Source organism: Mytilus edulis, chromosome 10 (genome assembly GCF_963676685.1).
Source record: "Mytilus edulis chromosome 10, xbMytEdul2.2, whole genome shotgun sequence".
Classification (NCBI taxonomy): Eukaryota; Metazoa; Mollusca; class Bivalvia; order Mytilida; family Mytilidae; genus Mytilus; species Mytilus edulis.
In genome coordinates, this window is record NC_092353.1 from 84,097,308 (window position 1) to 84,241,486 (window position 144,179).

General features: G+C 32.0%; 2 protein-coding genes and 1 pseudogene across 2 annotated transcripts; 2 read left to right on the forward strand and 1 right to left on the reverse strand.

Annotated features, from left to right (window-relative positions):
* The first annotated feature begins 25,120 nt into the window (after window positions 1-25,120).
* LOC139492045 (centrosomal protein of 162 kDa-like) lies at window positions 25,121-95,877 on the forward strand. The gene is made up of 35 exons (XM_071280151.1): window positions 25,121-25,266; window positions 25,768-25,855; window positions 28,675-28,798; window positions 30,105-30,262; window positions 33,163-33,177; window positions 36,866-36,929; window positions 37,286-37,322; window positions 37,727-37,776; window positions 38,744-38,799; window positions 40,443-40,631; window positions 41,123-41,159; window positions 41,612-41,770; window positions 42,689-42,718; window positions 58,262-58,432; window positions 60,165-60,290; window positions 61,470-61,597; window positions 65,147-65,167; window positions 66,926-67,142; window positions 68,967-69,224; window positions 69,850-69,977; window positions 70,509-70,641; window positions 71,468-71,580; window positions 72,227-72,471; window positions 73,752-73,908; window positions 74,437-74,586; window positions 75,362-75,523; window positions 75,791-75,874; window positions 76,379-76,606; window positions 78,583-78,808; window positions 79,375-79,557; window positions 83,011-83,195; window positions 86,588-86,695; window positions 90,899-91,015; window positions 91,909-92,058; window positions 95,282-95,877. The coding sequence occupies exons 2-35, from the start codon at window positions 25,793-25,795 to the stop codon at window positions 95,552-95,554; spliced, it is 4,545 nt and encodes a 1,514-aa protein (XP_071136252.1). The 5' UTR covers window positions 25,121-25,266; window positions 25,768-25,792; the 3' UTR covers window positions 95,555-95,877.
* A 4,562-nt stretch (window positions 95,878-100,439) lies between these two features.
* Window positions 100,440-128,289, reverse strand: LOC139492046 (uncharacterized). Its single transcript, XM_071280152.1, has 6 exons — window positions 128,245-128,289; window positions 123,724-124,006; window positions 122,063-122,292; window positions 121,292-121,619; window positions 100,988-103,365; window positions 100,440-100,788 (listed from the first exon to the last, which is right to left on the reverse strand). Exons 2-6 carry the CDS (start codon window positions 123,938-123,940, stop codon window positions 100,777-100,779), a joined length of 3,165 nt encoding a protein of 1,054 aa, XP_071136253.1. The 5' UTR covers window positions 123,941-124,006; window positions 128,245-128,289; the 3' UTR covers window positions 100,440-100,776.
* Window positions 128,290-142,685: 14,396 nt separating this feature from the next.
* Window positions 142,686-143,689, forward strand: LOC139492049 (uncharacterized; annotated as a pseudogene).
* Window positions 143,690-144,179: the final 490 nt, after the last annotated feature.

Sequence of the window (144,179 nt, forward strand, 5' to 3'; positions counted from 1 at the left end):
ATTTTACTGACACCATCACGAATTGGTTGATCCATACGATGTATCTTTGTCCAAACTAATTATGGACATTTTTACCACGTGTTAGATTGTGGTTTGTCATTACGTCGTCTGATCTTTTTATTACCGAAAGTGACTTATTCCCGAATGTGACTGTTTTGCTCAGTGTGAATTCGTATTGCTTTAAGACGTGGCACGGTACTTTTCCATCCCAAATTAATTTGTTGGGTTTTGATGTTGTGTGTGTTGCTGTCATCGGATTTTTTCAAATATTTTAACGTTTGTAGTTGTAAATCGTATTTTTTCTGTTGTATTGGGGGATAACTACTCATCCAGTTCATGTTGTCATTTAATGTTATAATTAACACTACCATAAAAGCGGGAGGTTTGGCATGCCACCATACCAGGTTCAACGCACCATTTTTTCATAAAATGCCATGTACCAAGTCAGGAAAATGGCCATTGTTACATTATTGTTCGTTTCTGTGTGTGTTACGTTTCAGTGTTGTGTCTCTGTTGTGTCGTAGTTCTCTTATATTTGATACGTTTCCCTCAGTTTTAGTTTGTAACCCGGATTTTTTTTTCTCTATCGATTTATGAATTTTGAACAGCGATATACTACTGTTGCCTTTATTTATGGTGTGATAAGTATAAAGTAAAATCACAAAAATACTTAACTCCCTAATTACATGGCAAAATCAAATGACAAAACACATCAATAAAAAAGGGACAACAACTGTCATATAACTTGGAACAGGCATTTTCAAATGTAAAAAATTGTGGATTGAACCTGGTCTTATAGCTCTAAACATCTCACTTGTACAACAGTCTCATCAAATTCCGTTATATTTACAACGTTGCGTGAACAAAACAGACATAATAGATAAGTTTAAGGAAGATGGGGTGTCTAAATTATAATTCATAGAACTTTTTAATAATTTGCCAAAATGTAGTTTATATTATGCTTTTTAAAAAATAATAATAAAAAGAATGGGTCACGGGGCTTATTTTCACGCTACACGGTGTTTAAAATTGACAGATTTTGTATAGATTATGCATGGAAAACCCAATTTTCTGCAATAAAGCGTAAACTACACCATAGAATTTTGAGATAACATATGAGAAGATAGCTTTAATAGTATGCTTTCAGTTAAGAAAAAGAAAAAATAGGGTCGCCGGACCCGTTTTCTTGCTACATTATAGAATAGGTAAATTCCTAACACACTCTATTGTAAAAGTACCTTAATCTGAATTATCTGCCCTTGCAAATTGAGTTGCCTCCCCTTAAGTGCCAAAGTTGGAAAAAATTTAATCAAACAAAAGTTTTCTGTTTTTTTGTAAAATACAACCATAAATATGATAAAATATGTCATTTTCTATACTGAAATGAAAGTTCTTACACATGAATTACCTACTACTCTAAAAATTTGCACATTTTATTAAAGATCTAGACCTTGTTTTCTGGTATTTCCAAATCCAAAATGGAGGAAAACCCCCTATCTACCTTAATATGGTATTAAAACCAAATGTAAGTAGTCGCAGTGTTAAGATGCCATTTATAATTAATAACAGAGACCTCATTACCCCCTACAGGGAACAGAACAAAACAAGATTTAAAGCAAATACGACAAAACTGCAACAGATAATCATAACAAAAACATTTGGGCGAAATACGGAAGGAAAAGCAGCTCCTCCTTCAGGAGAAGCATCGTCGGGTTGCTCAATCAAGTTAAAATCCGGGAATAAATAAAGGCAACATTAGTATATCGCTGTTTGAAACTCATAAATCGATTGAGAAAAAAATAAATCTGGACTCTAAACTAAACCTGAGGGAAACACATCAAATATAAGAGGATAACAAGGAAACAACAGAAACACTAAAAAGTAAAATCACAAAAATACTGAACTCCGAGGAAAATTCATATAAAATTCAAGTACAATCTCTCCCGTTACGGGTTAAGTATCATACAACCATAAAAAAGGGACGAAAGATACCAGAGGGAGAGTCAAACTCATACATAGAAAATAAACTGACAATGCCATGGCTAAAATAAAAAGACAAACAGACAAATAATAATACAGAAGACACAACATAGAAAACTAAGGACAAAGCAACATGAACCCCATCAAAAACTAGGGGTGATCCAAGGTGCTCCGGTAGGGTAGCAGATCCTGCTCAACATGTGGTACCTGTCGTGTTATTACAAATTCCGTTTATAGTCTAATATGGTAGGTCACATTCGTGAAAAGGGAAAGGGCGTTGTAGTTACGACAAAAGGAACATATCCAATATCATCTGTGAAACGGTTATTCCATAATGGTCAACCAACTCGTGAAGGCGTCCGTAAAATTTTCGAAGGGATGATTTCAACTTCCCCATTTGGAACTCTGGGTTTGATAGCTTCCTTGTGAGTAGCAATCCTCTATCAAGGAAATCATGATAGTAAATACAAGCTACGGGTGTGAGAGTTTCTCGCTGCATTGAAGACCTATTGGTGACCTTCTGTTGTTTTATGTTCTATGGTCGGGTTGTTGTCTCTTTGACACATTCCCCATTTCCATTCACAATTTTATGCAATATTTGTAATAAACAAGGCTCACTTTGTCGTCTTCTGATGGTCTAAATGTCAATGCATATTCGTTGTCTTTCGGTATGCGTAGTCTTGTCACATCACTGTCCCGTTGATCTATTGGTGTTACGGCAGATGACAATCTCAATTTTGTAGCCAATTTTGCAACCCCGAAATATGCTAAAACACCAACAGCTGAAACACCTACTACAGTCACCGCCGTTATATGTGTTAAAGGAATACCTGTTGTAAAATTTTAATTCAAATTCAAATGTTACAAAGTTAATATAATCACTTTTAAAAGCCAAAATGATGACCATGCGATGCCTTGGTTTTGTGTCGTTTGAACGCTGTATCAGGTATTTATTTTATTTGCTTTTCAATCACAAAAGAAACTTGCTAATTGAAATACTTCGAAGAGCAAACAATAATGTTAAGTACATTTTACAGCTCCTTCACCGGTTATTCTCTGTAAAATCTCTATTCATAACATTATTCGAAAAACAGAAAAATAAGCATATCTTGTTTTAAACTATAGGGAAATTTAACATATGCCATCGCAGTCGTTTTGCGAGCGGACATAACTTGAAAAAAATAAATTTACAAAAATACCTAACTCCAAGATGATATCTAAACTGAAAGTCCCTTAATTATCAAATGACAAATTCAAAATCTCAAACAACCAGTATCTTTGTCTTGTCCATCTCTCTACATTTTGAAAAATCAATTATCTTTTATACATGTCAACAGCACTTACCGCTTATTTTGACATTATTTACTAATTGTTGTTGTTGAACATTTCTAATTGTCGTTTCCTCAGAAGGGTTAACTCTATGGTCAGTATTCGTTGGTAGTGTCATCCTCAATACATCTGATTTTTGTTCTGTTTGTACAACGGTAAATTCTGGTTCTAAATTTGTGTTAATGGCAATGGATGTTGATTCCTGTGTTAAACGAAGGGCGGTTGGTTCTTGTGTTGCGTGTTCCTTTAGAAAAGATTTTGAGTCCAGTATTGTTTGTGTAAGTTTGGTTGTTGATTCATCATTGTTGACACTTACAGGAACAGTTTCTCTTAACCCTGGTACTGGTTCAGTAACGTCCACAGTTGTCGCTGCCATTTTAAGAAAAAGCATTACAATATATAACTCCGTTCGTTTTCCCCTTGTGTAACATCAATCACCGACAATCGGCAATCCTCGGGTGAGTCCGCTACTCGAAGACACGGAATCGGCCGAGTTTTGACGAATGCAATCACCTAATTCACAAGGTTTTGTCAGTTTATTTTCGATTTATAAGTTTGACTGTCCCTCTGGTATCTTTAGTCTCTATTTTTCACCTACATTTTACTGTAATAGATTACTCCTTTTTTATATACAAAAATAACATACCAGTACAAGATTTAAAAAAAATCCTCTGTCAGATTTGATATAATGATTTTGTCTGTTCTTCCAATTACCGTACAATCAGCATTAACGAGGATATTGTTTTCGTCAGTGCATTGATGAGGAGATATAAGTATAACTGTGTACAGTCGCATTGAAGTAGGTCATCTGTAATGTTTCTGAAATACATAGATATAAGAAGATGTTGTATGAGTGCCAATGAGACAACTCTCCATCCAAGTCAGAATTTATAAAAGTTAACCATTATAGGTCAAGGTACGGGCTTCAACACGAAACCTATCCATCATTACATCTTAAAACATTAAAAATTAAAAAGTTTGAATCAAAATAATCAAATGAACAAAGTTTTATGACAAGAATTTCCCTACTAAAAACCAAACAAAATTCTATTAAGATTCAGAATTATGTAAACGGTTCTGAAGTGCTCCATTATTCTTTCTGTTCGAGTAATTTCAGAATCTAAAGAACCATGGGTAATTTCCTTGTTCGTACCCAATAAATGAAAATAATGTCTCGTCATTGGTTAAATTTACTTTGTATATGCCATTTTTAACCAATCAGGACGTTTTGGTGTACACTTTTGAAAATATTACACAGGCTGCATTAGATTCTAAAACGGCGAATTACCATTTCAATAAATATGATTCATGATTAAGATCCTGGTAAACAACGGATAGATGTATGATCAATATTTCATTGAGGTAAAAAGAAACTAGGACGAAAAATCGTTCAACATGTTCAATAAAAATACAGAAAAAAATAAACAAACAAACAAAGAGACAAGAGGCTCTCAAGAGCCTGAATCGCTCACCTGGTAAACAATCCCTTATTAACTAAATTAATAAATTAATGTGTGTTGTAAATCAAACAGAGTAACAAAGGCCATGCACTATCCTGGAAATACCTTTTAAAGCCTCTTAGGAACCTCTGGAAAAAAATGGGCATAAGTTCGCCCTACACTTGATCAAGATACAGTCTAGGTCAATCTGATGATTCACAATACAATTGCTATTAACAGTTTATCTGTATCTATAATAATATTCAAGATAATAACCAAACACTGCAAAATTTCTTTAAAATCAACAATTCAGGGGCATTATACCTGAAAAACCAGTTACCCAATTCGGCTGAAAATTTCAGGACAGGTAGACCTTGACCTAATAAATACTTTAACTTCTTGTCTTATTTGCTCTAAATGCTGGAGTTTTTGAGATATAAGCCAAAAACTGCATTTTACCCTGTGTTCTATTTTTAGCCATGACGGCCATGTTTTTTGACGAAATAGAAAATAAACACACAAACTTTATTTTATACACCCTACTGATCATTCAGTTGAAGTTTGGTTGAATTTGGTTGAGTAGTTTTAGAGGAGAAGATTTTTTAAATTTAGCAAATATGATGAACAAATTGTGAAAAATTGTCATTAAAGGACAATAACCCCTTAAGGGGTCAATTGACAATTTTGGTCATATTCACTTATTTGTAGATCTTACTTTGTTGATCATTTTTGTTTGCTGTTTACAGTTTATCTTTATCTATAATGACCAAAAACTGCAAAATTTCCTTAAAATTACCAATTAAGTGGCAGCAAACCAACAAGGGGTTGTTTGATTCATCTGAAAATTACAGGGCTGATAGATCTTGACCTAATGAACATTTTTACCCATGTCAGATTTGCTCTAAATGCTTTCGTTTTTGAGATATAAGCCAAAAACTGCATTTGATCCCTATGTTCTATTTTTAGCAATGGGGACCATGTTTGTTGATAGATCATCACTTCGGATACAATTTATAAACTAGATACCCTAAGAAACATTCAGTTAAAGTTTGGAAGTATTTGGCCTAGTAGTTTCAGAGGAGAAGATTCTTGAAATAGTTTACGACGACAGACGACGACAGAAAGGACAATAACCCCTTAAAGGGTCAATTGATAATTTTGGTCATAATAAAATTTATTTGTAGATCTTACTTTGCTAATCATTTTTGCTGTTTACAGTTTATCTTTATCTATAATAATATTCAAGGTAATGACCAAAAACTGCAAAATTTTCTTAAAATTACCAATTAAGTGGCAGCAACCCAACAATGGGTTGTTTGATTCATCTGAAAATTTCAGGGCTGATAGATCTTGACCTAATCAACATTTTTACCCCCATGTCAGATTTGCTCTTAATGCTTTCGTTTTTGAGATATAAGCCAAAAACTGCATTTGACCCCTATGTTCTATTTTTAGCAATGGCGACCATGTTTGTTGCTAGATCAAAACTTCGGATACAATTTATAAACTAGATACCCTAAGAAACATTCAGTTAAAGTTTGGAAGTATTTGGCCTAGTAGTTTCAGAGGAGAAGATTCTTGAAATAGTTTACGACGACAGAGACGACAGACGACGACGGACGACGACGGACGACGACAGACGACGACGGACGCCAAGTGATGGCATAAGCTCACTTTGGCCCTTCGGGCCACGTGAAGTAAACCTCTGTTCTATTTTTAGCAATGGCGACCATGTTTGTTGCTAGATCAAAACTTCGGATACAATTTATAAACTAGATACCCTAAGAAACATTCAGTTAAAGTTTGGAAGTATTTGGCCTAGTAGTTTCAGAGGAGAAGATTCTTGAAATAGTTTACGACGACAGAGACGACAGACGACGACGGACGACGACGGACGACGACAGACGACGACGGACGCCAAGTGATGGCATAAGCTCACTTTGGCCCTTCGGGCCACGTGAAGTAAAAAAAGAAATAAATATTAGAGAGATATTTTATATATGACAACAACGAGTATAAATAAGGAGTGTACATATATAATATATATGACTATACAGTAGAAAAGGAAATACCGTATAGCGGAAGTTTCGCGAAAAAAACCCAAATCACCAAAAATATATTCCGTCAATGTAAAAGTGCACATGCAAAGGTATTGATAGAAGATTTGAATTCGCCAAAATAATAACCGCCAAAATATTTCGTATACCTTATTCAATGAAAATCGCGAAACAAAATTACACCCCGCGAAAATAACCCGCTATACGGCATTTGAAATCACTGCTGAGTCTTTTGAAGACGGAACAGGCGTCTAGCGTACACAATTTTAATCCTGGTATCTATGATAAGTGTATTGCTTAGGACTGTGCCGATAATTTGAACTTTATTATTATTTAATTTATACCTATTACTATCAGAACATTAGATGTCTCCTTATAACACCAACAAGTCTCATATACCATATCACATAGAAACAGTAGATGTCTCCTAATAAAACCTTACAAGTCTCATATACCATACCACAGTGAAACAGTAGAAGTGTCCAATAGACAATAAATAGTCTCATACACAATACCGATTGAACAGTAGATGTCTCCTATAGACAAAACAAGTCTCATGTATCATACCACAATTATCTATACTAATATAGATACTTAAAGAGTAGAAAGAGAAATGTTCTACTTGAATGGAACACTTATTCTGCCATAATGTATATTTTGATATCATACGCAAAACTTTATAATAAACTATTCTTATTTATTAACAAACTAATAAACTAAGACACAATTGTATACACAGTATACTAGTATCATATTCACTAACAATTAAAACTATTACATTGAATACATATGAAAATAATAATATAAGTATCATTTGGCTTTCTAGGGGACTACTCATTAAAACTTACAATAATACTAATCAAAATAACCAAATCAAAAAACACTACCTACTCAACATAATTTTAAATTTATAAAAATAAATTACCTAAATTATGCAATTTTAAGAACAAGTGAAAAATTTATTTTAGAACCTGAGTGGTAGAGCCCAGACAGGTATAAATTTGAAAAATGAGAATACCTGCGGTAGATCCCAACAGGTACTTTTAGAACCTGAGTGGTAGAGCCCAGACAAGTATGAATTTTGAAAATGAGAATTCCTGCGGTAGATCCCAACAGGTACTTTTAGAACCTGAGTGGTAGAGCCCAGACAAGTATGAATTTAGAAAAATGAGAATTCCTGCGGTAGATCCCAATAGGTACTTTTAGAACCTGACTGGTAGAACCCAGACTGGTATAAATTTTGAACAATGAGAATTCCTGCGGTAGATCCCAACAGGTACTTTTAGAACCTGATAGGTAGAGCCCAGACAAGTATGAATTTAGAAAAATGAGAATTCCTGCGGTAGATCCCAACAGGTACTATTAGAACCTGACTGGTAGAACCCAGACAGGTATAAATTTTGAAAAATGAGAAATCCTGCGGTAGATCCCAACAGGTACAAAAACTAACTTAATTATCACCCTTAAATAAAACAAAGCCTTAATTATTTATAAGATGTATTAATGAATTGGGGGGAAATATTTTCGCTAAAATTAAGTAGGCAAAATTGAACGAGTAGCATGAGTGAAAGCCCCCAAGAAATGATACATGTACATATATATAGTTTTAACAAAAATAAATTTTATAATAAAACAGGCCTTTGTCAGTCTTGTATGATTTTTTATTTTATTTTCTGTGTAAAATTCGGAGTTTAGTATGACGTCCATTATGGAAAATGTGGTATAACCCTGACAGTTGAAAACATGCAATATCCAGAACCCAGACGGGTAAAATCTTGAAACCTATGGAAGAACCCTGATAGGTGAGCATTAAAAACATACATATGTAAAACACCTGTGGTTGATCAAAGACAAGGTTTTAGATGAGAATTCCTCAGGTAGATTTTTACAACTAGTAATAGCCTGTGGAAGAACCCAGATAGGTAAAAATACTTGAATACTGTAGTAAAACTCTGACAAGTGAGACATATAATAACGTGTAGTACGATCCAGATAGTTGAAAAAAAAAACAATAACATTTGGTAGACCAAGAAGCTAAAAATGCTTGAGACTGCATATAAAAATAGAGCCGGTCTGCAAGCCTTGCTTACATGTATGTGAAATGTACGTAATGTGATACGATGTTCACTGGATTGATTGATTGATTGCTGGTTGTTTAACGTTCCGATGTTCACTAATATTGGAAATATATGAATGTTGAATCCTGCACAGCTGCATCTGCCAGATACCATAACTTTGAGTTCACTTTAATGGACTGACAAGTCATCTAGCACTTCTAGGCGGATTAGTTACAATTTACCTACTATCATTCCCGAGAAACATAAACAGCATACCAGCTGGGACTATTATACTATAATAGTCCCAGATTCCTGCTGAAATATAAAACTTAAAGCAGTATCATGACTTAAACATTAGGTCCAACCTAAACAGGTAAAAACAATGTGTGAACCTGTGATAAATCCATACAGGTAAAATCTTGAAAATGTGGTATAACCCTGACAGTTGAAAACATGCAATATCCAGAACCCAGACGGGTAAAATCTTGAAACCTATGGAAGAACCCTGATAGGTGAGCATTAAAAACATACATATGTAAAACACCTGTGGTTGATCAAAGACAAGGTTTTAGATGAGAATTCCTCAGGTAGATTTTTACAAATACTTGGGCTAGACGGTCAGGCACTCAAACCTGCATGCTTGATTGATTGATTGTAGGTTGCTACCGTTCAGTGGCCATCCTGCATGAAAACCTGATATCAAACCATCAATTCAACTACTTAAAATTCATAGTACGAATGGTCAATCAAAATCTGATAAACTGTTAGTTTTAAACTAAAAACTGAAAATCAAAACTGTCTGGGGAACTAAAATGTCTTCAAGTTGCCAGATCCGATACTCTGGGGCTCATACAGTTCTCGGTTTTTTAGTAAGTATATACATATATAATTTCAGATTTCCCCTTTACAAACCCAACAAATATTATGACTATTGCAGCATCTCATAGCTGCGCATCCTCTGATACCTTGCTTTATTATTATTTAATATAATTTGGCCTTTAACAATACAAGGAATATGAATGCCACATATTATTGAAAACGTTTACATTAAAACTGCTGTGGTGCATCTCTCAATTCACATCAGTCTTTAGTTGTCTTTGAAGTAATCAGAAAAGTTTTATGTTCGGATGAGCAAGCGAAGGAGAACATAAAAATAAATGTAAACATCTGAGTATTTCATGTTGTGTGGTATTACTTTCTGTTATCTAAACAGATAATTATCGTATGACAATTGTTGTTGAATTATTCAAGTTATCTGCAATATATTATAGATAGAAGACGAATCACGTTATGAAATAATCTTATAAATCGTCTTTAAATCTTCAAAAACTAAATTATTTCAATTCAATTCAAATCTTTATTGCCATAAAACTACATATTTATAGTGTGTGACACAACATAACAAAATGAAAATAAAAAATAACAACAAGATCAATAATATACACAATAAAAGTAAATATTGAAATCTGATTTTTGAACCTTTTTGTTTTTGCATAGTTTTTTTTATCTTGATGGTATAGTTTAATAATGAACTCTGATATTTACACCCCTGTTCTATTGTTATATTTCATAGTTTCTATTTCTAAAACAGATGTAAATTGAATACATTTATTGTGACGAATAACAACGGATTTTTGAACACAGGGTGTGACGAGCGAGGTTTCTGGAAACCCTTAGCTGCTTTCTACATCACGAAATCACAGTCCATTTTTATTCATATCAATAGAAATTGATTACTTTTAAATAGCATTAACAAATGAAGTTACGAATAGTTTTCACTAAAAAAAGGGCCAAAGAGACCAGAGGGAAAGTCAAAATCATCGATCTAAAATAAACTGACAATGCCATGGCTCAAACGAAAGAGACAAACAGGCAAATAACTGTACACACGACCCAACATAGAAAACTAAAGACTAAGCAACACGAACTCTACCAAAAACTGGAGGTGATCTCCGGTGCTCCGGATGACAGTCGCATCAAATTCATTTATATTGACAACGATGTGTGAACCAAAAAAACAAGATATAATAGGTAAATGTGTCACAAATAGGGGGACAACAGTCAACATTGTATATAATAATCTAATGAAAACAAACACATATATAACAAAGAAGCACAAAAAGGCATGTAGACAAAGAACATTAGCAAAAATGAAAAAAGAATTCATAATATTACCATAGCACACTAACACAATGACGGAATTTATGAGTATAGAGCCACGTCATATGTAGAAAGAAACATATAAAGGCATATAGACAAAGCACTTGAGTAAATCTGAAGGGCAAGAATACAAAAATTATCATAGAACAATAACACAATGACGGGATGTATAAGTACAGAGTCACGTCAGATTATTATCTCCAAAAAACAGACTAAACAGTAAAAGTAATATTCATGAAGACAAATAAAAGAATTCTATAACACTAAGATAATCAACGTCCGTACATATGTACAATGTAATACATAATGTTATTCATAAGCAAGTTGAAGCACGCTTCCGGGTCCGGAGTTTCTCGCTGCATTGAATGCCCATTGGTAGACTTTCGGCTGTTGTCTGCTCTTTGGTCGGGTTGTTGTCTCTTTGACATATTCTCCATTTCAATTCTCAATGATACAATATTGAAAACTAAGGCCTGGGCATATCCATTTAAAAAAAATATGGGCATATTTAATTATTAGCTTACACGAGCATTTGATACTGATTAACAGAGTATGGCCACTTTACACATTAACAGGGTATGACCACTTTACACATTTACAGAGTATGGCCACTTTACACATTAACACAGTACGGCCACTTTACACATTAACAGAGTATGGCCACTTTACACATTAACAGGGTATGGCCACTTTACACATAAACAGAGTATGGCCACTTTACACATTAACAGAGTACGGCCTCTTTACACATTAACAGAGTATGGCCACTTTACACATTAACAGGGTATGGCCACTTTACACATTAACAGAGTATGGCCACTTTACACATTAACAGGGTATGGCCACTTTACACATTAACAGAGTATGGCCACTTTACACATTAACAGAGTATGGCCATTTTACACATTAACAGAGTATGGCCACATTACACATGGACAAAGAATGGTCACTTTACACATTAACAGAGTATGGCCACTTTACACATTAACAGAGTATGGCCACTTTACACATTAACAGAGTATGGCCATTTTACACATTAACAGAGTACGGCTACTTTACACATTAACAGAGTATTGCCACTTGACACATTAACAGAGTATGGCCACTTGACACATTAACAGAGTACGGCTACTTTACACATTAACAGAGTATGGCCACTTTACACATTAACAGAGTATGGCCACTTGACACATTAACAGAGTATGACCACTTGACACATTAACAGAGTACGACCACTTGACACATTAACAGAGTACGGCCACTTGACACATTAACAGAGTATGGCCACTTTACACATTAACAGAGTATGGCCACTTTACACATTAACAGAGTATGGCCACTTGACACATTAACAGAGTATGGCCACTTTACACATTAACAGAGTACGGCCACTTGACACATTAACAGAGTATGGCCACTTGACACATTAACAGAGTATTGCCATTTGACACATTGACAGAGTATGGCCACTTGACACATTAACAGAGTATGGCCACTTGACACATTAACAGAGTATGGCCACTTGACACATTAACAGAGTATGGCTACTTTACACATTAACAGAGTATTGCCACCTTACACATTAACAGAGTATGGCCACTTTACACATTAACAGAGTACGGCCACTTGACACATTAACAGAGTATGGCTACTTTACACATTAACAGAGTATTGCCACTTTACACATTAACAGAGTATGGCCACTTGACACATTAACAGAGTACGGCTACTTTACACATTAACAGAGTATGGCCACTTTACACATTAACAGAGTATGGCCCCTTGACACATTAACAGGGTATGGCCACTTTACACATTGACAGAGAATGGTCACTTTACACATTAACAGAGTATGGCCACATTACACATTAACAGAGTATGGCCACATTAAAATCGATCGAATTTATGAATTGAATAAAAATGGGAAAATTCAACATTTACATTTATTTACTATAATTAATAATTTACATGCATTTATCCCATACTTGTTTAGAAATTACAAAGACTTATATGAGTAGCATATATAACGAATATATATATCTAACAGAAGGGATTGCTAATTTATCTATGGAATTCAATTCAATTCAATTCAATATTTTATTTAAGTCTCATCTCTCAATACTATATGATACACCATTACATTAAATGTAAAAGTATATAAATATAAAAAGAGAGCCATTCTATACGGAATTACAAGAGACTATAACATTAAAATTATATAAAGAATTCATATATTATAAAACATATTGACATTGACATTATTTACAGTATAAAACATTTCTACGTCTATTTAAAATAAGATTACAGGCTTTTGCACAGCTACGAATAATATATTATTATCTGTAAATAAAAACACTAATTTCTGTTTATCATCAAAAGACATAAAATCACTATTAAAATGTGTTGCTTCATCATTTTTTTTTCTTCTAAAATCATCATATAAACTGGACATGATAAAATGGAACGAAGAAAGGATTGCTCATTTGAATTTTCTCTAGAAAATATGCATTTAACTGCTAGTAGTCTGTTGTTATTTATGTATTATTGTCATTTTGTTTATTTTCTTTGGTTACATCTTCTGACATCAGACTCCCCGCCTTTTTGCGCCTGTCCCAAGTCAGGAGCCTCTGGCCTTTGTTAGTCTTGTATTATTTTAATTTTAGTTTCTTGTGTACAATTTGGAAATTAGTATGGCGTTCATTATCACTGGACTAGTATATATTTGTTTAGGGGCCATCTGAAGGACGCCTCCGGGGGTGTCTTCCTCGAATGCCAACATTTTATATGTTACCTATTCCTTGAATGCCAACAAAAATATTTCAATAGATGTGTTTATAAGAACAATAGGTGTTTTTATAACTATTGAAATGATTTAATGAGAATTCAAATGTAAAAATTAATTAGAGAACTTGATAAAATTGCAACATTTTATCACTTTTTAATAAGAAAATATAGTAGATTTTGGGGTTAAAATTATCACGAATTCTAAAGAAATGAAGAAAATAAAAATATTTTTATTACTTTTTATTCAAAATAAATATTTTGGGAATGGAAATGTTTATAAGACATATTTAAAAAAAATTAAAGAAATTCTAGTTAAATGCAATTATTTCAAACTAGAAAAAGGATATTGGAGATTTATCTAAATCCATATCATATTGAATATTTTATTAGTAAATATACAATATTAACTTTTGAATTGAACAATTAATTAAATTTTACACTGTTCAATGAAAATTGCTTGTATAAAATATTCAACATTATTCCAAGACATATGAAGATTTATAGTGCTTTTTGTCAATCTGCTTATATGTTGTGTTCTCTGCCTGCAAACAAATAATATATTATTCAAAATTTTCTTCTTTTTCTGCTTTGAAAAAAGTATACGAATATACAAAGTTTCGAGAAATTCCATCAAGTTAAATAGGAGAATATTACAGCACACAAAACTATAGAAATATTGAAAAAGCATCCAAGTCCAAAGACTTAGTGATGTAACAATTTCAAAGTTTTATTTTTAGAGAACATATTGGTTCAAGCAGTTACACCCAAAAATGAATTTTCAACCACTTCACAAACATGAATGTGATTTAGCTACCTGGAATATAGTACCTTTCTGTTTAATTAGAATGATTGTTTTGAAAAGCATGCACTTTTGTTTTGATTCCTCTTGCACCTATTCCTCGAATGCCAACATAATTTTACAGGTAAATTGTATGAAGATCAAAGGCTGTTGGCATTCAAGGAATAAACCGGGAATTTCTCCACAGTGAAGACCTGTTGGTGACCCTCTGCTGTTGTTTTTTATTTGGTCGGGTTGTTGTCTCTTTGACACATTCCCCATTTCCATTTTCAATTTTATTTGTATGTCCTTTGATAATTAGTTTTCCATATAGTATTTTGTTGAAAATTGTACGTCTATAAGTATATCTTTTTTTGATAAATTGTTTTCAATCTTTGTCTGACTCATTTTTTTAATTGAGCAGTAGTATTATTTCTTCCCTTTATTTTCTAAAGGTGTTTTCATATATTTTATCAAGCTATAATCTAGATTTCGTAATTCATTAGTTTACCATTTATTGAATTTTTCAACATGTCAAGGCAAGGATTTGTATAGTGAATAAAAGCTGACTATGCATAAAATTCCGAACATGTATATAAAAAAGCGTACATTTAAACCAACTATTTTTATTATTCTAGATAATTTAATTAGAGACTCTGATCCCAATCAATATTGGAAACTCATCAATTCAATTAACTCAAATAATGTACAGAAGATAATAAAGAAAAATCAGTTGCACCAGAAAGTTGGTTTAATAATTTTTAGATTTAACTAAATCTCCTTCATTGTGTGAGTCAAGAATCAGAGAGATAAACATAAAAGTTGAACAGATGGAAACAAATAAAAGTTTTGGTGACTTATATTGTAGATTTTCGACTATAGAAATATTTGAGTCCCCATCAAAGCTAAAATCTGGAAAAGCATCATGCTTAGATGGCATTCAAAATGATTGCCAAAGGTTGGTAGCTCTACACTTAATCGCAGATACAATTTAATTAGGTATTTTCACCAGGCATCTATCATATGGGCTTATTCTCATTTCGCCTTAGCTGTCAAAATAATCATATAAAATTAATCCCAGTTTGCCTTAGTACAAATTTTCAGGTACATAAGAATTAACTAAGGCGAAATGGGAGCTTCTGTAAACATTGTAATTAAGTTATGTTTTGTTTGTATTCAATGCAATTAGTTATTATTTGGAATAAACCGTTATTTTGATGTCAAATTCTACCATGAAATATTATTGGGCGATATCTTTTTGCGCCAAAAAGTAACTCATTTGCGCCACAACTTAATTGCGCCAATACCTCTTTTGCGCCACCCAATTTTCAAAACTATAGGCATCATTTGCGCCAGTAAAATAATCATCTAATTGCGCCAATTTTATATATTTTTATTTATATATAACAACTAAATGATTGACTAGGTACCAACAGCAAACAATTCCTCTGACATTGTACACTGAAATTTCAAATTAGCCTCGCATCCTAATATCAAAGTACTGAAGTACTGAACATCGGATGACCGCAGGTTCTTGTGGATGGTCAAAAGCACATATCACAGAAACAGATCACATCTCTATACCTGAAACTTGAGATAATTTACAGAGATATTTTTTTCTGATACAAGTTCGTGCTTGGATAATGAATAAATGACAGGAAATTCAACCTCACCGTAATAACTATTATATATTGTAGTGCAAGAAATCAGTATACCTTGGACTATTATACTTGTATAATAATAGTCGTAGAGAATACACTGGTTTGTTGTTATATATATTATTAATATTACGATTGCATGTATGTACCGATTATCAGGTTGTCTGCATGTTGATATCGTAAAATATCAGCTGCGAGACATAATATTAAGCTTTTTGTCGAGTAAGCGCAGCGAACGAGATCAAAAAGCCTTCATATTATGTCGAGCAGCTGATATTTTACAATATTAATATGCCGATAACCTGATAATCGATTTATCGGGCTGCATTTGCGTCTTTTGGAAGTATTGTCTAGGTTTCACCAGCAACAGGAAGTTGACTTGATAAGTTCGGGTCAAACTTATCAACGTCGGTTCAAACATTATGACGTCGCTGATATGTCCGGGTCAAAGTTATAAAAGGCCAGGTCAACGTATTTGACGTCACAAAGCCGTGATATGGAGTTTTATTAAGAGCTGAGCAGATTGATATAGACAGTTGGACGACCGATAAATATCATTTTCATCTATTTGTATATATGATAATTCTATTCTACTATTATTATAGTGCAGTGCAAGTGCATGGTGGACACTCTTCTGTAAAAAAAATCAAAGCCTTAAAGGCTGTAAAAGCAATTGCTGCCATGTTAATGTTTTGGGACACTTTTATTTTTCATCTACATATATAAGAATTAAACCTGACAGGACATGGTTGTCTAGTGAAAAGCAAGAAGGTTTTGACTTTATATCAATAAAAGACTTAAGCAGGAAATCATTTTTAATATGTTTTATATTTCACAAGGAGACAACAAGTTTACCAGGCTAAAGTTGGGGGTAATTATTGATTATCCCCTGGTAGTGTTTGTAACTGGTCAATAATTACTTTTATTTATTTAATTTTAACAATTTTCATTATTAATTTAAATTAACCATTCAGTTAAAACATTTCACCTTTCGAGACACTAAAGTTGAAAAATGGGACAGAAATAAAATAACTTACAAGACATAAACATGTAAAAAATAAATATATATTTCAGCTTACTAAAAATATTTTCATAGTGTTACTTTGACATCATTTCTTAAAACTCAGTCCCACACATAATTGTTCATTTGATGTGTCATCCTCATGCGGTACGAGAAGATTTCATGTCGCTAAATAGTCTTCTTATCGCTTAATTTATTCTTCTTGTCCGTTCTTGACGCTTCTTGTCGCTAACAGTTCTTCTTGTCGTTATTAGTGAGACCGCAATTTTTAGATTACAGGTGGTCATTTACACTACATGTATAACCTGTGTAGTGATTTTTATTTTACGATAAATTTATGAATGAACGATAATTTTATGAATGAACAAGAGCACCTGACCTCTTTCTGAAACACCAATTAAACATATAAAATCGTATTTATTAAGATATAATTCAGTCAAATTTTCACCACTAAATCAACAACTGAAATGATTCCATATTTTATTGAAACATCGTACAACCGGAGAACAGAAATCGCAGGTATGAAAATGCACTTTTTTCACTGGTGTTGAAAACCCAAAACTAATTTGACTAGAATTTATGAATGACGGAAATTTAAGCGATAACAATACATCGGAGTGACCTCAAGGTCATCCTCTGTAAAAATTATACCGCTTTCTGGATCGTTACACAATACAAAGTCGTCATCTTTGTTTGTAACAAGACCAATATCATCCAATTTTCTGTGAAATTCTGCTCGATTTTTAGATTAAGCCAGACGCAGTTTTCTTCTCTCTCTATACATAGACTGACTCTTTCATTTCTAAATTTTCTTCTTCAATTTTGAAGATCTCTGAATTTATTATTTTTGAAGGTCGCTCTGACAACACATTGGTTGCTTTTCTTTTACACGCAATTCTCAAAATTTGATTATGGACTTTCCCAATTGATCTTCCTCTAAGTTCAGTATTTTTGTGATTTTACTTTTGACGCTCTAATTTCTGGACACTGATAATGAAAAAATTATATTTCTTTTTACAAATAAAAATATGGTATTTTATACTGCCAAAATCTGCTATGAAATTTTAATAAAGCGAAAATTTATTTTATACTCGTGATAGTTGACTTGTATTTGCATTATAATTTAAGAAAAAAATGTTTTATAGTCTCTCAAAACTCTTTATAGAGTGCCTCTTGTTGCCAAGTTAACTTGTGTTTTGAAAAGCTGTATATTTTATATATAACAAGTAGCGAGACTTTAAGAAAGTATTTGTCTTGTCTTGTCTTGATTTAGGTAAAACATGTACAGGTATGATATAGGTAAAAAATATTAAAAGGTAAATGTGGCGCAATTTCTTTTCATTTATTGGCGCAATTAATACCATCAAAATAAAAGAGAGTGGCGCAATTAATACCTTTTCAAAACTGCAATTGGCGCAAATTGATTCTGCCCATATTAGGGCGATATTATTTATGTTTGGTGTCCCACTGTTTAAACAATTCTTTTTTATAGCTGCCCTTCTTTTTCTGATTTTTTTACTCATGTGTTATATTTTGTAAATAAAGTCTTATTAGATATGACAAATTGTCTATGGATATTTCATTTTTCAATGAATAAAAAGATTTAAAGACAAATAGCATACTATCTTAACAAATATTTCATCTCTGAATCAGCACTGAATTCAAACCCCAATTCTAAATTTGCATACTAATATAGAAAATGTACAGGTTATGAATAATAGTATGAGTAAAAAGCACTAATACATATAACATAAGAATTATTTCCATATAGTTCATATTGTTAAAAACAAGGCACTGATGTACACATTTGAATGTTCAAAGTTCATTTAGTTTCCTAGTTTGAGGATGTAAGATGCTGCATCACCATACTGAGGTTAATATGTTGGTTGGCGATGTTTTCCAGGAGATCGAAGAATCTTATATAATTTGGACCAAGCTTGAAGACGTTAAGTCATAGTAAACCATATAAATCAGTGGTTGTCGTTTGTTTATGCGTTAAATATTTCTTTTTCGTTCATTATTTATACATAAATAAGGCTGTTAGTTTTCTCATTTGAATTGTTTTACATTGTCATTTCGGGGCCTTTTATAGCTGACTATGCAGTATGGGCTTTGCTCATTGTTTAAGGCTGTATGTTGACCTATAGTTGTTGATATCTGTGTCATTTTGGTCTCTTGTGGAGAGTTGTCTCATTGGCAATCATACCACAACTTGATTTTTTTATTAAAGCTTCTGTAATATACATGTATGTAAACAAGTTTGTGGGAATACACTTTTTTCTTTTTTTTTTTAACTCTTTGTGTTGCACAATGTAAAGATAATTGACTGATTATTAAGAATTTTCTAATTGCATAAAATTTATACAATTGAAACTTATATTAAATTAAGCATAAAAGAAGCAACTTTCCTACTGACTCATATTTTATTGTGGATTTTTTTCCTTTTAAGATCATAAAAATTGTCACTTTTATTAAAAATAATAATTCAAGAGAAACAATTCCCTAATTAAATGTTTTTAAAATGCTATAAAAACACAGAGGTTAAATTTGTTTATTTAATATTTTTTATCTAAATTCACATTTCGCCTTAGTTCAATTCCCATCTGGCCTTAGTATATTTTTTACCTTTTTTACCTGGAATTCACAGCTAAGGCGAAATGAGAACACACCGTCTAATGCAGTGGTAATCGGTATATTTATCCCCTGTTTTTAAGTCTGCTGATCCAAGTAAAACATATGATTATCGAGGCATTGCTATTAACTCGTGCATTGGTAAATTTTGAACTCGATTTTGAACAGCAGACTAAATTCAGTAATAAATCCCTGTCAAATAGTATTTACATGTACTAAAAAAAAGGAACATCTGATCATGTATTTGTTCTAAAAACTATTATTGATAAATAAAATGTCTTTTTTGACTGTCCATGACGTTGAAATACTAAATCCCTGGGATGTGTTTTAGTTGATTTTTGTCTCTGGTGCATGATTTTTTAAAATTATTAATTGTTTTTGGGTTTCAACATGTTCAACTGGCTGTCAGTAACTTCGATTACTCTCGAACCGTCATGACTTTGATGTTTTATATTTGACCTGTTGATACTATCTGATGTTCAGTGGTTGTCGTTTGTTGATGTGCCGTTCATAAATGTTTCTCGTTTCTTGTTTTTATATATAGATTAGACCGTTGGTTTTTTTCGTTTAAATCGTTTTATACTAGTAATTCATAGTTTTTGGGGCCGTTAATAGCTTGCTGTTCGGTGTGAGCCAAGACACCGTGTTGAAGACCGCACTTTGTCACATATTGGTTTACTTTTATAAATGACCATAAATTGTAACTAGGATGGAGAGTTGTCTCATTGACACTCATACCACATTTGCTTATGTTTATATAAGTAAAAAAGGGGATTTTTTTGGGGGGGCCTGTTTTGTTGATTTAAAAAAGGCTTTTGATAAAGTGATTCATGCAGGGATTTAATTAACACGTTCAAAAAATAATATATCTGGGAAGTTTTATTCTATTCGTTCAGAGTATGTTCACTTGCGTTAATATGTCTTAATTTTGCCATGATTGATCATGATTCTCATCATACTCATGTTAGTGTGTCTTTCTCATGCTGTTGTGATGTAACACTAGTATTGTTTCAGATAAGGGTGAATTTTGGTATCTATTAAAACGTTTAAACCTGCTGTACTTCTCTCATTGGCAGATGTCCCTCATACCACATCTTCTTATACATCAATTTATGTATATCTATTAAAAATAATTGCTATTGAAATAACTGTTGGTGTAAACATAGATCTATACATAAATATGGCTGTTGGATTTCTCGTTTAAAATGTTTCACATTTTAATTCCGGGGCCGTTTATAGCTGACTATGCAGTAAGGATTTTGCTCCTTGTTGAAGGCCGTACAGTGACCTTTCGTTGTAAATTTCAGCTGTGTCTTTTTGGTTTCTTGGTGAGAGTTGTATCATTGGCAATCATACCACACCTTCTTTTTTTTATATCTATCAAATGCTGTTATTTAATTATTTTCGAGGTGCAGAATGTGATGTCTCGGTACGTATTTTATGTCTTTTTAAACGAAATAGTTCCGTTTTTCTGTACATGCTTATTCATTTCAACTTTTCGGTATTTGGCTTAGTTATTTTATCACTCTTCAATTTTGAAAATAAAAAAAAGGTGGGTTACACTAATGACTGGACCGAATGACAGGACCGAATGACAGGACCAAATGAAAAATGCTAATAACTTTTTCATTTCTCAAAGGATTGATCTGAAATTTGAAATATAATAAGATTTCATCATTTGATAAATAAATTTAAGAAAAAAATTTTTGTAAGAAACTTTCGAAAATGTGACATGACCAACTTTGATAATGACAGGACCAACATCGAGAATGACAGGACCAAATAAAAATGCTGATAACTTTTTTGTTTTTCAAAGGAATTATTTCAGATTTGAAATATAAAATGGTATGTCATATTTTGAAACCAAAATGTTATAAAAAATATAGATTTATTTTCAAAAACTTTCGAAAACGTGACATGACCATCGCTGCTTGACAGGACCAACCTCGACAATGACTGGACCAGATGAAATTGCTAATTTCTCTTTTATTTCTCAAAATATTTTTCTGAAATTTGATATATAATAAGATTTCATCATTTGATATATAGATTTAAGAAAAAAATTTAAAAAAATTGTAAGAAACTTTCGAAAATGTGACATGACCAACTTTGATAATGACAGGACCAACATCGCGAATGACAGGACCAAAGTAAAATGCTAATAACTTTTTTATTTTTAAAGGAATTCTCTCAGATTTGAAATATAAAATAATATGTCATATTTTGAAAAATAAATGTTATAACAAATATAGAAAGTTTAAACGTGACATGACCATCGCTGACTGGCAGGACCAACCTCGACAATGACAGGACCAGATGAAATTGCTAATTACTTTTTATTTCTAAAAAATATTTTTCTGAAATTTGAGATATAGTCAGATTTAACTATTTTATACATAAAAATAGGAATAATATAGGGAAAAAATATTAAAAGCTTGCTGTAATGTGACCTGACCAACACTGACAAGGACAGGACCAAATAAAAATGCTATTCACTTTTTAATTTTGAAAAGGAATTATGTCAGATTTAAAATGAAATGTGATCTCATCTTTTAAAACCTCAATTAAAGAAAAAAAATCTAGATTTTTTTTATTGCGAAAACGTGAAATGACCATAGTTCCTACTATAGAAATCCTGGTTGAAATTAATAATAATAATTAAAAAACACACATTAAGATTGAATGATTTATAAGTTTTTAGAAAATAAGGGAAAAAGCTAACTTTATTTATCTTTGGTGTAAATTTTTATCATATTAATTGCTATTTCACACATGCTATATCTTAACTCTTTAACTATGTATTTGGGTTGAGAATAAAGATCATTCATTCTTTCATTCATTCAGATTATTTTGTATATTAATTACCGGACATAATCTGACACGTCTGAAAACAATTATAAGGTAACAAACAAAAGGTGTGACATAAGCCATAAATAAGTTGATAAACCCGGCGTTTTGCATTTGCGCCGATCTGCGTTTCATTTGCGCCGATTTTTTCTTTCATTTGCGCCGATTTTTTTTTTCATTTGCGCCGATTTTTTTTACAGGTAAATTACAGGTGAATAGATATAAGAAGATGTGGTATGAGTGTAAATGAGAGAACTCTCCATCCAAGTCATGTTATTTTTCATTTATCATTTAAGACCTCTTCCATTAGCCATTTGTACAAATGTAATGAATTGTCAATCATAACATGTATATAACTGTTGTCCCCTGCTCACTACTGGGAGATGGAAGAAGGCCCACAAGATACACCTCCAGACTTTTTCTTGACAGTACCCGTAGTTCTTTAACCTCTGTCTTTCGGATATCTGCCACATGTTTATGCTCGATCAGTGTTTTGACAATATAATCCGTGGTGACTCTGGGTTTACACGATTTGTGGTACATTCGTAAGATATGTTCTTATGTTTTAGGACACTAACCTTCCGATATGTATGGCCCTCGATGATTAAAGAATTGACTCTCAATTGAAACCCAATAAAGATTGTGATGACAGTAATTAAAATCACATAATAGTTCATGTCTTGTTTTATTAAATATTTTCAGAACATTAAATAATTATTTCCATGTATGCTTGAGTATATGCAGGGTATATCTTGATAGTTCCCCCCCTCATAATAAATAAACAAATAAACATTTCTTGAAGTATGCCCGACCCTTGCATGCATGATTTCTTGGTAGTTTCAAATATTTTCATAAAATATACTGAATCAAACATTTTCACGGACTACTTTTAAAGGTTTGATACCTTTTCAAAGTGGCTTAAATTGGGCTTCATGATGTCAAGAAATATTATGATGACAATTCAATAAATCTGAATTTATCTATAGTTTAATGAACAATCTCTTAAACTATAAAATGATTATATGTAATTACATATAAATATTTCAAGATCTCTTTCTTCAATATAGTGATCATTCGTGTCTTTTTGTCCTGTGACTCTGCATGTCCTGTGACTCTCTGCCAACATACGTTTAGCATGTTTAGTAGCTAGGTCAAGGATTTTAACCACCATAGAATATATTTTCCTGAATTTATAAGATATATCTTACTAATTATGGATCAGAATTGAACAATTTCAGTAAAATCATTGGCCAGATCATAGCCGATGTTGGTCAGGTTTCACAACCGCTAGCTTTCAATACGTTTTTTTTTTCTATAGTTTTCTTAAATGATGTGCAAAATGGTCTTAATTGTCATTATTTCAAATTTGAGAGGAATATTCTGACAAATGTTATGCATAATTAGCATTTTTATTTGGTCCTGTCATTAATTGTCGAGGATTGTCCTGTTATTGACAACTTTAACCAGATCACATTTCAGCAAGCTTTTTATACCTTTTTCTTATATTTATGTATAAAATGGTATAATCTTCACATATTTTAATTTTCAGAGAAATATTAAGCGAAATAAAAGAATAATTAGCAATTTCATTTGTTCAGGTCATTGTCGAGCTTGGTCATGTCAGTCAGCGATGGGATCATGTCACGATTTTGAAAGTTTTTGAAAATAAATCTTTATTTTTTATAACATAAATGTTTCAAAATGTGACATATCATTTTATGTTTCAAATCTGAGATAATTCTTTTGTAAAATAAAAAAGTTATTAGCATTTTTATTTGGTCCTGTTATTGTCGAAGTTGGTCCTGTCATTATCAGAGTTGGTCATGTCACGTTTTCTAAAGTTTCTTACATATTTTTTGTGTATTTATTTTTAAATTTATTTGATAAATGATGAAATCTTATTATATTTCAAATTTTAGAAAAATATTTTGAGAAATAAAAGAGAAATTAGCAATTTCATCTGGTCCGGTCATTGTCGTTGTTAGTCCTGTCAATCAGCGATGGTCATGTCACGTTTTCGAAAGTTTTTGAAAATAAATCTATAATTTTTATAACATTTTGGTTTCAAAATATGACATACCATTTTATATTTCAAATCTGAAATAATTCCTTTGAAAAACAAAAAAGTTATTAGCAATTTGATTTGGTCCTGTCATTCTCGATGTTGGTCCTGTCATTATCAGAGTTGGTCATGTCACGTTTTCTAAAGTTTCTTACAAAACTTTTTATTTTTTTTCTTAAATCTATTTATCAAATGATGAAATCTTATTATATTTCAAATTTCAGATCAATCCTTTGCGAAATGAAAAAGTTATTAGCATTTTTCATTTGGTCCTGTCATTCGGTCCTGTCATTCGGTCCAGTCATTAGTGTAACCCAAAAAAGGTGTCATGGCGGAAATTCTTTTGGTTTGAGTTTTATTAGCTAATTTTGATGTTATTGGCTTAAAAAAGGAACCTATCTTTATGGATGAATTTTTGATAAACCTTTAACTTGTGTTTTCTTATCTAGAAGTGTCACGATAGGTAAGATCCGTATGTATTTTAGTATTTGTGATTCCTTTTACCTGTTGACAGGTGACAACATGTTTGTAAACAAACATCATGAACATTTTTAATTCCAAATTTTTCATCTTCTCCTTACTAAAAAAATGTGTATCAAACAAATTATAAGAAATGCCTTAAGAAATTTAGAAGATCGTCCTTCATAGCATATACTGGTATGTAATTAAAAAAATTATGCACTTATGGATGGATATGTGCCAATTTAAAAATTAAATGAATCATCTATTCAGTTAATATGGCCTAGATTATGAAAAGATTTAATATGTAATCTCTTGGCATGAAATACTTTTAAAAGACTATCTAATTCACCAGTATGACCTGTCTTTTGTTCAATAAATATACTTTAGTATGAAACAACAACTTTTACCCAAGCATGTGTAGTGAAATATTGTAGAAGATTTTACTATAAAGCCTTACTAATGAGACATTGATTATAACACTTTGTTTTACATTGTTGTACAGAATTTAACAAAAATTAGCAGCCAAGATGGCAAGAAAAAAGATGTCAAAAAAAGAGTTTGATGCACAGTTTGATGCTTTCCTGAGAGATGTAAGTAACATTATCACTGAATTTAAATGACTCTTGACTTCTATGAATAAATGGAGACAATATGAGAGAAATATTGATAGAATGAAGTATTTTATCCCTCTATACAAGGAATGGTGAACATGCTAAATCATTGCTTATTTAAATTATATTTATTTGAATTTTCATTATAGAATTAGAAGTATCAATATTTTCATTTATTGCCATTTTTAACCATTCAAATGCCAAGTCTTCATGATCCCTCTTTAGTCGAGAATGACCAAAAGCTGTCATGAAGGTCCCCATGTAGATTTCTTATATTTTTGGTAATTGTTATGGGGGTTAAAAATCATATGATGTGGAGCTTATTTTACATGGACAGTTGTCAAATTCAGAACCCATTACCGGTATGGCTGATTTGCAGCAACAACAAAACGATTCGTACGGGTTATGTAAAAGCTTAAAGAGATTTGTAAAACAAACATTGACAAATGAAAACGTTTTTAATGACTTTATCTGTCAAATTGATGCTGTGAAACATGCATCTTTCTAGTCTGAATAAAAACCAGAAACGCGGATGTATCAATTTGATTGTAATATACGAAATGAATTTCGGAATTACGATACGATATTTCTTTACAGGAAATATTTAAGTTTTTACTTTTAAACTTTTAAAGTAATTCTTAATTATCGTTACAGCAGTATTCAAGTTATTTGCAATGAAATAATATTTACTGTTTTGCATCTTATTTTGTACTTCTTAAAAAAGGGGGATGCTGATTGCGTAAGTCAAAATAAAGCACGTGTTCGACTTCTTAAACTGTTTTCTTTGTAACTGGTTTATTAATTTTTTTATTTAATCTAAATTATCATAATCATTTGCTGAAACTTAGTTGATTAATTCGACAAATGGATCGTCTATCCTCAGATAGTATCCTCCTGTGTGGTTTGTTGATCTACCTGTACAAGCTCAGGTACAATTAAGTAATTAGCGATCTTAATCCGGATATCCCTCAGGCGTTAGAACTGGATTATGACATAAAAAGCCTAAGGGTTATGCAATTACATGCATTTGATTATAATTGATAAAAAAATGGCGTCGGGCTGCAAAAAACGATGAAGTTTTGAACACGATGGCGCCCCCCCCCCCCCCCCCCCCCCCCCCCCCCGCCATCGTTAAACAGGCCATGGAGATCCTTACATGATTATGATGAACAATGCAGTTTTAAGATAAACACACTTGATACATTTGGCGTAAAATAAGAACTAGTATTTTTCATACATGTCAAGTGACATGATATTCGCGTGTAATACACGCTTTTTCAACGGTTTACACGCGAGGATTTTGTCACATGGCGTGTACACGCTTTTCACCACTTTACACGCAATTACACGCTTTTTCGTTCTTTTCATTTTTTGGTCGTTAGTGATATCGCTATTCTCGGGTTTTTTCCTTATTCGGCGATAAATACCGAAAATTCGAATAAATTGTTTGGCTGCATATTGTTTATTTTTCTATGTGGACAACAGTAAAAGGTAAGTAATTTGTGATTAGTTTTAACGATTTTGTGACTTTCTTTCAAATTCACTTTATAGGGGAAATGTGCACAGAAAGAGGTCACTTTCAGGGCTTGTACCGTCGTCTAAAGTGGCGATTGTTAAGCCAAAACGATCTTTACCTGTTTACGGCAAGATTCAAGATTTATAAATTATATTTTGGAGTTGAGTTTACTTGAAATGATCGAGTGACAAGTAACGCATAATTTGTGCATTCTATGTTGCAATGATAAAAACAATACATGTGAGAGGAGAAATACAATGTAGCTATTTGCATAAGCATTTAACATGTTTATCTAATGGAAATCAAATTTATAAAACATTTTCATTTTCAATTTCAGTTTCAAATCTAGCCAACACGGCAACAGATTTCTACAGGCCATGGGGATTAAAATATCACAGAACTGTTGGATCAGCTCTCATAGTACCAGCTTTCTTCTGATGAACTACCCAGTTTTAACCAGGCAATAGCAATGGGAGCAATGGCAGAGATAATACTACATGTAGATGACATTTTACATTGCCAAAAAAAAAAAAAAACATTATGACATTCTTTCAAATCTTAATGAAGCTAATTCAGTCAAATATCAATTCCTACTGTGGGAGAGCCTTTTCAATTAGAAAGAAATTGACACTGAATTCTGATCAGAACTTGACTATGTTACATTTGTTATGTGTGCTGTCCTCAAATAAATGTAACTAAACTTGAAACTGGCAGTTGTTTTGAATATGTGCCTAGTAGTGGTGCTTTCAAAGCAACATAACAGACCACTGTTTAATACAATAAAAGTTCACAGTAGAATATATATTGTTTTTTTTATATTCACAAATTTGTATGAAATTATGAACATTACCACATTCATATTAACAAGTCCGCACTACGTCACGCGTTTTTACACGCTTTTTGACATGTCATGTCATGTCATGACATGATTTCCCATTGTCAGAGGTTGACATGTATGGTATTTTTTTATCCATTTATGGGCATAATGTTCTCTGGTCTGTGCATTCGTTCTTTCATTCGTCTGTTTGTCCCGCTTCAGGTTAAAGTTTTTGGTCAAGGTAGTTTTTGGAAAAAAATAGATGGCAAGGTTTCATCTTACATATGTTTTAAAATTTTTGCGATCAAAATTTCACTGTTTTGGGGGAGGGGGGTTTAAATTAGTGGGGGCAATTAAAATAATAATACTTAAAGAAGAAAATAGAGGTACAATACAAAAACAAGTGATTTTCAAGTCATTATCTGTGTTCAAACTTTTCATTCTATTTAAATACATGTATTGCAGTCTGTTTCATCAGAAGAATCAATCAGTTCATCAAGAATAAACAAGTATCTTGAACCTAAAAAGAAGAAGAAGGATGATGTCCCTTGGTGGATGCAGGATGACGATGATGACACTATCGGAACAGGTTTGTTTTTATGCCCCACCTACGATAGTAGAGGGACATAATGTTTTCTGGTCTGTCAGTCCGTTCGTTTGTTCTGCTTCAGGTTAAAGTTTTTGATCAAGGTAGTTTATGATCATTTGTTGATGAAGTTGAAGTCCAATCAACTTCAAACTTAGTACTCATATTCCCTATGTTATTATGCATGTTTCCTAGGCTATTATATGTTCTTTTTCTAATTTGAATGCCAAATTAGAGTTTTTACCCCAATTTCATGGTCCATTGAAACATAAAAATGATAGTGCGAGTGGGGTATCCGTGTACTGGGGACACATTGTTGTTTTATCTGAAATGATTAAAATTTCCTCTCTTTTAATATCCTTTTCCAGGTTTGCCAGATGAAATTTATCTCCCCTTTCTTAGCATACATGTATATAATCAATAGTTTGGCTTTGAGACATCAATTTTTTGGGCTTTTGAGATAACTGTTGGATAATTTGTAATTTAAAAATTGCTGAAATACAAGGTACAATGTACATGATGTATGCTTAACAAGTCATGACACTTCAGTGAATCAAGTTAATCAATTTGTTTGCTTTTATACATTGTAATATATTTATTGGCAAAAATTTCATGCATGTTCAGGATGTCACTTTATTTGAAATTTATACATGCATGTACATGTACATGTATATAGGATATATATGAATTCTAATGCAACAACGTTTGTAACGTTCATTTTGATTGGATAACGTCACTTTCTTACATGGCATCAATTGACAATTAATGCTATGGGACATATGCGCAAGCGCAGACGGCATATGACAAATTTTAAATACATGTTTTAACGTTGTTTTCTGTCAGTTTCATTGAAAAGGAGATAACAATATTGTATTTTAAGCTCCGACGGCATCAATTTGGAATTTGATGGTCGCAAATACCCGTTTTCTGTCTCCACTAACGCGTCACCAGTAAACTTAATTTGCGACCATCAAATCCCCAATGGATGCCGTGGGAGCTTAAAATACAATACAGTTATCTCTTTATTGTATACATGTGAAAAAAATAAGGTAATGTGGTATATTTGCCATTTATATACATTATATGACAGCTATCCTTATGGAAAACAAATACATTGCATACATCAATCAACCTATGCCAACTTACAAAACATGGTGGCCATACTGATTGACATGAAAACAGACACTTAAAGACTATGGTGGTTGAAAAATGATAGTGAGCACTCAACCCTCCCCTAATTGAAAATTGTATTTTCAATGGTATGGTATTTTTAGACACATAATTAGATAAGTATATTTATTATTTACAGGTACTGGTAAAAGTTTTTTAAAGAAGAAACAGCCTGAACCAGAACACAGTACACCTATCCGTGATGATAGACCAACACCACTGAAGAGTTCATTAGGGGGAGATAAGCCATCGCCTATAGAAGCAAATGATAAACAAAAATCGAAAACAAAAAAAGAGGTAAATTTATTAAAATTTAATGACTGAAGACTTTATGTAGTAAATATTGTATTAGGTAATGTAGGTAGAGAATTATTTTGTCATGGTATTAGCTGCTAGTTCATTTTTTTTAATAGAAATCAAAGCATGATTGGGTTATTTATCGTTAGAAATCATTTTTCATTGGCTGCTTTTAACAATTTTTGTCTTGTATTTAATTTATAACCTAGGTTTGCAAGTCTTGAAATTTCTTGAGTATTATTGATAAAAAATAATTGGAATCCACATCATTGGTACATTTAATGCTATTGTTAGGTGGTACCTAATACTACAGGGAGATAACTCTGTAAAATCAGCTAAACATTTTAATTACGTTGTGTTGTAAAGGGAATATTAAGCTTCTCAATGATCAAAATTGGTGTTTTTCGAACTGCTATATAACCAGTGTAATTTTTCTGATAAAATGGTTGGTTCAAGATTTTTGAAATTTTTCATATTTTTGTTAACATGGTTAAAAGGTCAAAGTAAATACTTTGTCAAAATTTTATTAAAATTAAACAAGCTAAATTAATTTTAATGAAAGTGTAAGATAACACCTTGACTGCTTGTTCAGGTTTACAAGGATACGGATAAACTATATATATTATTTAGAATGACACTTAACCACAATGGTCACTCACCATAAGTCAATGGTTTGATGCTGAACTGCATTTTTAATCAAACTGGAGTGCGATGTTGGTATTGTGATGCTATTTTGTTGATTAGAACTGAAGTACATTTGGGGTTAAGGTGAAGTGCAATGGATTAAATAAACTAAATTTTTAATGTTTTTCATGTTCACATGTTGATGTAGGTCAAAGTAAAAAATTTTGCAAGAAGCAGCTTTTCAGGTTTTTAAGTAAATCATCGAGTTTATAACCAATTTAAATCAATATTACAGTCATAATATATGTTATAAACAGGAATTGCATTTCCAGTTCTTAATATAACAAAGAAATGAGCTGAAGGTCATACACTTATTTAACACTACAAGCAAATGTTATTTGCCAATAACACTAATCCTAATTCATGTAATTTCAATGACTGAAAAAATCAGGTAGTTGTTTGAACTGCAACTTTAGCTGATCCTTTAATTTTGGAAATTGACTGTATTTTTGCTTTTTTACATGTGCATGTACGATGGAGCAATGAACATCGATGTTCTCTAGATCTGAATACATACTAATCTGCAGATAGACTCTCGATATTATAATACAACGGTAAACAAGGAACTCATGAATGGAACAATCCAAAGCTTAACTGTTAAAATAGAAATATGTCTACATGCATGACATGCAGCAAAATTAAATAGGACAATATCTCATTTACAAATTAAGTTAGGACATATACACATCTTTGCACTTCAGCATCCCCATCACACCTAAGAGTCCTACATTTTAAAAAAGAATTGAAAATATTTTTTCCCTAGAACATTGTAGACCAGGCCAACATTAAAAATTTCTTTGTTTCTCCTCTCCCGACTGAGGTTGTTAGGGTATGGGTAGGTAGGTAGGCAAATTATTTTATTTTATTCCTTGATATGGTTTTCTATATTGAACTTGTACAAAATTGAACAGGTAAGGCTCAAGTCATTCTCTGTATTCTAATTCAGTGTACACCCCAGTTTTCAAAAAAACAGTATACAGGGACCTCCTTTTTTCCCTATTCATTTAATGTAATGAAATCTACAAAAGCGCACATTCTACTTGTGATAACAATGCTTAATGATAGCAAGTGTTTTTTTAGTTAAGAAAAAAAGCTTATTTCAAGTCTAATGCATAACTCACAACAAAACAATTCCTTTGTTCACCAATTCATACCTTCATCATCAATTATGAGATGACAAAAAGATACATGTATGTTAATCACTTGGGAATTAAAATTTTTCAATGAATACAATTTTTCAATAGAAGTGAACATAATTCAGTTATGTTCAGTTACACATGGATCATGCAGCTTGGTCAATTGATTCCTAAACAAAGATTTGTATGTTTTTTCGAGTTCTAGAAGAAACAAGGCTTCACTTTATATTCATGTTTTGTATTTCCTAATATACTTTTAATAAGTATTTACGAATTCTACTGATGCAGTAATAACGTGCTCTTTTGTAATTTTCATGCCATAAATTAAAAAGGAAACCCCATTTAAAATGGGTTTGTTTTACACCAGAAAACAGGGACGTTCCCTGAAAGCAGGGAATACATGTATCCCACATTTCTTGACTTGTGCCTAACCTGTTCAAAGACAAAGTAGATAGATTTTAAAGCTTTTTACTCAAAAGTCTTTTAGATTTTATCCTTTAAACAGGAACAGAGGTTAGACACAAAGCAAATCAAGATGCAATCAGCGGGTTAAAAGTTGCTTCAGTTTTTTTTTTATTTTCAAAAAAGATCACCCTTGCACACAAAGAAATCGTGCGGCAAAACATTTTGTTTGTTTTCCTTGATTCCGAATCATGAAGACGCTTCAATGCAAAAATACCTTGATTTAAAACGCTCGATGACTACAGCATCGGAAAGGTATCACCAAAACCCAACGCTCGTTGACTACAGCATCGGAAAGATATCACCAATAACCAACATAGCAACAAAAAAAAGTGAACAAGAATGGCCAATAAAAATTTTCGGGTCGCGGTAATTTTAACGGGTCGGTCGTGTGAGGGGAAACAAACAATATTTTATTTTTGGCCCCATATAATGTAAACTGTAACCCCAGATAGTTATCTCTAATTATTGTATTATCAATTTCAAATCCATTTTTGAAATTGTAATTTGATGGTAAAATAAAATCCTTGTTTAATTTTGTGGTAAGTGTTTACATGGTTTAGTACAATTGTTTTTATTTGAAGCATTTGATATTAAGTTTTATGCCCTTTCTTCCAGAAACAATATTTCAAGGCAAGTAGTACACTGACATATCATATCATATCTTATTCTTATCTTTTCAACACTTAGTTCAAATTAACCATGAGAAGTTCATTCATCGATCTTGATTGTAAAATAGTGTCAATATATCTCAATTCTAGAAGTTTTTATATCTCTGATTGGCTGATCCTTGCAAAGTTCAGCCAAAAATCTGCTGTTATTTAGAAAATCAAGATGATTGCTTGTGATGGCTTGTGTCATATATACATTTATGTATAACTTAAACAGGGTGATATTGCAGGTCAATCACTCAGGCCAAATAAAAATATATGTGTGGTTCCAGTAACCCGACCGACCCTAGTTAAAACCCCCCGACCCTAGAACTTTTTTTTCTCTTCGTAAAATAAATTTTCAAAGAATCAAATTTTGAGGATTGTGAATTAAAATAATTAAATTCATAGATTTCTGTCATCTAAATTTCCATCACAAGTATCTGTTATGGCTAAAATGCAACAATTCATAACAGAATGCAACAAAATTAACTAAAAACGTATCATGACTGTTTATTTTACAACCAAACAGATGTGAAAATGGTGGACTTCTGGTTGGGGCGTGTATAATACCGGAAACAATTTCGGTAAACACACGATTTTTTTCCGGATTTTGACATTCAAAAATAAAAATTAAAAAAAAAAAAAAAAAATTGCCGACCTACCGACCCTATTTTTTAAAAGTATGTAACTGGAACCACACATATATTTTTATTTGGCCTCATTGTGAAAATTCATACCTGGATTGATTTTACCTGAATTTCAATTTTCAGTGTGTGTATCATTATTACAATTTAAATCTATTTTTGAAATCTGTTACTCACTATTTATGCTTTATATTGCACTATTCTATCTTTATATATATACATGTATATTTCTATATCGATACATATAATTGCTTATTTAATTATCTCTAATGCTGTGAGGCTTCATGTACTTGAGATATAACGTTTATGATTTAAAAATGAGAGGCTCAACACATGTTATATTTGATACTTAGACTTTTGTTTTTGTAAGATGTTTACATATATATATATATATATATATAGAAATCTCTCAGCATGTCAAGATTACTGATGATAATACATTTAAGCTCCACAGTTTTAATAGCCTGCCACATTTTCAGCAATACATTGTGACAGGCCTACATTTTAACCCCACCTTTTTATTGTTTTTACAGATAACTTGACCCTGAAAATTTTTCATTTGCTAAATTTGAAATATTTTGAAAACTTTACTACCGGTAGTTAGTGTATTGTTTTATAAATTTTTAATATTTTTTGAGTTTTTTTTTTTTATACTTGTGGAAGATATTTTATATCTCTGTACTCATGAAAACTAGTTAATTACAGTATTTATTCATGATACATTTCTGTAACATTCACACCTCATTTTTCATGATTGGATCTCCACAGCATGACCTAACCTGCATGTTGTTATCAATCACATCTGTTCAAGACATCGATTATTTATTTTTATAATTTCCATAAAAAACACAAACCGTAGTTATCCAAATATCACATGTCATATGGATGAACATCAGACGGATTGATTTTAGCAAAGATGAAAAAAAACCAGACAAGACATTTTTCTGTGTTAAATTTTATTTGTATTTGTTTTTTTTTAATATTTCAGTTATTATTTAGTATGAGAATTCCATGCTTCCTGTTTTTTCTTTACCTTTTCGCATGATTTGAATTTACAGTATTGTTATTTATAATTTTTATTATAAGGCGTTTGAATTTCTATCAGTTTGTTGTGTTTTTGTTTCAGACAGAAGTACGGTTTGTAGTATGATATATGTGTTAGATCCATAAACATTTAGGAATAAGGGGCCAAAAAATGGCCAAAAAGAAGCATTTTTCTAGTTTACAAACAATAACTTGTGTTTAAGTGTATGGATCTCTCTGAAATTATACTACAAGGTTTTTTACTACAGAGGGAAGGCTGGAATCGATTTTGGGGTTCTTACTCAATGGGGGTTTCAATAAGTGAGGGGCCAAAAAAAGGGGCCCAAATAAGCAGTCAATAACTTGTGTTTAAGTGTATAAATCTCTCTGAAATTATACAAGTAGTTTCCATACTACAAAGGGATGGTTATAAGGGGTAATGGATCAAATCATTAAGCAATTAGGGGCAAAAAGTGGGGAAACAAGGGTTTTTCTGGTTAAAGGACAATTTAGACAATTTAAAAGCAGTACGTGCGTGTAAGTGAGGGAATCCAATTCCAATTCCAATTTAAAGAATACTGTTATAAATATGTTTGATTACTTGATTATCTCCCTTACACTGCTTGAAAATTATGTTAAAGGAAGACGTGATAATTGTCTTGAGATGCGTAGCTGTAAAATTTATTTTTAGAAGTTTACTGTTAATTAATATTAATTTTAACTATGACTGTAAGTTATTTTATATTTTAATACTTTATGATGTATTTAAGTGAGTAGTTATTGTTGCCAACTTAGTTAGAAATTTGAATTGAGATTATTTTTGGAATAAGGAATTGGGGGAGGTGAAAAAAAATGGGGAGGGGTGATTGGTAAAATTTTTCTCATTTCAGATTTCATAAATTATAAAGAATTTTTCTTCAAATATTTTTTTTGACGGGTTTTATATTCAACAGCATAGTGTATTTCTGAAAAGCAAATTTTTTTTTTGGTTCATTAGACCACATTCATTCTCAGTTTTCGGTATCAACTATTTAATCACAATCCAAATTCAGAGCTGTATCAAGCTTGAATGTTGTGTCCATACTTGCCCCAACTGTTCAGGGTTTTCGGCCGTATAAAGCTGTGCCCTGCGGAGCATCTGGTTAATATTTATAAACTTTTTATAGTATTCTTCCTAGATATTTCATATAGCATCCTGGTGAACAGTGGAAATTAAAATACCATCTTGTTTCATAAAATTATAGCATCATTTCCATAACACAACCTATAAGAAAACCACTACAGATAACATCACATTTAAGATCATATCGTCACATTACCATGATGCTAAAAGGCTGTGGCGAGAACACGGTATTTAATCCATATTTGTCAACATGGAACATTATCAACAATTAAGGAACCATAACTTTGTTGTTGAATCTGTTCAGAGACTAGTAAATGAATTTCAATCTAAGTTGATAATTTTTCTTGCTTATATATACCATATTCTGTATCTGAGGGTTGTTTGTAAGGAGACATACAAAATATTCATTGATCTCCCCATAGAAAAAAAAACCAATTATTGTTTATTAAAGATGTTTTCTCCTCTTGTTTTAGAATTTTGTCAGATATTCGAATCCTCTGATTTTATCCATGTAGTGCCATTAAAAATATTCTTTGCTAATTCCTCATTTCTGTTTCATTATTTTATAACATAAAGTTTTAAAAAAACACTTTTGAAAATCTTTATAAACTCCTTGTTTTTTTTTCAAAAATTTTGAAAGAAAAAGGGTGACAATGTTAATTGTAAGAAAAGTCTAGAGAAAATTATTTCCCACCAAATTTTCAAATCTCAAAAACCAGCACACAAACCCTTCATTGTTTTCTACTTTTTGATTTTCTTTCTTTATGTAATATCAATTTATAACATTCTTTTAAAAAGCTTGTTATTTTGAAACAGAGTAGCAAACATCTTTAATTTGGATCTGTATATAATGGAGTGTATTTCTTTTCTATTTTTAGACAAAAACTAGAGGTCCCAGAGGTAAAGCAGATGCATCAATGAGTAAAGACAGCTTAGAAGATAGTATGTAATTTAGATAAAAAATTTGGTTTGATTTCGATATGCTTTTGGTTTTTGTCGAGCCTGTGACTTCTGTCGCATAAAGCTAGACATAGGGATAGTGATCTTCCAGACGCGTCAGTTTTCTGAAATGATACTTTTCAGAAATATTTGCTGCCTTAAAAAAAAACTGAAAATTATACATTTAAGGTTATACTTAATAATATGAACAGATACAAATGTATGCCAATTGATCTTGAATAATGACAAATATTCTGGTTTAAGAATTATGCTGTTTAATGACAGGAATTTTTAAATGGCTTTGGATAACAGTTGTCTCAAAATATATTTATATATATTTATTCATATTTTTTTTTCAGTTTCTGAGAAATCTGAAGAAGAGAGTCAAAAGGACAGGTTAGTGTTATGTATGAGTTTTACAGTTCTTGTACAGATTTAGACATGAAATAATTGGTCTTTCATTCATTTTCTACAAAATGCTGCTTCAATTCTATATTTTTAATTTTTATTTAAGTTAATTAATTTAAACACAAACCATTAAAATTTAATCAGGGTAGAAACTCATACTTTTTTTTCAGTTTTTCTGGAGTAAAAACCATGTGGTATGCTCATGATGAAAAATTTAGAATGATAACAGTATAAAAGATTGAAAATATTTACATTCAATGGATGAATAAGTGAAAAAGTCTTTAATCTTACATCTTAGTAAGTGAAAGTGATGTATGTGTAACACAGTCAGGTCTATGTGTTAATGTTTCAGAAAAAGAACAATTTTATCTGTATTCAATTTAAAATTTCAGGAAAATTCACCTTAAGAATGACAGCAGCTATGGGTCCAGAAATGGTACAGGTAAGATATTGACATAGTTCATCCCTCTTTTTTTTGGGGTGGGGGACCTCATAAAGTTTTGTGCACCTATTTAGAAATTTTAATCACTTGATAGTGAAGTTGAAAAAGTTTCATTAATTAATTGTGACCAAATGAATGCTTCATGTGTCAATTTTGTTTTCAACACTGTCATTTTGAAATAAAAATCAAATTTGGATATTTCCTATGTATTTGAAATTACTGTATATAATTGGCTCATCATTTAACAATGAAAATAAATCAAAGATGCTTTTTATCTGGTTTAAGGTAGATAGGGTGTCTAAATTATAATCTATAGAATGTTTTAATAATTTGTCAAAATGTAGTTTAAATCATGCTATTTTTTTAAATAAGAAGAATGGGTCACAGGGCTTATTTCCAGAGTACTAGTTTTGAGATAAAATATGAGAAGATAGCTCTATTATTATGGTTTCAGATAAGAAAAAGAAAAAATGGAGTCACATGACCCATTTTCTTGGTACATATTAAGATAGGTAAATTCCTAACAAATTCTATTGTAAAAGTAACTTTATCTGAATTATCTGCCCTTACATTTGAGTTGCCTCCCCTTATGTGGCAAAGTTTGAAAAAAATAATCTAACAAAGGTATTCTGTTTAGTGTAAAATACAACCATAAATATGATAAAACATGTCATTTTCTATATTGAATTAAAATTCTTACACATGAATTACCTACTACCCTAAACATTTGCACATTTTATTTTTAAAGATCTAGACCAATGGTTTTCTGGTGTTTAATTATTCAAGATGGAGGAAGACAGCCTATCTACCTTAATTTGGATCTTTGATCACTATTTAAAAAGTTGTTAGCTGGATGAATATTATTATAGTTATTGTGTGTCTTGTTTTTGATATGAATATGTATGTCATAAAAAATGCTTTATATTTATGTCGTGTTTATTTGCAATTTTAAGTCATTTGTTTACAGGAAAGCCAGGTTTTGATACACTTGATGAAATCGCAGAAAAAGAGAGATTTTTCAAGGTAAATTAGAATTTAACAGTATATGTTAATCTGAGTAATTCCAACCAAATTTAGAATATATTCAATTCAAGGAATTTAAACCCCAAAACTAATGTCATAGTAATTTGCATACTCCAAACTGGATAATACTGAGTCTTAAAGTAATGATATTTTAAAGCCTTTGAGTAAGTTACTTGTGGCTCTTTCTTATTACCTTTCAACAAGCTTATTGAAGTTAATGAAACAAAGGCCTATGGTTATTACAAGCATGACTGGCTTAAGTAGCATCAATGATTTCTTGATTTCAATTCCTAGGTTGCACTGTATGTTAACAGTTACTGTAGCATATAAATGTATTTATACCTCCGCTTTAAAAAAGGGGGGGTATACTGTTTTACCTCTGTCTGTCAGTCCGTCCGTCCGTCCGTCCATCAGTCCGTCCGTCAGTCCGTCCGTCAGTCAGTCAGTCCGTCCCATGAAACTTTCGTCACATTTTTCTCAGGAACTACACATCCACCCTTTCTGTAATTTGGTATCAACATTTATATATGTCAGCCACACCGTGTGATGCGTTTTCAGATTCATCACTTGACAACTTCCTGTTTACCGAACACTTGTCTGATTTTACACATGATAGCCAAGTTGAAAATTTTCGTCACATTTTTCTCAGGAACTACAATACAAGGATTTCTGAAATTTGGTTTCAGGATTTATATTAGTCAGCTATACCGTGTGATGCGTTTTCAGATTCATCACTCGACAACTTCCTGTTTACCGAACACTTGTATGATTTTACACATGATAGCCAAGTTGAAAATTTTCGTCACATTTTTCTCAGGAACTACAATACAAGGATTTCTGAAATTTGGTTTCAGGATTTATATAAGTCAGCTATACCGTGTGATGCGTTTTCAGATTCATCACTCGACTACTTCCTGTTTACCGAACACTTGTATGATTTTACACATGATAACCAAGTTAAAAATTTTCGTCACATTTTTCTCAGGAACTACAATACAAGGATTTCTGAAATTTGGTTTCAGGATTTTTATAAGTCAGCTATACCGTGTGATGCGTTTTCAGATTCATCACTCGACAACTTCCTGTTTACCGAACACTTGCATATTTTTACACTATTAATATTATCCACTTGCGGCGGGGGTATCATCAGTGAGCAGTAGCTCGCAGTTTCACTTGTTTAGTTTTAAACTAACACTCATACTAAAAAACAGTGCTAGAAAAACTGTAAAATGTAGAATAGCCATAAATTAATTACTATGAATTCAAAAGAATTTTATGTACTTATATTATTGGGAAAGTTGCACATTAGATAAAATATTTCAAGATCAACTATTGCAGAAAATTCTACATACATGTAATGCTATCAAAATTTTAAATAAAAAAATAAGATTTTATATTATTTCAAATGATACTATCCACCAGAGACCAAATTTTTCGAATACAACAACTATAGGTCACAGTACAACCTTCAACAATGAGCAAAACCAATAATGCATTGAAAGCTAAATGCATGTTTTTATATTTTAAAGACTCCTATCTCATACCAATTTTTGCAGTAACAAAAATATCGCAAGAATTTCTGAATTTACAATATGTTGAAGTAATAACCACATCCAGCATGATTACTCATTACTGTATTCTAGGATATGGAACGTGAAGGAACTGTAGATTACGGAAGATTGAACCAAGATCTGAGTGGGACTACAGGGAACACATTATCACCAGAGGGGCCAGCAAGAGGGGCTGCTACACTGGCTGCTCTAGAAGATATTGAGGAGGACGAAGTGGTCAACAGACCTCAAACGTACAGAGAAATGTCAGAGAGAACAGAGGTACAGTGTGTGGCCTTTAGTAATTTTCACTACATGAAATGAGAATGGAAATAGGAAATGTGTCAAAGATACAACAACCTGACCAAAGAGCAAAAAACAGCACAAGGCCACCAATGGGTCTTCAACACAGTGTGAAAATCCAGCGCCTGTGGCGTGCTTAAGTTTCATATAAATCTTCATTTTGAAAAAAAAAATATTAATGTAGGTGTAATTTTTGATTGGATTTTAAACAATTGAGTATCAAAAGCAGCATAATTATCACAGGTTTATTTGGTTGAATTTTTGTTGTGGAGTATTTTCATTTTCTGATGATATGAACAAAAGTAGGGTTTTTTGTTTAGGATTTTGAACATAACGATTGACTGTGTGAAGAAGGAATGTGTTGCATTTGTTCATTCCACAAAATCAATACACAACCTGCCAAAATCAAAATCAGTGAAAAACAGCACTTTTAATGCAGTCAGAAATTAAGTATTTGTTTTATATTTCAGGGTACATCCCATCAGAAGCCTAGTATGTTATCGAAAGGTACGTTTTATAAACATTGTTTATATTGGATTGGTTTTGATAAAAAATTGTACAAGTAAGTTTTGTGTAATCAACTAGTACAAATCTTACAGGTTTTAAACCAGATCCCTGAAACCTTCACAAGACAATTATGCATAGGTTAAACTTTAGCCCCTGTTGTTATGGAAGTGTTTGACTAACTTCAATTTTCAGAATCTGGTAACCCAGTAATTTTTTTAGTAAATTTATGAAAGAGGGTATAAGTTTTGTGTAATCAACTCCTGCTGAAGTTTTCAATACAAATTCAAGAAACTTCACAGAAATATTGTTCTTATATTGAAAATATGTACCTGTTATTATGGAAGTGTTTGAGGAATTGTTCAAATTTAAATGTTCAGTATAGAACATTGTCTGCTGTGTTATAAACATTCTTTGCAACCTGTCCTTTTGAGTCTTTAATCTATGTTTTTTAGTTTCTTTAATGGATTCTATGGAGTCGACTATGAACACGACAGGGACTTCCCCTAAAGTAGGACAGAATACCCTAGAGGAGGCCAAGGAAGGGTTTGATGACGTGGATGGACAGGTGGCAGCTCGCCATTCTCAACCAACTTCCATGAAAACAGGAACAGGTAAACTTTTAAAACTGTTTATAAATGTCTGATTAAACAGTGATGTTTATATTACAAAATACCATGACTTATCCAAGTTTAAAGATTTCAGAGTAAATGGTTTGTCAATGCATTTTTTATTTCAGATGTAATAGATTTATAAATGCTTCCACCCAAAGAAAATAAACAATCTCATATATTTTTCCTCAAGTAACCACAATGATATAGAGCTGACTTTTTATTTTCTCATCACTTGGCGTTCGTCGTCTGTCGTCCTTCGTCTGTCGTCCGTTGTTAACTTGAACAAAAATCTTCTCCCCTGAAACTACTGGGCCAAATTTTACTAAACTTAGCCACAATCATTATTAGGGTATCTAGTTTTAAAAAAAGTGTCTGGTGACGTGGCCAAATAACCAAGAAGGCCACCATGGCTTAAAATAGAAAATAGAGGTAAAATGTAGATTTTGGCTTATATCTGTGAAACCAAAGCATCTAAAGCAAGCCTGACATGATATAGGTAGAGATGATTGTAAGCAGCAAGACTTTCAGTAAAGTAAAATCTACAAACACATCACCATCACCAAAACACAATTTTGTCATGAATCCATTTGTGTCCTTTGCTTAATATGCACATAGACCAACGTTAGCGACACTGGCTCTTTTGTATAACAAATATAGTGAACATAACCGGTTAAGCTGTGGATTTGTTCTTTTCATGCAATTATATCTTCCTGAATTGGCTAAAAACAAGGAAACTTTGGGTTGTTTTCTACTCTCTGGTCAGTTTGTTGTCTTTTTGCCACATTCCCTGTTTCAATTCTCTATTCTATGTAATTTCTTCACTAATATTCATGTGCTAAAATGTTGCTATAAAATTTTTAACAAGGAAAAAAGATTTTAAATCGTTTTTTGTAATGGCAATGAATTATATTTGTTCAGAACAATCAGGAAGCAGTAAACAAATATCTGGTATGTAATATTACTAGATCTGTGTAATGTTGCTAAATGTTTTATACCTGCTAACACTGACTGGTACTTAATGTTTTAATTGATTGGCTCAAAACTACAAAATGTACAGACACTAAAATATTGTATAATTTCTAAAATGACTTGATGACAAATAAATAATGTAATATTTTCTGGAACAAATGTCCACATTGTTCAAAATGCTCAAATTTGAAGATACAAAAATAACTGCTATTATTAACATTATCATCGTATGTGACATGCTTAACGTGGCCTGGTATTAACTGTTTGTGTTGACTGTTAGTTTAGAATGCTAACCTGGGATTTGGTGGTTGAGTGTTCTAAGTAGTTTATTTACAATAATCACTAGCCTGTCAACACTAAAGTAGTGAGTTCAAACACCACCCATTTTGTAACAGGTGAGTTTTATATGTACTTGGATCTAAATCAGTACTTATACAGTCGCAAATTTCAAATGTTCAGCTATGAGTGTTCCTGATGAAGGTAAATCCAGAAAAGCGCTTTGGACGCATGAAATTATTTAACGTGTTTCATTTTTGAGATTTTGAGTTTTCCTGCTGATGGTTGGTGGTATTCTCTTGACACTTCAACTTCCTATACTATTTATATTGATCCCATGATATATTTAAGCTGAAAATAGAGCTTAACACCACCAATCAATCAATAGAATGTAACATTGGTTTTCCTGTTTGATTGGTTTTACACTAGTCATTTGGAGCTCTTTATAGCTTGCTGTTCATTGTGAGGCAAGACTCTGAGAACTTTGAAGGTCCTGTAAAATGCTTATATTCTTACCATAAAAAAGCATATAACGTTGGAGTACGATCGGAACAGCCCTGGCAATATATTCATATTTTACCACGGCTGTGTACTCGAAGCGTTTGAAGGGCGTCATGTTAGAATATAATATATAATCATTTACTAAAGATCTGGAGGTCTTATTGTTTATTCAAATATTCCTTTCTACCTGTCTGTATTTCCCATCTACAACACCTCTTTAAGCAGTGAATTAATTTTAATGAATGGTTTGGATATGGTTCAGTACAAAATAATGTTCTTACATCTTATTTCATTTAATTTGTTAAAAGAGCCAAGTGAGCTTTTTTCATCACTTTGCGTCCGTCGTCTGTCATTTCCGGCGTCGTCTGTTAACTTTTACAAAAATCTTCTCCTCTAAAACTACTTGACCAAATTTTACCAAACTTATCTAGTTTTAAAAATGTGTCCGGTGACCCGGTGTCATATGGTATTTTGAACCCCATGGTAAATTGACCCCGGGGTCAAAATACCGCTATGGTAAATTGAACCCCCCCATGGTAAATTGAACCCCCCCTGTATGGAAAATTGAACCCCCATGGTAAATTGAACCCCCCTGTTTTTTTCATCCTAGATGATTATTAGAACATTTTACATTATTCTAAAGCTTATCATAGATTAAAATATCATTCATACAAGAAAGGGAGGTACATTTTTCCATGCTTAATTAAAAGAAATATCTTTGCTTGGTATAAGTGCTCTGAAGTCTTTACCAACAAAATGTCATTCAAAATACTTATTGACACATTATAACTAGACCATATGTAGCTTGAATGCTTTAATTATTTGTAATTATAACATATGTATATATAAATATAAGGGTAGTTTTGATTTTCCATGGTAAAAAAGGGGGAGGGGGTCAAAATACCATGGCAAAGTAAAATTTTCAAAATGTCTTTTCCAGCAATTTAAATACATACAAACTACTTATTGGTGAATTGTAACTACATAAAAGAGTTAGAATTGCCAGATTTTTGGAAATTAAAGGTCTAGAGTAGGGGTTTAATATACCACAGGGGGGTCAAAATATCATGGAAAAGTAAAATTTTCAAAATATCTTTTCCAGCAAGTTTAATAAATACAAACTACTTAGTGTTGTATTCTAACTTCATAAAAGAGTTAAAATTGCCAGAATTTCTGAAATTAAAGGCCTAGAGAAGGGGGTTCAATATACCGCAGGGGGGTCAAAATACCATGGCAAAGAAAAATTTTCAAAATAACTTTTCAAGCAAGTTTGATACATACAAACTACTTATTGGTGTATTCTAACTACATAAAAGAGTTAGAATTTCCAGATTTTTTTTAATCAAAGGTCTAGAGTAGGGGGTTCAATATACCGCAGGGGGGTCAAAATACCATGGCAAAGTAAAATTTTCAAAATAACTTTTCCAGCAAGTTCGATACATATAAACTACTTATTGGTGTATTCTAACTACATAAAAGAGTTAGAATTTCCAGATTTTGTTTATTCAAAGGTCTACAGTAGGGTGTTAATATACCACATGGGGGGGGGGGGGGGGTCAAAATATCATGGAAAAGTAAAATTTTCAAAATTTCTTTTCCAGCAAGTTTAGTACATACAAACTAATTATTGCTGTATTCTAAATACATAAAAAAGTTAAATTTGCCAGATTTGTTTAAATTAAAGGTCTAGAGTAGGGGTTCAATATACCGTAGGGGGTCAAAATACCATGGCAAAGTAAAATTTTCAAAATATCTTTTCCAGTAAGTTTGATAAATACAAACTACTTATTGTTGTATTCTAACTTCATAAAAGAGTTAAAATTGCCAGAATTTCTGAAATTAAAGGCCTAGAGAAGGGGGTTCAATATACCGCAGGGGGGTCAAAATACCATGGCTAAGTAAAATTTTCAAAATATCTTTTCCAGCAAGTTAAATACATACAAACTTTTTATTGGTGTATTCTTACTACATAAAAGAGTTCAAATTGCCAGAATTTCTAAAATTAAAGGCCTAGAGTAGGGGTTCAATATACCGCAGGGGGGTCAAAATACCATGGCAAAGTAAAATTTTCAAAATAACTTTTCCAGCAAGTTTAGTACATACAAACTACTTATTTGTGACTTTGAAATACATAAAAGAGTTAGATTTGCCAGATTTGTTTAAATTAAAGGTCTAGAGTAGGGGTTCAATATACCGCAGGGGGGTCAAAATACCATGGCAAAGTAAAATTTTCAAAATATCTTTTCCAGCAAGTTTAATACATACAAACTACTGATTGGTGTATTCTTACTACATAGAAGAGTTTAGAATTGCCAGAATTTTGAAATTAAAGGCCTAGAGTAGGGGGCTCAATATACCGCCGGAGAGTCAAAATACCATGGCAAAGTAAATTTTTCAAAATATCTTTTCCAGCAAGTTTAATACATACAAACTACTTATTGGTGTATTCCAACTACACCAAAGAGTTAAAATTGCCCAATTTTTTTGAATTAAAGGTCTAGACAGTCAAAGGAATTACTTAAACAAGTAACATTTAAAATAACCTATACAAGTAATGTTGAAACGAGGCTATTTTAGATGTTACTTATATAAGTAACTTTTCTAAATATTATTTTTATAGGTGTCCAACTATACAGATTTTACTAGCTTTAACAAATTTTCACGGTCATCTGGTTATTTTTCCCATGAAATATAAAACTAATCTTTCTGAAACACTAATTGTCTTTCTGACGCACGTATGTTTTATATCGATGCTTTTGGGTTAAAGATTGGTCTTTTGGAACTTTTAAAAAATCATTTTCCTCAAAAATCTAGCAGGTAGACAGATATAAATAGATAGAAACTTGTGAATTAATTAAGACTTGAAGTTTTTTTTAATTTGTAACCCAAAACAATTACATATGTTCCTTAAATAAGTGTTATTATTAATTCTTTCAAAGATGAATAAAATATCTTATTCAAGTAATATTTTTGTCATTCTTTTTAAAGTAACCCTTTATCTCTATACTCTTCTAAAATCTAATGAATTCTTCATTTTATGATATAAAATGATGTAAAAATTCATGAGAACTACATTTAGTCCATGCTTTTATTGAAATTCAAAATAACTCTATTGAGTATTTTTTTTATTTTTTAAAACAAAAATTACCTAAATAAGTAACTAAAAAAAATTACTTGTTCAAGTAATGCCCCTGACTGCTATAGAAGGGGGTTCAATATACCGCAAGGGGGTCAAAATACCATGGCAAAGTAAAATTTTCAAAATATCTTTTCCAGCAAGTTAAATACATACAAACTACTTATTGGTGTATTCTTACTACATAAAAGAGTTAAAATTGCCAGAATTTCTAAAATTAAAGGCTTAGAGTAGGGGTTCAATATACCGCAGGGGGGTCAAAATACCATGGCAAAGTAAAATTTTCAAAATAACTTTTCCAGCAAGTTCGATACATATAAACTACTTATTGGTGTATTCTAACTACATAAAAGAGTTAGAATTTCCAGATTTTTTTTATTCAAAGGTCTACAGTAGGGTGTTAATATACCGCAGGGGGGTCAAAATACCATGGCAAAGTAAAATTTTCAAAATATCTTTTCCAGCAAGTTAAATACGTACAAACTACATATTTGTGTATTCTAACTACAGAAAAGAGTTTGAATTGCCAGAATTTCTAAAATTAAAGGCCTAGAGTAGGGGTTCAATATACCGCAGGGGGGTCAAAATACCATGGCAAAGTAAAATTTTCAAAATAACTTTTCCAGCAAGTTTGATACATACAAACTACTTATTGGTGTATTCTAACTACATAAAAAATTTAGAATTGCCAGAATTTCTGAAATTAAAGGCCTAGAGAAGGGGGTTCAATATACCGCAGGGGGGTCAAAATACCATGGCAAAGTAAAATTTTCAAAATATCTTTTCCAGCAAGTTTAATACATACAAACTACTGATTGGTGTATTTTAACTACATAAAAGAGTTTAGAATTGCCAGAATTTTGAAATTAAAGGCTTAGAGTAGGGGGCTCAATATACTGCAGGAGGTCAAAATACTATGGCAAAGTAAAATTTTCAAAATATTTTTTCCAGCAAGTTTAATAAATACAAACTACTTATATTTGTATTCTTACTACATAAAAGAGTTCGAATTGCCAGAATTTCTGAAATTAAAGGCCTAGAGTAGGGGGTTCAATATACCACAGGGGGGGTCAAAATACCATGGCAAAGTTAAATTTTCAAAACAACTTTTCCAGCAAGTTTGATACATGCAAACTACTTATTGGTGTATTCTAACTACATAAAAAAGTTAGAATTGCCAGAATTTCTGAAATTAAAGGCCTAGAGTAGGGGGTTCAATATACCACAGGGGGGGTCAAAATACCATGGCAAAGTAAAATTTTCAAAACAAGCAAGTTTGATACATGCAAACTACTTATTGGTGTATTCATACAACATAAAAGAGTTAGAATTGCCAGAATTTTTTTAATTAAAGGTCTATAGTAAGGGTTCCATATACCGCAGGAGAGTCAAAATACCATGGCAAAGTAAATTTTTCAAAATATCTTTTCCAGCATGTTTAGTACATACAAACTACTTATTGGAGTTTATTACTTTATTAAGGAGTAAGAAGGCTTGAATTTTTGCAATTCAAGGTATAGAAGGGGTATATTGAACGCCTTACTATAGACCTTGAATTTCAAAAGTTCAAGCTATTCTAACTCCTTAACATAGTTATAATACTCTAATGAGTAGTTAGTATGTATTTAATATACTGGAAAAGATATTTTGAAAATTTTACTTAGCCATGGTATTTTGACCCCCCTGCGGTATATTGAACCCCCTACTATAGACCTTGAATTTCAAAAATTTAAGCTATTCTTACTCCTCAACATAGTTATAATACTCAAATGAGTAGTTTGTATGTATTTAATATACTGGAAAAGATATTTTGAAAATTTTACTTAGCCATGGTATTTTGACTCCCCTGCAGTTTATTGAACCCCTTACTATAGACCTTGAATTTCAAAAGTTCAAGCTATTCTAACTCCTTAACATAGTTATAATACTCCAATAAGTAGTTTGTATGTATTTAATATACTGGAAAAGATATTTTGAAAATTTTACTTAGCCATGGTATTTTGACCCCCCTGCGGTATATTGAACCCCCTACTATAGACCTTAAATTTCAAAAATTCAAGCTATTCTAACTCCCTAACACAGTTATAATACTCCAATAAGTAGTTTGTATGTATTTAATATACTGGAAAAGATATTTTGAAAATTTTACTTAGCCATGGTATTTTGACCCCCCTGCGGTAAATTGAACCCCCTACTATAGACCTTGAATTTCAAAAATTCAAGCTATTCTAACTCCCTAACACAGTTATAATACTCCAATAAGTAGTTTGTATGTATTTAATATGCTGGAAAAGATATTTTGAAAATTTTACTTAGCCATGGTATTTTGACCCCCCTGCGGTATATTGAACCCCCTACTATAGACCTTGAATTTCAAAAGTTCAAGCTATTCAAACTCCTTTAATAACATAGTTATAATACTCCAATAAGTAGTTGGTATGTATTTAATATACTGGAAAAGATATTTTGAAAATTTTACTTAGCCATGGTATTTTGACCCCCTTGCAGTATAATGAACCCCCCCTATAGACCTTGAATTTCAAAAATTAAAGCTATTCTAACTCCTTAACATAGTTATGATACTCCAATAAGTAGTTTGTATGTATCTTATATACTGGAAAAGATATTTTGAAAATTTTACTTAGCCATGGTATTTTGACCACCCTGCGGTATATTGAACCCCCTACTATAGACCTTGAATTTCAAAAGTTCAAGCTATTCTAACTCCTTAACATAGTTATAATACTCCAATGAGTAGTTTGTATGTATTTAATATACTGGAAAAGATATTTTGAAAATTTTACTTAGCCATGGTATTTTGACCCCCCTGCGGTATATTGAACCCCCTACTATAGACCTTGAATTTCAAAAATTCAAGCTATTCTAACTCCTCAACATAGTTATAAGACTCAAATAAGTAGTTTGTATGTTTTAATATACTGGAAAAGATATTTTGAAAATTTTACTTAGCCATGGTATTTTGACCCCCCTGCGGTATATTGAACCCCCTACTATAGACCTTGAATTTCAAAAATTCAAGCTATTCTTACTCCTCAACATAGTTATAATACTCCAATGAGTAGTTTGTATGTATTTAATATACTGGAAAAGATATTTTGAAAATTTTACATAGCCATGGTATTTTGACCCCCCCTGCGGTATATTGAACCCCCTACTATAGACCTTGAATTTCAAAAATTCAAGCTATTCTAACTCCCTAACACAGTTATAATACTCCAATAAGTAGTTTGTATGTATTTAATATGCTGGAAAAGATATTTTGAAAATTTTACTTAGCTATGGTATTTTGACCCCCCTGCGGTATATTGAACCCCCTACTATAGACCTTAAATTTCAAAAATTCAAGCTATTCTAACTCCTTAACATAGTTATAATACTCCAATTAGTAGTTTGTATGTATTTAATACACTGGAAATATATTTTGAAAATTTTACTTAGCCATGGTATTTTGACCCCCCTGCGGTATATTGAACCCCCTACTATAGACCTTAAATTTCAAAAGTTCAAGCTATTCTAACTCCTTAACATAGTTATAATACTCCAATGAGTAGTTTGTATGTATTTGATATACTGGAAAAAATATTTTGAAAATTTTACTTAGCCATGGTATTTTGACCCCCCTGCGGTATATTGAACCCCCTACTATAGACCTTAAATTTCAAAAGTTCAAGCTATTCTAACTCCTTAACACAGTTATAATACTCCAATAAGTAGTTTGTATGTATTTGATATACTGGAAAAGATATTTTGAAAATTTTACTTAGCCATGGTATTTTGACCCCCCTGCGGTAAATTGAACCCCCTACTATAGACCTTGAATTTCAAAAATTCAAGCTATTCTAACTCCCTAACACAGTTATAATACTCCAATAAGTAGTTTGTATGTATTTAATATGCTGGAAAAGATATTTTGAAAATTTTACTTAGCCATGGTATTTTGACCCCCCTGCGGTATATTGAACCCCCTACTATAGACCTTGAATTTCAAAAGTTCAAGCTATTCAAACTCCTTTAATAACATAGTTATAATACTCCAATAAGTAGTTGGTATGTATTTAATATACTGGAAAAGATATTTTGAAAATTTTACTTAGCCATGGTATTTTGACCCCCTTGCAGTATAATGAACCCCCCCTATAGACCTTGAATTTCAAAAATTAAAGCTATTCTAACTCCTTAACATAGTTATGATACTCCAATAAGTAGTTTGTATGTATCTTATATACTGGAAAAGATATTTTGAAAATTTTACTTAGCCATGGTATTTTGACCACCCTGCGGTATATTGAACCCCCTACTATAGACCTTGAATTTCAAAAGTTCAAGCTATTCTAACTCCTTAACATAGTTATAATACTCCAATGAGTAGTTTGTATGTATTTAATATACTGGAAAAGATATTTTGAAAATTTTACTTAGCCATGGTATTTTGACCCCCCTGCGGTATATTGAACCCCCTACTATAGACCTTGAATTTCAAAAATTCAAGCTATTCTAACTCCTCAACATAGTTATAAGACTCAAATAAGTAGTTTGTATGTTTTAATATACTGGAAAAGATATTTTGAAAATTTTACTTAGCCATGGTATTTTGACCCCCCTGCGGTATATTGAACCCCCTACTATAGACCTTGAATTTCAAAAATTCAAGCTATTCTTACTCCTCAACATAGTTATAATACTCCAATGAGTAGTTTGTATGTATTTAATATACTGGAAAAGATATTTTGAAAATTTTACTTAGCCATGGTATTTTGACCCCCCTGCGGTATATTGAACCCCCTACTATAGACCTTGAATTTCAAAAATTCAAGCTATTCTAACTCCCTAACACAGTTATAATACTCCAATAAGTAGTTTGTATGTATTTAATATGCTGGAAAAGATATTTTGAAATTTTACTTAGCTATGGTATTTTGACCCCCCTGCGGTATATTGAACCCCCTACTATAGACCTTAAATTTCAAAAATTCAAGCTATTCTAACTCCTTAACATAGTTATAATACTCCAATTAGTAGTTTGTATGTATTTAATACACTGGAAATATATTTTGAAAATTTTACTTAGCCATGGTATTTTGACCCCCCTGCGGTATATTGAACCCCCTACTATAGACCTTAAATTTCAAAAATTCAAGCTATTCTAACTCCTTAACATAGTTATAATACTCCAATTAGTAGTTTGTATGTATTTAATACACTGGAAATATATTTTGAAAATTTTACTTAGCCATGGTATTTTGACCCCCCTGCGGTATATTGAACCCCCTACTATAGACCTAAAGTTTCAAAAGTTCAAGCTATTCTAACTCCTTAACATAGTTATAATACTCCAATGAGTAGTTTGTATGTATTTAATATACTGGAAAAAATATTTTGAAAATTTTACTTAGCCATGGTATTTTGCCCCCCCTGCGGTATATTGAACCCCCTACTATAGACCTTGAATTTCAAAAATTCAAGCCTTCTTACTCCTCAACATAGTTATAATACTCCAATGAGTAGTTTGTATGTATTTAATACACTGGAAATATATTTTGAAAATTTTACTTAGCCATGGTATTTTGACCCCCCTGCGGTATATTGAACCCCCTACTATAGACCTTAAATTTCAAATATATATAGACCTTGAATTTCAAAAGTTCTAGCTATTTCAACTCCTTAACATAGTTATAATACTCCAATAAGTAGTTTGTATGTATTTAATATACTGGAAAAGATATTTTGAAAATTTTACTTAGCCATGGTATTTTGACCCCCCTGCGGTATATTGAACCCCCTACTATAGACCTTGAATTTCAAAAATTCAAGCTATTCTAACTCCCTAACACAGTTATAATACTCCAATAAGTAGTTTGTATGTATTTAATATGCTGGAAAAGATATTTTGAAAATTTTACTTAGCCATGGTATTTTGACCCCCCTGCGGTATATTGAACCCCCTACTATAGACCTTGAATTTCAAAAATTCAAGCTATTCTTACTCCTCAACATAGTTATAATACTACAATGAGTAGTTTGTATGTATTTAATATACTGGAAAAGATATTTTGAAAATTTTACTTAGCAATGGTATTTTGACCCCCCTGCGGTATATTGAACCCCCTACTATAGACCTTGAATTTCAAAAGTTCTAGCTATTTCAACTCCTTAACATAGTTATAATACTCCAATAAGTAGTTTGTATGTATTTAATATACTGGAAAAGATATTTTGAAAATTTTACTTAGCCATGGTATTTTGACCCCCCCTGCGGTATATTGAACCCCCTACTATAGACCTTGAATTTCAAAAATTCAAGCTATTCTAACTCCCTAACACAGTTATAATACTCCAATAAGTAGTTTGTATGTATTTAATATGCTGGAAAAGATATTTTGAAAATTTTACTTAGCCATGGTATTTTGACCCCCCTGCGGTATATTGAACCCCCTACTATAGACCTTAAATTTCAAATATTCAAGCTCTTCTAACTCCTTAACATAGTTATAATACTCCAATAAGTAGTTTGTATGTATTTAATACACTGGAAATATATTTTGAAAATTTTACTTAGCCATGGTATTTTGACCCCCCTGCGGTATATTGAACCCCCTACTATAGACCTTGAATTTCAAAAATTCAAGCTATTCTTACTCCTCAACATAGTTATAATACTCCAATGAGTAGTTTGGATGTATTTAATATACTGGAAAAGATATTTTGAAAATTTTACTTAGCCATGGTATTTTGACCCCCCTGCGGTATATTGAACCCCCTACTATAGACCTTGAATTTCAAAAGTTCTAGCTATTTCAACTCCTTAACATAGTTATAATACTCCAATAAGTAGTTTGTATGTATTTAATATACTGGAAAAGATATTTTGAAAATTTTACTTAGCCATGGTATTTTGACCCCCCTGCGGTATATTGAACCCCCTACTATAGACCTTGAATTTCAAAAATTCAAGCTATTCTAACTCCCTAACACAGTTATAATACTCCAATAAGTAGTTTGTATGTATTTAATATGCTGGAAAAGATATTTTGAAAATTTTACTTAGCCATGGTATTTTGACCCCCCTGCGGTATATTGAACCCCCTACTATAGACCTTAAATTTCAAAAATTCAAGCTATTCTAACTCCTTAACATAGTTATAATACTCCAATTAGTAGTTTGTATGTATTTAATACACTGGAAATATATTTTGAAAATTTTACTTAGCCATGGTATTTTGACCCCCCTGCGGTATATTGAACCCCCTACTATAGACCTTGAATTTCAAAACTTCAAGCTATTCTTACTCCTCAACATAGTTATAATACTCCAATGAGTAGTTTGTATGTATTTAATATACTGGAAAAGATATTTTGAACATTTTACTTAGCCATGGTATTTTGACCCCCCTGCGGTATATTGAACCCCCTACTTAAAAGCACAAATTAAAAAAAATGATAGCCAATAAATTGTAAATTAGATTATCTTCAATACTATTTATCAAAAACAGGGGGGTTCAATATACCGCAGGGGGGTTCAAAATACCATATGTGAAAAATGACCCCGGGGTCAAAATACCATGCGGTATAATGACCCCGGGGTCATTTTACCGCATGGTATTTTGACCCCGGGTTCACTTTTTAGGGGGTTCAAAATACCATATGACACCGGCCAACCAACCAAGATGGTCGCCATGGCTAAAAATAGAACATAGGGGTAAAATGTGAAATCAAAGCATTTAGAGCAAATCTGACATGGGGTAAAATTGTTCATCAGGTCAAAATCTATCTGCCCTGAAATTTTCAGATGAATCGGACAACCCGTTGTTTGGTTGCTTCCCATGAATTGGTAATTTTAAGGAAATTTTGCCGTTTTTGGTTATTATCTTGAATAATATTATAGATAGAGATAAACTGTAAACAGCAATAATGTTCAGCAAAGTAAGATCTACAAATAAGTCAACATAATCAAAATGGTCAGTTGAACCCTTAAGGAGTTATTGCCCTTTATAGTCATTTTTTACCAATTTTTCGTAAATTTTGTAGTCTTTTACAAAAATCTTCTCCTCTGAAACTACTAGGCCAAATTTTACCAAACTTATCCACAATTATCAATGGAGTATCTAGTTTTAAAAATGTGTCCAGTGACCCGGCCAACCAACCAAGATGGCCACCATGGCTAAAAATAGAACATAGGGATAAAATGTAGATTTGGGCTTAAAACTCTGAAACCAAAGCATTTAGAGCAAATCTGAAAGGGGTTAAATTGTTTATCTAGTCAATATTTATCTGCTGTGTAATTTTCAGATGAATTGGACAATGGGTTGTTGGGTTGCTGCCCCACATATGGTAATTTTTAAAGAAATTTTGCTGTTTTTGGTTATTATCTTGAATATTAGTATAGATAGAGATAAACTGTCAACAGCAATAATGTTCAGCAAAGTAAGATCTACAAATAAGTCAAGCATGACCTAAATGGTCAGTTGACCCCCCTCAAAGAGTAATTGCCCTTTATAGTGATTTTTTAACAATTTTCATTAATTTTATAAATTTTTGTAAATTTTTACAAAATATTTTCCTCTGTGTAACTAAAGGGCCAAGTTTATTATAGATAGAGAACATTGTAAGTAGCAAGAATGTTCAGTAAAGTAAGATCTACAAACACATCACCATCATCAAAACACAGTTTTGTCATGAATCCATCTGTGTCCTTTGTTTAAAACACTAGAACACACCCGTGATATCGCGTGTTCGTGACTGCATTAAAGTATATAACTATGCGCAAGCCTTATTTTGATATTAGTATTGTCATCTGATAAAGTCATGCCGATTATAAGATACGAAGTTTTCTCTGCTTTCAAATCTTTCTGTTTGAATCCGTCGAACTGGAACTTATCAATTATTGGTAGTATTAATTAGTTGGAAAACAAAAGGTCCTGGAATGGAATATTTTTTAATCAACAGCATTGTCCTATATTATATAGTTATAAAGTTGAATTCTTTGATTCGCTGTTTTACGTCATGCCAGCTAACAAATTGAAAACTGTACCCAGAGATAATACAATTGTATTATATGTCTCTGCTGTACCTATACGCCTTATTTTAGTCCAGATTTTTAGTATTCGTATTGTTATCTTACAGAGTTTTACTGATTAAAATGATACAATAGGTAACAATTTGACAATCTAGTAGTGTCAACCCTGTGAATATGACCCGTGTATATAGCATATTAATCCTGAATACACCATTTGGTGGTGCGCCTGTCAGAACGTACAAATAAGGTAATAGGTAACAGGTGAATATACTATTGGTATCGGTATCGGACTCAACCCGGAATTTCTTAATTATTGGCAATATTAATTACGTGGAAAACAAAAGGGCCTGGAGTGGTGTAATTTTTAATCTACACCTTTGTACTATATTAGTTATATATAAAGTTGAATTCTTTGATTCGTCGTTTTTACGTGATGACGGCTGACAAATTGGACTTCGTAATTTTAGTATTATTGATGTATGCACATAGACCAAGGTGAGCGACACAGGCTCTTGAGAGCCTCTAGTTTAAGTTTGCAAGATAAAGATTTTGTGAGTTATGTTCAAAGATATGTAGAGTTTCTTGATTTGATGTGCATGGTATGCATAGTGTAGTATAGAGTTGTCTTTATTGTAGACTTTACCTATAATTGTTAACTTTTTATATTTTGTGACTTTGATGGAGAGTTGTCCACAGCTTGTTGACACTCATACCACATCCTCTTATTTATATTTGGCAAATCAAAATTGACAATTGTTCCTGAAGCCATGACAATTTGGTACCCTTGATTCCACATTACCGGTAGTAACATCTTCTTTTATTTCGTTTTTCTCATTCAGGATTGCTGCATCTTTGAATTTAAGGCCCTGATCCCTTACACCACCAGTAAAAACCCAAAAGAATCCTTTTCAGTTATAGAAAGACATGTAACAGTGTTTTGTTTATACATGATGTATTTTCCTTTCAAACCATTAATTTGTTTTGACTTTTGATGTTTTATCCTGATATTATTATATCTCACATCTTTGACAATTTAAATCTTTTTGTAACAAACAGAAATTGAAGATTTTAACAATTTTATTTTTGAAGATTTAAATGTCTGATGATCAATCAATTTCTATTGAACACAATTAAATTTATTAGCGTCATCCTTGAAATTTACCACAGACATGCGAAATGGACATTTAATCTTGTCAACTCTGTTAAAAATGTTAACACCTGTGAAATTGATGCTTAGTATATATTTCTTTAAAGTAAAGGTTTTTGTAGTAAAATTTAAAATACTAGTTTGATTTTGTATGTTAACCTGTGATTTAATGACAAAGAATAGTTGTGCTATGTTTGTAATCAATTCGTTTTATCTGTTTATCAACATTTTGACTCCTTTTACAATAAAAGATTTTTTGAATTTTCTTTAGCCCAAGGATTTTTTCATACAATAAAGACAATATTATTGCAAGACAAATATAAAAATTTAGAATTAAAATTATTTCTTTCAATTTTATTCATGATAACTTTAATTTTATAAATTAAAGATGAAAAATGTTTTTTGATACAAAATTAATTTTGGAATTTAACTTTTTCCCTTATGATGCCTCTTATTGTTAATTTTTGTTATTTCTTGAGAATTCGAGTTTAAAGTATTAAAAATGTGTAAACAATTTAAATTCATGAAATTTGAAAATTATAATAGACGCACATAATATGGAGGCTAAAATTTTAGAATGGCTTAAAAGTGAGTTTATCCTTAAATTTATATATGTAAAAAGTTTCTTCATTAAAAGTGCAAGTTTGTTTGTAAACATGCTGTATGATAAAAAAAAAAATGATTATTTTGAAATTTGCCCAAATTGTAGAAATGTAATAGGAAAAGATGCATTTGAGTTTTAGAAACAGAAAATTATCATATTTTTTTTGTTTAAGAATAAACAATGACAGTGTGATAAAATTTCTATACATTGAGTATTTACTAGAGATTGTTCTGTCTTGGATTTGAACTTTTTGTTGGGTTATATTTGCAGTAGGTCTGTTCTCTTATGGTTTTCTATCTTGTATATTCAGGAACTAACATAATAATATGATGTTTTTTTTCTCTAACTTTTCTGCTATTTTCACATTTCTTGATCAGTGTGAGAATTTTTTTCTCTTCGCTAGTGAAACATCTGTTCTTGGCAAATAATAGGAAGAAATTTAATTATAATGTCAAATTTTCTTCTGAATTTCTTCTTGTGACATCATGAAAAGCAACCATGTCTGATGATGTCACATATAAAGATCACAGTTTTTTGAAAATCTTTGAAATTGAAAAGGATGGTTGAAAATCATCAGAAAAACAGAATCCACCCCTATGACTCTTGTGTTATGATATTTCTCAAATTTCATCAGTAAAATTTTACTAAATAAGCCTTTTGTTTTAAATGATAAAAAATTGTCTCTAGTTGAGAAATATTGTATCACAATTCTTGCCATGGTGGAATCTATGTAGATGTAACTCATGTTAAGAGAGGTAACTTCAGAAGAAAGATAACAAATTAAATGCTTTATTTGAGATTTCATGTTTTTTTTCTATTTTTAGGTTTTATGGGAACTAACACGTCCATGGAAATGGAGGCTGTATACCATCAGGCTTTACAGGAGACGGGACAAACAAACGAAAGTCAGCCATTTGACAGCTATCAGGGAAATAAGAGCAATAATTCTCAACTTGTACACAAAATACTCAGTGAGCAACCTAGAACAAAATCTGGTAAGTTCTCAAGTGACAGCAGTGTCATGATGAAAACCAGTAACTAGATCAAAATCTAATGAGTTCTCAAGTGACAGCAGTGTCATGATGAAAACCAGTAACTAGATCAAAATCTAATGAGTTCTCAAGTGACACCAATGTCATGATGAAAACCAGTAACTAGATCAAAATCTAATGAGTTCTCAAGTGACAGCAGTGTCATGATGAAAACCAGTAACTAGATCAAAATCTAATGAGTTCTCAAGTGACACCAATGTCATGATGAAAACCAGTAACTAGATCAAAATCTAATGAGTTCTCAAGTGACACCAATGTCATGATGAAAACCAGTAACTAGATCAAAATCTAATGAGTTCTCAAGTGACACCAATGTCATGATGAAAACCAGTAACTAGATCAAAATCTAATGAGTTCTCAAGTGACACCAATGTCATGATGAAAACCAGTAACTAGATCAAAATCTAATGAGTTCTCAAGTGACACCAATGTCATGATGAAAACCAGTAACTAGATCAAAATCTAATGAGTTCTCAAGTGACACCAATGTCATGATGAAAACCAGTAACTAGATCAAAATCTAATGAGTTCTCAAGTGACACCAATGTCATGATGAAAACCAGTAACTAGATCAAAATCTAATGAGTTCTCAAGTGACACCAATGTCATGATGAAAACCAGTAACTAGATCAAAATCTAATGAGTTCTCAAGTGACACCAATGTCATGGTCGAAACCAGTAACTAGATCAAAATCTAATGAGTTCTCAAGTGACACCAATGTCATGATGAAAACCAGTAACTAGATCAAAATCTAATGAGTTCTCAAGTGACACCAATGTCATGATGAAAACCAGTAACTAGATCAAAATCTAATGAGTTCTCAAGTGACACCAATGTCATGGTCGAAACCAGTAACTAGATCAAAATCTAATGAGTTCTCAAGTGACACCAATGTCATGATGAAAACCAGTAACTAGATCAAAATCTAATGAGTTCTCAAGTGACACCAATGTCATGGTCGAAACCAGTAACTAGAACAAAATCTGGTAATGTCTCAAGTGACACCAATGTCATGGTCAAAACCATTTACTAGAACAAAATCTGGTAAGTTCTTAAATGGCACCAGTGCCATGGTCTAAACCAGTTACTTGAACAAAATCATGTAATTGCTCAGGTTACACCAGAGTCATGGTGAAAACCAGTAACTAGAACAAGATCTGGTAAGTTCCCAAGTAACACTGAAGTTAAAGGGAACATACGGTGCATCTGTCTCTCCATCCATCCTTTAGTCTGGCAAATCAGTTTTCATCACAATTTTGTCATACTTGAAGATATTGATTAGATATTTGATGTATCATTTCATCATGACAAGTTACAGTTCAAGTTCAGTTTTTCACAGTTGTTTTGTCATTTTTTGAGATAATGAATTTATAATCGGTTAATAGTTTTATCATGAAAAGTTACAGATCAAGTTAGAATTTTGTTCAGGCATGATGATTTGATGGGGAGCTATGGTCCTTGGACTTAGAAAATTCACCTAAATAATAGGTTTTTAAGGCTTTTTTTTGTCATACCTGAAGATACTGACTTGATAATTGTTATAAAGTTTACATCGTGACAAGTTATAGATCAAGTTAAAATTTTGTTCCAATACAATGAATTTTAGGGGACTGTGTATTGCCATGCAGTATCACAGAGTGCTTGTTTATATATTCTTTTTATGGAAATTTTTAGGTAAGGAGAGAACAGTTGAAGAAGTATTACAAGAAATGGAAGAGTTAGACCGAGAATCAAAGAAAAGAAAAGATATAGCTGTGGAGTTGTTAGAAGACAGAAGAAAACAGCCATATAGTCCTAATGGTAAAATATAGGCCTAAAAGTCCATTGCCATATAGTCTTAAATGACAATTAAGTTGATTCCACTTAATTGCATACCGCTTAATAGCATAATTCGGTTAATTGCATAGTTTTCTCCTGCACAAAACTATTTCCCATTCATCTAATGTTAAATTGTCCAGTTATATGCATAGCTTTACAAGTGGCTCTGTCATTTGGCATTTCGGATATAAGCATACGCCGCTTTATTGCATAATTTTGTTTGACAAATAGGCTATGCAAATAACCAGAATCCACTGTTTTACCTTATTCCATGGATATTGTATAAATTGTCTAATTCAATACTGGTCATAAAACTAGTCTCGTTCCTTTAAACAAGTGAAATTGCGAGCTACTGCTCACTGATGATACCCCCGCCGCAAGTGGATAATATTAATAGTGTAAAAATATGCAAGTGTTCGGTAAACAGGAAGTTGTCGAGTGATGAATCTGAAAACGCATCACACGGTATAGCTGACTTATAAAAATCCTGAAACCAAATTTTAGAAATCCTTGTATTGTAGTTCCTGAGAAAAATGTGACGAAAATTTTACACTTGGTTATCATGTGTAAAATCATACAAGTGTTCGGTAAACAGGAAGTTGTCGAGTGATGAATCTGAAAACGCATCACACGGTATAGCTGACTTATATAAATCCTGAAACCAAATTTCAGAAATCCTTGTATTGTAGTTCCTGAGAAAAATGTGACGAAAATTTTCAACTTGGCTATCATGTGTAAAATCAGACAAGTGTTCGGTAAACAGGAAGTTGTCAAGTGATGAATCTGAAAACGCATCACACGCTATGGCTGACATATATAAATGTTGATACCAAATTACAGAAAGGGTGGATGTGTAGTTCCTGAGAAAAATGTGACGAAAGTTTCATGGGACGGACTGACTGACGGACGGACTGACAGACAGAGGTAAAACAGTATACCCCCCCCTTTTTTAAAGCGGGGGTATAATAAGTAAATTAAAATTAAATACCACACATGTTTATGGAGATTTCAGATTCTCAAGGGGAAATCTAGTCTCTTGTTAAGAGTTGTCTCATTGGCAGTCATACTACTTCTTTTTTTCGGTTATACATCCACATAAAACAACCATTTATCCTTCCATTCATGTATACATTTAATATATTTGGGATTTTGTATATTTAGGTCCAGCTAAAGAGATGGAAGAGATAAGGGGATATGACTTATCCCCAGTCCATCAGGATTCCCCCAGGGGTGGGTTTGACAACTCCCACACAGAGGACACAGAGATGTACCAGCCTGTCACTCAAGTTGTAAGTTTCCTATAGCAATTATTTAAAATTGAGAAAGGAAATGGTGAATATGTCAAAGCGACAACCACCCGACCATAGAGCAAACAACAGCCGAAGGCAACCAATGGGTCTTCAATGTAGCGAGAATTCCCGCACCCGTAGGTGTCCTTCAGCTGGCCCCTAAAATATGCATAATAGTACAGTGATAATGGACGTCATACTAAACTCCGAATTATACACAAGAAACTAAAAATTAAAATCATACAAGACTAACAAAGGCCAGAGGCTCCTGACTTGGGACAGGCGCAAAATTGCGGCGGGGTTAAACATGTTTATGAGATCTCAACCCTCCCCCTATACCTCTAGCCAATGTAGAAAAGTAAAAGAATAACAATACGCACATTAAAATTCAGTTCAAGAGAAGTCCGAGTCTGATGTCAAAAGATGTAACAAAAGAAAATAAATAAAATGACAATAATACATAAATAACAACAGACTACTAGCAGTTAACTGACATGCCAGCTCCAGACCTCAATTAAACTGATTGAAAGATTATGTCTTCATCATATGAATATCAGGTACAATCCCTCCCGTTAGGGGTTTAGTATCATACTATCATAAAATATATGAGAAGAACATAACCCGTGTCATGCCAACAACTGTTTTTTTAGAAATAAATGTGTTTAGTTCCGATGCAAAGACCCTATCAGTGAATCAATGTTAAAGCCAAAATATGCAATCTTTAATGACCTGACAACAGTGTCGTAACTATATCCCCTTTTAATAAGTCTATTTAAAGGTTTTGTTAGTTTCTGAGGAGAATACTGACATTTTTGTGCTTTATAAAGAATATTTCCATAAAATTTTGGATGTGAAATACCTGAACGTATAAGATGTCTGCATGTTGAGTTATATTTACGAATTATTTCCTTATACCGGTGATAAAATTTAGTAAATGTTTTGACCAGTTTGTGATATCGAAAACCCTGGTGTAATAATTTTTCAGTAATACATAAATTTCTCTCGCTAAAATCTAATACATTGTTACATACACGAGCGAATCGTACAAGTTGAGATATATAAACACCATAAGATGGTGACAAGGGAACGTCACCATCTAAAAATGGATAATTAACAATAGGAAATGAAAAATCATCTCTTTTATCATAAATTTTTGTATTAAGCTTCCCGTTTATGATATAGATATCAAGATCGAGGAAAGGGCAGTGGTCATTGTTATCATTAGCTTTATTTAAAGTAAGTTCTACAGGATAAATTTCTTTAGTATACATACTGAAGTTGTCATTATTTAGAGCCAATATATCATCCAAATATCTAAAAGTATTGTTAAATTTTTGTATCAAATGTTGTTTTGATGGGTCTTTGCTAATTTTAGTCATAAATTGTAACTCATAACAATACAAAAACAGGTCCGCAATAAGTGGTGCACAGTTAGTCCCCATTGGAATTCCAATAACTTGACGATATACGGAATCTCCAAAGCGAACAAAAATGTTATCAAGTAAAAATTCAAGTGCATAAATAGTATCAAAGCATGTCCAATTAACATAGTTCTTTTGTTTATTGCTACTAAAAAATGATCTAAAAGAGTTTGAACATATGTACTCGCATTCCGACTTTTTAAATGCCCAGTTAATTAGGGATGTGAATTTTTTCTTAATAAGAATATGAGGCAAAGTGGTATATAGGGTAGAAAAATCAAAACTTTGAACAGATTCAAAATCACCAATATATGCATGCAATTTATCAAGTACTTCCAACGAGTTTTTGACACTCCAAAAGTAATTAATTCCACTATTTTCAAAGGCCTTATTTGAACAATTTATTATCAGGTTTTTTATTGTACCAAGTGTACTAGTAAGTAAAACAGACAATTTAGTAGTTGAACAATGGCTGGAAGATGAAATAAATCTATATTTGTAAGGTTTTTTGTGTAGCTTCGGAAGCCAGTACATAGTTGGGACTTTCATTGTGTTTGGTTCTGCTTGTAAAGAAGTAGCTAAAAGTTTATGTTTGTTACAGATGTCGTTTTCTGAAAATGAAGTCAGTTGGAATGTTGGTGAATTCGTGATTTCCTTTTGCAGAACCTCTATATAAAATTTACGTCAAACAATAATGATATTATTAGCAGCTTTATCAGCCGGGACAAAAACAAATTCCTTGGCTAGTTCTGTTAGTTTATTTTTGATACGCGAAATAGGGTTTTTATAGTTTTTGTTGAGGGTAAAATGTTCTTTAAAATGTTGTATTCGAATATCAACTATCTTCATTACTGAATTAAAAAAAGAGTCCAAAGATTTTTTGTCAGCTTTTTCCCGTTTTACCCATTTCAAACAGTAGGCGCGGAGTGAGTCGTTGATGATATTACGACACTCATTCCAGTTAATAGTTGACGGGGGACGATATTTAGGTCCTTTACTGAGGAATGATTTTAACTCTCGGTCGCGAACGATGTTAAGGTCTCCTGTTATAACATGGGAAATTGGTCCATAGGTGTATTCTGAATTACTGCAATTACACGACATAGGTGTATTTTCAGTGATATTTACATCTTTACACAATTGGCTATAATTAAACACATATTTTCGGGTAGATTTCTTGTAAATATAACAAATGAGAGGGAGTTCAGTATTATCAAAATATCCAGGAATTTGGATATCTGCTACATATATACATTGCTTACAGAGCATACTGATATCTCCTTTAATACCACCCTTCATAAAAACTACACTGAAGTTTGCAATCTTCTGTCCTTTATAGAAACGATACTGAAATCAAAAACCTTCTGACCTTTATAAAAATATTACAGTCTGTTATATACTTACCTTTGTAGAAACTGTATTGATATGTAACAAATATTCTGCATTTTATACAAAATAACAATATATCTACGCTATACCACAATACACCAATAAAAAAACTAAGTTGATTTACACATTTACTGATAATGAGTCAACTGTTCTCCTATGACTAATAGATAAGAAACAAGAAGGTCGGTAACAACAGGTCTTCAACAGTGCACGTGAGAATTGTTTCAGTACTCCTATTATAAAATAGGTTCAACAGTTCTTAAAAAAATACAAATGTAAAAATATGAGAATACAAAGAACAAAACTGATAAGGACTGTTTCATAATTAAACAGAAATGGAAATTGTCCTACCCTGTTCTTTTGTAGACTTTATTAAACCTGTACATACTGAAACATCCATTTATATATACTGTAAATTCAGAAATTATATTATAAATGTGAATAAATGTGAATAATACAACTGAATGATTATAGCAATAAAAAGAACTTGCATTCTTATATCTGGTACATATAACTGCATGCAGATTTCCCTGAAATCGAAACAATTATGAATCCCGCATTTTATTCCATTCTACAATAATTTCTGAATTTACAGTAGTTATTTCTTTCATTTTCTTGGTGTGTTCTATTAGCAAGCTATTAATTAATCTGTACATGTGTAGTCATTGAAAGCTCCTTAAATCTTTTAAATTAAATTTAACTCCAGTGTTAATCTGTGCATATTTTTGTTTTGATGAAGACTGGCCGTTCATCTAAAAGGGTAAGTTGTGGTTTGTTTGTAAAGGGGAGAAAACTCACATATATACAAAGAAGTGTTGTGCATTGGTTTGTGCAGTGTTGTTTGCTATTATCCTTATACATGTACCAGTATATATCTTGTCTGTGGATTCATTTATTTTTATAGGTACCAATCTTTTTGGATTACAATCAGCACAATTTAGCCTTTTTGTGCTAATGGAGCGTAAAACAATCAACAATCAATCAATCAATCTTTGATTACAGAAAACTTGAAAATTCATGGATATTTAATTTCATGGTTAAGAAGAAGTCTGCATACAAGTCTATATGGAAGTTGTCATTCATTAAACATTTAATTTTGTGGTTACCAGAAAGCCACGAAAATTGGTATCCAACTTATAATAATGAATCCACAGTACATTTTATTAAAGTCTGAAGGATGAGGCTAGATTTAATTGCATGAAAGGAAGTGAAAGATAGAAGATAGAAAATTTTATATTCCCATATTATTTTTTTATTCATTAACATGCATTTTTAAACCACGGTAAAACAAACTTGATCAACAGATAGAAAAGTACTTTTGAATAGATTTTAAAATTTGAAGACTCTTTTAAAATCTGACTGTTATTTTAATTTTGATTTTTGAATAATAACCAGTTACCTTGAGCATGTTGAGTTACTGTAGAAAATGTTTTTAATCTATTTTACTATTAGTAATTAGAATATTATAATGTCACATTCATAGCACTTTATTAGTTTAAAAGTAATTATATATCCGATAGCTGATAACTAGGAAGGCATCATCTACTGACCCCTCATGAGCACTTGTCAGGGTTCACCATTTGGTTTTGCTGTTTTCTTGCTCAATTTTCAGTTTTTGTGTAGTGTTTGGTGGCCTGTTGTTTGTCTCTCATAATTTTGGGTTTTTTTTGTTGAAAAGTAAATTTTGAACATAAATTTGAAGCAAAAAGATTTGTAAAAAGAGAAAAAGTTTAGTAACAAAAAAAGTTCTTATTTTTTTATGCAATATTTCTGAAGCTGAATTATGTAGATGAAGGGAAATGTAATAACCTGAAATATTCAACCTTCTATCAAAATTAAAATACCTTGGTACATGTATATACATAAAAATGATTGTTAATAGAAGTAATATGAACTATTCCACACATTGTTAAAAAATGTTAGTGTCCTTATTACTGTTCAGTGCATTTAGGTGAAACTTACCTGTGAAAAAAAAAATGATTGAATTTCTGTATTATAATTGATATACAGATTTTCTGTTGATTTGTTTATTAAAAACCATTAAATCACCAATTGATGTAGTTTACCCTTCAAAATTAATCTATAACATCTGAACTATAACATTTAAATGACCTTTACATAATCAATGACCTTTACATGATTGATGACTTTAATCCTTCAGCATGTTAATGTTGCATATGATTTTGTGTGAAATAACCCCCCCACCCCCTCCCCCCCCCCCTGGAATCAACATTACTAAATATGTCATGTTTTTTTTAAAGTAATATTTTGATTTCACTTCCAATTTTTTAAATTATCAATATATGTCATCTTATCTTTAATAGTATGTGAAGATTTAACATTATAAAGCTTACATATTTTTGTGTTTTTACTTTTTAAAGAGCTACATAAAGATTCTATAATTTTCCACATGCACAGGTATGTATAAACTTTAAAAAGAAAAAAAAAAAAAAAACAATATGTGATTTAGCAAAAGAATTGAAAACAATTCATTAACTTAATTTTCATCAAATTCCAGTCTGTATCAGAGAGAGGGAGGTCAAAGAGAAAAGAGACAAAAGAAAGAAAGAAAGGTAAAGATGACTCAAAGGAAAGAACAAAGAAAGGATCACCACAACGAAGGAAGAAATCACCCAGTATATCTCCTAGGAGAAGTATGTCAGCTTCCATGTCACCAAGGCGATGGGCACCATCAGGGGCAATAACTGATAGGTCACACTCACCTGTAAAACCTAGTAAGCTGTTTTTATAAAATTAAGAATTAAAGTTTTTACTGTGAAGGTTACAATAAACTATTACATTTTATCAGCACAGCTATTTAATGAAGATTACATGGTATTCAGAATCAAGAGAATGGCTAGTCCTGATTGGTCAATATGTCCACCTCCTATTTTTTATTATTAAGAGACTTTGTGCATTCTGCATTATACCAAAGGCAAATAAATTATTTTCCTTAGCCCTAACAGAACTGAGATGTCTTTTTAACATTAGGATGAGACATATAATTATAAGAGCAAAATTGATAGGCAAGGGAGATAAGTACAAAGTATGCCAAGAAAAGCAAGAGGAACCTATATTTTAAAACTGTCTGAATAATTTTTGGCATCTTTGAAAAAAAATCCAAAGTCAAAGATAAATATAATAGGTATTTATTTCATTGAATGAGTTGCTAATAATATAGCTTAAGGATGTACTTAGCTAGGTGAGGTTTTGGAATTTGTATCAAATGTTCGGACTCCTTGGTGTTTTTCCATACAACACAATATAAAATATTTTGCCCAATAACACCCATTTTATTTTTTCATATAAGACTTAATAGCTCATGAAAGGTCATTTAACAAAATTTTAGAAGATTCTTGATTTTCTTTCTATTGTTTTGAGACTCAAATAATACCAATGCAGATATAAGGTAAAATCCGAGTCAGTCTTTCCCGCCATATTTTAAATCTCAAATATCTCGAATAGAAAGTCCATGACATATCAATATTTTTAGCTTATCTTTATCCTTAATAGATGCTCTACCAGCTTAAAGCATCAATTTTAATTTCTTAATTTCTTATTTTTTACCTAACCTCACCTAAGTACATCCTTAATAATCTGTACAAGTTAATACAATGAATAAACAAAGGAGTAGGTTCAGTAAGACCCCTTTTTGGCCCCACAATTAAGCAGTTTTGCAAAATTGTGAAAATGAAATCTTTTATGTATTTTTTGGAAAGTAGAATGCTTCTGCTACATAAATATGTGCTGGTTTTGACAATACAATGCACATATATCGTGTACTAGCATCATAAAGTCATGCTAAATTACTGAAATCTTCACAATTATAGCATTTTAGTTAAATTTTAGACGGTTTCCGTCTTAAATGAAAGTGGCCGCATTCGTGTTCATTCATAATATTGAAATGTAAGTTGTATTTGACGATGATACATAACATATATAAAGGTTGAGGATGAACACGGATGCGGCCACTTTCATTATTGACGAAAACCATCTGAAAAGTGACGTTTTTTGGCATATTTGATAGATTTTTCATATTTAAGCTTCAATCGGAGCGTTTTTAATGACTGAATCAGTTAAAATCTTTAGCATAAACTAATCGAATCAATTTAAATAGACACTTAAATGTTTAAAAAGTGTCCTAAATATCTCGTTAGAAGAAACTGAAATTTGGGGCCAAAATCGGCCCTTACCGGACCTACTCCTTTAAGAATGGGATATACTTCTATGTCACTTCCTGTTACATAAACAACATGCTCAATCCATAGAAAATATCTTTTCACCAATATTCAAGAATTTTCAACTAAACTTATTGATTTGACATTATTGTAATTCTAAGATTATAATGCATTTTGTGTGTTGTAAAAGTCTTTACAAAATACATGAAATATCCCATACTTTGTATGAACTAATCTTAAATTTTTATAAGATTAAAAAAAGCATAATGCTCCTTGTTGAAGGCCGTACATTGACCTATAATGGTTTACTTTTATAAATTGTTATTTGGATGGAGAGTTGTCCAATTGGCACTCACACCACGTCTTCCTACATCTATTTAGGTGGAACACTGAATCCCAAGTTTGCTCATGTTAAGAGTTCAGGATATGGGACATCATATTCTCCATCTAAAAATATGACAATGAAAGAGAGGCAAAGTAGTTCCAAAGAGAGGCTAGAAGATAATGATAGACAGAAAAGGAGATATGACAGAAAACTTGACGTTACTGACAGACATGATGAGAGGACTGGTATCCTGGATAGGAAAGCAGTCACTGATGTCTGGTCCCCTGTTGATGTGGCAAAACAAAAAATCAAAGGTAACAGTATTGTATTATATATTTTCTAACATTCCAACAAAATACTATCTTTTTACATTTTTTAGGGCAAATTTTGCATTAAATGCAATCTAAAATCCTATTGTTACTGTCATGATAGCGTTTTTTCCTAAGGCCTCATCACTACCTTTGAAATTTTAAACAACAAAGTACAAGGAAGTTAACATAATACATACTAAAGATATTCAATTTACATAGTGATGTATATTTATTAGTATCTAGAGTATAAATAAGTTGGTTGATACCAGAGTATTTTTGTATTTATTTTATTTTATCAGACACATTTTATTTATATTATGCTATTGATTGGGTATATGCACATGTGTATCTTTTTTATCCTCCTTGCTGAGGTATTTGCCAAACCTCTTTACATTTTTCACCCTTTACAAAGGCACTTAATCATTACTCCACTTTAGTTTATTAATGGCAGTTAGTTGTATTTGGTAATGTCTTGAAAGCGAAATAAATAAAATGTATCACTTAACCTTCTTCTAGTTGCTCAAGATATTTGACCTTTTATTGACTGGTATACACATTGACTTTCTAAACATGATATAGCTGTTCAATAAATCACATTTATTTCTAGAACAATTCCTCTTTATTCCAGGAACAGAGAGTCCTACAAATAAGAAACAGAAATACATAGACCCAGGAATGGAATCCCAGCTCAATGCTTCAGTGGATGCCTTTGCTAACTATATAAAGGAACATTTTACTGACAGAAATATTCCTGAGGTAGATTTAAAACTAATTTTTAAGTTTAAAAATCTGGTTAATATTTTTATTTGCTGGTAGTATGGTGGATGGGATGTTTCAGTTATACCTGTGCAACAACTGGACAACCAATGCATTTCAAATTTAAAATACTAGTGTGTAAAATGATTTAGTGTGAAACAGGTTATTCCTTGTGATTGGAGGCAACAACACTATAATTAACAAGAATTATATTTTGTTCATAAAGAATAAAAAGGGAGGTTCAAGAAAAATTTGACACTGCATTGGCCATAAATGAAAAACTATGTAACGATGAGCATGTCCACATAACAATTCCTAGAAAACTTCAGACTAAGGAATATAAATCCCAGAAAAACTGAAGAAGATCTCAGGTGCTCTGCTTTGAACTATGCATTATAATCTGCTGTGTAGCAGTTTGTAGAAAAACCTGTCACCCTATCTGGACATCTGTTCCAATGGTAATCCTAATTTATTGGCTTGCAGAGAAACAGAAAATGAAAAATGGTGTTAAAGTGTGTGATTTTGTTTTAGGCCAAATACTCTATAGATGAGCCATCAATAGCAGCCAGTTGGAAGGGAGACAAATCTGTTGGATTAGATGATGATGTTGGAAGGTTGAAGGCATCCTTGGAGGAGGAGAGAAGGTTGCATAGAAAGACAAAAGGTAGGTTACAGATTATCTTAAAAGTAATAAGGGGTTTTACTTAACTGGATGTACCTGGGTTTGAAAGAAATTTTATTAAGAGGTTTTTATTTGACTGATTTTGGTAGAAAGAGATAGTGTCTTCAATATAGTGATTGTAATATTTTTTTTTATAGCATTACTCAAGTAGAAAAAAATGTTTTAAATACTGTTGTGCATTGTTTTTATTTTATGAAAAAAGATACAGAAAGATTTGGCAGAAATTAACACTCACAAATAAAAATATGGTCATTATTTGAAGGCCTCATTTTATGAAATAGTAAAAGTTTAAAATTGCAATTACTAATGTGTGCAAAAATTTCGGAATTTCTAGAAATTTAGATCACATTATATATATAGTTTTATTAGGCTGTTGTCTGCTCTATGGTTGGGTTGTTGTCGCTTTGACACATTCCCCATTTCCTAACCCAATTTTTGTAGATGCAATTGTTAAAAAAGAAAAGGATAATCAGACTATGAGATTAAAATGCCTATAACCATATTGTAAATAGATGTAGCATGAGTGCCAATAAGACAACTCTCCATGCAAGTCACAATTTGTAAAAGTAAACCATTATAGATCAAAGTAAATTTATTTTTAGATTAAACACATTCAGGTTGAAAAAAGTTTGAAATGTTGTTAATGTATGCCAGTTATATTATAATTTTATTTTTAGATAACCTTGTTCAGGTACTTCCAGTTTGACTTAATTTTGGTTTTTCTCTATATTTAGATAACCTTATTCATATAAAAACAGTAGGACATGATTTTGATGTTATACAAGTAACACTATAATTTTATTTTTAGATGACCTCGTCCAAGTAGAAAAAGAATATGGCAGTATGATTGAAATGCAGAAACAAGAATTTGAGGAACAAATATTTAAACTTAAACAAGAAATATTTGTTCTGCAAGCAAAGGTAAAAATGTCAACTGAATCCCAAATTTTGATAGTATTTCTTTCTTTATATGCATGTGCTGTACATATTTTTAATGTGTTTACAAATTTTAATAAGACATTAAGGGTATATACTCCATTTGGAGGTGCTCCTACTTAAAGGAGGAAAATACACAGAAGAAGAAGTATTTAATCCAGTTCAGATTTTAGGTAAAATTACATGAGATCATAATCTATGCTAAATTTTCCATGAACTGCAGATGGTAAGGGTAACTTTAGTATGAAAATAAGGAGTTGTCAGTAAATGTCAACAACATAAAAAAAAACTTTAAGAAGACAACAGACAAGTGCTTATATAAAAAGACCAACATTGTTTTATGGCCCATTTATGGGCCATATGTTTTCTGGTCTGTAAGTCCATTTGTCTGTTTGTCTGTTTGTTTGTTTGTTCATTCTTAGTTCATCTACTTCTGGTTAAAATATTTGGTCAAGGTAGTTTTTGATGAAGTTTTAGTCCTATCAACTTGAAACTTAGTGGTATGGTATCTCTTATTTTAATGCCAAATTAGAGTTTTGACCCCAATTTCACGGTCCACTGAACATAGAAAATGATAGTGGGATTGGGCCATTCGTTTTCTATGGACAATTTTTGTTTCTTCTTCATACAGGTACCTGAAGATGAGACTGAAATTAGAAAGAAAATGGTGGAAGGTTTAACTGATGGAGCCAGTAAAGGACAGGTTGAACGGTTTGAGAAGGAGCTCAAGGAACAAGAAACACTGTTGGAAGGATACCAGCAAGAAAACAAAAAACTGTATCAACAATTAAAGACATCACAAAAACAGTCTAAACAGGCAGAGGAAAGAATGTTTAAAGAAAACCAAAAGATGGCTACAGAAGTGTCAAATCTTAGGTATGTGCTTGTTATGATCAAATTTTAATTTTTCTAAAATGGTACCATTAAACAAATGAAATTAATAAAAAAGTCATCTTGTAATACCTTCAAATTTTCTAATAATACACATCTGCCTTTCAGAAATGTACATTATAATCCCACTTGCAAAGTTGAATGATTGAGCAACTACAAACCCATGAGAAATGATCTTTCCAAATTATATTTCCCATAGAATTACAAATTTATATAAATACAGTCGACTATCGTTATGTCGAAGTCAGCCGGACCAGAGAAATATTTCAAGATGCACGTAGTTCGACTCAAACGAACACCGGAAGTTAGACAATCTAAGGGACACAACTCTTGCTTAGCTTGGTAAAGCTAAAATAAATCCAGTTGACTATGGCTAGAGGATCGATATTCTAGTATCAGATCGATGTGTTTGTATGTCACAGTCTTTTATTATTATAATGACATTATTTTTACTTATGCTTATTCAATTGTTTCAATTAAAAAAAACACCCAAGCTCATTAGTGCAAATCACAAATTAATTGTTTTGTAAACATTTTAAATACTTTTTCATGAAAATTAACAATGTATCACTAATTATTTATAAAAAATCTATAAAAGATAATCTTAGGTAAACACTCATGGAAATAGCATGTCATAAATCAATACAGTGGTCAGTGACTGGAAATTTAATTACACGTGTATTGTCAGATTAACTCTTCAATCCATTTAAATCCCGGAGGTCATGTTTTGACATATGTGTATAAGTTCGAGATAAACAATGAAATTTGAATGCTTTTGCCTTGGGGCTGTAAATTTAGTTCGACTCAACCGAAATTTCGACTCATCAGGAGTCGAATTACATACTTTTGTATGGAATGAAGTTCGTGACCATGTGAAAACTTCGACTCATCCGAAATTTCGAGTCAAACGAGTTCGAGACAATGAGAGTTAACTGTATTTAAGTTACACTCCCAAATAGAAAGGGAAAAACTGAAATTTCATTACAAATAACTGAAAATATACCTGTAAAATATAAAGCACCCTTGAAATGTCTAATTTATGCAAATTTCACAGTTTTGGGTACTTTTCTGGAAAACGTATTTGAAAGATGAACATGATAATTGCTGAAGAAAAGTTCAAATGGCCAAGGTCCATCTAACCTGAAAATTAAAGAAAAATTTGAAAACTTATTCTGGAATTATCTCCCTTTATTGTTAGATTTATTTTTTCCCACCTTTTAACTCTTCTTTAAAACATAAAATTTGGTACATGTTTCTCTATTCAGGACTCTACTTGAAAGACAAGAAGTGGCATACAAGAACAAAGGAGTAATCACTAGCTTACCAGTTCAGCAAAACATAGCGGCAGGGAATACAGAAGGAGGGGCGGTACTGGGGGCAGGGAAGATAGCTATATTAGAGGCAGAGTTTAAAGAGGCCAAGGTGATTACAACATGATATATCTACTGAATACTACAAACAAATTCCAAAAACATGGTGGTGAAAAAGAAGAAGTATAATAATTTATAAGACAAGGAAATACTAACACCAAGGCAACTAAAAAATGAGTAACAAAAACATCATTTAACAGGGGGGGATCTCAGGTACTCTGGATAGATAAGCAAATTTTGCATCACATTGGGTAGAATTTGAATTATTAATAAAATAATAAAGTGTATGACAAAACCAACAGATAGGAAAAAGGGGCAAGGAAGATGGTCATGAGGGGTAAATAATCCACTGTCTTAAGATGTCAAATGTTTAAATATCTCTAGCTTGCCAGAGTTTATACAAATTTTGAATATATTTCACTATTCAAGATCTTTGATTCCTATTCTATATGAAATTTGACAGGGAAATTATCTGCTGTTATTCTTATAAGTATTTTTGTTTAATTTTACACCAATTTAATGTCACAATGATACACACATTGGCTTTATAATAACATGTATACAATGGTTAACTTTACAGAGACAGGAGGAAAATGCCAAAAGAGAATTATCAGTCCTCCAGAAAACTAAGGTGGAATTAGAACAACACATTGATCAGATTATTAAAGAAAAAGAACAACTCAGGAAAAAACTGGAGGAATCTAAAGGATTAAAGTCAGAGGAAGCTAAGGTATGACAACAAATCAGAAATAAACAATTAGAAGGATACTATATAAATGTCAATATGTAGTCCTATATAAAAAAAACACTTTATAACATACCTTTGAAATTGAGAATGGAAAATGGGTTTTTAAGCCTTTGATGGATGAATGGATGGACTAGTGTAAAATATTCAGTGGTGAATAATATAACATGCGTATCCATACATGAACATGTAAATGACTGATTTGAAGGTGCATTCCCTGTGTTATGCTTACCAATGGCCAACACCTAGTGAAGGGTTGATGAAAATAATCTAGTTCACAAGTTAACAGTCCTCAGGAGACTTTGTCACCCTTCACATGAGATATTATTCTGATTCAGAGTCAACAATTTTTTTCTCTTACTCCTAAATGCATCAAGCTTGGCAGATAAGCAACAAATTAACAAAATTTAAAAAAAATTGGTTTCACCCTGGCCTTATAAAAATACAAGTATCCTGATTTGCATCAAAAATCTATTCTTTTGCTTCACTACTTACATATCTTGTTAACTTTTCTGAATGTGAATAAAAGTTAATGTGGAGTATATCCAAATGAAACAACCAACCAACAAGAAAAATAGCCAATTCACCTCTTTAGGGCACCATACAGTCTTTAAAGGAAGTAGACATAGGAAAATGGACTTACAAGTATTCTTAGATTTCTTATTAACACAAATTACTTAAATTCAAGTTTTAATTAAACCAAGGTTTTTACAAACACATTGCTGACTAAAGATTTATCTCCCTTTACATGGTTTTGTAGGAGATAGAAGAAAAATACATAAAGGAGAATGAAAAAATCTCAAGGAAGCTGAAGTGGTATGCTGAAAATCAACAGATCCTTGACAAAGATGCTAAAATACTGAAAGAAAAAGAGGAGGAAATAGCTAAACTCAAAGTCAGAATAGAAGAGTTAAAATCTGAGGTATGTTGACATTTAATATCGTGTATCTATTTACAAAAAACTTAACACTTTCACATATGCATGTTGATCTTATTTTTAGTATATGGGTCTTCTATGATAAGTTTTGACTGTGTCCTTATGGTTTTTGGTCTGCAGACTTTTGACGAAATTACAGGCTTTTGAAATTTGTGAGAGTGATCACTTTTTGTCGTACAGAAACAATCTAGATTTTAATAAATTTCTATTGAATATTCTGGTACATCAGCTGGTTTTTTTTTTCCATTTTAGACAGGAAAGAAGAAAGAAGAAAATAAAACAAGAGCCAAGGAGAGAGCAAATGATGCAAAGAAAATTCAAGATTTGCAACGACAGGTAAGACTAAGTCGTAAACCATCTTAGGTCACAGAAAAAACAAAGGATTCCAAGGAAATGCAAATATTTAATGATTGGTATAAATAATAAGGAGAATAATTCTATACAAACAGTTTATGACACTTGTTGAAACTGTTAATTTGCTTGGGGTCAGAAACTTGTCTGAAATGTGTATCTAGGTAAAGTTGTCAGAACATTTTATACTTTCCAAATTTTAAGTGACAAAGTTGATTTGAAAAATTTTGTCATTTCGAAAATCTATTCCGTTTTGGCAAAAATAAGGAGCGCTAGCAAAATAACTGTAAGAAGAATATATTAAAAGAAAGAAAAAAGCATACAAATCTTCAAAAAATCCAAAACAATAAAGGAAAAACAAACAGCACCAACTAAAAGCAACCTTGAAATGACACAATCCTGAAATGCAGGGGACAGGTACATACATTATGTAGTTGGGTTAAACATTTTTCTGACCCCCCAAATGAATTATCTTCTATCTAAACATAGGTAAAAGAAATGGAGCAGATTATCCGTCGACGACATCCAAACTCTTTACCTGCTCTGATTATGACAGCGGCCATTGCTTCTGAAGAGAAACCAGGGTCATTAGAAAGAACTCCTACTGTCATTGTGTTGGAAAATCAACTTAAGAAGTTAGAGGCTGAGCTGGAAACAAAAGACGAAGAGTCAGAGAGAATGTTGAGATCTGTAGAACAGAAATATCACACAGTCAAGGTAATTTATTTGTTCATAATTTGAACATTATACCAGAGTTAAATTTTAGTTTCCTACTCTTATGAGAGATTTGGGTTTAAATTTTTTTTATTTAACAACCCAAGAAAAGACTTTTGAATTGGTACTAAATGCTTCTAGCTATAGGCTCATAACAATGATGACTATAACCAAAGACTGTAGCTGTAATTATATTTCTGGGATGGCCTGTTTTCATGGGAACTATTACTGTGGGAGCTAGAACAAAAACTTGAAATGCTAATGTAACAAAGCATGGTTTATATGTGTATACAATTGACATGATCTCATTCTGAAAATTATCTGATTCCCTGTTTTGCTTGATGAGCAATGTAAAATGTTAATTTAAACAATTTAGGTTTAAAAAAAATTTGATAATATTTCCTTACCTGGTTACATACTATAAAAATGCATATTTTCCTAGGAATGATTCATGGAAGCCATAGATTGTTGGAAACTTTCAACAATCTATGGCTTCCATGAATTATTTAGATACTAATAGGACAAATACAGTCATTAGAATACTTAAGCGAGGGTTGGTTTGGTGTGTGTGTGGCTGATCTTTTTTACTCCCTGTTAGATAAAGCTCAAATATCTTAATAAATCTGTAGCTTGCATGGGTTATTTTGTGAATAAACGCTAGAAAAAATTGTTTAATTCTCAAACCCAACATTTGCCATTTTTAATTTACAAAATTTTCTCGTAAGCTTCCGTCAAATCCAAAGTTGATATTTCGTAATTAAGGAGTCGCCATGTTGACTTGCTGAAATTAGTAAATATGCAAATAATGCAATAGAATAGAAAATAAAACAAAAGCTACCTCAAAAATCAGTTATAATACAATATCATACGAATTTCGATGGTTCACATTACAGAAAACTTTCAACTTTAGCGGTTTCATTTGTATGACATCATGTTTTGAAATGACTTAAATGCGCCAAAAAAATTAATAGACTCACAGAGTTTTATTTTATTTTTAGTTTGTTGATTTCTCCGAGCTCTTATGCATTACTGCTTTTTATTATGCATCTGAATAAGAATAACAGTTATTTTGTCTTTTTTTAAGTGCACTTTTTAAATCAATAAAATCGGCAAAGGGTCTGCAAATAAGTTCCAATACATTTAGAATTACGTGGGAAGTATATTGTAACAGCCATTATTATGTATATCTCTGAGTCTGCGCTAAGTATAGATATATCGAGAATTTTATCACAGTGTTGTTTACAAAGCGAAAGAAGCACTTCATATTAGACTTTGATTTATTCCAATCATTGAAACTTTTCATGTTGGGGTTAAATTCACAAAAGGAGTAGGTCCAGTAAGGCCTGATTTGCGCCTCAATTTTCAAGTTCATCTAACGAAAGATTTTAGACACTATTTAAACACTTAAGTGTCTATTTCAATTGATTCAATTAGTGTATGGGAAAGATTTTAACTGATTACGTCATTAAAAAATCGTCTCTTTTCAGATGGTTTTTGTCAAAAATGAAAGTGGCCGCATCAATGTTCATCCTCAACCTTTATATATATAATGTATTATCATCAAATACAACTTACATTTCAATATTATGGATGAACACGAATGCGGCTACTTTCATTTAAGACGGAAACCGTCTAAAATTTAACTACAATGATCAAATTGTGAAGACTTCAGTAACTAAGCACGACTTAATGATGCTAGTACTTGATATACGTGCATTGTATTGACAAAAACAGCTCATATTTATGTAGTAGAAGCATTCTACTTTTCAATAAGTATCTTAACGATTACATATTCACAATTTTCTAAAACTGCTATATTTTGGGGCCAAAAAGGAGTCTTACTGAACCTTCTCCTTTTAACATCAGTAGTACTGATTTTTGCAATGTATTTCATTGGGGAAATATCAGGACATTTAATACATCTTTAAAATAGGCCAGACACCAAATTGCCATATTTACAGTATTTATTTCTATTGTAGTTACAATATGAAGATAGAATAAAAGATTTGGAGGCTCAGCTTCACCTCTACAAGAGACCTGATGATAACTCACTAAAGGAGTATGACCACCCACACACCAGTACTCTAGCTGTACAGAGAGAGTTAGACAGTGTCAGGGAAAGATATAAAAAACAAGTCGCTGAACTGCAGACTGAATTAAATAACCTTAACAATGAGCTAAATAAAACTAAAACTTCACAAGAAGGTAGGATTTACTATAGTTAAAGAAATAGATAGAAGCTAGATTTTGACATTTTCAAAATTCTACAGTTTTCCAAATGAATACACTGAAAATGTTGAATTTAAGTGAAAACTGAAACTCTTTGATAAGAATAAAATGATATTACATCATCCATAAAAAGTTTGTATTAGATTGTATTTTTGATTTCTTTGTGTTTTAACATCACTTTTTAGCACCTCTTTTGGATTAATTCATGGCAGTCACTATTTATTGGTGTGGGAAGCTGGATTGCCCAAAGAAAACCACAACCTTTGGTAGGAAAACTAATTAACCTCTTCAGCTTTGAGCTGGGTTGGAACTTACAACCTTAGTATTGACTGGTTAGTGATTACAGTAGTGACTACATTGACCACATGGCCATCAAGGCCCAGTTTGTTTTACACATTTCCTCACTGACAGGGCTTCAAAGAAAAAATTATTAAATTAATATTGAATGGAGTAAAGTAAAATGAGGTTTATTGATAAAAGAGAAAATATACAATATGAAGGTGGCAATAAAGAAAAATATTTAAAATTGTATCTTATTTTAGTATCACTGAAAAATGAACTGAAGATGTCTAAGGATCAAGAGGCAGATTTAAAGAACCAAGTAAAAGTCTTCCGTGCAGAGATTGAGAGTAAAAACCATGACCTTCAAATCTTACAGAAATCCATAGAGAGGCTGAGGAAAGAAAAACATCTGTACCTTGTCAATGGTTTTACCAATGATACAGGTAAACTTGAAATGTATATTATCAAACTGTACTCTTAGAGTGCACTTGATTTAGATGAATAATGTCTCTACAGTGATGATTAAAAAAAAAAAGAAAAAAAAGCTAAGTTTATTTTACCCAACCAAAAGTTTTTAAAGGGTAACTGTTTAAAAAAACGTAATTTTCTTTCTATTGAGTTTTTAGCTCACCTGTCCCGAAGGGACAAGTGAGCTTATGCCATCACTTGGCGTCCGTCGTCGTCCGTCCTCTGTCGTCCGTCGTCTGTCGTCGTAAACTATTTCAAGAATCTTCTCCTCTGAAACTACTGGGCCAAATACTTTCAAACTTTAACTGAATGTTCCTTAGGGTATCTAATTTATAAATTGTATCCGAAGTTTTGATCTATCAACAAACATGGTCGCCATTGCTAAAAATAGAACATAGGGGTCAAATGCAGTTTTTGGCTTATAACTCAAAAACCAAAGCATTTAGAGCAAATCTGACTTTGGTAATATTGTTTATCAGGTCAAGATCTATCTGCCCTGAAATTTTCAGATGAATCAGACAACCTGTTGTTGGGTTGCTGCCCCTGAATTGATAATTTTAAGGAAATTTTGCTGTTTTTGGTTATTATCTTGAATATTATTATAGATAGAGATAAACTGTAAACAGCAATAATGTTCAGCAAAGTAAGATTTACAAATAAGTCAAATGACGGAAATGGTCAGTTGACCCCTTTAGGATTTATTGCCCTTTATAGTCAATTTTTAACCATTTTTCGTAAATCTTAAAAATCTTTTACAAAATTCTTCTCCTCTGAAACTACTGGGCCAAATACTTCCAAACTTTAACTGAATGTTCCTTAGGGTATCTAGTTTGTAAATTGTATCCAAAGTTATGATCTATCAACAAACATGGTCACCATTGCTAAAAATAGAACATAGGGGTCAAATGCAGTTTTTGGCTTATAACTCAAAAACCAAAGCATTTAGAGCAAATCTGACCTGGGGTTATAGTGTTTATCAGGTCAAGATCTACAATGTATCTGCCCTGAAATTTTCAGATGAATCAGACAACCTGTTGTTGGGTTGCTGCCCCTGAATTGATAATTTTAAGGAAATTTTTCTGTTTTTGGTTATTATCTTGAATATAATTATAGATAGAAATAAACTGTAAACAGCAATGATGTTCAGCAAAGTAAGATCTTCAATTAAGTCAATTTGACCAAAATTGTCAATTGACCCCTTAAAGAGTTATTGCCCTTTAAGGACTTTTTTCGCAATTTGTTCATCAAGTTGACTTACTTTAAAAAATCTTCTCCTTTGAAACTGCTGTATCAATTTCAGCCAAACTTAGGCTAAATGAGTTTCAGAGTATTTAGTATAAATTTTATATTTTATTTCCTTGTATGTCAAGAAACATAGCTACTATGGCTAAAATAGAACATAGGAGAAAATGATTATTTTTTTTGGCTTTTGAAGAAAATAGGACGATCCAAAAAACATTTATATAAATTGAAAAGCCAAAATAATCATTGATGAGAGATTTAACCAAAAGAATTAAGGTGAGCGATTCAGGCTCTTGAGAGCCTCTTGTTTCAATGTCCCGTCGACCTTATTATGGTATTCTAATTGGCTTCTTTCGTACAATTTAATGTCAGCTAAACTACCCTTTGTCTTTTTATCATGCTTTTTTATTTATTTTTTTATAAGAATTTTTTGGGGGTTAGGGAGAGGGTGGGAATGATTTTATGTTCTTTTTATACATGTAGTTGGAACAGTATGCATTGAGCCAGATATATCAGTTGATTAGGTAATGTCCTCTGATCCTTTTATTTTAATTATCTAGTTTAAAAAAAATAAAGATAAATGTTCTACAAATTGTTTCATTTTACATTTCATTAAAATATTTATAAAGATACTACTACAATATGTCTAATATGTGATACATTGCATCGGCCTTCCTCCTTCAGATAGCAACCCAAAAACAAAAACAAAACCCAGAATCAGGCCTGGGGTAATGGTAATTTGTAATTGTAATGCATTGTAATATTACATTTTTTGGATGTAATGCTAAGTAATTTGTAATGCACATTTTCTGCATTACAATTACATGTAATGGAATGATTACTTTAGTTAAAAATTGATGTTATGCCTCCATTACAGTACATTACTTTTCATTACAAATTGGTAAAGTACATAAAATTGAAGAATATTGTACAATAAAAATAAGATATTAACAAACAAAAAAGTATGGAATAACATTTTTATCACAGTTAATTACTGTATTAAATAAATTGCAATAATCTTTAAAACACACATTAAGGTAAGAGATATACAATGGTAAAAATCATCAAGTCTTGATCTTGGTTTCTGATATTTGTATAAAATTATATTAGGAATATTTTGGTTTTGGGTCAGGTCAATGAAAAATCTTATAAAAAAATTGTCCAACAAAACTATATAGATAAATGAAAAATTATGAAGATAAAATTTTCATAATTCTATACACATCTTACATGTATTTCAATGAAAGATTGAATTTGTCACACAACATTTTTAAACCAAACTGTGGGTTGGGTCCTGTCTGTCTTGTTATTTCACTTAATTATTATCAAAATGTTTTTATTGCAATCAAATCTTCTCAACTTATGATTGTCCTCACAGAACCCTTAGGCATTTCACAAGATAATCCTTCAATGACACATTCATTACATCCCTTTGAAATCCCTTAATGTTGTCTTAATGATTAAGTGATCAATGTTAGAAAACAAAATTATATGATAATTTATTTATTTTTTACCACCACCTAAGAAACTTAAAAGTGACTTTTTTAGTTTCATGCCTCCTACTACTCCATCAAACAGTATATACACAGGTATGATGCAGTACATGATGTTGACATGTTTTCGTCTGAGATATGTGAAGAAATTTCAATCAATGCACTAGAATAATGGTAGTCAAATTCAGTGTGCCTTTCTTCTTTGGCTACTACAGCTATCAAGTATTTAACCATTTCCCACATATCAGCTCCTGTAGAAAAGTTGTTTATTGTTCTAGGAAAGGTGTACAGAACTGATTGCTGTTCTCTTAATTGCACCACTTTTGAACCACTTATGATAATAAAGTGCAATAGACATATTAATTAATAAGAATTTGAAGTCTATGTCACTTACACTGTATATATATATGTACATATACCCCTGTAATATGTATCAGTTTTTTTTTTATAAAAGTCTGTTTTTTTAAATGTTTTTAGTTGTTATATTGTAAAAGTAATGTGTAATGTAATGCATTACACAGGCAAAGTAATTGTAATGTAATGCATTACATGTGAGAAAAAATGTAATTGTAATAGTAATTGTAATGGAAGAATCACAAAGTAATTGTAATGTAATGCATTACATTGCAATGTAATGGCCCCAGGCCTGCCCAGAATACATTTAAAGTTCAACTATGTGTTTTATATTGTTAGATAAAAATAAGAAGATGAAAGGTAAAGGAAAGATGAGAAAGAAGGATGAAGATGAAACAGAAGTTTTATCTGAAATGAACGGATTTACAGACAGAGTGAATGAAAAACAATATGAACCTGAAACATTTGCTGATAGAACTCATATATCTGATGTGATAAAAGAAAATGAAGTGTTAAAATCAAAGGTAGGATTTACTCTCTGAGCCTTCATGTATGATGTTGTAAAGTGAAAAATGAATTGAACTTGTCTCAAAAGTGAAGGTAGTGTTGCCTGACACATCCCAATGATCACAATCGTGAATATGATAGCTGTTTTAAGGAAATTCGCGTCTTGTGTGTAAAAAGAAACATTTTGTCACCATTTGTTTCCAACAAAGAACAAAGGGAAATAATCCATTCATTAAAATTTCGGATAAACTCAGCACATGACCAACTCATACCACGACAGGACGAAACTGTATAACTAAAAATCATGTCACAAAAAAATAAAATGAAAAAATAAAACAAAATGGAAATACTTACCTACCTACCCTATTTATTTTGAAGTATGTAAGGCTTAAATTAAAATATTGTTTGTTTGCAGTTTACCGACCGACCCTTGAAAATCCTCCCGACAGTGAAAATTTTATTGCTTTAAATTGCTTTTAATTAAAACCTTAAAAATATGTTTGGTTGCAGTTTTCCGACTGTACCTTCAGACGGTGTCATCCTGGTTTGCCCACTTTTAATTACATGTATATGTAAACATAGAGGGAATTGTTGTTTTAACAATTATAGTTTATTTCTGAATTATAGTCACATTTTTTACCTTTTCTTTTACCTGTAAAATTAAAAAAGAATATTATATTCTGCTATTAAATCAAGGAAAATGTGCAAAAATTTTCTATATTTTATATATATTTGGCAGGATAATGTATTTTATTAAAAAAAAAATAGGAAAAAATGTGTACTAAAATGAATAAATATTTCAAGTTATCAACAAATATTTTTAATTATTGGTACATTCTGAAAAAAAGGTGAAAAGTAAAATAATGAAACTAAATATCTAATAGAATAAATCTCATTTGAATATCTTTTGATTTATTCAACTTAATTTTTTTTTAATTTCAATACAGTACACTGTTTCAAAATTTAGTAAAATATAAAATTATCTAATTAAATTTAACAACTAGAATATAAATGCAACTGTTCAGTAGCCATTGATCAACAACATCAGTTACAACTTCAACCAGAAACACTATCTATTGATTATGAGACAGCAACCAACAACGCAACACAGACAGTATGTCCAGGGGTAACCGTGAAAGGCTGCTTCTTCCACTTTGCCCAGTGTATATAGCGAAAGGCACAGAAATATGGACTACAGTCCTATTATAAAAAAAAAATGAAGATATTACCTCACTGATACGACGAGCCGCAGTACTATTGGTACCTCTTGTTCCATTTATAGATTACGTGACAGAGTTTTTGGTTGAAAACTACCGCTTTCTATGGAACCACTATTACACAGAAGGACCCCGCACTATGCACAAATCACCTGGAAGGATGGCACAACATACATAAGAAGCGACTCAAACACGCCCACATAAACATCTACGAGATCATTGAGCTACTGAAGAAGACAAAGGCACTAACAAAATGCAACATTATCCAGTATGCAGCAGGAGGAACCCGCCCACCTTAAAGACGACCATTCAGAGTAATAGACACCAGACTCATATACAAATACCAACAAGGACCCATCAACGTGGTAGATTACTCTGACGCAACATCCCATCTTCCCCATTTGAACTGAACAATGAAGTGAATTATTGCTAATTGTGACTTTGTAAATATATTAAATGTTTTGTTACTTTTGATGTAAATATAAAAGATTGTATTTCTCATCATTTTACATGTAGTGCCCTTATTACTTTTTTTGTGCTTTGACTTCGGTATGCAATGCATTTATAAAATTAATTAATGTATTAAATAAAGTTTGCAATAAAAGAGAACTCAGTGTATAAATATATTTCTATCATTAAAATCATTCAGAAACTAATGAACACTTTTATAACTGAATATCATTTTTTAGTTATTTGCTGTATATGTATGTTGAATTAATTGATTGAATTGATAATAAATTACTGAGAAAAAATATTTGATTTTTTTAATTGTTTTCCGATACAAAAAACAACCTGAATATCTGGAAAACACTTACAAACTATATACCTAAGTTGGAACAGACTATACAATTGTCTGCTCATTAAACCTTTTGTCTTTTTTGTTTTCTTAACTAATAGATAATTGGTAGAATTAAAAGTGGGCAAACCAGGAGTAAACCCTTCAGACTGAAGGGTCGGTAGGTAGGAAAAATATTTTATTTTATCAGCCAAAATACAGTTTAAACAAGCAGTTACACTAAACAAAGTTTCTTGTGAAGAAAAAAAAAACATTTTAAAACAAACAAACACTAGACATGCTGAAAACCAACATCAAATGAACAGGCAATTTCAGATAAAAAACTTTTTAACCAAAACTGAAACTTTTGCAGGCTCCACAGATTCTGTACCCGATTTGTTTGAGACAGAATGGTTATCATGTCAGTTATGAATATCTGATGCATCATCGTCAATGATATCATCACACATCATTACATGTGCCTGAATCTGTATAAACAGTTTACTTATAAACTTTTTTGTTTGTTATTTGTCTTAAAATTGACAAGAGACGACAGCGTAAAGTACTCCTCCGTGACTTCATGGATACCTGTAAACAATTTCCATGTGCTTTATCATTAAATGGTCACATGAACGCTTGACGGAAAGCTAAGAAAAACCGAACTTGAAATGCGTAATTGACCCAGACTTTAAATCATTTCCGGAAGGGACCCAAAGTTCCGGATCGCGTCAATAGAAGTATTAAAAAAAATTTCTTCAAATTTAAAGCAATAAAATTTTCACAGTCGGGAGGATTTTCAAGGGTCGGTCGGTAAACTGCAAACAAACAATATTTTAATTTAAGCCTAAAATGATCATTAAAAAAGCTGATTCATTACAAATAATTGATAGAATTAGAGTGTACAGATGTACTTCTCTGACTTCTCACTCAGTTCAAGGAAAATTACTCTTGCTGTCCTCACTCAGGTCAAGACAAATAATGCTTGCTTTCCTCAATGGCTCATTCAATTTAACCCTTTCCTCCATTGAATTTTTTTTTTACATACTTGATTCGCATAGGATTTTTCAATAAAATTCTGATAATATGCTTTCAAGTATTAATGCATTGCGAAAAACAAATATTTCATCAAATAAATTTAAGTCGGATATTCTTATGATATTGCTTTTCATATTGGATACAAATTTTATTTAGTCTACTCCAGGGCACTTTGTAGTCAAAGCGTTTCAACTGAGGTTCTACACAGGTGTCAAAAGGCGACATTATGGAGTAAAGGGGGTGGCGTCAAAAGGCGTCACTATGGAGGAAAGGGTTAAGGAAATAAATCTTGCTTCCCTCATTTAGTTGAAGGTAAATTACTATTACTAACTAGCAGAATGAATAGATTCAAATACCTTATCTCTATTTTTCATTTTATTAGGTGGATGAACTACAGCTAGAGGTAGATACACATAGGATAGAACTACAGAAATATCAGGCTCATTTTGAAGATAAGAATCGTAAAACAAGAGAAAAATATGAAGAACAGGTACCAGTTCATACATATGTAGTTTTATTAGAATGAGTTATAATAAGAATCTATGGAATTTAGGACTTTGGTTGGTAAAAAGCAGAGGCTTTGTTAGTAATAATGAATTGGAAGTCAATCTATGCATTTAATCTTTATTGTGTTACTTGAAAGAAGGCTAGACACATTAATGCTTTAATTGTAAAATTGTTTAAAGGGAAACTTCGCAAAAAAATCAAAAATTGATATTATGTTCATTCTGTATAAAAATGCTCAAATTCATAGATATTAAAGTTTTATTCCGCTAGATAAGCGATCACCATCGATTTTAAATTTAGAGTATCAATTCTCTGCGTTCGGCCATTTTGTCTTCTTTCCAGAATAATGATAACAATATGTCTATAAACCACAAAGGAACAAAACTACAGTAACCGATGTAGTCGTAATTGCGTGTCAATATCTTGTCAATCGTACGGTTGTTTTATCCGACTAACTAACTTGATACGGAAAATATTCTTATTTTTTTTTAAAATACCATGGTCTGTTGTTTTTAAACTGTTAATATTGGAATTAGGTAAAAAGTCAAAGTTGAAATCATAAATAAGTGTTCCATGAAAATTGTTTTCGAAAATCTAATTTGTTCATAATTCTTTAAAGCAAGGATTTGTATACAAATCCTTGTTTAAAGTAATAAACTTTTTTCAAATAAATTCTGATCTTCCCTCATCTGATCACCAGCATGGCTAAAGGTATTACTTCCAAAGGTATTGTGAGGGGTGTGAGGTGACACGTCCAGGTATTCAAGCGATTTCCTGTCGGGCTTGCAAGTTCATGCATCGTTTCACTTCTGCAGGTATTGATCAGTGTACACGGCCGATAACTTATAACTTTCCATTTTGAACTGTCAGATGTATAATATATAACTCTGTCTTACTTGTCATTACTTAACTCATACGCTTGTTTATAATTAACATTTCTTGTGTAAATAATATTATTCATAAAAATATAAATAATACCCAAAAAATAAGATTTGATGAAATTAAAATCTATTTAAATATTTTTTCCAAGGGTGAATTTGGGAAAATGTAATATATACTGTTTCTTGTTTCTCGTTTTTTTTTATATAGATTAGACCCTTGGTTTTCCCATTTGAATGGTTTTACACTAGTAATTTTGGGGCCCTTAATTTATAGCTTGTTGTTTGGTGTGAGCCAAGGCTCTGTGTTGAAGGCCGTACATTGAACTATAATGGTTAACTTTTTTAAAATTGTTATTTGGATGGAGAGTTGTCTCATTGGCACTCACATCACATCTTCCTATATCTATTCATTGTCAATAGTGAAGGGACAGATTGGAACATACCAGAAATGTTGATTTAAAAAAATGTGCGCACTTGTCGACGGTTCGTTTATACGACTGGGTTGAAAGTTACGGAACTATAGCACAATTTAAAATATATACATGTATACATTGAACATAAGAAAAAAACATATATTTTGAATAAATTGGGGTAAAAGTTTTGTAAATAGACTAGTCCACGTATGCCAACAGTATGCAATCATCGAATGTCGATATACTATTGTATACCAGAAGAAGAAGAAGAAGAAGAGAACCAATTTGATTTAAATACAGGTCTATGTATAACTTGCTTTGGTTCATCGAAGTTGTGGACATAGTAAAATCACAGATTTATATTTCAATAAGATTGTTCTCGAACAAAGGAAGGAATTCGTCATCACAATTGTTATATATGCCACTGGACGAACACTAATTATTCCAAAGGGATGTGAATATTTTGCTGTGAAACTATTGAGTATCAAAGTTTCAAATTAATTTCAGGATTTATTTTCTTTCTTGGTATTCAATAACTAAATTCGTCAATATCAGTTATGCATGACTAAAATATAAGTTTTATTACAACTACTGTATTACTTATTTGGATTAATGACGGCTATCATGCTCAACATTGCACAAATTATCATAGAATTTAAACAAAAATGTACAAAAATCCTCCAAAAAAATAATGCCTTAGCTCTTAAACAATTGGTATTCTTTTCCCAAAAAGTTGTGTAAATGATTGTCAAATGAATTTAATTATGTAAGAATGAAATGTTAAAAAGAAACTAAAAAAAAATCATGCATGTTGTATGTTGTATTTTTTTTAAAATTAAAAACTTTACATGAAATTGCGATAGTTTTATGAGCATTTAAACACAGCCAGATTTGAATACAAGTTAAGAAATTCCGGTAAAGTCAATGATATCAAACAGATGTGCAATGGTATATCAAATTGGGTAATATTGCATTTAGTTTTTATTAAAGATTAAAACCACTATTTGTTACTTCATATTTGAATCTTTACGCCAATTGCCGCTAAGAAAGTAATCAAACATTGTTTCCTTTTATTTTTACACACTTTCAGAATTACGAATCTGAATTTTATTTTCAATTAATTTACACAATTTTATTATTGTATCTTTTTTCTCATCGTGTATTAAATCTTAGTGTTACATTACAGCATACTCTTTCTAATTCTTTCTGTTTATCCTTTCCAAATAACAACATTCATACCTGTGTACTCTTGAACTCACACCTGCGGCTTAATAGCTACAATGTAGACTAATTGACCTCAAGCCGAGAAATATGCAGTGACCTTTACAAAATAGTATACACACTCTGCTCACACATTAGTTGCATTGAAATGATTATCAAAACAATAACGGTAAATAGAACTAAAATATTTCCAATTCATTATCAGTAAAAATGTTCAATAAATATTTTATGAAAAAATCTCAACAATAATTAATGAAATTTATTCGAAAACATTTACTAGAGATAGTTTTATATAGGAAGTTTAATTCAATAAATACAAAACGGTATACACAAATTCATTTTCGTCAATTCTTATATTGTGGTTAATAACTACGACTATTCATCAGCTGTGCGCTTTTAATTACGTAAATTGTCGAAAAGCTATGAGAGTTAAAAAGATTTTAATTTTTCCCAGAATTCAACAAATCGGGCTAAAACGTCACGACCCACTTGAGAATTTCAACCAAAAAAGTTACAAATACTTGAATTTCTCCGTTATTAGAAGGAATATAAATTTAAAACTTTGCAAATGTGTTTTTTATGTTAAGATGAACATAATTAGATGATAAGTAAAAAATCGCGGAATTTCCCATTAAATAAAAATATGATACACTGTTGACAAATTGACTTCCAAACAATTTATGCTGAGGTTGGATTGGGAGACTAAATTGGAGCTCTCCTTAAAGGATTTTTTTTGTAATTTTTTTTAGAAAAGATAAATTGCATGTTGAAATGACTTCTTTAGAGAATAGTTATATTCAGCAATGTATCTCGTGAAAATAAAGTAAGCTGCCTTGATTTTTAGTTTGTTACTCTCAGTATAACCTTTCTGGTAGGTTATACAGTTTTGTGAGAAAAAAAAGTGGTAGCCTTTTTGCCTTGAGTTTGGAAGTTTTAACCTCATCTTAGTTGATATGAATAATGTTAGCATATAGCATTAAGGAGGAAGAGTAAAGACTGATTGGCCCAAGTCAAAATAATTTGTTTAGGTAGAGTGACATGTCTTCCTGCAGACTTTTACCTAGACAACTAGCATGTTTATAATCAGGCTCTGAGTTTGTCTGTCTTGTAGGTTGCATTTCTGTAATAATAGACAACACAATTTCCCATAGGAACTTCCTTTGCAGCAAAACTGTGCCAATTTCACAATGAAATTCTTTAAAAAATGATATCCTAGAAAAGAAAGTTGATATGTACTACTTTTTTTTTCAAAGTTCATAAAACGGGACTGTGTGGCATATTTTCAACATTTATATGCCCCAACTTGTTAGAGTTTAAACTTATACTAAAACTCTGTACTACCACACTTTGTGCCTACTTTAGAATTAGATTTCCACCACAACAATGTTTCTAAACTGGTAACATTTCAAAGTTATGGCTCAATGAGAAGAAACACAGAGATCATATTCTTAAACAAGTACATAAACAAAACAAGATATATCTCCCCAATAGAGGTGTGGTTTGAAAAACAGCTGTATTTTACAAAGTGCAACCTGTAAATTTATATCACACTAACATGTTTGTAAATGCATGTTTTTTGCCAGTAGAGTTTAAACTGCCATCCAATCACCAATTAAAACTGCATTATTTATTGAATACAGTTTAAATGTCTTTACATTCACTTTTTAACAGATTGGTGTACTACGATCTTCACACCAGAGGGAGCTACAGAAATTTTTGGCGGACAATGCTTTACAACATTCTGCATCTAAAATGGCAGAGTTACAATCAAAAACAGATGCTCAACAGGTAAGGCTTCAACAGAGTTACAATCAGAAACAGATGCTCAACAGGTCAGACTTCAACAGAGTTACAATCAAAAACAGATGCTCAACAGGTAAGACTTCAACAGAGTTACAATCAAAAACAGATGCTCAGCAGGTAAGATTTCAAAGGAATTACAGTCTAAACAGATGCTCAACAGGTAAGACTTCAACAGAGTTACAATCAGAAACTGATGCTCAGCAGGTAAGACTTCAACAGAGTTAGTCAAAAACAGATGCTCAGCAGGTAAGACTTCAACAGAGTTACAGTCTAAACAGATGCTCAACAGGTAAGACTTCAATAGAGTAACAGTAAAAAACAGATGCTCAACAGGTAAGACTTCAGCAGAGTTACAAACAAAAACAGATGCTTAGCAGGTAAGACTTCAACAGAGTTACAGTCTAAACAGATGCTCAGCAGGTAAAACTTCAACAGAGTTACAGTCAAAAACAGATGCTCAACAGGTAAAACTTCAACAGAAATACAATCGAAAACAGATGCTCAACAGGTTAGACTTCAACAGAGTAACAGTCAAAAACAGATGCTCAACAGGTAAAACTTCAACAGAGTTACAGTCAAAAACAGATGCTCAACAGTTAAAACTTCAACATAGTAACAGTCTAAAACAGATGCTCAACAGATAAGAATTCAATAGAAATAAATAGATGTGGTATGAATGCCAATGAGACAGCTCTCCATCCAAGATACAATGATTTTAAAGTAATCAACTATAGGTCAAAGTAATCTTAACCTTCTTTTCTGTTTTATAATTTTATAAAAAAATATTCGTCTTTCTGTGGCAATGGCTTGCTCATTTGATGATCATGAATAAAGCAGTAAATTATTAAAATAGATGATCATAAAATTCTTTTTTTCAGGTGATGATAAAACATTTAAAGGACCAGTTAAATAAATCACATTTAGATTCCGAACAGCTCTCTATACTGCGGATACAGAATGCCAGTTTAGAAAACCAAATTGACAGACTAAAAGAGGAATTACGTGAGGCAAAGAAATTCCACACTCCAGTAAGTAATTAATAAGAAAACCTCTACATCAGGAAATTCTCTTTATAAAAAAGAAGATATGGTATGATTGCCAATGAGACAACTGTCTACAAGAGACCAAAATGACACAGACATTAACAACTATAGGTCACGGTATGGCCTTCAACAATGAGCAAAGCCCAGACTGCATAGTCAGCTATAAAAGGCCCCGATAAAACAATGTAAAACAATTTCAAACGAGAAAATTACGGCCTTATTTATATAAAAAAATGAACAAAAAACAAATATGTAACACATAAAACAAACGACAACCACTGAATTACAGGCTCCTGACTTGGGACAGGCACATACCTGAATAATGTGGTGGGGTTAAACATGTTAGCAGGATCCCAACCCTCCCCCTTAACCTGACACAGTGGTATAACAGTACAACATAAGATCGAACTTTAAAAATCAGTCGAAAAAAGTTTAGTTGCACAAAATAAAAGTGGTCAATTGGAACATTTGTTTCTACTTCAAACATGCCTAAATTAAACTGAAATAAATTGAATACTGATAAGAATTTAGGAAGGTATAGTTTTACTTATAGGAATTCAATATAAACTTTTCTACTCTATTTAAATATCCCTAGCCTGCCTTTCAAATGTTTTGGTTCTTGTAGTCCTATTGAAGGTAAATCTCAAAAAGCTCTGTGAATGTACGAATTATATAGTTTTATTTTCATAACTTGCATTGGGTTGATACCACTACTGGCAGACTGCAAATAACCTATTTTATCGTTTACGTTCGGAGGACGTGTTTTTCAACAGACTGTCGGCATCCCAATGGGAACAAACTGTGCCCCTCTACTTGCTGACTTGTTTCTTTATTATTATGAGGCTGACTTCATGCAGGAACTTCTTAGAAAGAAAGATAAGAAGTTAGCAATATCCTTTAACTCTACTTTCCGCTATATAGATGACGTTCTTTCATTAAACAATTCAAAATTTGGTGACTATGTGGATCACATCTATCCCATTGAACTAGAGATAAAGGATACTACAGATACAGTTAAGTCGGCTTCATATCTTGACTTACATCTAGAAATTGACAATGAGGGTCGGTTGAAGACAAAACTTTACGACAAAAGAGATGATTTCAGCTTTCCAATTTTGAACTTTCCATTTCTAAGTAGCAACATTCCAGGAGCACCTGCATACGGGGTATATATCTCCCAATTGATACGATATTCCCGTGCTTGCATTTCCTATCATGATTTTCTTGATAGAGGGTTACTGCTCACAAGGAAGCTATTAAACCAAGAGTTCCAAATGGTGAAGTTGAAATCATCCCTTCGTAAATTTTACGGACGCCATCACGAGTTGATTGACCGTTATGGAATAACCGTTTCACAAATGATATCGGATATGTTCCTTAAGTCGTAACTACAAACCCCTTCCCTTTCATGAATTTGACCTACCGAATTAGACTTTTTACCGGATTTGTAATCACATAAGCAACACGATGGGTGCCGCATGTGGAGCAGGATCTGCTTACCCTTCCGGAGCACCTGAGATCACCCCTAGTTTTTGGTGGGGTTCGTGTTGTTTATTCTTTAGTTTTCTATGTTGTGTCATGTGTACTTTTGTTTTTCTGTTTGTCTTTTTCATTTTAAGCCATGGCGTTGTCAGTTTGTTTTAGATTTACGAGTTTGACTGTCCCTTTGGTATCTTTCGTCCCTCTTTTATCAGCACTGTAGTTAATGTTTTTGGTACTTGGACATGATTTATAACACTTGATAGAATAATGTATTTTTAAGAAACTAAGGTTTTTACTCCCTGAAGCACTGAAGTTGGATATTCTTTTCATGTTATTTAAAGCTCTGTTTAGGTATTAAGACATTCCTGGCTTTAAAATGCTTTGGTTTGATTGTTTCTATTGAAGGTAAACACTTTGGATGCACACAATTTATTCAATGAAATTTTCATTTATGTGATATAAAAATTCAAGTATGATTACTTCTGTATTTTAATCCCTTTACTATTAAAAAGATTGTTGACTAGAAGTGCCTTGTCTAAATGTCACCAAGAAGTGCCTTGTCTTAATGTCTCCTAGGAGTGCCTTGTCTTAATGTCTCCTAGAAGTGCCTGGTCTAAATGTCACCTAGAAGTGCCTTGTCTAAATGTCATCTAGAAGTGCCTTGTCTAAATGTCATCTAGGAGTGCCTTGTCTAAATGTCACCTAGGAGTGCCTTGTCTTAATGTCTCCTAGAAGTGCCTGGTCTAAATGTCACCTAGAAGTGCCTTGTCTAAATGTCACATAGGAGTGCCTTGTCTAAATGTCACTTAGGAGTGCCTGGTCTGAATGTCACATAGGAGTGCCTGGTCTAAATGTCACCTAGGAGTGCCTGGTCTAAATGTCACCTAGGAGTGCCTGGTCTAAATGTCACTTAGGAGTGCCTAGTCTAAATGTCACCTAGGAGTGCCTGGTCTAAATGTCACCTAGAAGTACCTTGTCTAAATGTCACCTAGGAGTGCCTTGTCTAAATGTCACCTAGGAGTGCCAGTTCTAAATGTCATCTAGAAGTGCCTTGTCTAAATGTCACCTAGGTGTGCCTGGTCTAAATGTCACCTAGGAGTGCCTGGTCTATATGTCACCTAGGAGTGCCTGGTCTATATGTCACCTAGGAGTGCCTGGTCTATTTGTCACCTAGGAGTGCCTTGTCTAAATGTCACCTAGGAGTGCCAGGTCTAAATGTCACCTAGAAGTGCCAGGTCTTAATGTCACCTAGAAGTGCCAGGTCTAAATGTCACATAGGAGTGCCTTGTCTTAATGTCACCTAGAAGTGCCTTGTCTAAATGTCATCTAGAAGTGCCTTGTCTAAATGTCACCTAGAATTACCTTGTCTAAATATCACCTAGGAGTGCCTTGTCTAAATGTTACCTAGGAGTGCCAGGTCTAAATGTCACCTAGGAGTGCCTGGTCTATATGTCACCTAGGAGTGCCTGGTCTATTTGTCACCTAGGAGTGCCTTGTCTAAATGTCACCTAGGAGTGCCTGGTCGAGGGTGGATACGGCCATTTTAAAAAGGGGGGGTGGTCCCAACCCAGGATAAAGGAGGGGTTCCAACTATATGACTCCATTCAAATGCATTGATTGTCCAAAAAAAGGGGGGTTCCAACCCCCGGAACCCTCCCCCTGGATCTGCAACTACTAGTCTATATGTGTCGTGTTGCTAATGTTATACATTATGTTTTGTTTTCAGGAAATGAAACATTTTGAGTCAATTCAGCAGAAGATAATTCAAATGGAGAAAAAACGTGAAACACGAGAACTCGAACTGCAACAAATTATTAAAAATGCCAAACACACAGCTTCAGTGGAAATGGACCAGGAAGCAAATAAATGGAAAGGAATCGTAGATTCTAAAAATAGTGAAATCCAAAGATTTAGAACAGAATTAGATTCCATATTAGACGTATTAAAATTACTCCAAAAACAAGGAGTTGTTATACCTGTCAGTGCAGCAGTGTCATAGCAGTAGCTCTTAAGTAGTTTTATTAATTTAAAATTTGTATTAATATTCCGTCCTTTATATTTTTGAAATATTTAGCTCTGTGGTACCTTAGGGAAAAAACTCTTTCTGTAATTGGCATTCTTTATTATTTAACTATCATAGTGGACCAATTTCTTATGATCTGCTGTTTGAAAAGACAAACAAATTATATTAGAATGTTCTGAATTTGCATTGATTTCTAAAATGTTTTTGTCAATTATTAGAGCAATGTCTTCAACTTCTTGTTCAGAATTATGAAAGTGTTGCTGTTGTAACAGCATCAATTATAAAATGTCTACACAATTTAACGATGTGGTGCATTCTGTTTGTCACATGTGTTGTTTTGTGTTCCATGAAAAAAGTGTTTTATAACTGTTAACATACCTCATTTAATGTTATTGTATAAAACAAAATTTTGATATTGTTAACTTTCGATGTAAAATTGATCAGTTAATGCTGACTGATACATGCTACTTTCTACTGAAATCTTTGTATTTTTCCCCTGGTCAGTTTTATTTTTAACATCAACTTTTTACTTAAACATAGAAATTTATTTTCTATTCAGTGTAACACGTTGATCTGGATTTGTATTTGCTAGAACATAATACTGGGAGATTTCTTTGACTTGACATGAACAAATTTAACTGTGTATATTGAATATGGGTAAGGTTTTCTTTCATACTTTTCCCTTTTTTACAAAATTTTATGAAGCCAAGAATCTTTTCTAATATAAGTTGTATCCAAGAGTATTTAAAGAATTTACTGTAAAAGGGCAACACAAATTAGGGATGAATCTTCTTTCAAACAGCATCCACCAAACCTTATAAGTTTTTTTTTATTAGTTTCCCCTCTTTATTTCCTCTAGAACTTCTAGATTTTTTTCTTATTTTAAAAAGTTATCTACTTTGTTTACCATTTGCAAGTACCAGATTTTTGAAAATACTTTTTTAAAGAATAATATAATGTGTACTTTCGTATGATGTTGTACTTTACGAAATGTATGTTTCTGCAACCTAATTGAAGGGAGATAATTTCTTAAGAGTTGTCTCCTTTTCAGTACTAGAATTATTTATTAAATATGTTCTTGAAATGAATATAATATTCAGCACTACTTCAATAAGGTTTTGTATGATGTTGTAAGACATACAAAAGTTGTGTCAAATACTGAGTTTTGTTTTAGTTTAATTATTTATTTTATTTTATTTATCATTATCATTATTTTACATTTTGTTCAAAATTGTATACATAAAATGGAAAAAATTAATAATAAATTTACAATTATATATTTGTTTGTTTTATTAATTCAGTAGAAATTTGCTTTGGCCTTTTGATATATATCTTATTTACTTCAAGTGTCTGTATTTTTAAAAGATTCTGTGTCATTACTAAATATACTAAAACCATTTTTTGTTTCATTTCCCTGAAAAAGGTTTTAGATCACAAATATCACTGAGCTTATTTGTCATAGTAAGACCATTTTGGACAATTATAGCAAAGGTTCATATAGACAACTTTCTTGGTATTACTTATTGGAAGATTTTATATACACAGAAGTAGTATACCTAAAACGACAAAGTTATTTTTTATACCCCTGCTGTAAAAAAGGGGGGGGGGTATACTGTTTTACCTCTGTCTGTCCATCCGTCAGTCCATCCGTCTGTCCGTCTGTCATTCCGTCCGTCCGTCCGTCCATCAGTCCATCCGTCCTTCCATCAGTCCGTCCGTCAGTCAGTCCGTCCCATGAATATTTTTCGTCGCATTTTTCTCAGGAACTACAATACAAGGATTTCTGAAATTTGGTTTCAGGGTTTATCTAAGTCAGCTATACCGTGTGATGTGTTTTTAGATTGATCACTTGAAAACTTCCTGTTTACCCAACACTTGTATGATTTTACACATGAAAGCCAAGTTGAAAATTTTCGTCACACTTTTCTCAGGAACTACAATACAAGGATTTCTGAAATTTGGTTTCAGGATTTATATAAGTCAGCTATACCGTGTGATGCGTTTTCAGATTTATCACTCGACAACTTCCTGTTTACTGAACACTTGCATATTTTTACACTATTTATTTTTTCGTCGCATTTTTCTCAGGAACTACAATACAAGGATTTCTGAAATTTGGTTTCAGGGTTTATTAAAGTCAGCTATACTGTGTGATGCGTTTTCAGATTGATCACTTGACAACTTCCTGTTTACCGAACACTTGTATGATTTTACACATGATAGCCAAGTTGAAAATTTTCGTCACACTTTTCTCAGGAACTACAATACAAGGATTTCTGAAATTTGGTTTCAGGATTTATATAAGTCAGCTATACTGTGTGATGCATTTTCAGATTCATCACTCGACAACTTCCTGTTTACCGAACACTCGCATATTTTTACACTATTTATATTATCCACTTGCGGCAGGGGTATCATCAGTGAGCAGTAGCTCACAGTTTCACTTGTTCATTTACCTGTATATATTATGAAACCGTTTTTTTTCAACAGTGATGATTTTCTAAGGGTTGTTAAATATTTCGCGTTGGTGTCTTGCCATGGCTTTGTTTGGACTTGTTTGTTTGCTTTTGGCCTTGAATGTTTGTCCCTAATAATTTTATTAACTATGTATTTGCATTCAGGTATCGCAGATCAGATTTATTCGTGCATAGTGTGTTTATTTACGGTTTTTGATTGAGTTAAGCCTTCCAATTGATATTTTATCTTGTGTTTTTCTATGTTGTGATGTTATATACTCTTGTTTCAGAATAAGGGAGAAGATTTGGTACCATAAAAACGTTTAATCCCGCTGCAAATGTTTGCACCTGTCCTAAGTCAGAAATCTAATGTACAGTAGTTGTCGTTTGTTTATGTAATTTGTACTCGTTTCTCGTTTCTTTATATAGATTAGACCATTGGTTTTCCCTGTTTCAATGGTTTTACACTAGTAATTTTGGGGCCCTTTATAACTTGTTGTTCGGTGTGAGCCAAGGCTCTGTGTTGAAGGCCGTACATTGACCTATATTGGTTTACTTTTATAAATTGTTATTATGATGGCGAGTTGTCTCATTGGCACTCATACCACATCTTCCTATATCTATATAAAGACACCAAGTTATAGATACTTTTTACAATACAGGCATATAGTTATGTTCTCAGCAAATGATTAAGAATTTTCTAAATATACAAATGAAATTTATCTCATCAAACAGAACATTCATAGTGACAGATATCCATTTTTGTCACCTGCGTAATGTGTTGTGGGGGACATGGAAATATTGGGCGTCCGTCTGTAGATCTGGTCTTGTTAGGGCTCTCACGTGTACAATTCTTGCCAGATTTTTATGAGACTTTTATCATAGGTTTATATCTGCAATGTCTGGACGAATTTGAGAACCAATGCTGATCAATAATTTTTAGAAAAGTTATTCCCCTTGGAAATATTAATCATATGGAAAATTGCCTAACGTACTCTTTAATGTGTACAATTCTTACCTATACAGATGCCCTATGTTATGAAGTTTCCATTTACCGTATGTCCTTTGTCCTTAACCTCATTTTCATGGTTCAGTCAATGGTTTGAAAAAAAAATATTTAATGGTTTTTGTCATTTGAATTTATCACTTATGAGTAAAAGGATGATATAATTTGGTTTATGGGATCCTTGCAGGTTCTACATGTCTGGCAGACATGATTCATATGACCTCAACCTGATTTCATTGATCAGTCATCAAAGTCAAAAGTCACGTGATAAGGTCTGTTTCTCAGATACTATAAGCACTAGGTCAACTATATTTGGTGTATGGAATGTTTGTAAGGTGTATATTTCAGAATTGCAGGTTTCACTTTAACTTGAACTTATTTTCATGGTTCATTGATCAATGTTTTGTGTTTTGGTCTGTTTTATCAGATACAATAAATGATAGGTTAGCTGTGTCTGGTGTATGGAATTGTTATAGGGTATACATGTCTCTCTGGCGGGGTACATCTTGACCTTGTCTTCATAAACATGGATGATCAATAAAATTAAGTTTATTTGCCATCAATAGTACAACCTTCATCTGAATGACTTTCTACATAAGATCGATCATGATAATTAAGTAGTGTGTGTACTATTTATCCTCTTAACACGTGGAATGACATACTTGGGGGGGGATAATGACATCACTACAATACTGACAACAATAATTTTATTGCCGGCAAAAATAATTCACAAGCAAGTCTACAAGGCAAGGTAAACTACTCCTGTTGGTTTAAAGACATTAAAAATGATTTTGTATGTTAAAAAAGAATGCAGATGTTTACAAAGTGTTTTTTCTTTTCTGTTGAAGACTTCATCCAATATCATATGTGTCATATTGTGTACTTGTCCTATTGTTGTAAGTTAATTTGGATATTTAGTTGAAAGGTTAGACTTAACAAAAAATTGATATGATATTATGATCAGTGTGTTCATTAATTTGTTAATAAACTAAATATTTGACTTAACATGTCTACCATAGGCCCATGAATATGGTGTGTTTCAATATACCAGCTAAGATCAGATTATGAAATAATCTAAACTTCGGTTTTCTTTTTAAGTTGGGTAATTATAGAGAGGAAGATTAAACTGTCATATCTTACATATCTTATTTACTAACTGTTCATATTTGATGGATAGTTTTGAGGATATTACCAGGTACCCATAAGCAATGAAGGATTTGATAGTAACAGTTCAATCACTGTCTTTATCAATCACTTTTTTAAGAAGAAAATGATACAATTTTAGGATTACATGCAGGATGTTGATGTCTGAAAGACTGATTATACCAGAGAAAATCAATGTTGTTTAGTTGATCCGGTATCGTGTGCAATAACCAATACCCAACATCTCCTTCAATCATTTAAAAAAACTGTACAATCAATTATTTTAATATTGCGAAATAAAAACTTGAAGAAAGTGTTTTACAATTTATAGTGTTCTAATTACTGTCAATAAACCACTGCTATGCATTATAAATATATTGATTGTTTGTTCCATCTCTCCAATAAATGTACAATATTTGTATGGTTTTCTCTTCTAGCAATACCTAATGGTGTAAGTCCTTTCCATTTATGGTTGCAGTCTGCTTTATGTTTCAATAAAAATTCAACAATCTCTGCATGGCCTTTATAACACGCTATAAATATGGGGGATGCTCCAGAATCTCTACATTTATTAATGTCTGCCTTATTGTTTATTAACATCTGAACTACTTCAGTATGTCCATTATAACAAGCAATGTATAGAGGTGATTCTCCATTATCTCTATACTTATTAATGTCTGCCTTATTGTTAATTAACATCTGAACTACTTCAGTATTTCCTTTCCAACAAGCAATGAACAGAGGTGATGCTCCAGAATCTCTACATTTATTAATGTCTACCTTATTGTTTATTAACATCTTAACAACTTCAGTATGTCCTTGGCCACAAGCAATGTACAGAGGTGATGCTCCAGTATCTCTACACTTATTAATGTCTGCCTTATTGTTTATTAACATCTTAACAACTTCAGTATGTCCTTCCTGACAAGCAATGTACAGAGGTGAAACTTCTTCATCATGACACTTATTAATGTCTGCCTTATTGTTTATTAACATCTGAACTACTTCAGTATGTCCTATGTGACAAGCAATGTACAGAGGTGATTCTCCAGTATCTCTACACTTATTAATGTCTGTCTTATTGTTTATTAACATCTGAACTACTTCAGTATATCCACCATGACAAGCAATGAACAGAGGTGATACTTCTTCGTCATCACACTTATTAATGTCAGCCTTATTGTTTATTAACATCTGAACTACTTTAGTACGTCTATTATAACAAGCAACGTACAGAGGTGATTTTCCAGTATCTCTACACTTATTTATGTCTGCCTTATTGTTTATTAACATCTGAACTACTTCAGTATGTCCATTAGAACAAGCAATGTATAGAGGTGATGCTCCAGTATCTTTACACTTATTAATGTCTGCCTTATTGTTTAATAACATCTGAACTATTTCAGTACGTCCATCCTGACAAGCAATGTACAGAGTAGATTCTCCAGTATCTTTACTCTTATAAATGTCTGCCTTATTGTTTATCAACATCTGAACTACTTCAGTGTGTCCATTCCAACAAGCAATGTACAGAGGTGATACTTTGTTATCTCTGCATTTATTAATGTCTGCTTTATTCATGTTATTGTTTATTAACATCTGAACTATTTCAGTATAACCATAAAAAGAAGCATAGTACAGAGGTGATTCTCCAGTATTTCTACACTTATTAATGTCTGCCTTGTTGTTTACTAACATCTGAACTATTTCAGTATGTCCGTTCCAACAAGCAATGTGCAGAGGTGATTCTCCAGTATCTCTACTCTTATTAATGTCTGCCTTATTGTTTATTAGCATCTTAACTACTTCAGTATGCCCTTCCTCACAAGCAGTGAACAGTGCTGATACACTATCACCATTTATACGACCATGATTTACATTACTGGTACAATGATGTAAACACCATGTAACCAGATCAATATCTCCTATAGTACAACACTGTAACAAAGGAGTACTATTGTTATGTGTGTCATGTAATCTAGCCAAATGATTTTGTTGTAATATTTCGAAAGATTCAACATTTAGTAGGAATATTGTTCTGAAGACTTGATTGTTCATATTGATGTTACAGAAGACATCCACTACCTTTCCTCTTGACCAGTCATCTACCATTCTGTTTATATACATTTGCTGATATTTTCCTGGTACAATAATTGTAAACTCATCAATTTTCTTTTTTCTTTCGAAAAGAAATCTTTCACGAATAAATTCACTTGTAGCATTATTAATTAAACAATTAATCATTTCACTGCCAAAGTAAAAAGTAAGAAAATCAAAAAGTTTGTCATGGATTGTTCTGTAGACTTCACCATCCTTTCTGATATATGTATGTGTAAGTGAATCCAGCTCATCACGTAAAACCAATCGTGACGTTCCTTCAACCACTTTACAAGCTTCATATGTGTTCTTTATAATTGTTTTGATGTTTTCATCCACATGTTCAGTAAGCCATTCTTCTTTCAACTGATTGTTAAACATTACACATAGAGCAAGTGCACAGTATTTGACATGTGCTCCCTCTGTCTGTAATTTATCTATCTCTTCTTTGTAAACTGTAAATGGATTCGTAAAGAAATTTCTTATGTTCAATTTTGAGTGTTTGCTGTACAATTGACACAAAAGAGGAAAACAGTCAAACATGTCATACAATTCACTGACCTCAGAAGCGTTTGTTTTCAGGTAAAATTCAGCAATGGATTGTTTTTCTGTTTTCAATAAACAAAAATCGGCAGTCTGAAGATTGCACTCACATGCTTGAAAGAATGACAATGATTCAATTTGCCTATCCTTATAAACCTGTAGTCTACAAGACATAATTAACTTAACTGGTTTCTTTTCTACTAATGTTTTGATTTCTTCCATCAAATTTTTCCACTTGTCAAACATCATTGGATTTAAACTATATAATCCACAAAAATCATCTACTACAAACAATATCTTCTTAATTGGATTGTACCACTTGATGATATCCTTAGGATTTGATACTGGTAAAATTTCATAGCCTTCATTTTGCATCTGTAAAGCTACATGTCGCACCATTGATGTTTTTCCACTACCAGAACTTGATGTAACAACTACACATCCATTTTCTTTAATATACTTTAGTACACTTCTTGCACCGTTGGTTTCTATAAATGTTTTGTCATCTTCAATCCAGTTTTCTAATTTCTCATTAATTTGTCCTAGAAAAAAATAGACAATTCTTTGAATACCTATTTTTTAAGATATATATCATAATTTGTCTTACTTGACATACGATATAGACAATAGGCTTGATCAATCCATGCTATGTATAGGAAAAGGCTTAACATACGGTATGTATCATTTGCTTGTCAAATGGTATATCAAAATTTCTGTGTCATTTTGGTCTCTTGTGAAGAGTTGTCTCATTTGCAATCATACCACATCTTCTCTTTTATATAGACAAAAGGCTAGACATATGGTATGAACAAAAGGCTTGACCTATGAATACTATGTATTTAGGCATACATATTGATAATTTGCTTGAAAATTGGTATAGACAAACGCTTCAATATGATATAGACAAAGGGCTCAACATATGGGATAGATAAAGGCTTGACCTATCATATGCACTAGAAATAGGTTTGGCATAAGACAATTAGCTTGACAAATGTTATAAAAAACTCATAAGATTTCATACAGACAATTGACATGTCAAATGGTGCGGACCATTTACCTCACATATTGAATGGATATTGACTTGACATATGGTATGGACAATTGATTTGACATATGGTGTGGACAATTGGTCTGACATATGGTATGAACAATGTCTTTGGCATATGGTACACATAGAAAAAACATTAAACATGTCATTTAGATAACTGATATGACTTATGTTATTGACAATTGACTTAACAAATGGTACAAATAATTGACATAACTTATATAGGGTATTGATAATTAACACCACATATAATATGGAAAATTTACTTGACATATGATGTAGTTTAGATTATTAAATGGACATATGGTATTGACAATTGACTCCACATGTGATATGGATAGTTATCTTTACAGATGGTATGGACAATTGACTCCACATGTGATATGGATAGTTATCTTTACATATGGTATTGACAATTGACTCCACATGTGATATGGATAGTTATCTTTACATATGGTATGGACAATTGACTCCACATGTGATATGGATAGTTATCTTTACATATGGTATTGACAATTGACTCCACATATGGTATGGATAGTTATCTTTACATATGGTATTGACAATTGACTCCACATATGGTATGGATAGTTATCTTTACATATGGTATGGACAATTGACTCCACATATGGTATGGATAGTTATCTTTACATATGGTATGGACAATTGACTCCACATGTGATATGGATAGTTATCTTTACATATGGTATTGACAATTGACTCCACATGTGATATGGATAGTTATCTTTACATATGGTATGGACAATTGACTCCACATGTGATATGGATAGTTATCTTTACATATGGTATTGACAATTGACTCCACATATGGTATGGATAGTTATCTTTACATATGGTATTGACAATTGACTCCACATATGGTATGGATAGTTATCTTTACATATGGTATGGACAATTGACTCCACATATGGTATGGATAGTTATCTTTACATATGGTATGGACAATTGACTCCACATATGGTATGGATAGTTATCTTTACATATGGTATGGACAATTGACTCCACATGTGATATGGATAGTTATCTTTACATATGGTATGGACAATTGACTCCACATATGGTATGGATAGTTATCTTTACATATGGTATGGACAATTGACTCCACATGTGATATGGATAGTTATCTTTACATATGGTATGGACAATTGACTCCACATATGGTATGGATAGTTATCTTTACATATGGTATTGACAATTGACTCCACATGTGATATGGATAGTTATCTTTACATATGGTATGGACAATTGACTCCACATATGGTATGGATAGTTATCTTTACATATGGTATGGACAATTGACTCCATATGTGATATGGATAGTTATCTTTACATATGGTATTGACAATTGACTCCACATATGGTATGGATAGTTATCTTTACATATGGTATGGACAATTGACTCCACATATGGTATGGATAGTTATCTTTACATATGGTATGGACAATAGACTCCACATGTGATATGGATAGTTATCTTTACATATGGTATGGACAATTGACTCTACATATGGTATGGATAGTTATCTTTACATATGGTATTGACAATTGACTCCACATGTGATATGGATAGTTATCTTTACATATGGTATGGACAATTGACTCCACATGTGGTATGGATAGTTATCTTTACATATGGTATGGACAATTGACTCCACATATGGTATGGATAGTTATCTTTACATATGGTATGGACAATTGACTCCACATGTGATATGGATAGTTATCTTTACATATGGTATGGACAATTGACTCCACAAATGGTATGGATAGTTATCTTTACATATGGTATGGACAATTGACTCCACATGTGATATGGATAGTTATCTTTACATATGGTATGGACAATTGACTCCACATATGGTATGGATAGTTATCTTTACATATGGTATTGACAATTGACTCCACATGTGATATGGATAGTTATCTTTACATATGGTATGGACAATTGACTCCACATGTGGTATGGATAGTTATCTTTACATATGGTATGGACAATTGACTCCACATATGGTATGGATAGTTATCTTTACATATGGTATGGACAATTGACTCCACATGTGATATGGATAGTTATCTTTACATATGGTATGGACAATTGACTCCACATATGGTATGGATAGTTATCTTTACATATGGTATGGACAATTGACTCCACATGTGATATGGATAGTTATCTTTACATATGGTATGGACAATTGACTCCACATGTGGTATGGATAGCTATCTTTACATATGGTATTGACAATTGACTCCACATATGGTATGGATAGTTATCTTTACATATGGTATGGACAATTGACTCCACATGTGATATGGATAGTTATCTTAACATATGGTATTGACAATTGACTCCACATATGGTATGGATAGTTATCTTTACATATGGTATTGACAATTGACTCCACATGTGATATGGATAGTTATCTTTACATATGGTATGGACAATTGACTCCACATGTGATATGGATAGTTATCTTTACATATGGTATTGACAATTGACTCCACATATGGTATGGATAGTTATCTTTACATATGGTATGGACAATTGACTCCACATGTGATATGGATAGTTATCTTTACATATGGTATGGACAATTGACTCCACATGTGATATGGATAGTTATCTTTACATATGGTATTGAAAATGACTCCACATATGGTATGGATAGTTATCTTTACATATGGTATGGACAATTGACTCCACATATGGTATGGATAGTTATCTTTACATATGGTATGGACAATTGACTCCACATGTGATATGGATAGTTATCTTTACATATGGTATGGACAATTGACTCCACATATGGTATGGATAGTTATCTTTACATATGGTATGGACAATTGACTCCACATGTGATATGGATAGTTATCTTTACATATGGTATGGACAATTGACTCCACATATGGTATGGATAGTTATCTTTACATATGGTATTGACAATTGACTCCACATGTGATATGGATAGTTATCTTTACATATGGTATGGACAATTGACTCCACATATGGTAAGGATAGTTATCTTTACATATGGTATTGACAATTGACTCCACATATGGTATGGATAGTTATCTTTACATATGGTATGGACAATTGACTCCACATATGGTATGGATAGTTATCTTTACATATGGTATGGACAATTGACTCCACATGTGATATGGATAGTTATCTTTACATATGGTATGGACAATTGACTCCACATATGGTATGGATAGTTATCTTTACATATGGTATTGACAATTGACTCCACATGTGATATGGATAGTTATCTTTACATATGGTATGGACAATTGACTCCACATGTGATATGGATAGTTATCTTTACATATGGTATGGACAATTGACTCCACATGTGGTATGAATAGTTATCTTTACATATGGTATGGACAATTGACTCCACATATGGTATGGATAGTTATCTTTACATATGGTATGGACAATTGACTCCACATGTGATATGGATAGTTATCTTTACATATGGTATGGACAATTGACTCCACATGTGGTATGGATAGTTATCTTTACATATGGTATTGACAATTGACTCCACATATGGTATGGATAGTTATCTTTACATATGGTATGGACAATTGACTCCACATGTGATATGGATAGTTATCTTAACATATGGTATTGACAATTGACTCCACATGTGGTATGGATAGTTATCTTTACATATGGTATTGACAATTGACTCCACATGTGATATGGATAGTTATCTTTACATATGGTATGGACAATTGACTCCACATGTGATATGGATAGTTATCTTTACATATGGTATGGACAATTGACTCCACATATGGTATGGATAGTTATCTTTACATATGGTATGGACAATTGACTCCACATGTGATATGGATAGTTATCTTTACATATGGTATGGACAATTGACTCCACATGTGGTATGGATAGTTATCTTTACATATGGTATGGACAATTGACTCCACATATGGTATGGATAGTTATCTTTACATATGGTATGGACAATTGACTCCACATGTGATATGGATAGTTATCTTTACATATGGTATGGACAATTGACTCCACATGTGGTATGGATAGTTATCTTTACATATGGTATGGACAATTGACTCCACATGTGATATGGATAGTTATCTTTACATATGGTATGGACAATTGACTCCACATATGGTATGGATAGTTATCTTAACATATGGTATGGACAATTGACTCCACATATGGTATGGATAGTTATCTTTACATATGGTATGTACAATTGACTCCACATGTGGTATGGATAGTTATCTTTACATATGGTATGGACAATTGACTCCACATGTGATATGGATAGTTATCTTTACATATGGTATGGACAATTGACTCCACATGTGATATGGATAGTTATCTTTACATATGGTATGGACAATTGACTCCACATGTGATATGGATAGTTATCTTTACATATGGTATGGACAATTGACTCCACATGTGATATGGATAGTTATCTTTACATATGGTATGGACAATTGACTCCACATGTGATATGGATAGTTATCTTTACATATGGTATGGACAATTGACTCCACATGTGATATGGATAGTTATCTTTACATATGGTATGGACAATTGACTCCACATGTGATATGGATAGTTATCTTTACATATGGTATGGACAATTGACTCCACATGTGATATGGATAGTTATCTTTACATATGGTATGGACAATTGACTCCACATGTGGTATGGATTGTTATCTTTACATATGGTATTGACAATTGACTCCACATGTGGTATGGATAGTTATCTTTACATATGGTATGGACAATTGACTCTACATGTGATATGGATAGTTATCTTAACATATGGTATTGACAATTGACTCCACATGTGGTATGGATAGTTATCTTTACATATGGTATGGACAATTGACTCCACATGTGATATGGATAGTTATCTTTACATATGGTATGGACAATTGACTCCACATATGGTATGGATAGTTATCTTTACATATGGTATGGACAATTGACTCCACATGTGATATGGATAGTTATCTTTACATATGGTATGGACAATTGACTCCACATGTGGTATGGATAGTTATCTTTACATATGGTATTGACAATTGACTCCACATATGGTATGGATAGTTATCTTTACATATGGTATGGACAATTGACTCCACATGTGATATGGATAGTTATCTTTACATATGGTATGGACAATTGACTCCACATGTGGTATGGATAGTTATCTTTACATATGGTATGGACAATTGACTCCACATGTGATATGGATAGTTATCTTTACATATGGTATGGACAATTGACTCCACATGTGGTATGGATAGTTATCTTAACATATGGTATTGACAATTGACTCCACATATGGTATGGATAGTTATCTTTACATATGGTATTGACAATTGACTCCACATATGGTATGGATAGTTATCTTTACATATGGTATGGACAATTGACTCCACATGTGATATGGATAGTTATCTTTACATATGGTATGGACAATTGACTCCACATGTGATATGGATAGTTATCTTTACATATGGTATGGACAATTGACTCCACATGTGGTATGAATAGTTATCTTTACATATGGTATTGACAATTGACTCCACATGTGGTATGGATAGTTATCTTAACATATGGTATTGACAATTGACTCCACATATGGTATGGATAGTTATCTTTACATATGGTATGGACAATTGACTCCACATGTGATATGGATAGTTATCTTTACATATGGTATGGACAATTGACTCCACATGTGATATGGATAGTTATCTTTACATATGGTATGGACAATTGACTCCACATGTGATATGGATAGTTATCTTTACATATGGTATGGACAATTGACTCCACATGTGATATGGATAGTTATCTTTACATATGGTATGGACAATTGACTCCACATGTGGTGTGAATAGTTATCTTTACATATGGTATGGACAATTGACTCCACATGTGGTATGGATAGTTATCTTAACATATGGTATGGACAATTGACTCCACATATGGTATGGATAGTTATCTTTACATATGGTATGGACAATTGACTCCACATGTGATATGGATAGTTATCTTTACATATGGTATGGACAATTGACTCCACATGTGATATGGATAGTTATCTTTACATATGGTATGGACAATTGACTCCACATGTGATATGGATAGTTATCTTTACATATGGTATGGACAATTGACTCCACATGTGATATGGATAGTTATCTTTACATATGGTATGGACAATTGACTCCACATGTGATATGGATAGTTATCTTTACATATGGTATGGACAATTGACTCCACATGTGATATGGATAGTTATCTTTACATATGGTATGGACAATTGACTCCACATGTGATATGGATAGTTATCTTTACATATGGTATGGACAATTGACTCCACATGTGGTATGAATAGTTATCTTTACATATGGTATTGACAATTGACTCCACATGTGGTATGGATAGTTATCTTAACATATGGTATGGACAATTGACTCCACATATGGTATGGATAGTTATCTTTACATATGGTATGGACAATTGACTCCACATGTGGTATGAATAGTTATCTTTACATATGGTATTGACAATTGACTCCACATATGGTATGGATAGTTATCTTTACATATGGTGTGGACAATTGACTCCACATGTGGAACGGATAGTTATCTTTATATATTGTATGGGCAATTGACTCCACATGTTTTATGGATAGTTATCTTTACATATGGTATGGACAATTAAATTGATATATGGTATATATAATACAAATTATAGTATAGACAAGTGACATGACTCATGGTTTAGACAATTGACTTGACATATGGTATTCACAATAAGTTAAACATAATCGTTGACTTGGAATATGGCATAGATAATTGACTTGACATATCAAACAGATGATTGACATAACATATGGTAAAGCCAATTGGTTTGACAAAAGATTTACACAGTTGACTTGACAGATAAGTAGCTTAATGGCATCAGATTATATAAAGTCAGTTTTACAAGACATACGAGGGTTGTAATGTGTGTACCTTCATGATGAATAACTGTAAAAAATCTTGCAAAATGACGTTAACGTTAGATTTTGGTGCATTTAAGACGATTAAACATTCCAATGATTTTAACGAATCATGTTAGTTTTATCCCAAAAAAAAAGTGGTAACTTTAATTATTTGAGACCTCTGACGAATCACGATACGAATATTTTGAGAAATCACAATAAAATTTAACCAATTAGACGCTATTAGTAGCTGAAAATTACCGTTTGACGCATGACGGTAAAGGGAATTACTCCCCTCACATATGTGTAGCCAAATGGCTTCAGCTAAGATATAGACAAATGACTTGACATATGACATAGTCAAGTCGTTTGAAATAAGGTTTAGACAATTGTCTTAACATATAGTACAGAAAATTAGTTTGACATAATAATTGACTTGCTATATATGGTTAATATAATTGACTTGACATGTCACAAAGACAATTGACATATGAAAAAGTTGTTTAACATGAGCAAGTGGCTTGACATATGGTTAAGACAACTGACTTGACAAGTGGTATAAATAATTGACTTGACATATGATATGGACTATTAACTTGACATACGATATGGACTATTAACTTGACATACGATATGATCTTTTGACTTGACATAAGATATGGACTATTGACTTGACATACTATATGGACTATTGACTTGACAAGTGGTATAAATAATTGACTTGACATATGGTATGGACTATTAATTTGACATACGATATGGACTTTTGACTTGAAATACGATGTGGACTTGCATTGACATATCATATGGCCTATTGACCTTAAAAATGGTATGGACTATTGATTTGACATACGGTATGGACTATTGACCTGACATACGATATGAACTATTGACTTGACAAACGATATGGACTATTGACTTGACATACGATATAAACCATTGACTTGCATTGACATATCATATGGCCTATTGACATAAAATATGGTATGGACTATCAACTTGACATACGATATGGACTTTTGACTTGACACACGATATGAACTATTGACTTGCATTGACATATCATATGGACTATTGACTTGACATACGATATGGACTATTGACTTGACATACGATATGAACTATTGACTTGCATTGACATATCATATGGCCTATTGATCTAAAAAATGGTATGGACTATTGATTTGACATACGATAAGGACTATTGACCTGACATACGATATGAACTATTGACTTGACATACGATATGAACTATTGACTTGACATACGATATGAACTATTGACTTGACCTAAGATATGGACTATTGACTTGACATACGATGAGGACTATTGACTTGACATACGATATGAACTATTGACTTGACATACGATATGGACTATTGACTTGACATACGATATGGACTATTGACTTGACATACGATATGGACTATTGACTTGACAAGTGGTATAAATAATTGACTTGACATATGGTATGAACATTTAACTTGACATACGATATGGACTTTTGACTTGACATAAGATATGGACTATTGACTTGACATACTATATGGACTATTGACTTGACAAGTGGTATAAATAATTGACTTGACATATGGTATGGACTATTTACTTGACATACGATATGGACTTTTGACTTCACATAAGATATGGACTATTGACTTGACATACAATATGGACTATTGACTTGAAATACGATTTGGACCATTGACTTGCATTGACATATCATATGGACTATTGACTTGACATACGATATGGACTATTGACTTGACATACGATATGGACTATTGACTTGACATACGATATGGACAATTGACTTGACATACGATATAAACTATTGACTTGCATTTACATATCATATGGCCTATTGACCTAAAATATGGTATGGACTATCAACTTGACATACGATATGGACTTTTGACTTGACATACGATATGAACTTTTGACTTGCATTGACATATCATATGGACTATTGACTTGACATACGATATGGACTATTGACTTCACATACGATATGAACTATTGACTTGCATTGACATATCACATGGACTATTGATCTAAAAAATGGTATGGACTATTGATTTGACATACGGTATGAACTATTGACCTGACATACGATATGAACTATTGACTTGACATACGATATGAACTATTGACTTGACCTACGATATGGACTATTGACTTGACATACGATATAAACAATTGACTTGACATACGATATAAACTATTGACTTGCATTTACATATCATATGGCCTATTGACCTAAAATATGGTATGGACTATCAACTTGACATACGATATGGACTTTTGACTTGATATACGATATGAACTTTTGACTTGCATTGACATATCATATGGACTATTGACTTGACATACGATATGGACTATTGACTTCACATACGATATGAACTATCGACTTGCATTGACATATCACATGGACTATTGATCTAAAAAATGGTATGGACTTTTGATTTGACATACGGTATGAACTATTGACCTGACATACGATATGAACTATTGACTTGACATACGATATGAACTATTGACTTGACCTAATATATGGACTATTGACTTGACATACGATATGGACTATTGACTTGACATACAATATGAACTATTGACTTGACATACGATATGGACTATTGACTTGACATACGATATGGACTATTGACTTGACCTACGATATGGACTATTGACTTGACATACGATATGGACTATTGACCTGACATACGATATGAACTATTGACTTGTCATACGATAATGACTATTGACCTGACATACGATATGGACTATTGACTTGCATTGACATATCATATGGACTATTGACTTGACATACGATATGAACTATTGTCTTGACATATCATATGGACTATTGACTTGACATACGATATAAACTATTGACTTGACATACGATATGGACTATTGACCTGACATACGATATGAATTTTTGACTTGCATTGACATATCATATGGACTATTGACTTGACATACGATATGGACTATTGACTTCACATACGATATGAACTATTGACTTGCATTGACATATCACATGGACTATTGATCTAAAAAATGGTATGGACTATTGATTTGACATACGGTATGAACTATTGACCTGACATACGATATGAACTATTGACTTGACATACGATATGAACTATTGACTTGACCTAATATATGGACTATTGACTTGACATACGCTATGGACTATTGACTTGACATACAATATGAACTATTGACTTGACATACGATATGGACTATTGACTTGACATACGATATGGACTATTGACTTGACCTACGAGATGGACTATTGACTTGACATACGATATGGACTATTGACCTGACATACGATATGAACTATTGACTTGTCATACGATAATGACTATTGACCTGACATACGATATGGACTATTGACTTGCATTGACATATCATATGGACTATTGACTTGACATACGATATGAACTATTGTCTTGACATATCATATGGACTATTGACTTGACATACGATATAAACTATTGACTTGACATACGATATGGACTATTGACCTGATATACGATATGAACTATTGACTTGACATACGATATGAACTATTGACTTGACCTAATATATGGACTATTGACTTGCCATACGATATGGACTATTGACTTGACATACAATATGAACTATTGACTTGACATACGATATGGACTATTGACTTGACATACGATATGGACTATTGACTTGACATACGATATGGACTATTGACTTGACATACGATATGGACTATTGACTTGACGTACGATATGGACTTTTGACTTGACATACGATATGGACTATTGACTTGACCTACGATATGGACTATTGACTTGACATACGATATGGATTATTGACTTGACAAGTGGTATAAATAATTGACTTGACATATGGTATGGAGTATTAACTTGACATACGATATGGACTTTTGACTTGACATAAGATATGGACTATTGACTTGACATTCTATATGTACTATTGACTTGACAAGTGGTATAAATAATTGACTTGACATATGGTATGGACTATTTACTTGACATACGATATGGACTTTTGACTTGACATAAGATATGGACTATTGACTTGACATACAATATGGACTATTGAATTGAAATACGATGTGGACCATTGACTTGCATTGACATATCATATGGCCTATTGACCTAAAAAATGGTATGGACTATTGATTTGATATACGGTATGGACTATTGACCTGACATACGATATGAACTATTGACTTGACATACGATATGAACTATTTGGACAATTGACTTGACATACGATATGGACATTTGACTTGACATACGATATGGACTATTGACTTGACATACGATATGGACTATTGACTTGACATACGATATAAACTATTGACTTGCATTGACATATCATATGGCCTATTGACCTAAACTATGGTATGGACTATCAACTTGACATACGATATGGACTTTTGACTTGACATACGATATGAACTATTGACTTGCATTGACATATCATATGGACTATTGACTTGACATACGATATGGACTATTGACTTCACATAAGATATGAACTATTGACTTGCATTGACATATCACATGGACTATTGATCTAAAAAATGGTATGGACTATTGATTTGACATACGGTATGAACTATTGACCTGACATACGATATGAACTATTGACTTGACATACGATATGAACTATTGACTTGACATACGATATGAACTATTGACTTGACCTAATATATGGACTATTGACTTGACATACGATATGGACTATTGACTTGACATACAATATGAACTATTGACTTGACATACGATATGGACTATTGACTTGACATACGATATGGACTATTGACTTGACATACGAATGGACTATTGACTTGACATACGATATGGACTATTGACTTGACATACGATATGGACTATTGACTTGACCTACGATATGGACTATTGACTTGACATACGATATGGACTATTGACCTGACATACGATATGAACTATTGACTTGTCATACGATAATGACTATTGACCTGACATACGATAAGGACTATTGACTTGCATTGACATATCATATGGACTATTGACTTGACATACGATATGAACTATTGTCTTGACATATCATATGGACTATTGACTTGACATACGATATAAACTATTGACTTGACATACGATATGGACTATTGACCTGACATACGAAATGAACTATTGACTTGACATACGATATGAACTATTGACTTGACCTAATATATGGACTATTGACTTGCCATACGATATGGACTATTGACTTGACATACAATATGAACTATTGACTTGACATACGATATGGACTATTGACTTGACATACGATATTGACTATTGACTTGACATACGATATGGACTATTGACTTGACATACGATATGGACTATTGACTTGACATACGATATGGACTATTGACTTGACCTACGATATGGACTATTGACTTGACATACGATATGGACTATTGACCTGACATACGATATGAACTATTGACTTGTCATACGGTAATGACTATTGACCTGACATACGATAAGGACTATTGACTTGACATACGGTATGAACTATTGACTTGACATACGATATGGACTATTGACCTGACATACGGTATGAACTATTGGCTTGACATACGATATGAACTATTGACCTGACATACGATATGGACTATTGACTTGACATACGATATGAACTATTGACTTGCATTGACATATCATATGGCCTATTGACCTAAAATATGGTATGGACTATCGACTTGACATACGATATGGACTTATGACTTGACACACGATATGAACTATTGACTTGACCTACGATATGGACTATTGACTTGACATACGATATGGACTATTGACTTGACATACGATATGGACTATTGACTTGACATAATATATGGACTATTGACTTGACATACGATATAAACTATTGACTTGCATTGACATATCATATGGTCTATTGACCTAAAATATGGTATGGACTATCGACTTGACATACGATATGGACTAATGACTTGACACACGATATGAACAATTGACTTGCATTCACATATCATATGGACTATTAACTTGACATACGATATGGACTATTGACATGGCATACGATATGAACTATTGACTTGCATTGACATATCATATGGACTATTGATTTGACATACGGTATGGACTATTGACCTGACATACGGTATGAACTCTTGACTTGACATACGATATGGACTATTGACCTGACATACGATGTGGACTATTGACTTGACATACGATATAAACTATTGACTTGCATTGACATATCATATGGCATATTGACCTAAAATATGGTATGGACTATCGACTTGACATACGATATGGACTATTGACTTGACATACGATATGAACTATTGACTTGCATTGACATATCATATGGACTATTGACTTGACATACGATATGAACTATTGTCTTGACATATCATATGAACTATTGACTTGACATACGATATAAACTATTGACTTGACATACGATATGGTCTATTGACCTGACATACGATATGAACTATTGTCTTGACATACGATATGAACTATTTACTTGACATACGATATGGACTATTGACTTGACATACGATATGGACTATTGACTTGACATACTACAATATGAACTATTGACTTGACATACGATATGGACTATTAATTTGACATACGATATAGACTATTGACTTGACATATGATATGGAATATTGACTTGACATACGATATGGACTATTGACTTGACATACGATATGGACTATTGACTTGACATACTACAATATGAACTATTGACTTGACATACGATATGGACTATTAATTTGACATACGATATGGACGATTGACTTGACATACGATATGGACTATTGACTTGACATTCACTATGGACTATTGACTTGACGTATGATATGAACTATTTACTTGCATTGACATATGATATGGACTATTGACTTGACATACTACAATATGAACTATTGACTTGACATACGATATGAACTATTGACTTGACATACTACAATATGAACTATTGACTTGACATACGATATGAACTATTGACTTGACATACGATATGAACTATTGACTTGACATACGATAAGGACCATTGACTTGTCATACGATATGAACTTTTGACTTGCAATGACATATGATATGGACTATTGACCTAAAATATGGTATGGACTATCGACTTGACATACGATATGGACTAATGACTTGACACACGATATGAACTATTGACTTGACATACGGTATGAACTATTGACTTGACATACGATATGGACTATTGACCTGATATACGGTATGAACTATTGACTTGACATACGATATGAACTATTGACTTGACATACGATAAGGACCATTGACTTGTCATACGATATGAACTTTTGACTTGCAATGACATATGATATGGACTATTGACCTAAAATATGGTATTGACTATCGACTTGACATACGATATGGACTAATGACTTGACACACGATATGAACTATTGACTTGACCTACGATATGGACTATTGACTTGATATACGATATGGACTATTGACTTGACATACGATATGGACTATTGACTTGACATAATATATGGACTATTGACTTGACATACGATATAAACTATTGACTTGCATTGACATATCATATGGTCTATTGACCTAAAATATGGTATGGGCTATCGACTTGACATACGATATGGACTAATGACTTGACACACGATATGAACAATTGACTTGCATTCACATATCATATGGACTATTAACTTGACATACGATATGGACTATTGACTTGGCATACGATATGAACTATTGACTTGCATTGACATATCATATGGACTATTGATTTGACATACGGTATGGACTATTGACCTGACATACGGTATGAACTATTGACATGACATACGATATGGACTATTGACCTGACATACGATATGGACTATTGACTTGACATACGATATAAACTATTGACTTGCATTGACATATCATATGGCATATTGACCTAAAATATGGTATGGACTATCGACTTGACATACGATATGGACTATTGACTTGACATACGATATGAACTATTGACTTGCATTGACATATCATATGGACTATTGACTTGACATACGATATGAACTATTGTCTTGACATATCATATGGACTATTGACTTGAAATACGATATAAACTATTGACTTGACATACGATATGGACTATTGACCTGACATACGATATGAACTATTGTCTTGACATACGATATGAACTATTTACTTGACATACGATATGGACTATTGACTTGACATACGATATGGACTATTGACTTGACATACTACAATATGAACTATTGACTTGACATACGATATGGACTATTAATTTGACATACGATATGGACTATTGACTTGACATATGATATGGACTATTGACTTGACATACGATATGGACTATTGACTTGACATACGATATGGACTATTGACTTGGCATACTACAATATGAACTATTGACTTGACATACATGTACGATATGGACTATTAATTTGACATACGATATGGACGATTGCCTTGACATACGATATGGACTATTGACTTGACATTCACTATGGACTATTGACTTGACGTATGATATGAACTATTTACTTGCATTGACATATGATATGGACTATTGACTTGACATACTACAATATGAACTATTGACTTGACATACGATATGAACTATTGACTTGACATACTACAATATGAACTATTGACTTGACATACGATATGAACTATTGACTTGACATACGATAAGGACCATTGACTTGTCATACGATATGAACTTTTGACTTGCAATGACATATGATATGGACTATTGACCTAAAATATGATATGGACTATCGACTTGACATATTATATTGACTATTGACTTTACATATGGTATGGACAAGGAATTGACATTAGGGGTATAGGCTTTTAATTTGACATACGATGAAGACAATGATTTGACATATGGTGTTGAAAATTGACTTGACATATGGAATGAACAATAATATTGACATATGGTATAGACATTTGATTTTACATATTGAATGGACTATGGATTAACATAGGATTATGGATATGGACAATGTAACTGACATAAGTATTGGCATTGGCATATTGTTGTTACATTTGAATGACATATGGAATAAACACTTGACTTGACATACGGTAAAGACAACTGACTTGACATATCGTATGGACTATGGAATCAATATTATCTATAAACAATATGACATATGGTATGGACTATCGACTTAACATATCATGCATATGATATGGACTATTGACTTGACATATGGTATACATATGGAATTGACATTTGGTTTAGACTATTAACTTTATTTATGGTATGGACTATGGAATCAAAATTATTTATAAACAATATGGCATATATATATGGTATATATAGTTGACTTGACATCGCAATGAGATAATTTACTTGACATATAGCCAAGTGGCTAGACATAAGGTATTGACAACTGGCTTGGCATAAGATATGGACAATTGATTTGACATATGGTATAGACAGTTTACTTGACAGATGTGATGGACAATTGGTTTGATATACAGAAAGGAAAATTTACTTGACATATGGTATAGACGACTGGTTTGACATAATAAACGAAGTGGCATCAGGTATAGATAATTGACTTGACATATAATATGTCCCAAGTAGCTTGACATTAGATATTTACAACTGACTAAACATATGGTACGGACAATTTGGTTTGACATATATTGATTGATTTGATGTATTGTAAGATAGTAAGACAATTGACTTGAAATATGGTATTGACAATTGACTTGACATAAGGTATGGACAATTGATTTGACATATGGTATGATCTTTTGAATTGACACATGGTAAGGACTATGGAATTACCCGATTAGTATTATTACTCCACATAGCTGATCTAATTTGTAATATAAAAAAATCATCTAGGGTTTTTTGTTTGCAGTCATAGAATCCTGAAACTTCAAAGCATAAGGCATCTTTACTAAATGATACAAAATAATTTAGCTATTTAATTATGTTAATATCCTTGTCTAAACAAAGTTGGCTCTATCTACCTTGTTTGCATTGTTAAGCATCTTAATGTCTTTCCTGTTTTGATTTATGCCTGGAACATGTTCAGCTAAACTATCTAAACTACGTCTAAATACGCTAAGAATGATTCTTGCAAAAACAAAATTCAATTGCTAATATTATTTCAGAGTATTATTTTCAACTCCTAATATTTATGATAAATCCAACAAACAATGATGTAATTAGGTAAATTTTCAAAATTTTACTGGATTGAAAAATAGAGAACATGGAAAATATAGACGAACTTCAAGAAGCTGTTTGAATTAGGACCCCTGAATAACCATTATAGTACTACCTTATATCTTCTTGTTATACTATTATAATATATACCTCTTATGTTCCATGGTACTGGGTCTTTTAAAATATCTTTGACTTTTGAGTGTTCAATTTGTAAAGTTTTATGGGAATCCTTCAGATCTATCAGATTTTTCGTAGTGCTTGAGTGTTCGGAGTGCAAAGTACTGTAAGAATCTTGCAAATCAGTAAGATTTTCCCTCATGGTAGAGTTTTCAATATCCATTGTTTGTCTCAGTTCTTTCATCTCTTCCTGTGATTGTTTAATTTCCAGCATAATTTCCTGGTTTGACTTGTCTAAGATTTTTACCTTTAGATCTAGGCACTCCTGATTCATTGGCAAACCACCCAATCTACTTACAGCCTATAGATAAATATTTCCGAGGGATACCATAAACAGATTTGCAATCTTTACGTATACATGAGAAATAATTATTTTTTGGTTTGGTGTAGGTTTAAAATTTATAATGGTGAAAACAAATCAGGTAAATGTCCCAGAATGAATAACAAAATATGCCATTATTTTAGTATATCAATTCAAATTGTGACTTATATATAAGATTATTTCTTTGTACTGAATCCACTGGATAATTTGTACTGATTAATTTCTTAGTCTGTGATACTGTATATATGTCATCTACCACTTAATTATCATAAATTGTTAATAATGTGCTTTCTTAAATCTTATGCTTTTTATAGTTTACTGTACGGTAAAGGTTTTTGCTCATTTTTGAAACCATACACAGACCTATGCGTTCTAGGAACAGCATTGTAAAACATCATTATTTCTTTAAAGAATGTACTTACATCTGCTACATTTGCCCATGCTGTATTGAAATCACCTGTTGGCATTGTGTTACTATCATGATGAGCCAATATATTTCTGTACCATTTAATCCTGGCAAGATCAGGTCCAGGAGTTGTCTCCCTTGGTAGCGGTAGACTGTCAAAACCGTTGATTGGTAGATTGACAGTTGTCAAGTTTCTGATCAAACAGATCATCAACGTTACATCAAAAATTTTGGAATTAGGAACACCTGTATAAACAAAAGACATTGAATATCAACAGTAATTCATATCCCTAAACACAGATGTCACCCGAGTAAATGTAAATAATCAATACAACACCATTTATGTAATGAACATTTATTGAAATTCAACATCTACTACACCTAGATGGATAAATTTCTGCCAAGCAGTGTCAATTCATCATTATGAAAACGCTTTGACGTAATCTTTTCAAATTTAGATATGTTGTTTCCTGCGACTAAATGAAGGTCAAGTTCAATTTTCACTATTTGAAATTTCTTATTGTTGTGTTATATAAATTTCAGTACACCGGATACACGTTACCCTTACTTTTAGAATAGTTCTTTTGTTTAAGAAATAATTCACGGAAGCCATAGATTATTGGAAATTTACACATGGCCTATGCCGTGAAATTCGAATTTTATCCTGAGCGTTAGCGAGGGATAAAATCAACGAATATCACGGCCCAGGCCATGTGTAAATTTCAATGAATTATTTCATTTCTAATAGGACAAATACGGTCATTAGAAAAACTGAAGCGAGGGTGGTTATGATGTGTGTTTGGCTATTCTTTTTTACTCCCTGTTAGATAAATCTCAAATATTCTAATAAATCCGTAGCATGCGTGGATTCTTTCGTGAACAACCGCTGAAAAAAATCTGTTTCGTTCTGAAAATCAACAATTGCCATTTGTATTTATAAATATTTTTTTTCGTGAACTACCGTCAAATCCAAAGTTGACATGTCGTAACTAAGGAGCCGCCATGTTGACTTGCTGAAATCAGTAAATATGCGAATAATGCAATAGAATAGAAAATAAAATAAAAGCTACCTTGATAATTAGTTTTAATACAATAGTAAACGACATTTCAATGGTTCGCGTAACAGAGAACTTTCAACTCTAGCTTTTTTATTTGAATGACGTCATGTTTTGAAATGACTTAAATGCCCCAAAAACATTAATAGACTTTCGCAGAATTTAATTTTTTTTTTGTTGGTTTCTCCGAGCTTTTGTGCATTACTTCGACGGACGAACAGACAGACCGATCAGTATGACCCGACCCGCCACTAGGTGGGTCCAATAAAACGATTGTCAGTACAACCCAATATAACGGAGCCACTAGGTGGGCCCAATAAAACGATTGCCAACACAACCCAATATAACGGGGCCACAAGTGGTGCAGGATCTACTTACGTTTTCAACGAATTCGAACCTTCTATCATCCCCAGTAAAAAAACTGATTTTTTTTCTGTGTTTTGCATACTTTTGTTTATTTCTTAGCTAATTAATTTGTGTGTTTTTGCCATAGTATTGTAAGTTTGTCTTTGACTTCAGTTGTTGGAAAATTATAAACAAAGTGTTGCCACAACATCTGTATCTTAATCAATTTAAATACCTTAAAGAAAAATACAACACTGTAGACATATAAAATACGTACCAGTTTTTGGAAACAAAAGATTCCACTGAGCCTGGTTCAAAATTCTCTTTTTAAACAAATCGTACAGTGTATTGTAGTTTTTATTCAATGTTGATGGGAGATATGTAGGCGGAAATTCCTTGTCAAAGAAAGTACGGACTGCTCTTGGTGACACTCCTTTCAATAACAAGGCTAATCTAATATAATTCTCTTCTTCTTCCAAAAGAGGTGCCATCATTCAAGATATTCTTCTGATTGTCAACAGTAAACTACATCATTCTTTATACTTTATGGTCAATGTATACTGAAAAATATATAAAATGTATAAAATATAAAATAAAATCATTGGTTATAAATTATAGTGTCAATTGGTCACTATCTTTTTTGTAGAATATAGAATGCTAGATTTAGGACAACAAAACATTCACATCTGCACCTACATTCCCTATAATCCTGAACAGAACTTTACCATTTGCAATTTGACAATAAACACATGATGATGTTGATAGCATTGTGATACATAATTAACATAAATAATCTTCATGATAAAGATAGTAAAGGAGCTGAAACTCATCATAATAGACTCACATACTAAAATTTAGCTCAATAAGCTGTTAAGAAAAATCAGTCATACTGGTATTATCGAAACATTTTCAAATTCCAAAGCCTGGTTATTTCGGAAAAAATCATCGGAGCACAACTAAGCGTAAACTCGATCTGTAACTCATCATTGTAGACTCACATACTAAAAATAAACTCAATTACGTCAATGATAATAAATTATAAAATGTCTTAATTATTCACTAACTAACTAAGGACATCTTTTGCATCATAACTTCAACATTGATTTCTGTATACATGGGCAATAATTCCAATAAGAGTTCGTCGGGCGAAAACGCAATATTATCCGACGAAAGCCAAAAGTGGACAAAAAGCAAATCCTCGACTAAAAGCACAGTATCTGACGATTGCAACTATTCGACTTTTTATAGATCTTGTCTAGGTAAAAAAAAACATATTTTGGCTTTTTTAAGCTACTATTGATCTTTTATACTTTTTCAGATATGATGGAAACACGCAAAACAATTGCTAAAATCGTCATTAAATGGTAATAACCTCAATAAGGGGTCATCAAACGATTTCAAACATGTCAAATTATTTATAGAAATTATCTGGTAGACCATTTTTGCTGTTTAAAGTTTCTCAATCTATAATAATTTTCAAGATAATAGGCAAATAGTTGTCAAAGTTACCAGGGTTATAAATTTATACGCCAGGCGCGCAGTTTGGAATTGAAGTAAATGAACAACTAAATGACTAAGGCAGATTTCATCATTCCAAACATATCTGCCCTTCTCAGATTTCTTTGATCTTCTTTATTGATAGAAGTTCCAAGTTAATGGAAATAACTTACATTATACCTCCTGATTTCTATTTTTAGCCGTGTCGACCATTTTGATTGTCACCATAAAAATAACCATTATAGTCTTAGATGCATGATTTTTTTTTATTAGTTGTTAATGGCTTTGAATTAGCTGTCAGTAACTTCGAATACTCTCAGATCAGTATTTTTGATGTTGGGATATATAAGTACCCGGCCACGACCACTCTGTATTTTTGTTAGATGTATTTCTATTGTATCCTTCTGATGAGTTAAGCCTTTTTCAACTGATTTTTGTAGTTCGTTCTTATGTTGCACTGTTACTGTTTGTCATAACCTTTTTGGAATTTTGGGTCCTAAATGCTCATCAACTTTGCACTTGTTTGGGTTTATAACTTTTTGATCTGAGCGTCACTGATGAGTCTTATGAAGACGAAACGCGCGTCTGTCGTTTTAAATTATAATCCTTGTACCTTTGATAACTATTTACACAACTGTCCAAGGTTATGGAGGGTTGTGATCACGCTTACATGTTTAATCCGCAACATTCTGTATGTATGCCCAAATCAGTAGTCTGTAATTCAGTGTTTGTCGTTTTTTTATGTGCTACATATTTGTTTTTCGTTGTTTTTTTGTACTTAGATAAGGCCGTTAGTTTACTCGTTTGATTTGTTTTACATTTGTCATTTGGGGGCGTTTTACAGGTGTCTATGGAGTATGGGCTTTGCTCATTGTTGAAGGCCGTACGGTAGCCTATAGTTGTTTTAAAATTTCTGTGTCATTTTGTCACCTTATGAAGAGCTGTTTCATTAGCAATTATACCACATCTTCTTTTTTTAATATAGACAGGATTTTGCAAGGTATATATATATCCATCATCCATAACAACAACAAAAAGATAGTAAGGACATACCTGAGTACTCGCAGTGGATGACAGCTAGTTCAAAGCCAAAAAACTCACAAAAATGTATCTAAGATTACTGATTGTTTTTTACTGTTTATCAGACTTTTAAGTGTATAATGATAGCTTTTAACGTTTTTGCAATGCATGGCAAAAAAAAAAAAAAAAAAAAGAGAAAATATAATCATATAAGGAGTCCAACTATTTGACTACACTTGGAGATCTTTTTAAGAGGAACTTTTTTGGTTTTTAAAGTTTCTTTCGAGAGTCAGATCATCTAGTAGAGCACTGTGTGTGGAAGATGTCCGTTGATATTTTGTTGTTTACGTGTTGTAATTTACTATTATTTTAATTATTTCATGTGTTCCCCTGTCCTGAGTTTTCTTAAGTTTATTTTTACTGTATTCCTGTCTAGAAATGTTATTTTTATCATTGCCATATAAGCAGGAGATCTCTGCAATGAACTTTAGTGACAGATTGAACCACTCGTAGAGCTAACTGTACCAGCACAATAAAAGTGACATGCAGCCCTATCCGGAGTACAGACTATACGGGTATATCAAATTTGTATAAATATAAAATTGTTCCTTGTTGCTTTAAACCTATCATATCGAGATAAATCCAGTAAATATAGTTAAGTTCATTGCAGAAATCTTTAGTAAGACTGTATACTATAGACAATACGCTTGTTTTAGAAAACAAATTGATGAAGCAACACATTTTATCGTCATATAAAGGACATGATAAAATAACATGGGCTTCATATTCTAAAACATCCTAACAGTTATCACAGACTCGATCCTCTTAAAGTAATTTTCCGTTTCGGTTCTTCGTGGTGCTATACCACATCGACATTTGACAAAAGTACTCCTTTTCGAAAATGGCATTGGAATTGTACAATAAATGTCCGTTTCAAAACCGTTTTATCACCTTTACCAGATGAAGCTTTCTCTGACTGTAAATTGCTTTGCCATTGTTCAACATATTTAGTATACATTTTAGATGTAATAGTATTGACAACTTAGATACTATACACATATTCTGTTATAATACACGAATGTTCTGCATTACTCTTACATAAAAATGCTAACTTAATATACACTTTTAACTCATAATGTCTGCCAATATAACAACTTTCCTGTTTAACCGATTAGAACTCGTATTGTTCAAAAAATTTGCCAGAAGTATTTCACGCCTGTATTTATAAGATAACAAAGATTAGGAAAAACTGTTCAAACTATTTATTTCTTAAAAGTTAAATACAATTTTTAGATTTAACATTTATTTGGTTTATTTCTATTAACTAAAGAAAAAGCAAGCATGTTTTTTATGATGTGCAATATTTTTCATTTACAAATTACTGAGTTGGTATTCAAAATCTATTACACTATGTGTTCATTTAAATTAATACTGCAATATTTATTTTATGCACACACAAAAAAGTGGGTAAAAATTAAAATTAAAAAAAATTCATGAAGACAGCATCCAAACACCGCAATTAACCATTAAACATTAATTATGTAATACTTCAATTTTATCCTTTTTACCTTATGATTCTTAGGAAGACATTTGCTCCTCAGTGTTGAAATTCAAATTATCCAAATTAAAATATAGGTAAAACAAAAATTGTAATATCGAGTGAAAAAATAATTCTGAAAAAGATGCAAAGGAATACACTGCACTGTCTAATTGTAAGCACCGTATTAAAATTGAATTTGAAGTGTTTTAAATTCTTGAGTTTTAAAATACACTTGTTATCGTGCATATCTGATTTCAACCCCATTGAACTACAAAAAAAACTGGTTTTAAATTGACAAAGATGAAGTTTAAATATATTCATGAAACTTTACAAACTTACTTTTTAATCATAGTTATCAAAGGTACCAGGATTATAATTTAGTACGTATTTAAAGAAGTTATGCAATTAGGAGTGTGTAATGTACTGCACCACAACCTAATGGCCTTAGTTGGACTGAATACTGGAAATTCTGTCACAGAATACCAAGCCAATTCCCTCGATGAAAGCAAGACGGTTTAACCGTAACTTTTGAATGAATAATCAAAAAAAGGTGTTTAGGTTGCAGACAGAGATTGACGGACGATCAATTGATATCGATGGTATTCTTACCTTTTTATGTAAATAAACCTTGTTCTCTGTTTCATTGATGCTGAACATATTGTTTATCTTTATTGATATTTCTGTAATTTTGTTCTGTCACCAGGGTATTCTATATAAAGTATATAATGTACATCAGTTTACCTGTAACTAAGATCTGTCATGTGACCTACGAAAAGGTAGATAACTGCAAATATATGATTGACATACCTTTTCACCCTCGCAAAAGAAAAACAGAAGCAGAGTCGACACAAAAACTTTAATTGAAATCTCTTTGCTGTTAAAATGTTAAGGTATAGACTATGTCCTTTACAAAATGTAGCATAAAACAGAATAAAATGATTATTTAACAGCACAATAAAATCCTATTGACACCCTCACCCCCCATTTTCATATGTCAAATGGTCGCCCCTTAAGTCCTGGTCTAGAAATAAATTGAAAAAAGATAAAATCACATAATCTTTAAGCAACAACCCTTTTAATGCATATTATATTTCATGATCCAATTTGATGTTTATAAAACGGAGCTCAAACTGTTTGAAAAAATGAAGATGTAGTATACTGGTGCTTAAAATGAGAACAACATTTAGTCGCAAAAATAATTATTTCCATATATAAAAATTAAAGGATTGCATATTTTTATTTTTAACTGCTCCGTCAGCTTGTGACCTACAAGAACTATTGAACATGTTGAACATGTATTTAGATTGATAAGATAGAGAATGAAAATGGAGAATGTGTCAAAGAGACAACAACCCGACCAAAGAGTAAAAAACACAACCGAAGGCCACAAATGGCTCTTCAACACAGCTATAAAATCCCGCACCCGGAGGCGGACCTCAGCTGCACCCTTAACAAAAATTTGTCCAATTCAGTGAAAATAAACATCTTACTAAACTATTAAAAATATAAATGAACTAAAATTTTTAAAATCATGCAATAGCAGAGGTTCCTGACTAGGAACAGACGCAAAAATCGGCAGGGTTAAATATGTTTAGCGATATTTCAACCCTCCCTCTTTACCTGTAGCCAATATAGGTTAAACAAACACACAGCAAATACGAACATATTGGACACCATTGGGACTTATTCAAAATTGAGGTCAAAGAATACACCATTGGGACTTATTCAAAATTGAGGTCAAAGAATACACCATTGAATACTGTAAAAGAAAAGCAAAACAGAAGATAAGTGAAATACATGTATTGGAAAATGAAATTAAAAAATTAAATGAAAACATTAATAAACATTGTAAAGATGAGGTAGTAAAGCATTTTCATGAAGAATTAATTAATAATGAGAGTAAATTAAAGAAAATATATGAAATAAAAACAAAAGGAGCCCAAATTAGGTCACGAATTCAATGGGTAGAAGAAGGGGAAAAAATACGAAATTCTTTTTAGGTTTGGAAAAAGCTAGACATTTTATAAATGATTATATTAATGATACAAATATTGATTATAAATTAACAACACAAGAGAGTGATATTATGGAAGGAAAATTAACTATAGATGAATGGACAGATTGAACAAAGCACCTGGAATTGATGGTTTAAGCGTAGAGTTGTATAGAACATTTTGCGAAGAATTAAAAGAATTCATTGTATCCACATTTAATTTTTCATATAAAAAAGGGGAGTTAACAACTTCTCAGAAATTAGGAGTTATCTCTCTTATCCATAAAAAAAAATGATTCACTGAGTTTAGATAACTATAGACCAATTACTTTATTAAATGTTGATACAAAATTAATAGCATATTCATTAGCTCAGCGCATTAAAAATGTCTTACCAAAAATTATCCATGAAGATCAAAATGGGTATGTAAAAAATAGATATACAGGTTATAATATTAGACAGATCCAGGATATAATTGATTATGCAGAAAAAATAATATAGAAGGAGCATTATTATTTTTAGACTTTTCAAAAGCTTTCGACTCTTTAGAATGGGATTTCATGTTCTCAGCATAAAACAAATTGGCTTTCAAGATTCTAAGCTCAAATGGATAAAAACTATGTATACAGATATTAAAATCTCAGTGATCAATAATGGGTGGATATCTGAACCCCTTAACATTTTTCGAGGGATTAGACAAGGATGTCCGTGCAGTGCTTTAATTTTCGTTCTTGCTGTCGAGATATTAGCATGTAGAATAGGACACGACAATAATATTAAAGGAAAACACAAACATTGCAAAAAAAAATATGAAAATATCAACTTTACAAACTAACCAGTAAAATGTTTAGGAATTTTTTTCGGTTGTAACAAAAATGAATGTCAAAAACTAAATGCAGAAAAACAAATAGAAAAGTGTGAAAAGATTATCAAAAATTGGGAAAAAAGACATTTAACAATGATCGGTAAAATAACAGTTATCAAATCATTGATCATACCAAACATTACCTTTTTAGCATCTGTTTCACATATTGAAAAAGAATATATTGTAAAATTTTTAAACAATTATCTATAATTTTTTATGGAAAAGCAAAAGAGAAAAGGTTAAACGCACAGTACTAAGTTTTGGTGAACTAGATGGGGGTTTAAAAATGATAAACATAGATAAATATATAGAATCTATCAAAATTGGGTGGATCAAAAGGTTAATTAATGGAGATTCAAAAAATTGGAAAATAATTCCACTTTTTTATTTTAATAAGTTTGGAAAAGATTTCCTTATCTTTCACATGAATATTGATAACACTGACTCTATTCCAGAGTTAAAGGAGCTGCCAAAATTTTATTTCAACATTGTTAAAGCATGGATAAATAATTAAAAAGTACAACAGCCAAAAAACTTTAGATCTATACGTCAAGAAGTTATTTGGGGAAATCGTTTTGTCACCGGATATATTTATCCATTTTGGTTCATTATTATGCAGTTCATATTAATTGTGTTTTCCGTGTTATATGTTTTCCATTCATATCATATTCATATTTCATATCATCATGTTTCTTGACGATTGACGACAATAGTTTTGCGCTGCATATTTCGAAATAGACTATAGCTTTATACGCTATGCTTTGCTTTACGTACTCAATATTTAAATCAGTACAATAGAAAGTTAAATCGATTCTTATTATTATTTAAATGATATATATTTATATTTAAATAGCATGAGTTTTGCATGAGCTCAAAGCGCGGCAATACTAACCATATATATATTAATACAATTTCACTTTTAAAGTTAGTCACTGGTCATTATTACAATCGGGGAGGCGGCAGACTAATGTCTACGCTGCAGGTACTTGTAAATTTATTTATTCTTTTAGCAATGTTTAAAATGTTTCAATTAAAGTAAAGTTATTTTAGTATTTCATATATAGAATTCAGTATGGCTTGAAAGCCGCATTTTGGTATATAAGTTCATGTCAAAATAAAGCTCCGTTGCATGCAAATATTTCAGTATATATATTGTTCATATTTATTGGAACATAATTGTAAACTTGGTTTAATAATAAGAATCGATTTAACTTTCTATTGTAGTGATTTAAATATGATGATATGAAATATGAATATGATATACTTGGTTTACAATTTGTATATTTGCAGATTATATAATAAAGTATTTATATATTGGACGACTCATTAAATGCAGAAATGGCCCACACGCATTACAACGACAAGTTTATGGGTTTATGGTGATTTATCCCTCATCCCAAGTCGATTTTATATGGTGTTCCATTCTTCCTGCGACATTTTGGAGGTTCCACCGAGATCGTCCAACGTTTATTGTTATACAGTCAAATTCGAGAAAATGGTTCCGGAACAATTTGTACCGCTACTTCATGGTGAGACAACAACCACTTGTCAACTTTGATGTCAGCAACTGCTTTATATATTGTGAATTTACGACTGTGAAACCCTGTTGTTTGAAAGGTATATTTGAAATTCATATTTCTTATAGTGCGCATATCTACCGGGAAGCTCATACTACATCATGTAAATATGTTTGATGTTATTTATTATTAGTGAAAGTCAATTTACAAATTTCAACTGAAACATGCACGGTCAGCATACCTGTGAAGGTGAATGTGTATTGCTTTATCACGTGACAACCTAGACATAGAAAGAATTTAATCGATCAACGTTCCGCACGGATGGAGATTTTTACAACTGTTGCCGGTGAACTGTAGTAGTATTTATTTGACATTCATTTATGAAAACAAACTGTTATAAATATATATTGATTTAAAAATTCATTGTGTTTTATTGTTTGAATATATTTTATCATCTTTACTGCATTTTACAGATTTGATTATTGTTTGTGCATGAATAGAAGCACGCACCTGATTTAACAAGTTACGCACTAATAGTTACAGCAGCGACGTAAGAAAGCGACGTGCATTGACACAGACATATGAGTAAGTTCATCATCATTACATCATTTTCATTTCATTCATGTGTATTGTCCTTGTTTTGTTTTGTTTATTTTGTGTTGTTTTTGTCGTTGGTTAAAGTTCAAGTGATGGCTGAAGCGGAGTCAAAACAAGGTTTAAAAACTGAACCTAAGGTTTCAGAAGAACACGTTCAGAAAATGATTGAGTTTTTGAATCATAATACAAGCTTTAGAGTTGTAACATCAGATGAGTTTGATAAATTAAGTAGTGAGAAGCATGTATCTTTTGGACATAGTACTCCTATAAAGTGAACTACTGCTCATACTAAGCCTCCTTTGGCACCTGTTAGGTCTTCGTCTATAGCAAGAGTGGCAACTTATGCTGCAGGTTTTGGTAATAATACTACCGTTTCTTGTTCAAACTCTTCATATGCAAAACCCAAGATACCTGTATTTTCTGGGGAGGAAAAAAGTGAAGTGTCTTTTGACGTATGGAAGTTCGAAGTTAAATGTATAATACGGGAAGGTAATTATACAGATACTATATTATTGCAGTGTATAAGAGGGTCCCTAAAAGGTAAAGCTAGGGGTTTATTGTTATCACTCCCAGATGGGGCTACACCTACACAGATTATTGAAAAATTAGATGGGATATATGGAAATGTGTTCAGTAGTGAAGCATTGCTTCAAAAGTTTTACATGGAAACTCAGAAACAAGGTCAGTCTGTTGCTGATTATGGTATGAGACTTGAAGATATTGCCCAAAAAGCTGTTGAAAAAGGTCAAATTAGCTCACAGGCTAAAAACGACATGCTTAGATCAAAGCTGTGGTCAGGTCTCAGAGATCCCCTTTTGAAAAATGCTAGTCGTTATAAATACGATACTGTTGAAAAATTTGATCAGTTATTAAAAGAGATCCGATCTATTGAATTGGACTTATCAAATTATGCCTCAGGTTCTGACAATAAGATTCAACATCAACCTGCGGTTGTTGAACAGTCAGGTATGCAAGAGATGATTAAGTCCATGAAGCTCTTGAATACTAGAATGGAATCATTTGAGGGAGAGTTAAAGAAATTAAAAGAAAGTAAACCTGATGATCATACAAGTTCGTCAAATAGTCAGTTTCGTGGCCAAGGTCGCGGGAACTATCGAGGGTCTGATAGAAGGGGTAGATTTAATAATAACCGTGGCTGGCGTGGCCGTGGCTATACAGGAAACCAACAAAACCAGAATTATAATTCTCAGACGAGGGGTTTAAACGGGTAAAGGTCTCGGTTGAGGGACAAACCAGAGACTTATATAGGCCTGAGAATGTGCCTAGTCCCAAAATTGTTGATACTTGTACGCAGAGCATTCTTGCTAAACGTATGATTGGTTTAGCAAATGAATCTTTTATTTACATTAATAATACAAAGTGTAAGGCTTTGATTGATACAGGGTCCATGATATCAACAATATCTGAAGGTATGTTGAATAAGTTAACACCTCCACCTGAATTGAAAAGTTTAGATGACTTTAGCTTATCAATTAGTGTGGCAGGAGGTACCACTTTACCGTATTTAGGTTACATAGAAGCTAGTATAAAGGTTGATTTTGTAGAGCAAGATTTCATGATACCATTGTTGGTTGTCTCTCTTACTGATTATAACAAAAATGTACCTGTTATTATTGGTACAAATGTTATCAGATTGTTAGATTCATGTTCTATTGTTGGTAGACAGCAAACTAAAATAGATAAGATCCCAAGAGAGTGGGATATTGCTTTTAATTCTATCAAAGATGAAGCAATAGGTCAAGTTTACTCTACGAATAAAAATCCCATCAAGATCAAACCTTTATCTGTCTTAAATGTATCTGGTTTAGCAAGGTCTAAGACACCAGAAGCATGTACAGTAGTGACTGAGAGTCTGTCAGATGACTTGTCAGATGTGTCAGTATGTCCACGGGTAAACGTTAAGGGGTCAACTTGTCGGGTCCCAGTTAGAATATTTAACATGACGGCCAAAGCATTGTAAAATTTAGATATTTGTATAACAGATTAGTGGATGGGGTACATCCTACATTTGATTTGGCAAGAATTTGGATTGATCGTTTGTCAACGGCAATTCAAAGCAATGAGGGAAGATTTTTTTAATTTTATTTAACTTTTTGATATTTTTTTTGTTTTGTTATTTGTTTGTGAATCCTATTGGTTGTCTTGAATTTTGGTCATTGCTATATGGTATAGAGGCGTTTGCCGCATACCTATCTAGAATGCCCAAATTTCAAAAGTGTCATATATTGTTGTATAAGGTTTGATATATTGGTTTCGATATAGTTTCGAGACGAAACTTTTTGTAGGAGGGGGTGTATGTCACCGGATATATTTATCCATTTTGGTTCATTATTATGCAGTTCATATTAATTGTGTTTTCCGTGTTATATGTTTTCCATTCATATCATATTCATATTTCATATCATCATGTTTCTTGACGATTGACGACAATAGTTTTGCGCTGCATATTTCGAAATAGACTATAGCTTTATACGCTATGCTTTGCTTTACGTACTCAATATTTAAATCAGTACAATAGAAAGTTAAATCGATTCTTATTATTATTTAAATGATATATATTTATATTTAAATAGCATGAGTTTTGCATAAGCTCAAAGCGCGGCAATACTAACCATATATATATTAATACAATTTCACTTTTAAAGTTAGTCACTGGTCATTATTACAATCGGGGAGGCGGCAGACTAATGTCTACGCTGCAGGTACTTGTAAATTTATTTATTCTTTTAGCAATGTTTAAAATGTTTCAATTAAAGTAAAGTTATTTTAGTATTTCATATATAGAATTCAGTATGGCTTGAAAGCCGCATTTTGGTATATAAGTTCATGTCAAAAAAAAGCTCCGTTGCATGCAAATATTTCAGTATATATATTGTTCATATTTATTGGAACATAATTGTAAACTTGGTTTACAATTTGTATATTTGCAGATTATATAATAAAGTATTTATATATTGGACGACTCATTAAATGCAGAAATGGCCCACACGCATTACAACGACAAGTTTATGGGTTTATGGTGATTTATCCCTCATCCCAAGTCGATTTTATATGGTGTTCCATTCTTCCTGCGACAGTTTCATAAAGATAAAAAATAAATGCCTTTTATTTCAAAAACTGGATTAATAGTAATTTTATCTTTATTAATGACATCATTGATGAAAATGGTAATATAGAAGAAAATTTATTTTACAAAAGCTTAAAATAAAAAGTAACTGGATGTCAGAATTTTACCAATTAAAGAAAGCTATTCCAAGAGAATGGTTAAAGATTTTAAAACAGGAAAACTCAAAGAAAACTAAAGTAAAAACGCCCTATGCAATACATATTAATGATAATTGCAATAAAAAAGAAAAATTAGAAAATGTAGATACCAGAAAAAATTATAATATATTAATTAAGAATGAAATTGAAATACCTGTTGGTTTTTATAAATGGAAGACAAAGCTTAACCTTGAATACATTAAGAGTCTTTCATGTAATATGTTAAAGTTTGTTCATTTTTTTTTTAAAGATAATAAATACAAAGTGTCCTGTTGGAAATTGCTACACTTTATTTTACCTTGTAAAGTTTTATTGAAAAAGTGGAAGATATGCGATATTTCAAATTGTCATAATTGCAACACCACAGAGGATTATGATCACATGTTTCTAACATGTCACTTTTTTGATAATTTCTGGAGTAAAGTAAAAACACTCTTAGAAAAACTGAATATTAATAATAATATTCTAACATTAAAAAATTTAGTTTGGGATTATAAAATAAATGATGAACAATACTATGAAATTAATTATTTGATTACAATTATAATGTTTTGTATATACAAGGCAAACTATATGTCTGAACAGAAAACAAAATCTTTAGATGTATATTCTGTATTTAAAACAGAATTCATGTACAGCTACAAAATGCAGGCAACTGGTAATTTACCAAGAATAAATGTCTACTTGATAAAGTTGTCAAATTGTTGTAATAATTTTTATGTTTGCAAATGTATAATCTAGCAAAAATAAGAATAGAAAAAGATCATTAATTGAAAAAGTCCGGAACTGATTTAGAGAAATAATTTCACCTTTCACCGATAAGCGTGGAGATAACGGTATTGCTCTCCACTATTTTTTTTATCGTTAAAAAAAATGGAAAAAAAATAATTACATTCCATTTTTATCAGAATCGATACACATATATTGTAATATTTGTTTATACATACCAGTGAATTGCTTATATTAATCATAAATCATTATTAAAACTGGTATTTCCAAACCAGGAAGAGATATCAATACAATAATAGAAAACCGATAACGGCAAGTGTGAATTATTTCCGGAAACTTTTTCTTTCTAAACAAACTAGATATACATATTGATAAATATATACTTATTTATTTTACGGTTGAAAATGAAATATATATACTATAGTCTAGATAAATTGTACTTTATTATTGTTACACAGAGAGAAATAATATTAAAATGCAGGTACCCTTCACTAGAAGACTGGTCTAGTGAAGTAAATTGTTTACAGCAAGCAATATATTGTTGAATAAGAAAAAAAAAGCAAATACGCACATAAAAAGTCAGTTTAAAAGAATTCTTAGTCCGATGTCAGAATAGGTAACAAAAGAAACTATAGAAGCAAAATGACAATGATACATTAACTAACAAATGACTGCTAGCAGTTACTGACATGTTAGCTCCATAACCTCAATAAAACTGATTAACGTTCAAACGTAGCTTATTTGCGCTAACGAGACCTTACTGAATAATGTATCCACCAATTGAAGTTATGAGATTATTTTGTACATAAATTCAGGGGACGTTTATAGCTGACTCTGCGATATGGGTTGTGCCCTTTGTCGAAGGTACGACAATTCATCGTTGTTAACTTCTCTGTCATTTGGTCTCTGGTTGAGAGTTGTCTCATTGGTACCACTTCTAAATTTGATAAAAACCACCAAATATATAGGCCAAATTAACTCAATATTTTATGGACATTATCTTTTATTTACATTTTGTATGTTTCTTTTAACTAAGTTTCGTTTTGATTTTAAAGATTTCAGATATATTTGAATTTAATCATTTGAATTTTTACAATGCTTGCGTAATAACCTAAACAACATTTCTTTTTTTTTTATAATATTTAGGTCCTTTGACATACATCTATATTCATGTACATTGTAGGTCTGTTTTCCAATTGTATATACATGTACGAGACTAACCGGCAAATTATAGTTTTAATCTAACCTACGGAATTAATTATATAAAAAAGATGTTCAGAATAGAACAACATTTTAATATGATGACGGTTTCCGATTTTTTTATTTCAAATTGGTGTTATGAAACAAAATTAGAAGGCGTTGACGGTCAAAGCTGATTAATGATGTATTCTTGTCGTGTCAGGTCTATGGCATGTCTATAAGTTTTTTTTTATTTTTTTATATTATTTTATTTTTTTATTTTTTTTATTTATTTTTTTATTGTCATATGCATGTCGTTTACGATTATACCAGATAATTCACGATTTGCTCATCATCTTTTTTTGAACACATTTCCTCCTGAAACTACACAGTATTACGACTTATCACCACAATGTTAACTTGTTTGATATGAGTAGCTCGTTTGCTGTCACTTGTTGACCAACCCTTCTGGGAGATTTTTATTTGGGGGGGGGCATTTTTTTCTCTGTCAAGAGAATTGTTCAACATTCTTTTCTAAAGATTGCTTGTCTTTGCTATTGCTATTTAGTAGTAGTAGGATTTCGCCATATGTTTTTGTCTCCATATGTTGTTGTTCAACTTGTCACTTATATAGACCGCTGGGTATCTCCTTCATTTTCATCTTTTTTAAAAAGGATATCACACTCAGAAGCCGAAAACAAACTTACGATATCATTGCAAAAATCAAACGAAAAATGGCGAAAAGACAAACACACCACAACTGAGGTTCAACCGTAGACATGCACCTATTGATGATAATTAAACAAAAATGTATTGACAATCATTAATTTTGAATAACTTATGACGTTTTCGTTCGTAGTTATTATGTCAGATATATAAAAATTGAATAGGACTTTTAGACATCTTTTACAGTGGTTATAATGATTTTATTCATTTCATATCTTTCAAAAATCTCTCAATATGTATAGGTATAACTGATAGCTTTTTATACATGACAGGTTGATTTAAATTTATTTGAATAGAAGTCAATTGTTTGCGAACAACAAGATATGAAACTGAGAACTTGAGGTTACAATATTGACTTAACTTTGAAAAGTTTAAAGTGCGACATCAATAAATTATTTATTATGTACATATATCACACTTACGCAGAACTCGAGTATGAAATGAATACGATGTATTGTATGGACAGAAAATCTCGCTTATCTTCCTTTACCCATATATTTTTTGGCAGTGACTATTTTGCCGGCTCTGATTTTCGAAATGAAAATGATTAGACTCTGGAACTATTTATCAGATATAGAATATGAATTTTGTAATTTGTACTTTATATGAGAAAGTTTATTGTGAGCAAAATTCCTATTCATCTTCCTCCAAATTTTATAAAGGTTTTTCTTCGAAAACAAAGCAAATAAAGCAACAGTAATATACCGCTATCTAAAAGTCATAATTCGATTAACCGAAAATAAGTTCTGGTCACAAACCAAATCGAGACAAACACATCCACTATAAGAGTATAAACAATAGAATAACAGAAATACTGAGCTGCTATAAAATCAAACGCCTACAATCATAGAGACCGAATATTTGATAACAAATGCCGTATTCCTGACTTGGTATAGGACTTTTTAAGAAACATATTCCTTTTTTCCATTCTCAATTGTATAGCATACCCGTCAGTTGCATTTTTTTCCGAGTTACACAGTTTGAATTCAAGAATCAAAAGATCTAGAGCTGGACTATCCTGGTTTGATATTGATTTTTGGTTGATGTCGCACAAGGCACAAATCGGTTTTATCATATACTGTGGATTCATTTATTTTCGTGGTTACCAATTTTCGTAGATTGAGGAAAAGTTACATGTTCGTAGATATTTGATTTCATGGTTTTGCCGAAGTCTGATTACAAGCCATCAGAAAACTTGTCATTCGTTGAACATTTAATTTCGTGGATCAACTGTTCCCACGAAATCCACGAAAATTGGTATCTAACGAATAATAATGAATCCACAGTATATAGTTGTAAGAAAATTTTTATTATTTTATCAAAATCTTTGAGTTTCCTTTTTTTAATAATTTCTCTCTACAGAACATATGTATTCGCTCAAAAGACCTAACGCCATGCATGATGGTATATTTAAAACGAGTTTAGCCAAATTCTTCATAAATCGAATGTCGAGTGTATTTGGATTGTTTATGTTTTTTGGCCAAAGCTGTCTTATCAGGCAATCTATTTGCATTTAAGGGGGTTTGCGGGTCTAAATCATTTATATAGGATTTCTCTATATTTTTCTATAAATGAACTTTATCTTATAGTTAATAGAAAATTAAAATAAAAAAGTGGGGTCACCGTTCATTTGCGCTCACAATCTTCCTTCGAAAGAAGCATACATTTTTGTAAAGGTGGTTGAAGTAATAGGAGAAATATAGGTAATATCGAAATAAAAAAAGAAATTTATTACAGAAATCGCTCAAATTTTACAATAATTTAGTTTAAGTACAGCTTATATGGAAATTATATTAAAAAATATATGTCACCGATGAGTTAAAAAAGATATTTCAATTTTAAAGCCAAAAAATGGCATTTTTCCATCAAAGGGAGATAATTTGGAACTTTTTCAATGATGTACACATTTTAAATGTCATCTGGGGCCAACACGAATTGATTGTTTTGAATGATTTTTGTACCATATGATAAAGTAACAACTACAAAAGGTAATAAATAAAATTTGTAGTGAAAAACAAATGTTTAATTTTTTCTGAAATTTTTATACCCTCGAGCCTCCTTAATTGCATATATTTAACATCAAAATTAAGTGTTTATATGCACATTCAATAACAATAAGTTAATTGCCATATTTTGTTACAATTGTTTCATGAATCTAATTATAAAAATAAACATAGAACACTATCAATATAGTTTGATATGAAGTTGTTGAAAGGTTCTGAAAATTAAATCAATAGGTTTAATCGATTTATATAGCTCAATATAAATGTTAAAAGTCCTTAAACCCAAACTTTGATAAGATATGTGCAGTAATGTAATCATTTGCGACACAACTGTTGAATTGATATTTAGATGATATTTGAAATGAATATATTTTGAAACATACGTGTAGTTTTAAAATTATAATTCATTTAAACAATTTAATTGGATTTTAACAAATGCAAGGTAAATGTTAAATAAAATGTTAAATACATTTAGTAAATACAATTTGTATATGTTGTTTTAAATAAAAGAAAGTGTCGTTTAAATGATATAAAGGGTGATAAAATTAGGTATTCAAAGACGTTTTTCATGCGACTAAATCTAAATTCGTTTTAAAGCGGGAGTTCGGAAGTAATCTAAAAGCACACGTGTTCAATTAATCTCCAAGGATGGGGTAGGAAGGGCGTGGGGGGGGGGGGGTAGTTTATAGGAATCACCTTACCCACCCGTTAGTAGAGTAGACATAAATACAGGGTCATTTGATAAAAGTCTTTCAACCTTTGATCTGTGTTTTAAGAGAAGCATGTATTAGGTTGTTGCACCTTTGTTTTACACAAAATTTGAGGATTTTAAAAATATTGTAAATTACAAAAGAAGGGACAACGCCGTTTTTATTGCAATAGATAAATACATTTCTTGCATTACATATATAGAATTTTTACTTGCTCCTTCTAAACTTGATTTTTTTTTATTAATCGAATTCTGTCCATGCGTAGGCAATTTTTAATGTGTTTCGGACGTAGAGTTACACTCTTCTCTTACTTATCTCCCCCAAACGTCGCCTTTCAAATATACAAATAAGCAGATGTGTCATGATTACAATGAGACCCAAAAAAAAAAACAATGTTTGATTAACCTCAATGATCATGCAACGAAACAGCGCCATAAATCCCGAGACACGGCATATTTTTTTTGGAGAAATCTGTTTGCGCGAAAAAAGCGTCCTTTTGCCTTTAACCTTTTTCTTCCAATGGTCCGTTTGTGCCACCTGTTTTAAAATTAAACAGCATCAGTTGTGTCAAAAAATTCACATAACGATCGCAACAATTAAAATAAAAAATAACGTCCCTTCGTATTTATCCAGGCTTTTTGCGTGTCTGTGTTTGTTCTGAAAAAGGTGCTTAAATCACGCGTACTTTCGACCAGTTTCGCCTCCTTTTTCCTTCTATCATAGGGTTGCGATAAGTAGGAAAAGTGAGTGGTATGCAATAATCATGATAATGGTAAGGGTAATTCAGAAAAAAAAAGGCGGTTCGAAAATTATTAATTTATAATAGTCTACTGCTTTATTTTTCCTCAAGCAACGAACAAAAAACAAAAGCCGTCATTAACATTACTGTTATAAAAGATTGAATATCTCGGGAATCATGTTGATTTTTTACTTATTCCTTCTGTTCTTTATCTTTAGTTTATTTGAATCGTGCGTAGGTTTACTGTAAACAAGAGGAGTTGTCATATGATTGCCAATGAGACAGCTATCCACACCAGTATCAAATGAAGTGGTTGTATGCAATAATAGGCACCAATACGGATTTCAACAATGAGAAAAACCCATACTGTATAGTCGGCTATAATGGCCCGAAAAATATGAAACAATTCAGTTGAGAAAAACTAACTGCTTGATGATGTATACCAAATATATTTACGAAAACAATTATGACACCTACTATACATGATCAAACATATGTTTTCTTGTTGCTTACCCGACAAAGCTTTTTTTAACAACTGCATCCAATTTAACAGTAGTGCGAGAACAAACGATTGACTTATAGCATCAGTTATGATTGCACTATTAGTGATAATATCTAATGAGATTTTAAAGGAGCGAGTAAGCAAAAGTGTCGCTAAAAATTGTTATTGTAAAATATTTCAAACTTCGTAGCACGGGATCCTTTTCAATACTCGACAGTAAAGAGTCGGATTCAAAATGTTCTGTTATGGTCTGTATCAAGATACAGTTGCAGGGCTAAATATTTTAGAAGTTTAATAACATAAAGAAAGATCTTATTTCTTTTTTAGGATAGTTTATAAAATGATAAGACGACGAAAAAGACCAAACAGAAAAGAATTAAGGTTTCCAATTGTAATGCTGAATGTTAGTAAGACTGTTCTACGTAATAAAATATTACCAAATATTAACAAATACGCTTCCTCATATACAAGAAACCAGGAGGAAATCATAGAAACAGCACGTAATAGACGACCGGACAAGAATGTCCATTTGTGTTTGTCTGACAGGGGGCCTAGATCTAAGCTGGACAGAGAATGGACACCATTATGTGTAGAGAAAAGCCAAAATAAGCACACTGACAGTGAAGGTATTTATAGTAAACACTTGGACAGTTTATATCGTTTTATTACCACACAAAATTCCATCATTTTACCGCCTATAGCTACATCTAACAGAATGAAGGGAAACGTCTTTGACGAAGCTAAGTAACAGGAAAAACGCTATGTTATGATGGATGCATTTGGGGAAGGTAAAAGGTCAAGATTTGCAAGGGACCAGTTTTATTTACCTTCATTCTATAGTCAGTTTCTTAATTGTAAAACGTGTAAAAAGTCGTACATGAATGATAAGTATATTGAGGAATATAAGAAACGTAACTATAAAACTCCAACGTGTTCAAATATATTAATAAATAGTAAAGTACACTTTTGTGATGTACTGGGTAAACGGTGCTGTGCAACGTGCATTGAATCTGAAAATAGAGAATTTTCAAGGAAAATTGAAAACCGACTTCAAAGCGCATTAACTGACTCAAAATCAAGTACATCAGATGTGTGCTCTGATTTTGCTTAATCTGTGAGTTCATAGTTCGTTAATAGAATTTACAGAATCAAATTTACATTGGAATTTTATTTTTCATTTGGTTAATATGTGCTTTTTTATAGTTATCTTACCGACTCAAAATCCATGCCTTATCCATATGATTTGTACGCATGCTCTAATGGATTAATCCTCGTTTTCTGTATTGTGTTACAGATATTTTTAACAAAACATTGTTATACTTGCCTCTGTGTATTAACATCTTGCAAAAAACAGACTTGTATGTGTATTTATACATCCTGCAACCCACAACAATAAAGTAATGAAATGGATAAGATGGATGTTTAGCCCCCTTAACATTATGTAAGTATGTGCCAGTCAACAGCCTGCAATTTATTGGTTGTCGTTTGTTGATGTGTTACATATTTGTTTTTTCGTTCATATTTTATGCCCCACCTACGCTAGTAGGGGGGCAATATGTTTTCTGGTCTGTGGGTCCGTTCGTTCATTCGTCCATCCGTTCGTTAGTCCGTCCTTCCGTTCGTCCCGGTTCAGGTTAAAGTGTTTGGTCAAGGTAGTTTTTGATGATTTAAAAAAGAAGATGTGGTATGATTGCCAATGAGACAACTATCCACAAAAAACTAAAATGACACAGACATTAACAACTATCGGTCACTGTACGGCCTTCAACAATGAGCAAAGCCCATACCACATAGTCAGCTATAAAAGACCCCGATAAGACAATTTCATTTA

What these genes read in the sequence shown, in the direction of transcription:
- LOC139492045 (XM_071280151.1), top strand. Translation starts at nt 25,793, where the DNA reads ATGGCAAGAAAAAAGATGTCAAAAAAAGAGTTTGATGCACAGTTTGAT. An exon ending in TTGATGCTTTCCTGAGAGAT is followed by an intron (nt 25,856 to 28,674) that starts GTAAGTAACATT and finishes CATGTATTGCAG; the next exon opens with TCTGTTTCATCAGAAGAATC. An exon ending in GAGAAAAATATGAAGAACAG is followed by an intron (nt 86,696 to 90,898) that starts GTACCAGTTCAT and finishes ACTTTTTAACAG; the next exon opens with ATTGGTGTACTACGATCTTC.
- LOC139492046 (XM_071280152.1), bottom strand. Translation starts at nt 123,940, where the DNA reads ATGATGGCACCTCTTTTGGAAGAAGAAGAGAATTATATTAGATTAGCC. An exon ending in TCTTTTGTTTCCAAAAACTG is followed by an intron (nt 122,293 to 123,723) that starts GTACGTATTTTA and finishes TTGTTTATACAG; the next exon opens with GTGTTCCTAATTCCAAAATT. An exon ending in CATGGGCAAATGTAGCAGAT is followed by an intron (nt 121,620 to 122,062) that starts GTAAGTACATTC and finishes ATTTATCTATAG; the next exon opens with GCTGTAAGTAGATTGGGTGG.